General features: G+C 43.9%; 2 protein-coding genes and 2 long non-coding RNA genes across 6 annotated transcripts; 2 read left to right on the top strand and 2 right to left on the bottom strand.

The window, feature by feature from the left end:
• Positions 1 to 1,497: 1,497 nt before the first annotated feature.
• On the top strand, positions 1,498 to 36,548 carry gfra4b (GDNF family receptor alpha 4b). 2 transcript variants are annotated; one of them, XM_076012005.1, is made up of 8 exons: positions 1,498 to 1,879; positions 26,942 to 27,217; positions 27,299 to 27,379; positions 28,315 to 28,660; positions 29,337 to 29,446; positions 30,100 to 30,234; positions 33,480 to 33,631; positions 35,065 to 36,548. In XM_076012005.1, exons 1-8 carry the CDS (start codon positions 1,837 to 1,839, stop codon positions 35,206 to 35,208), a joined length of 1,287 nt encoding a protein of 428 aa, XP_075868120.1. In that variant the 5' UTR covers positions 1,498 to 1,836; the 3' UTR covers positions 35,209 to 36,548. The 2 variants fall into 2 exon arrangements, with proteins under 2 accessions (XP_075868120.1, XP_075868112.1); XM_076011997.1 differs by having other exon boundaries at positions 1,500 to 1,879; positions 33,480 to 33,646.
• A 352-nt stretch (positions 36,549 to 36,900) lies between these two features.
• Positions 36,901 to 38,303, bottom strand: LOC142877405 (uncharacterized). The gene is made up of 2 exons (XR_012923841.1): positions 37,120 to 38,303; positions 36,901 to 37,057 (listed from the first exon to the last, which is right to left on the bottom strand). It is a non-coding gene; the product is annotated as an uncharacterized LOC142877405 (long non-coding RNA).
• Positions 38,304 to 38,444: 141 nt separating this feature from the next.
• Positions 38,445 to 46,087, bottom strand: LOC142877384 (uncharacterized). Its single transcript, XR_012923838.1, has 2 exons — positions 45,780 to 46,087; positions 38,445 to 38,807 (listed from the first exon to the last, which is right to left on the bottom strand). It is a non-coding gene; the product is annotated as an uncharacterized LOC142877384 (long non-coding RNA).
• Positions 46,088 to 47,898: 1,811 nt separating this feature from the next.
• On the top strand, positions 47,899 to 68,493 carry LOC142877374 (solute carrier family 4 member 11-like). Of its 2 annotated transcripts, none has more exons than XM_076011967.1 (20): positions 47,899 to 48,467; positions 55,563 to 55,613; positions 56,371 to 56,448; positions 56,585 to 56,628; positions 56,771 to 56,990; positions 57,251 to 57,332; positions 57,442 to 57,565; positions 57,736 to 57,948; positions 59,097 to 59,181; positions 59,265 to 59,390; positions 59,473 to 59,586; positions 61,857 to 61,989; positions 62,308 to 62,381; positions 63,242 to 63,491; positions 64,548 to 64,654; positions 64,950 to 65,115; positions 65,200 to 65,373; positions 66,036 to 66,231; positions 67,073 to 67,242; positions 67,797 to 68,493. In XM_076011967.1, the coding sequence occupies exons 1-20, from the start codon at positions 48,413 to 48,415 to the stop codon at positions 67,861 to 67,863; spliced, it is 2,529 nt and encodes an 842-aa protein (XP_075868082.1). In that variant the 5' UTR covers positions 47,899 to 48,412; the 3' UTR covers positions 67,864 to 68,493. The 2 variants fall into 2 exon arrangements, with proteins under 2 accessions (XP_075868082.1, XP_075868092.1); XM_076011977.1 differs by lacking the exon at positions 47,899 to 48,467 and adding an exon at positions 51,513 to 51,698.
• Positions 68,494 to 121,896: the final 53,403 nt, after the last annotated feature.

Here is a 121,896-nt window from a genome sequence, read left to right as displayed (position 1 = left end):
CACACGAATTTGGTGTCTGAGCACTCAGACTTTGTGGCGAAGAAAAGCTGAAATGAAATAGGTTTCTGGCTGACAGTGCCCCAAATCTGCCTGTGTGCCGAGCGCCCGGCGCCGTCCCCTATCGATATTAATCTTTTGTTTAATTTTCCCGGGGTAACACTGAGACCTCCATCAACACAAAGTCAGCCATCCCCCCGTACACTGATCTTAAACACACCTTCAACATGCGTCAGATCTGGAGCAGGTTTGGATTGATGTGACCTGAGTCACAGTGACAATACAGAACCCTGAAAGAGAAAAAGAACAAGGCCAGGCGTCGCAGCACTTACACCCGTTTATCTGGATATTGTGGGGGAATGAGATCAGGTAGAGGTTTCAAACAGCCACTCTCAGTCTTTATTTTTAGCTTTAGTCTTTGAAATCGCATCAACCCAATGGATCTTTATAAAAGAAAATGTTTCTTATTCTGAAGGCAAATGATTGGCCATTTATGAACATTAATGCGACAGTTAAAGGTCACATCTTAGACTGATTTGGAGATCTTGTTAAAATAAAAAGTTTCCTCCAGTCTCGGAGGCCACGGTGGAAACGTCACCATTCTGAGACGAACTGGACAGCTGAGTCTTGAGGCCTTACTGTGGACAACACATGAGCAGCTGTTGGTGCGCTGTTGGAGAACACGGCAACAACACGGCGACTTCCAGCGGGTGGAATTCTTTGCCTCTTTGAAACTCCAGAAAGGCTAGATGGAATAATAATAATAATAATAATAATAATGATAAAATAAAAACAATCTCATTAGAGCCTTCACCGCCATGAGGTGAGCATGATGATGATGGGTGAAATATACAATTTTGCCTGAACTGCCTCTGTGAGAATGACCAACAATCTACTTTTATTAACAGCTGACGACAACTTTAGTGATGGAACTAAATACATAAGCCCATCTCCACCAAGGTGAATATCAATGTAGCTGGCAGGACAGGCTGTACCTCTTTGTGAGAATTTTGTCCAAACATCTGGTCAGTCACAGGATTCAATAAGCAGTGACTAAATACTGATACACGGCAAACAATGCTTCCCTCCATAACAGTGAAGTGGATACAAAAAAAAGTTTCCAGAGCCTCCATGGACGAGATGAGTTTAATTTTAATTTTGAGAGAACTATCAATTTTTATTACATTTGGGTGTTTAATAAAGTGGCCAGGGTCGTATAATCAAAACACCCTAACCCTTAAACACCGCGGTAGAAAAAAAAAAAAAAAAAAAAAAAAAAATGATTATAGCGCGTGAACATAAACGTTAAAACAACAACAGAACAGGTGGAGGGAGACTATTAACGCTCTTCCGTTTGCGCAGCAGAACGATCTTTAATTTCATCCATTATTAACGCCGCAAACGTTCCGGCAGCGGAGCCCGGCTGGTTAATGTCCAGCTCCCTCCCCCTCCACGTGCCCCCCCCCCCCCCCCCCCTCCTTCCCGGCCGTGCGGTTTCAGCATCTCCACCGGAGTGGACTCGTGCGGGCAACCACGACGCGCAGCGGACGCGTTCGGCGCGCAGGGTTCAACTTTCACGCACATCACTGCGCGCAACTTTGCCACTATGACTGCGAGTCGGCAGAAGAAGCAGGTGGGATTATAAGGCAGTGGAAAAAAGAAGGATTTCTTTACCTCCCCTCCTCCCTCCCTTCTCTTCCTCCTCGTCCCGCCCGCATGTCCTGCGTTTCCCCGCACTGATCTCCACATGCCAGGCAGGAATTTATCTTCACGCCGCGTAATTGTGAAGCTGTACTGACCCTGACGGAGCCTCGCCCGCTGTCGTTATCCCGCCTAGAGATGGATCTGTGGGGAGTTTACCTGCTTCAGCTCACAAGTTTTGGTAAGCGAAGCGATATATTTTGTTTGATATGTCCATTCATTGCATTTCACTCATTTCGGAAAAAAAAAAAAAAAAAAAAAAAAAAAATGTCGCCGGCGCTTCAGACCAGGTTGACAGACCTGATCTGAGCATCTTCACCAGCGGTGAAACCATTCATGCTTTTTGTGCGTCTTCTTTTTCCATAACACCTGCGCACACCGTGGCGGATGTAAAACACCCGAACCTTGAAATTTTAAAGCACCCAAGTCTCGAAAGTCACTTTCCTCCTCTCCGCCCTGACGGTGAGACATCGGATGGTTCACGGGAATCTGTGCAGTCAACATTCTGTGCGCGCTCGCCGCTGCCTTTGACCGCGTGCGCCTGGTCCGCGTGCGTTTATGTCAACGTGCTTGTTCATGGGCGCAGGGAACATCTGCACATGAGCGCGTTCTTCTCCCCGCTGTTTTTTCTTTTCTTTTCTTTTTTTTTTTGGCGTCCTGGTTACAAAAAAAAAAAAAAAAAAAGAAAGAAAGACGTAAAGGGTCAAAACAAGAGCAGCAGGACGGCGTTTGTTGTTGTGAGCCAAATAGCATTTATTACGCAGCAAATACGGGTTCGATTTCTGTATTTAGCCCAGCAACAGTGTCTCTATAAAGTCGGTGAAAGTTTTTTATTGGGGGGTTTGCTGCATTGATTGTTGTGCTACAACCTCCAGGAATGACCATCCTCCAGCAAACATCAGTCACCGGAGCTGCCCGCTCTCCATGTAATAGAACCAGGACGGAATATTGATTTTTCTCTTTCTTTTGAAAAAAAAAAAAAAAAAAGGAAAAGAAAAAAAAAAATCTTCTGCAGTCCTCCTCAGGGGAGAGATAAAAAAAAAAAAAGAACTGCGTGTGGTTCCCCCACAGTGTCCCCTTGTCACCACACACACACACACACACACACACACACACACACACGCACACACACGCACACACACATGCACACGCGCACAGCCAGTCAGTCCTACTGCCACAGTGCTGAGTGACTAATGTCATTTTCACAGCTGATGACCAAAGATAATGATCCTCGTTTTAATTGGCACCAGCCCCCCAACAAATGCCTGCACATTAGTTCTGTAACCCTTCACTTATTTCATTATTAATGTCCTATCTGAAGGCCTTCAACAGAGGGAAGCGTGCAGCAGGGAGAAACGCTGAAAGGAAAAAAGGAGCGCAAATAGATTTTTAAATCGCTCTTCTTTTTCTCTTTCATCCCATGGCCACCCATTTATACTGCATAATCCGCCTTCTAATAGAACTATTAGACACGTATACGGACGTTTGAGTTATGTTTCTTTTCGAACCCCCTCCGCCACCTTTTCATGTCAGTGCGTTCAATGTTTTATGCAATGAAAAATATTTTTAAATGGAGTTGGAGGACAGAAAATTACATTTCATCTCCTCGGAGACTACGACGATGCTTGTTGTCGCGCGACAGGCCATATGACCGAATCAATTAGCCAAGACTGAGGCTGCAAAAAGGTCAGGAAAGGATGCGTCTGTTTGGATGAGTCAGTCTAATTCTGCGGCGTTTCGGAGATTCCAGCAGCAGCAGCAGCAGCAGCAGCAGCAGCGGAGTGCTGAGCTCCCACATTATTCTTCTGCCTTTCTCACTGCCGCAGATACCTGCGAGCGAACACGGAGCCAGTTCAGAGGAGGCGCTGCAATTTTCCAGAGAGAGCGCTCTTAAAACAAACATCAGGCTCAGTGTTTTTCTGCCTTTTTCTTTTTTTTTTCTTTTTTCTTCTGCTGCCAGTCTTTGGCCGGCGGAGATCTCGGTGCAGAATTTTCGGGGCCCAACTTTTATAGCTGCTGTTGACTTTTCAATCGCAGAGCCGGGCCAATTACAAAAGTTTTGTTTTGAGGGAATTAAAGTAAATATGGTTTGGGGCCGGGTGGGGTGGTGTTGGCGGCTGGGGAGCGGGGAGGAGGAGGGGTTGGGGTCAAAGGGAGGAGGAGGGTCATGGGTAGGTAGTAGGTGATTAACCTGTTATTTGACTAAAAGCAAAATAAAGAAATAAAATAACACATACACGATATTCCATATACTTTCCATTTTGATAAAGGGATTTTTTTCTCTCTTTATTATTGTTGGGCTATTCAAAGTCATATGACATCAGAATGTATGTCTGACTCCAAAATAGTAGGGAATAATAGTTCTGGATGAGAGTTGAACACAGCCAATATTACCACAGCAGGGGCTCGACTGTGTGCTTGTTGGGTGTTTGGGTCCAATTTTAGGCTCTGGAGCTGTGACGTCTTGGTTGTGATTTCTCTGAAGTGCTCGAGCCTCATGTTGCTTCTGCCACGCCTGGAGCCCACCAGTCTCAACTTAGCGGCATCTCTTCTCTGCCTTGTTTGTAAACACACAGCGCCAATCAGGCACCGGAGTTAATTCCGCTTCTCCTTTCAGAGGCAAGAAATCACTTTTATTAAAAAAAATTTTTTGTGACAAATGAAAACGACTTCTGGGAAAAGCGGCCGAGCGTCCGACCTTTGATCTTATCTGCATGACAAATGTGTGGCGGCGCTCGGTGTGACACATCCGCACGGGGGGCTCAAAATTTTCCGTCGAAATAAAGTGCAACAGCGCGGCGCAGGACCTTCCAAAGGTCAGGCAGCGTTCCAAATCCGGCGACTCACTCCGAGCGGCGGCGCCATCCCTCATTGTTCTGGGCGGCGGCGAGAGCGGCGGCTGAGTAGAACGAGCTTTCGTCAGTGCGACAATATCTTTTAACGTTTGTCCTCCTCAGTTGAGCGAGGGCCTCCGTTTTCTCTCTCTTCGTTTTCAGCCGCCTTTTTTTGTGTGCGAAAGGCGCCGGCCTCCGCCAACCGGCGCGCTACTTTTTTTTGGGGGGGGGGGGATATAATGGTTTTGACATTGTGGGATATGACCCGTGTCTTTAATGGAGACAGATAAGTACTGCCAAGCATGCTATTACCTGGCATATTGGCTGGCCCCCTTGTCGAGGATTTGTCATGAATCTCATTTGGAGTGAGGAGCACCCCTGGCGGACCCGCGGCCCGTCCCGAGCTCCGGCTTCCTCGGACTCGGGACAGATAAGAACAACGACGCCGCGTCAAGCGCCGGCGAATGTTAATGCAGCCCGAGCGACGAGTGTTTGCACTTCGGGGCTCGGAGCGTCGCGCTGTTTTTCTCTTGCTTACTTGTTTACGCGAACGCAAACGCCGCCGGTGAACCGTATACACGCTTATCGCACCTTTTGTGCAAGTGCATGTGGCTGAAGTGCGCTGCACTGGGAAACAGGACAGTGAGCCTTTATTATTTCTGTTCGAAACAGGATTTGGAGGCTTTTCATTAATTCTCTTTGCTGCCTAATGAAAAGTTAAACAGGCAATAGAAAAAAAAATATAACCTATTAAACTTTAAACTTTAACTTAAATTTTTAATGCAGCTCAGGTCCAAAGCGCGAAAAAAGACCCATATGAGGTTTGTTGACATTGGAAAACTCACGTCATTATAGTTTCATGACGACCATGTCATTGAAGGTCACATATCCCAACATTTTCTCCCAATAAGCCGTGTCCCAAGCCACTCAACTATCATTTATTGCTCTTGCTTGCTCCGATTTTCACAAAACCGAATGCTAAAACGAGCCGTTCGTGAACTCAGCCCATTGTGATGTCACAGAGGGGTAGTGAGTGACTTCTCGAGAGATTCCCAAGCTCGTTTTACAGCAGTAAAAGGGATTCGATTGGGCAAAAAGCGCTAGCTAGCTGAAACAAAAGGTCAGGAACATGAGGTGAAAGTATAAAGTGAAGTTTTCAGTCTTTCTCCTCTAAAATGCTCTTTTCTGTTGTTGCATTGAGCTTTGCCTGCTTTTTTTCTCCGGTGTTTGCTTGTGGCCTTCAAGTCACCCTTCCTCCCTGAAACCAGCCAGCGTGTGACCGAATCAGAGCAGCAGCCACTGACGACAAAAAAAAAAATAAAAAAAAATAAAAAAATAACAACACCCAGCGGCCCTCTTAATGAATTTCCCCAGGGTGCACTGCTGCACAGACACATTTTAGACCTCGGTCTTTCCCCCCCCGGGTGTAGAATGCCTCTTGCCGCACTTATTTTTGTGTCCAATAAACTTAAAGCCTCACCTCCATCCGAGGGAATCTGGAATAATTTAGCAAAACCAGCATGTTTTCAGCTGTTTTTGGGGTGTCTCAGTGGATTCACCGCAGCGACGTCGCACTTGGTTATGTAACGCTAGTAAGACCTCATGTGGCAAATTTAGGAGGCAGAGAGGCGAGAGTAACATCGAGCAGTAAAATAGTAAGATATATTTAAGTCATGTATTTCCCCCCCCCCCCCGTTCCCCTCAAAATGAAGTTATAAATAAAAAACAACTCTTTGGAAGTGTAGTCGTGTGCCTTCTCTAAAGTGTGGCACTAGAGATGGCAAACAGGCTGACAGACAGTCGGCTCTAGTACAGGTGGTATAGCAGCTGCTTACACAAAATTATTTAATACAGTTTTCCACTGCAAACAGCAGCCAATCTGTCCTATATTGGATGCATTTATTTATTATTTTTTTTAAATGTGAAATACACCTAGAGCACGCTTTGGAGGAAATGAAACTCATGAAGGGATGGTTGGTGCAAACCTTGTGGACTAATTTCTTTCTTCTTTGGAAGACGCTTTTCGGCAGATCTACGAGTTAAAAGCTTCACAGATTGAAAAGGCTGCCGCTCGGTGTTCTCCGGCCATTGTCAAAGCCTTTAGAATTTCCTTTGTGTAATAAAAAAGTCGGGCTTTAAAGTCGGCTGTTGAGCTGCCACCTTGCTATTCACCTGGTGCCAGTCAGCCTGATGACTCTGACCTTTAGCAGCGTCAGTGTTCAATTGCCGACGTGATAATTTGCCCATAACATTTTACTTTAATTGCCTCAAATGGTTGAAGGTTTTGGATAAAAGCTGAAGTCGGGAAACAGTCCTACTGTTGCGCCATTATTCAGTCACCGCATTGTGACTCCCGTGAATTCAGTCATGTTGTGTGGATTGCACCATAGGTTGACTTTCATTGGTTTTGTGTCCTCCAACCAACCACATTTAAGTTAAGGGGAAAAAATAGAAACCCATAAAACATGTTTGTCAAACCTGACCAAATCTTTTTATGTTCAACGTTTTATGTTTAAAGTCAATGACTTTAAACAAAGTACAAATGTCTTGCGGGAGTCCTTCAACGTATTATTTTTTATGGTCACGTGTTCTGACAAATATAATCAGTTATGATTCATGACATCAATTGCAGAGCATTGGCGTGGAAACTAGATGATGATCATTAGACGTCCTTTATGATTCTTTATGTTTCATTTGGTGCAAAGTAATTGTGTAATGTGGGTAATAAAAAGAAAATCAATAGATATCACGCGGTGGAGGAGGTGTTGCAGCAGACCGGTGTGGCGCAGTGGAAGCCCTGGTGGAAAGCAGAGATCTTAATCTGCCAGCTGGTTTAATTTCGAGCTTTCACCTACAAGCACGAGCTCTGGGTGCTGACGGAGAGAGCGGCATCACAGATGCAAGCTGCTGGAATCTGTTTCATCTCCACAGGGTGGCTCCTGGAGGTAGAGCAAGGAGTTCATTTATTCCCAAAGAGCATGTCGGTGTTGAACGCAGCCAGTCGAGAGGGTTCAGGCATCTGTCCTGGAAGCCCTCTGAGGACCTCCCCCCACTTTGCACCTGGAAGAGGAAACCCAGCAGGGACAGCAGCGTGTGTTCTTTGACCTGACCGCAGATGACATGGCAGAAATTAATTGATGGATAAAGGGACGGATCAATGAATCTGTAATTAAAGTCATTAATCAATAAGAGAGGCTGTGAGATGAATTGATAGCAAAGTGTTAAACGTGTAACCTTGCAAGGCAGCAGGATCTCACAGATTCCAATCCTGAGCTCTCGCTCATCCATCTTGGCAGCCTCCCACAGAAAGTGTTTTTTTTTTTTTTTTTTTAATTCAGCCTTAGAATTTGCTTTGTAATCAACTTTAAGTTGCGATTGAAAAAAGGAGGCATCAACTGTAAGGTGCCCTCTAAACTCCCTGGAAGAAGAAAAGTAAATTAAAAAAAAAATACAGGAAGTGAATGCATGTCTAGCTAGCGCTAGAGAGACTTAGCTGTGTTGCAGGCGCAGCATTTTAAGAGAAAAAAAGATTGTTTTTTGGGGGGGTTTGTGTCATAGTTGGTTTCTGAAATCACATTTTGACTCATATTTCAAATTAACAGGGAAGCCAAGACACCCAAGCACTTGGAGGGCCATTTCTTGATTTTCTTGATTTCAAGTAGCTTTGAAAATTTTGCTCAAAAGTTGCTTCACATTTTATGGAACTATGGACTAGAAATATATTTCTAGTATGAATCAAGGATGGAGTGCACAAGGTGTAAAAAGAACCTGATACAATGCAAGTTGCACACAATTGAAGAGCAGAAAACAGTTCTCAGCAAGTAATGCAAGAAATGGATGGGATCATAAGTCACCTTTTAATGCTGACAGATAAACTGGTTTGAGTGAATACCTGAAGGTTTTTCAGACGAACATCTTCCTCTAGCTTCGCTCCCTTTTATATGTTTCAAGTCTGAAGAGACCTTCTTACAGTGAAAACACTGACAAGCTTTTCAGTGAGACGGCACTTCTGTGGTTTGCGCCGGAGAGACAATCTGGCTCAAGGCTACGTGCTTTATTATTCCAGGAGAATCCTGTCATTTTGTGGTTTTGAATCAATGTTCCAGATCGCGCGGCTTGTTTTGTTTGAATTCGATGCTGTTCTTGCAAACCGCTGAGCAGGCAGCTTAGTTTCCAGTGGCGACCAGCGGCGGCGGCGGCGTTGTTATTAAACGCCGGGGCTCCCGTGAAATACTGCACACTGCAAAGTGACTGCGATGAAAAATGATGCTGCTTGGTTCCTGGGAGACGCTTCAAGAGGAGGTGGGATTCACACTGAGCTGCGCGGTGAGATGTTCTCAGTTAGACAGTATCTCGCTCGCAGCCGAGGACCCCTGTTCCCTTCGCTGACACAACATCACTCTCATTAATTATCCTTCAGCTCGCTGCCTGAGATTTCATCTCCTCTTCCGCTACATTTGAGAGGACAACCTCTATTACAATATTGGTAGTGTTAGAAAAAAAACAAAATGAAAACGAGATGGAGAGCGAGCACACGTCCCTCTCTCAGGTGTTTTTTCTGGGCTTGCTTTTTGGTCTACACGGCATGTATATTAAAAATTGGACGTTTTGGTGATTCAAAGAGGAAATGGCGGAGCAAGAGTCGGAGCGCTGCAAGGATTAGTCCTGAGCTCTTCATAAATAGACGAGCAGCATATTGAGAAAAGGGCTGTGAGGTCGCACGGCCGTGCACTGACCTCTGAGGGCCAAACAGTGGCTCATTAACTCAAAGTCTGGTGGAAAAAAAGTCCCAGTCACGTCGCAGATGGAGCTCTTAAGCCCCACATTTGGTTTACTTATCTGATTTTTAATTAATTTATTTTTTTTGCAATGGGACTTCAGTGAGTCAGGGAGGGTGGATATGAGCTTGTAAAAAAAAACAAAAAAACAAAAATCCAAGGATGGCTATTTTTTAACTATTCTGGACACTTGTAGGAGAACAGGGAAGTTACCTGCACAGCAACCCTAAAACCAAATCACTATTTATTAACCTAATAACAACATATCAATCTGTAGCTCGTCATCAAGTTCCAACAACAACCACAAAACAAACCTAAACATGCATTGAGTTGTTGCTATTTGATTGCCTGTTTTGTGTTAACAATCAATTGTACATTGTACCTAATGAAGTGGCTGGCGATCGTGCAAATGAATTATCTTATTGTCACTGTCGTTATACACACTAAAATAATTTATTTCAGTGTGGTAATATTGTGCTGGTAATATTGGTAGTGGTCATACTTAATACAATATTTCAATTAATAGTGAGAATAATAATAATAATAATAAAATACACTCCAAACCAGAAGAGTAAGCAAACTGCAATCAGACTGTGACACACGCAAGCACACACACGCACAGACACAACAAGTACAGACAAGATACGAAACAGGAGCTGAGTGACTGGGACTACAGTGATGCATGCAACTGAGCATATTTACTGTATGCTAGATCATCACAGTACTTTAAGTGCAGCCTCAGACCGAGTATTTAATTACTGTTTTCGTGTTTGTTTACCCTCACAGGCAAGTGAATTACGCTGCAGTTGAACCAGGAAATGGAATAGTTTCTTATCAGCGTGCCCAGACACCGACCGTATATACCAGCTTAGCTATGGCACCAAACACTCATTCAATGCAATTTATTTGGTATATTTATGCCTGGGAGGAGCTCTTCAGTAAATCAAATCAGCCAAATCAGTTTGTGGCCTCATTGTAGCGACAATAAAAAGGAATGACTGGAATTGCATCTTTGCGGAACACAAACTGAGTTATTGTCTACACTGGGAAATATAAGATACAGGAAGCGATGGCGTGGAGGGGCAGTCACCAAGTACAGACTACCTCCGCCGTTCTCGCGCCACACGTTCCAAAAGTAGCCGTAGGCTAATGTTAAAGGAGCTATGTATAAAATTCAGCTTGTTAAATTTCAGGAATGTCAAACGTCCCGAACTAGCAAGGGTCATGACACCTTGGGTAGAAAGTGACGACACAGCGCCCCCTACGTGTGCTGTTGGTTGCGCTATCGCGTTTTGTGAGTGAGAATTTCCACTCTGCTTTTGGATTTGTTGATTCTGAATTTGTGCAGCAGCTCTTCAAGTCAGGTTGATATTTTATATCCCTGCGCTGGCTACACATCACCTCCTCTGGTGATGTGTGTGGGAAGAAATGTGTTGTTTGTTCTTTGCTTGTTTTGTTTATGTAAAGTCTGGACGGTAGAAAGCGGATTGTCCTCCAGGGATGAAGAATTCTTTCTGACCCGAAACGAACTGAATAAATAGCGATAGAACAGACACTCCGCAACGCTAAAGTGGTAGCCTACATTGTCATTTACATAAAAACAAATAAAAACAATGCAGACCAAGCAGTGACGGACCTCCTCTGGCTGCAGTATTACTTTGCAACTTGACATTGTCCACAAAGCAGTGATGTACCCTTGATATCCTTATTTACTCAGCGGAGATTCAGTGATCATTCCGCTGGTTTGTGTTGTACACGCGGCACAAAACTGGCGGTGAAATTATTCAAGAGGGATCTTTATTTATTTATTTTTTTGCTCAGTAAAACTTATAGCCAATACCAAGACTTTATAAAAACCATTCACCAGTACACCAATAACCACTGTAATCAATTAATCACTCAAAGAAAGTCACTCCACCTACTCACGTGTATTCAACTCTATTTTAGCTATTACTAAGATTGACACTAATGGGAATAGAATTTCAGCCAATTGTGTTCAGCAGAATAGCCTGAATAGATGGCTTTACACAAAAGTTTGAACATCTTTTATATTTGTAAAATACTTGCATTTCTCAAAAAAGGTAGGCTGCCTTACTTAATGTGTCTTATTTATACACATGAAGCCAAAAACTCATTGGGGATGCTGTCCACAAATTCTTTTTTTTTTTTTTTTAATATAATTTCACTGAAGCTCACTTGTCATGTTTCTCTGTAACAAATGTCTCTGGCTTCTTCCTGAAATCCCCTGAAATGAGAAATATCCAGCTCCCTCTTGCAGGAAATGTGTCCAGGATGGCTGGGTTGATTACTACTCAGGTTAATAAGAACCTGCCCAGCTCTCCAGCTAATTGGTTCTAATTTTGAGACCGCCTTCTTTTTGTCCTACTATGCAATATTCGTGTGGTAAAATCTAACATTTTTGCAAGATGCTGTAACCAGAGTGCTAAAATAGGTTTTTAGGTTTTTAACATATCAGCAATACATATATAAGTAGTTCAGTTGTTAGTTAACTCCTTACATAGAAACACTGATTGCTTTTTGGATGAGACTTAAAGTGAAGGGTATGGTATACAATGAGATTGCCTCACTGCAAAGCATAAAAATAATTTTCCCTTACTGCGCTGCACAGTAGGGACTTTCTATCTGATTTTGTGAGAAAAACATCAGAGGAATTTGTACTCCACTGAGCGTTGGAATGCAGCCACCGTTCAGCGTAGCATCTCCGCCACTGACCTTGCAGCGTTCGGAGACGGTGGTGGTGGTGGCGGTCGGACTGGATCGGTGCCATTATGGAGGCAGCAGACAGAAACAGCTGGAAGGCAGCTGCCTGTGTGAGCGGCACTGGAATTATCACATCTGCTGCAAGCAGGAGAGGAGGCCACCTCCAGCCACCAGCGCTTGATTAATTAAATTTAGGTGTAGGGATGGAGGCTGGCTCGGAGGAAGAGAAGCGGTGTCGCACCTCGAGCACAATTGTTTGACGTCCTGGGTGGGAACGTTGGACTCTGTGGTTTTCATGTGTATGTTTAGGAAACCCCCAGACATTTTGGTAGAAAGACTGAAAAAAATGTGAGAGGATTTATGACAGGCTTTTTGGTTGATGGCGGTGGATGTAGATGACGGAATGTAATAGAATCACATGGCAGCCACTCATTGCGTTCAGACATCGAGATGTGGTGAAAGCGTGGTGAAGGTGGAGAAAGAAAGGGGCAATGGTATTATTGTTTGTGACGTTTAATTTAAAAATAATAACGATCCATTGATCACTCCAAGCAATATTTTGTTCCTCTCATTAGTTGGCTTGTAGGTTTTGTTGATATTCTTGCTACCAGCCATATTATTGATGTTTATGGGGACACTAAGTACCCTCATCTCATCAGTTCAGTGTTTGTCACTTCACAATTTACTCTGCAAACACACTGCAAATCTCAATTTTGTGCATTTACATGTCTTGCAAATTATATCGTTTGTCAGCTGAGTCGCTCTTTCCGCTTTTCTTTTCCCGCGTGGCACTTGCAAGCATGCATAAAAGCAAGAAGATGCAAACCAGACCTGCAGAACGTCCTGAAGGACACTGGCAGGTCTTTGTTGGTGGTTGGTGGTCTCATTGCGATCTCGAACCCAGCGCTTCCCTTTGGGACTCAGCAGGGTTTCTAATGGGCCGTGTGGGATGAGATTGCTGTGTTGTTAGTGGAGGCCTTTGACACCACCGCCAGCCCGTACATCCTAATCCCCGTTCTCTCCATGGCTTGTTAGGCATTAATTAATTGGATCAAGAGAAAGCCACAAAGCGTTTGACAGCTTTCCCTGAGTGATAACTGTGAAAGCAGAGCCATGGTCCCGTGGGTTTGCCTCTGGAGGGGAAACACCCCCACATCGGGTCCATTGACTGTCTGCCATCCACATCCTGTGGGAATCGACGCTGCTGTGGGGATAAAAATAAGCGCATATATCAAGGAACTGGCGGGCTGCTGTTGGGTTTGAAGCTATCTTCACCAAGATAAACCATTCATCAACCAAGATAAAAATTCTTCATTATTTATTAAGAAATCAAATGGCTTTTGAAATAAAAAAGAAACAGCTTACGAACTGAGGATGTTTTGTTTTATTTAAAACCAGTACAATTGAGGGGAGTTAAACGGAATTGGCAGAATCAGCTGAATCAACCAGCGCGCACAAAGGATTGTGTCGCAGCATATACTTCGATTTAAAAGTGAACTTTAGCGGAATTGTACGATTGTTACACGGAAATTAATGTGATACCAAGTTACTAAAGCCACCACTGCATTGTTTTTCAGATATGTTGGAGTCGGTGTACAACTGTAGTCATCCATTGGATGGAATTATTTACCTTTTGTGAAACTCCACAATGGTTAGGCACAATAGAAAATATCAACAGAGCCTCTATGGATTAAATGTTCTGGTGAGTAAACCCTTTAAAGGTTTTTCACAGAAAGGAAAAATCTTTCTGAGTTCACCGAGGAGGATCCCTTAAAGTCGGCTTGGGAACGTGGATAAAGGAGTTGTTGTCAGAGCTCAAAGATCACGGTCAGCCTGATTCTCTCCAATGTTGTCAATGTTGTCATTCACATTGACCGGAAAAAGATTTGACAAAATGTTCATGCAGCGAAGGTCCATTTAACTGTGAAAATGTTGTTTGCTGCACTGGTCTAAACCCAGAGTGCAGGGGTGGATATTTGATGAACACTTGACTTTGTTGATCCCAGGATACAGACTTGACAACTGGGTCCTTACCACTCAGAGAAAAGTGTTCTGTCCTGTTGTGGTCCCTCTTTTAGTGCAAAATTTGCATCCTAATTCTGAATTTGATTGGATCTCTTTAAAATGAACTGTTCCAAACAGCTTTCGCTACCTTTGCTCCTGCTTTTGCCACAGCTGAAATCGAAGCCTTCCAAGCTGTTTTTCAAGGTTAGAATCCCCCAACTCCACATAAGTTCCCAAAGGTTAAAATTCAGATTTTCTTTGCAGCAACATTAATAATTGAAGCTCTGAGGCTTGTTGTTTGTGTTGACATTGAGCTGCAGGTGCTCGTTGCTGCTCAAGCAGCTGAAGAAAAAAGAAACGACGAAACACCAACAACTCATCAGTCACACAGGGATGTAAATGAATGGTTTGCGAACATTCACAACAGCATTTTTACTTGTTTAAGCAGCGAAGGCCCGTTATTGGCCTCTGGCTTCACAGCCTACTGAGTTAAGCACAGAGCCTCAGTTGGTAGTAATGGAACCACTGTGGAAAAAGCAAACACATCAGTTTGAAACACACTACTCAAAAAGAAGCTGAAGAGTCTCTTTTTTGGGGGGGAGCGTTATCGCTTTCTGAGGGCTGATTCATTGTTGCTGCACTTCTGCGAGTCTGCATGCTAATGAGGCTGAAACTCCTTGCAGGAAAACACGGTGCGCTTAGTAGAAACTAAACATTTGCACTTGCGGTGGTGATTTATATATTTAAAAATACACCTGCAACCTGGCAGCCAGATGTTTTTTAAGGGCTGTAAAAACAGAGTTTTTGGGAGAACAACGGGTCCTTTCCTTGGATTGTTGGGTTGGATTGTTATGTCTGCAGGACGAATGCCTTTTCTCTCCAGGTTCTTGCTGAATAATGAAAAAAAAAACCTCAGATTGGTCCCATTGGCTGCTGTTCGTTCTGTTGCTTGGCTGATAGAAAAACCATAAAACCAATCTCACACTTTTATCCACAGCGAGAGTTGCCCTGAATATTACGTTTTGATTGAACGTTTGTCTTTATTATATATTCCTTAGCTTTGTTTCTTCATTTTGAATGACGTTGCAATCAAACACGGATCACAACGGGATAAATTCAGACAGGCGTGAAAAAAATAAAACCCTGGAGAAAAACTATATGTATCGGTCACATGCCATGTGGCAGTGTTGAAGAAAATGTTTTGTCGTCGAACTCTTCGCAGGTACCACCGGTAAAGACTTTTCTGTACTTCTTTTTTTTTTTTTTTTAATCTTTATTCCATTTCATTGGCGGGTTCGATTCACAGGCGTCTGCCCCAGTTTTTCAGAGATCACACAATGTCGTCGTTATTTACTTTTTCATACTCCCCTTTTCTTGAATTGTTGGAAGCTGTGTGAGTCCTGTCTGTTTGTGTCTCAGAGCAATTTGGGCAGAAACAGAAAACGCGTGAAAGCCACTGTGCAGTGAAGTGGGGACAAAATGTTGATTACAGTCCCCCGTCAGGATGGCAAAACTTGGAAATAAAAGGCCTCTATATGAAAGCATCCATCTCACATTTGTCACATTTTTCAGAGAGGATTTCACACGGCCTGTCGCATCCATTTTGATTTGACAAACCCACACCTCATTAGTCAGTCCGTGACCACCGTTTAAAGATTCCTTACCATTGTTTTTACGTAAACACAGGAAAATGTGTTTAATGAAGCCACTTATTTTGCTCCAATCGTGTCTCCCTGCCAGCCATAATCCAGGCAGTCTGTTTGACTTGGAGATGAATTTCTGCGCTAAAATTAATTAGGACACTTGCGGTTTTGTTGCCAGTGGAAGTGAAATCGAAATGACTGCAAAGAGAAAGAAAACATAATGGTTTCAAAGGCTCAGTGTTGCTTTTGTTGCACAAACAGTGACTAGAATGTCTCAAGGCTTTTATTGGTGCGACTTATGGAGGGAGTTGGCAATAAAAAGTGAAATTAATTAAAGCAAACAGGATGTAAATTGAATAAAAAATGTCATGGAGCTTCTCCATAATTGTTGGCATGAAAAGGCCAAATGGTCAACCTTGGTGAACTCTGAGTGTTTATTTGCACTTTAGCATCTGACTCATTCGCTCAAACATTTCCGGTGTTTTCAAGAATGACTGACAGCATGAAGATGACAAACTGGCTCCAGGGAAGACTTCCCTGTATCTTCTGCGCCTTATTTAGGCATCAACTGCTTACATATGCCCTGATTGGCATAGAAAAACAGACATTCGAAGAATTGTACACCTGTGGTCAGTGTCAACAAGAAATAAACCCCATCCAATCTCAACGCAGGTTGGCCCTTCTTAGCTAAGCATCACGTTTCTTGGAATATCTAATATCTGTTTCTTTTGATGATCGACCATCTAGGTTTTTAAAACAGTGAGTCATAAAGGAGCAGCGCAGTGAGCAGCAACAGAGCTCTATTGCGGTCCCACAGGTCGTGCCTGATTGACAAAGTCCTCTGCTGTGTAGTCCACCTTCTTTCAAGATAACATCTGCTCCTGCTGGCCTTCACTTCTCCCTTTGTCATTTTAATGTTAGCGCAGGGTAAATGGTGCAGGAACAGCAGTGAAGGAAAGAAAAAAACATTGGTGGAGGGATGTAACGGTATAGTCAATTTCGCAGTATTGCAACGTGTCTCAATGTCATCAGGGACGTGCAGTCGGTTTAAACTGCTGGGCATCTGGGCAAGAAGTGTATTTTCCTTCTTCTTTATGATACAGGTCTAACAATATAGTGAAAGTGGTTTTCCACTCCTTCACTCGACAAGTGGCACTGGAGAAGTTTGTAAATGACAGAAAGTTTTGGATGTGAAGTGGGGAAATATATTGGTTTTCCCTTGTCAAAACATGAGAAAAGAAATAACATACAACCAATAAAGGGATGCACACTGTAATGCTGTTGTGATACTCATGGAAAAACAAGCATGCAATTAATAGTTTAGTTCTAAGTCTGTATCATTCTTTTCATAAATATACTGTGCAGCTGATGATCTCTGTACCGCAGATGTGCAACCCTTGGTTCGGATGAGTGAGTCTGGTTCGTTCAGCAGCTCCTGCTGGACGTGCTGCACACTGCTGAACTGACCAGCGAAGTTTCCACGTCGATTTAAGGATACAAACAATACTGTGACATATAAAACTACAGCGTACATTAAGAATCAACGGAAGCTGAATTTTCTCTGGTGGACTGGAGCTATGACTTGGCACCTGGTCAGCTGGGGTTCACCCTGGTGTGATGGTGCAGAGAGATTCTTATGGTGTGACACCACCAAAAAAAAGAAAACTCAAACAGGAACTGCAGTTTAGCATGGTCCCCACGTAACATATGAAAGTTCTCATCAGCAGGGTCTGACTTTGCGTCGCCTTCATTTTTATTGCCTTTAAAGGTAATACGGAAAGAGCGCGGTGGCGCGGCGAGTGGAGCTAATCAGCTGAAAAGACCGCTCTCAAGTGCGAGCTGCTCTCGTTGCTGCCGCCTCTGCTTTATTACAGCGGGCATGACAGACAGGTCTCAAGGGGCCAGAGGCATGCTGGGAGTCTGCCTCACGGCGGGGTCCTGCCTGTTGAGAGTTTCATCAGTAAAAGTGCCCATCAATCAACGCATTGGAATGTGAGGCCCCTCCCCCCCCTCCCGCAATGACTATTGAGTGACAGCCGCAGCTGGCAGGTATTATGGCTGTGGCACAACATCAGGGCTGACCGGAGGTTAACATTTAATCACTTTGTCAAGACAGCAGCGTCGCCGCCGACGCTCCGTAAACATTTGCCCTCTCACCTCGGTCAGTGGCGAGCAGGGGCCGCTCCTGAACACGATTAAAAAGCTAAAATCGCTCATGACGGAAACGTCTGTGACGTACAACTCCGCTGGGACTTTTTAAGCACGTCCAAGTTGAGGATCCTTCAAAAGGTTCCGCTTTCCAGCAACCATATACCTGCCGCAGTCGTGTTTCTGTACTTCATGTTGCTCACGCTCACCCCTAAAATCCCACCAGCTCTGGGGTGGAAGATATGCAGGACTTGTGTTCCTGAAGAATAGCAGAGCTCAATGTATCAGATCAGTGTTTAACAGATCACGTGGGGCAGTTTGTGCTTGTGCATATATAAATCACGCCATGTTGTATCAGACAGTCTTATGCAAATTCTATAAGCTCAGCGGGGGCTTGCTAGTCCGCCTTCTTCTTGCACCAAGACGCTGCAGGACAGATTGACAGAGCACCACTGCAATACATTCATTGTGATCCTGGTGATCACTCACAAACCAAAGCAAGCAGGGCCACTTGGTACAAATAACCCTTCCTACTGCAGGAATAAAGCAACTTGCATGATCAACTGTCTCTCTCCTCATGATCTGAAAAACACAGTGAGGTAAATGCAAGGCATCACGATTCAGCATGAAAACTATTATTCAACCTGCCTCTGATAACATGCTGCAATTCTTTTCACTTAGGGGAAGAGTGAGGCCATTGTGTGGTGAGTGGCTTCGAGAAAACGATTAACTTCCCTTTAAAGTCTCAGTGAGTGTTTGTTGTCAAGAGCCTCTTCACATCCACTTATTTTCTTGCTCTCCTTCCTCCTCCCACACTTTTGCGTCTTCAGCCCGGTTCAAATCTAACAATCGCCATGCTCAGGTTCTCATTGTTCAAGCTTTAGTGACTGGAAAATGAATTCTTCTGTTTATCAAACAAACAAAAAAAAAATTGCACTCGGCTTGTCTTCGAAAGCTAACGACTCAACAACAAGAGCCGTTCCCTAACAAGGGTGACGACTTCAGAATACCAGTAAATCTGGCCAACAGGGGTGATGAAAAGCTGCACCGAGCTTTTCTTCTAAGCCAATTAAATCCCTGGAGAAGATCAACCTGTGCTGTGTTTTCTGCCTCGGAGTCTGACTCAGCCATCGGCATGCTCTCCTTTATATCCCCCCACGCCCCTCTGGAATTGGAATTTATAAATATGAGCATGACCGTGAAAAAGGTTTTAATTATGTATTATAAGGTGGCCTCCAAAGTTAAACACCACCTCCGAGTGCAGACAACATCAAGAGAGACTCATGGGACGGTTGGGCTCAATAACATGCCTGCTGTAAATATGTGAGAATGCGAAGAGCCGGACTTGACACACACTTTAAACTCTGGCAGGTAAATAATTTGACTAGAATGTGTTGGAATAAAATAAAATGTGAAAAATATGAAATAATTACAAAGGCTCAATACACACCGGTGCCGTATCTGCTTTCTTCTCCACCACTGACTCCACTGCCCGTATTTCAGACTGACTATCATTTGTGTGCCCTGTTTGGCCCGAGGCGCGCTCAGAGCGGCAGTCAGGACTTTCAGACCGAGACAACACTATGAAAGTAGTATCTCCTGCGCCGAAGGCCAAGGATGATGGGCAGGAGAGGTTAATTGCACCTGTTACACAGCGATTGACAATGAACTCAGCGCTGAGCCTTCACCTTTTCTTTAATCTAGCAGCTGCCTTATAATAATGACAACCTGAACGTTACCTCAAGGAGAATTAATTCATCGGAACTTTTTATTAGAGTTCCGGCCTGAGAGAAAATGTTCTGCGTCTCTAAAGACAAGTTTTCATCATAACCTGTCGAAAGCCAAAGTCATCATCAATTAGCATCTCCTCCGTTTGGAGCGCGTATATATGCAAGGACTCCTCATGTTTTATCCTCAATGATTGCGTCCTTTAAAACACACAGGCTTCCCTTCCTCACATCTTGCATCAAAGCACTTTGCCATTTGTTATTTCACCAAACATAAATGAAAAAAATATATTTATAAACCCAACAGGACGTCTCCGCGGACAAACTGGCATAAGACGCCGATGCATCTCTTCTCTCCATCTGTCTTGTTTATGCCAAGACACTGTTTCTGACACCTGATATATGAGCCCTTTAGAACTGTGAATTAGCCTCGGATAAACCCAGAGACCCAATCTTTTTGGTGCGGACAAAAAGGAAAGAGCTTTGGGAAATGGGGACTTTCTGCTGAGAGGAACGTCTGCTGAATAGTGTAAAATCCAGACAACGCGATAAAAGTGCCTCGGCGTTGCGCATTAGCCGGTCTTTGATGCCTCCCGAATGGAGCGGAGAGGGCAAATTTAAAATGAATTCAATCGGCCATAGGCGTAATTAATTATAGCTGGTTATGTGAGTCATTTTAGAGACGGAAATCACCAAACACATTTGAACTTTTTTGTATTTAAAGACAGTCAACACGCTGTTGTTCACGCTCTGTAAACTGTTAAGCTGATCATTCAATTGGTTCACCTGCAGCGCTTCTTCCAACACTTTCAACAGCGCCGTCCCGCAGCGTCCACGCTGTCTTGCTGAGACACAGAGCTGTTCATGTTATTGTGGAGGATCTGCTAACAGTGTGCTACCATTGCTCTGGGTAGCGGTGCGTGCCGGCAGGGAGAATCTTCCCTGCTGCAGTCTTTCTTTTTGCCCCGCTCAAAGAAAGGAAAGTATATGGCGTGTTCTTAGCACAGGCGAATCGATGCGTCGGCAGGCGGGGGGGGGGGGTAGTGCTTGTCAGAATTTTGGCAAACACGACCCGCAGCCTTCCAACACTTTGAGCTCAGCGGCGATACAAAGCCCAGGTGGCTCAAAATAACTTTTTTGAAGTCACCGGGGGACTAGCGGCTAACGGAGCCACTCAACTGCAGAGCATCTCGCCGTTGTCTCACCTGAGCGACGAGAGCTATAGCACTTTGAACAAACACCTTTTCAGGTTAGGCTGGACAAGCAACCACTCTTTTATCAAGTGCTTGTCTGTAAAAGCTGTTGCTTTTCGCTCAGCCAAGTGCTGATTTTTTCAGAGTTTGTTCAGGAATATGATTTTTAGCCCAGCGGTTGTCTGATTCGTTCAGCTCTAGGAACACGAGCCCACTCGGACAAAAATAAGCTCTTCCTATTTATTGTCGACACAGTGTCAGATGTAATGTTTCAGATATTCAGAGGACATATTTCACATTCGTATGAAACTGGCCCATAGACAACTAAAGTAGCTGGGACTTTGGATCATATGGGTGAATGTTTTGACTGGTTTTTCAGTTTGCTGGACAAAAAGCTGTCAAATGGTTTCTCATGTTGGTGACAGTTTTAAACGCAGCCCCATGGTGCCACCTCTTTTTTCTTTTTTTTTGTCTGTAAAACAAAAACTGTGATTAGGACAGCTGTATGATGAACAGCGTAAAAAAAAACAACCTGATGAGAGATTTTCAAAAAGTGCCTGACAGAGAGAGTCCTGTTTAGGCTTCAGTCCAACAATCCTCTTAGTTGCTAAAATTAGAAGAAAAAAAAATCTATACTAATCTAAGATAAAGTACTGTAGCAGCTCTTCATCATCAGTCATTATCGCCTAACTGGTAATAGAGACAGATTTTGCGACATTCAGGTTGAAATGAGTGTACAGAGATGTCGGCAAATACTGCAGACAATAAGATGTGTTAAAAAAAAAACCCTCCACAAAACAGTATTCAGCTTACTTAGTGAACTGCACAAGTGGGAAAAACACAGGAGAGTTTCAATAAATTGGGATGAATTTATTTACAACTGAAGCCAAATCAAACAAAGCTAAAACAACTCATTAGGCTGCCAGCTGCTGGAAGGAAGAGGACACTGGTTATAGCCTCCGAGGTCCAGATCGGCTCAGTGAGCTGACGTCCAACCAGTACCCACCAATTACCTGTGAGGCCCCTGGACAACTGAGCGGCCTCGACACTGCCTGAATGAAATAGTTTCAAAAGCAATTTGTGTTGCTCAGATGGTGGTATATATATATATATATATATGTATATATATATATGTATGTGTATATATATATATATATATATATTGAAGTTTTTAAAATCCATCCTTGAAATGTCTGTGTCTCCTGCCTGGCAGCTGATATTTGTGAGAAAAACACGAACGTTAACATTGAATTGGGTACCGGAGCTGGAGAACTACTTGCAGATGCATCAAGATAAAATGTCTGTAAAGGAGGTCTTTGTGTGAGGAGACTGTTGGGAAGAATTTTCAAGAAATTCACTCTCTGCTGTGGCTTTCTAATGGCAGCTTTCGTGTTCATACACCTAAGTTAAAGCCCAAGAACCAAAAGACGGTAGATTTTATTTTTTTCATTACAGCTTGTGGAAGCTGGAGAAACCAGAGAGAAACCTGCTCGGACGCAGGGAGAACATGCAAATTCCATACTGAGAGGTGCAAGGTTGGAATCAAACCCACAACCATTCGACTGTGAGGTGACTGTGCGAACTCCAGCACCATGTGCTAAATACACCCTTGACCTTTCTCCAAATCTTTACTCTGCCCCCGTGGCAAAGACGACAAGACGGAATCCTGATATGATCTCATGTGACTTTTACTGGACGCCACTGCCCAAGTCCTGCCAGAGTCGCTGCTGATTGAGTCTGACTGATGTCAGGAATCAGTTGCTGCTCGCTGCTCCAGATAGCACATCCCTTGACCACATGTTGCCCTGACCGAAGTAAAACTCAAAGTTGGAGCAGCTTTGCATGAACACACAACTTCTCGGTTTGCTTCCGTGCTTCTGAATGTGATTCTGCCGGGACCACCGCAGCTTTGCCAGCCAGTCGTTTAGCTGCTGGATCAAACTGACGCAGGCGCTCCGGGGGAAAGCGGCATCTTCCGCGATTCAGATATAATCTTTTTGTTTACAATTTGCTCCCATGGCACAGCTGCTCTTGCATTATGGGATCAATTTGTAATCTTTCTTTTTTTTCCCTTTTCTTCCAATAACTGCACAGTTGAATTTCAGAGAGTGGAAAGTAATCTTGGAAAGGGATGAAAGCCCCACAGGAAATAGTCAAATGTTAAGACAAAACCGTGGCAGCATGAAAATTGCAGCATCAAGGTCTCCGGCAACACGGAAATGTATGCTTCTTATTCATTCCAAGTCTCGATCCGTGGTGTTTGTGCTCATGATTCGGGGCTCTTCCTTCTATCAACTGGAGCATTGTGTCCCCTCCGAGGGAGAGCGTCTAGTGGAGGAGAGGATGGTGGTGTTGGTGCAGGGAGGAGAGATGGTTATCGTGGAAACGAGCGGTTTCTATTTGGGATCTGATGCTATCTGAGGGATATGAGACGTCACTGAGGGGAACCAAGGTTTCCAGTGCTCTTACAAGACCTTGCAGTCAAATGTGTATGTGTCCTGTTTGGTGCGTCGCTGTAAAAAAAAAAAAAAAAAAAAAAGACGTATATTGCAGTGTTTTGCACCAAGACGTTTTAAAGAAAGAGACAAAAAAAAAAAACCAACAACAACAAATATGTGAACTCTTACTGCAGCTCTGTCAACATAACACAAATGACAGATTTCATACTTACTCTTAATTTAGTCATTTGCCTTAAGCATCTCTTCATTTTTTTTAATTGGTAAAAATAAGACTTCTTGGAATACAATTAACTGAAGTTTTTTTTTTCCCATGGAAAAAATGTTGTGACTTTTACATGTAATTGCGTTATGATTCAAATTTGAGCATGCTTTGAAGCTCGATTACATTGTTTTTTTTGGGGTTGTCATGTGCTGTTCGTTTGATGTCTTCCATGGAAAGCTAGCGGCGCCGACACAGATCCATTTTGACCGCTGATGGAAATGTATTCACCCCGTTTCTTTTTTTCTTCCCTTTTTGCCGATTTCAATCTGCACCGCTTTGATGTCTGAAATTGCTAATTTATTTGGCTGTGGGAGTGAATAATGTTGTCATAATCAGTGTATCAAACAGGAACGACTTCATCTGTGCACACAATATCTGCACAGAAGTGTTTTCTATTTACTCCCTAACTCCATAACAAGCAAGGTGAGTTTCAAGAATTTTTCAGAAATACGGAAAATATGCAATAGCCTCCTTTAACCTCATATGACAAAAGTCGCAGTTGCAGTATGAAGCAACAAACTGGAAATGATGTTTTTTTTTGTAAATTGCCTCCTGTTGTTAGATGATATCAGCTTTACAATTTGAGCAAAGCAGAATGGAAAGGTTTGACATTTTTGAAGTGAGTTGACCAAAATAGAGCAACAATATCAGTGCTATGGTTCAGCTAATAAATGTGGTGGAACTGGTTTCTTATTGGCTGAACTTTAGAAGAATGCTGTATGTTAAAAAAAAAAAAAAAAAAAAAAAAAAAAAAGCATTTGAAAGGAGCCTTCTGTGGATGCTGCAACTTGACTGATCCTCAGCCGGTCAGGGTATGATTGTCTTTTGACACAATAGAACCTTTCTGTCTGGTTAGGACATTTTCCCTCCCATTCAGACAGCCTGTTGCCTGTGGGGTCCCCCAGGGCTCAAATCTTGGCCTATTTCTGTTCTCACTTTGATTCCATTGCAGAACACCTGAGAAGCTTCATTCAAGAAGTAATTTCAATTTCAATGACAAATACTTGGCGTTTACTTATTTCTGCTGAACCTCCCACAACCTTCCTGGAAGCCTTGTTAGATTTTTTGAAAGGTATTTAAAAAGCTGGATGACTAAAAAGAAAAAAGGAAAAGAAAAAAATCTCAAAAGTGATCACAGACTGGACGGCCCTGTGTTTTGACCCCTTGGTCTCGGCTCATGGGGAAAACTCACCTGCTTGGCTAAGCATAACAATCACTTTGTTTAAAAAACCTTGGTGCTACCCTTGACAACCATCCAACACAAGAGAAAAAGATTGACGCTGTTGTCAGCGTTAGCTGTTTCCCACTAAGGGTCCTCGCTAAGCCGATGCCCTTCCTGTCTTCCTGAATCTTTTGTCAGAGTGAGTCACGTCTGTGTCTGCCGCCGACCGTAACAGCAGCATCGAGCTGGTGTGTGTTGGGAGCGAGGACGTGTCTTGCCACATTTCACTTGTTACTTTCTTCCACTTCGTTGCACTGGTTGCATTCATTCTTGTAGTCGACTTTCCAAACTTTTTAATCAGTCTGTTTTTAGAGCACCTTCCTCCACCTATCGACTCTCTTGACCCTGCACATCTGCACGTTGCCCCGAATATACTGCAGCCCAGATGCTTCGAGATGTTGTGAGGTCTGGACTCGGGCAGGCAAGGCCATGCAGCCTTTTACTGGACATAAGGACTTTGCCTACACTTGACTTTTTTAAATCCTATTTAAAAACCAGCTTTTACTCCTTGGCCTTTCTAACCAATTCACTAATCAACCTTTGTGTCAACATTGTGTAATTTCTGTTAACGTTCTCCACTGCTATTGCTGCTCGTGCTGTACCTGCTTTTCAGTTCTACAACACTCGAGTGAACATCTGCTGTTTTTATACTTGCTCATAAGTTAACCGACTTGAATTGTAACTCCACATGCTCTTTTTACGGGCTCACCCTTCCACACAGCACTGTCTGATATGCCCTTTTCCAGAGTGCGCGATGTGAAATATATCCTTTGCATACGTAAACCGAACGTCTAGTGTTTAAGGTGAGCTCACTTCAGCCCATTAAGACAATTTGCAAAGTGCTCATTCGGTGCATTAACACGTAGCGATGCCTCCTCCCGTGGCTTCACTCCGTCGTAGGTGTACAGGAAGTGGAGCTTACATTCCAGCAGACTTCATTAAGTTTCATTTTCCATTTTATCTCTCGTGAAGTGGACCATTAAGCCGGCGTACAAGGGGTAACTGATCAGCCAATCTGCTGGTGATTTATGTGGCGGGGAAGCTGAGGACTCAACCGAGCCTCCCAACACATTGATTACTGACATGGTTAATTGGCTAAACCCACTGGTACATTGAGACGAGCTTATTGGAAATGTCAAATCAAGCGGCTCATTTGCATTCATGATGTATGGCGTCTATTCCGGCTCCTGGCCAGGCAGCACAAACTGACTCGCACAGGAAGAGGAGGAAAAGGAGGAGGTGGAGCAGGAGGAGGAGGAAAAGGAGGAGGTGGAGCAGGAGGAGGAGGAGGAGCAAGAGGACGAAGCTCGACATCTGGGCCCATCTGGACTTCCCTGGTGTTGGAGTTAGTGTTGCTCTTGGTAGCATTTTTAATTTTTTTTCTACACAACCCAGTGCAATTATTGAATGCTCTTGGCTGACAAGCTGAATATGAGAGTATGAGAGCTTAGATAACGGAGGTGACGGCTCAGCGGTTCACCTGTGGGGAATGGGGCGATGATGCAGCTCTCAAGTTGGCCTGAAAATTCAAACGCGGCCCATCGGTTGGAGGTTGACAGATGCAAAACACCTGAGTGCGTCGCTATCTCTGGGTCCTTGTGTCAGACTGAGATCAAGTTATCTTCAAGATACCGCAGGAATAAGCAGAGAAAGGCTGCATGAAATTGTTTTTCCCCCCAATATATATATTTTCAGATGTGGTGACAGACTCGGGAGAAAACAGAGCCGGTATGAATTTAGACAGTTTGAAAAATGAGACAGTCTTGACTTACTGTTTTGGTGCTGCTCAGAAATGTTTCATAAGAGTTTTTTTTTTTTCTTGGTTTGTTTTTGTTTGAAGTTTGCAGCTGCATTCGCTTTTGCTCAGCCTTTGTGTATGTTTAGTTTACCAGCCTTGTGTTTGCCTTTGCCACTATTGTTGCTTATAAAAGTCAAAACTGTGTACAGCCCCGTGTTATGATGGTCACTCGACTGTCTCCAGCTTGCACACTCGTAAACATGGTCAACTGAACAGGTGCATTTACCAGAACCATCTGTGAATGTTTTGCCCGATCAGACCAGAGACTCTCAGCCCCCTGGCTCCCATTACTGGCTCCCATTACGATTTCAATCACCAATAAAACATTTTTTTTTAAAAAAGCCTGTCCAGATGATTTCACTGAATGACTTTGCAACATATTTGTTTTTTAAGCAATGCTTTCTATCATGCTGAAAAGAAAAATCAATTGCTCTCTATTTGTGTTGTCCAACAGCCCTGCTGGAGGTCACTCTGGCCAGCAGGGACTGCCTCGTGGCCGGGGACTTGTGCTCGAGCGACGAGACGTGCAGCCCACGTCTGCGGACTCTGCGCCAGTGCGTGGCCGGCAACGGCAGCATGAAGCTGGGCCCCGGCGCCCGGAGCCAGTGCGCCAACGCCATGTCGGCGCTGCTGTCCAGCCCCCTGAATGGCTGCCAGTGCAAGCGGGGCATGAAGAGAGAGAAGAACTGCCTGAGCATCTACTGGAGCCTCCATCAGTCCATCATCCACGGTCAGCCGTCGGAGGGACGGAGGTCTGAGTGATGCGTTTCCACGGCGTCAGACTCAACGTTTCCACTTGTGTCATTTTCAGGACTCAAGCTGGTGGAGGGTTTCCCCTACGAGACGGTACAGAGGGATTACGACTACGTCCGCCTGGCCTCCATCACAGCCGGTAAGTTTGCTCGACCTTCATTAACTTTCACCTCATTTTCCTGCAATTTTACCCTCTCTGAAGATGTTTTGTTCTCCCAAAACTCAACTCCAGTGAACTCTCCCTGGAAGCGTGCCCAAGGCTAGCGCAGGAACCGTCTGTTCCCCTTGTCAACTCAGTTGCATAACTTTTCCTCCAGCATCCACAATGAAATGTTTTAACTTTTCTCACTGAACTGATTGAAGTGACTGATGGCATCAAACATGATTTAAAAAAGGAATCAAAAGGATGATGGACCAGATTAAGTTTGAAATTGGCGTAATTGTTTTTAGAATGGCAAATCTGTTCTATTTCCGCATTTAGCGCCTGTGGTAATGCCGTGAACAGTGGAGATAATCTGTTTGTAGAAGCTAAAAGCAAACATTTTATTGGTTAACAGTGATAGTGTCTCAATTGGGTATGAGACACTTGATAAAATAGAGTAGAACTCAACATGGCAGCGCTCAGGTAGGTTGGAGTCCCTGCTATAAACAACAGCAGAGTGTTATGAGTTGCTGAGTTGCTGAGTTATGAGTTCTGTTCTTTTTGAAGAAAACACACCGGAGCTCTTTCAGCCTCCCTTTGTTCTACTGGTCCACAGGAAAATAAGAGCCTGCTGTTTATTTACCCAAAGGTTCCACCTCAGAGCAGAACTTTGATTCATAAGTATCCAGCCTTCTTCAAATTGTTCAACCTTTAACAAGGCGAGATTAAATCTCAGCATCCCAGAAAAATAAACACAGCACAGACCACACACACACACACACACACACACACACACACACACACACACACACACACACACACACGTTACTTTTATTACTATGAGCGCTGTTATGGCACAAAGCCTTTGCGCTGGATGCTATTATTTCTATCCTCTGCTAATACGTACCTTTGCTTGACCTTCCTCCGAACAGACTCCGACGTCGGCATGACAACAGTAAACCGCTGCCTGGATGCAGCCAAGGCCTGCAACGTGGATGACCTGTGCCAGAAGCTCCGTACGGAATACGTCTCGGCGTGCATCAAGCCCACCGCCAAGTCGGGCCTGTGCAACCGGCCAAAGTGCAACAAGGCGCTGCGCCGCTTCTTCGACCGGGTGCCCGCCGACTACACGCACGAGCTGCTCTTCTGCCCGTGCACGGACACGGCGTGCGCCGAGCGCCGCCGGCAGACCATTGTGCCCAGTTGTTCGTACGAAGGCGGCGAGAAGCCCAGCTGCATCGCGCAGATGAGGGTCTGCAACACCGACTACGTGTGCAGGTCAGAGCACAGAGAGAGAGCGGCTACGTGTTGTTAGCCTCCTCGCATCGGCGCAAGATATTAAAGTGATTCCTCATGCAGCGGTGGTCTCGTTTGGAAACCGTAGCAGGTTGCCAGATTATTGCGCTTTCCAGTTTGGTAATTTTTTCAGGAAATCATTCCTTCTTTTCATGAGTTAAACCCAAGAAGCAAAGCTTTTTTGTCATTCTGAGAATTTTTTTTTAAACTCCCCCGTCCATTATTTGGCCCGGTGTGCTTCTCTGCATTACGGCGCTTTGAAACCAAATAAACAGCCATTCAATCAAGCAAAGGGCCCGCTGCTTTACCCCGAAGCTCTCCACGACGCCGACGGTTAGAACACCCTGGAGAGCCTGTTGGAATAACACATTAAATATTTAGCGCAGATAAAGAGCCAGATGGATCAGAGTTATCGCTCATTGCTATCTCTGGCCATGGCCATTATTTCTCACAGCCCCATTACACACAGAGGGCTTTACTAATGATCCCAGGGATGGAAGGTGGGGGCGAAAAATATTACTCTTTCTATCACTTTCACGTCACAGTCCGGCGCTTTGTAGTCGCCGCCGTGGCCTTTTTTAGAAACTTAATTAACGCTGCAAAGTTTTTAGCATAATAAAACGACAGGGGTCGTTTTTTGTTGTTTTTTTGTCCGCAGGTCCCGTCTGGCTCAGTTCCAGTATGACTGCGAACCCTCCGCATCGTCTGCCAGCGGGTGCAAGCAAGGGAACTATGGCGCCTGCCTCCTCGCCTACACGGGTCTCATCGGTAGGTAGAGAACCGAGCGAGGGATGCGCGCGCTCGTGCGCGCATGCAGCGGATAAGTGAGAATTGGTAAATGAGCACGAGCACCGCCAAGGCGCGAGTGGGAGAACGAGAGAGGAGAAGACGTTGGACGTTGGACCTGGTTTGGATGCGCGGGCCGTCCGCCAGAACAACAGCCTCCTAGCGGAATATCCAATTCGCCTGATTAGCATAATAAAATATTCTATTAACTTGAAATTCTGCAAATGAGGAGGAACTGCGCCGGCTTTCTCGCCCCCTCACTGGAGATAAAGAGGGAGAGATCTAGTGCATTTCAAGGAGCCCCGTCGGCTCCTCGCAGCGCCTAAAGACACACACTTGGCACTTTTGGCACCGTCACGCTCGCTGGAGATCCGGCGATCCCAGAGAAATATAACACAGCCGTCCACGGGGAACAAAAATCAATGACGGGTTTAGTGGCCTAAGAAGGAGATAATTTGAGTTTGATATGATTTTTTTTTTTCCCCTCACAAGGCCAGTTGGCCTAGAATAGTGCAGTGCAGTACAGTCACGCTGCTGTACGTATACGGGAAGCACTGCGTTCCATTAACCTTTCAGATAACGCAAGCACTACGCACGCGGATGAATATTTAATACCGATGCCTTTCTCCGGACAGGAAGCACAATAACACCCAACTATGTGGACAACTCCACGTCCACCGTGGCGCCGTGGTGCTCGTGCACGTCCAGCGGCAGCCGCAGAGAGGAGTGCGACGCCTTCCTGGATTCCTTCACCCACAACATCTGCCTGCGTGAGTCTCTCTCTGCCTGCATCAGCCACAGCCTTATAAAAGGCGGGCAAGGTATTTTTTATTTTTTTTGGGTGGGGAGGGAAGGAAGGAAGGTACGAGGAGCCTCAATGACACAACAGACATCGTCGCGCTCTATCAGTTGACGGAGATTTAAAGAGTCTTTATTTAATAGGGCTCGAAGAATGCGAGCGGGCTTGGGATCAATAAAGATGTGCAGTACGGAAGTGCAGTGTGACACATCTGAAGCAAAAAAAAAAGTTTGACTCGTCTCGCTGATAGGTGAGGCAATCGATAGTTTGTGCTTGACTGAGCTTGAAAAATGGAAATGGGAGGAAACGGTGGCGAGGGGAGAGAGAGAAAAACGACCGCTGCCGGGTCTTTGTTTTTTGTTTTTTTTTTATAACTTACTAATTAACACAACATACCTTTAATGACTGTTAACCCACCTGGCAAAGAGTCTTGGAAGGGGAGAGTGGGTGGTCAAGGAGGATTCGATTGGATAAAACCATCAGTCTGTCACATTGAGGTGAACAAATTTGTCGGCAGTTTAAAAAAGGCAGCTGGTGCTTATTGGTGTTTTCCCATTTATCCCTTAGAATTCCAAGCCGGAAACAAAATTGTTTCTATCCATTCACTTTCTGCCATCAGTTATCACCCTGCAGCCATGGTTACATAATCCCAGTCACCAGTTCATCACAGGGCCACATAAAGAGACCAACATCCGCACTCACACCCACACAATTTCAGTATTTATTTGATGGTAGGAAGCTGGAGTACCACACAGACACAGGGACAACATGCAAACTCCACACACGAAGGCCACGGGTGGGACTTGGACCCGCAACCTTCCTGCTGTGACCCACTCGAACCCACCGAGTGAACTTGAAGAACAAAACTGGAAAATCTACAATAGGAATATTTGCTATGAATCGCGTTTCAGGTCACAGTCATCCTGTCAGCTGTTTTATAGGCTTTTTTTTTTCTTTTTTTCTTTTTTTTCTTTGCTGCAGTACCTCGAGAAAAATAATTGCCACCATATTGCCAGTCCGGTATCCAGTTCTTATAATACACCCATGGAGCCACTGCACCGACATCTTTGAGTTTAGGTTAAACTGACTTGGTCACACACTGAAATGAAAGTCGTCTATTCGAAAAAAAAAACAAACTCATAACGTCTGTGCAATACTACCTACCTCTCGTGCTCAGACACTATGATTTCATTATAAAGGGTTTCCAAAAAAAAAAAACATGGTGACGCCTAATTAGAGTAATTTACATAGAAAACCCACATTGTGGAACATTTAAATAGACTTGACGTGAAAAACTGTTTTGGGGGGTAAACAGAAAAAGCTTTTCTCATTGAAAGTGGAAAGTGACAGGTCGGAGCTGCTGCAGGGGCGAGGCAGCTGTTGCCCAGCATGCTCAAACAGCAGCAGCAGCTTTTTCATTTAAATCACAGGTCCTGTTCTTTTCTTTTTATTTAAATGTAGAATTATGCTCAATATTCAAACAGTTTGCAGACTCACTCGCTCGCTTCATCCTCCAGTTCACTTGATTTCCTCCTGCTATTAATTGTCCCCACCATGCTGTTTCCTTGGCAATTTCAACTGAGCAGTCCGTCACTTGTTAGTGAAGTACAAGTGAGCCAGCCTTGTTATTGTTAGACAATTGGATATTTATTAGATTTTCCTCTCAAACACCTGATGTGATTTATTTTCATTGTTTTCTTGGAAAAGTTGGAGAATGAACAGAAGAAAACTTTCTTCAGAAGACTTGTTTTCTTTGATGTCGTGGTAAACATTCCATTACTGGCAAGACATTGATACTAATCGAGATCATATTGTTGGCAAGTTATGAACTGAACAAGCGCTAACGTCGACTCCTCTCTTGTGGCATATTATCGCTGCTCACAACTGTTTGACAAAAACGTGGTTCTAGAGGGGGGCAAAAACATGGAAGTTGATTGAGACTGAACATCTTGTTCGAGACATGCAAGTGGAAGAAACAGACATCAAGGCTGGCGGCTAACTGTTGGTGTGAGAGATGTAATCATTGGGGTGTCATCACTTTCTACTGCTGCCTTGTTCAACTGAAGGCTTCCAAAGCTGCTTAGACTGAAGTGAAAACACGCACTGTCCACTGAGAAAAAGCCTTCAGCGCCATTTTTCTTCGTCTTTCAGTTAGAAAATGCTTCCACTCTTCTCTCTTTAGCCACGACTTTAAAGCGCGCTCTTTCCTGTTTGTGAAAGGACTTTCACATCCTTTAAATTAGAAGGAACTTTTCCAATCAAAACACGTCTTCTTAACAGATCTCAATGAGACGGATGAGCCAAATTCCAGAGCTGGAATCGAAGGCGTCTCATCTGCCGTGCTGGGTTACACCCAATTTGTTTAATGAATAAAAGTAATTGTAAGCGCCTCAGATTTCACAAGGGGGCAGCTTGCAGGGGTGTGTCGTAAATTCTCGCAACGCCTCTGTTGGCCTAATTCTAATTACAGGCTTAACCCCCCGCTGCCCTCTTGTTCATGACCTTTGATCTGCCCTTTGCTAAGTTAATGGGCCCTATTACTGACCTGGGGCAGTGTATATCTATCATCGAGCATGTGCATGAAATGAGCATCTTTGCCGTGTTTGTGTCTTTGTTTGTGTGTGTGTGTGTGTGTGTGCTGAGGTGGATCTCTGGACGGTCATTCCTCGGGCCTCCTGCCTGCAGAAGATACAGAGGGAGGCCTCAGAGTTGTTTGGCCAGTGTAAATGGTCCATGAGTTAATGAGGTCGATGTGGAGAGCCAGGTGCAGTTTGGATACTTGAAGAGAATACTGAGTATTTTCTGTTTTCTCTCTCTTTCACACACACAGGCATGCACATGCACAGTCTCTCTCTCTCTCACACACACACACACACACACACACACACACACACACACACACACACACACACACACACACACACACACACACACACACACACACACACACACACACACACACACATTCCACTTGCCTCATGCTGACCAAATACAAACTAGCCCTGGCCTCAGCTGAAGCTCTCACGCAACATTAAAATCTAAAACTCAGGCAGGCATCAGGATGTCGTGTTGGACTGAGAGACATGAAAGTAATGTGGAGGAGATGGAGGCCGATCGGATCTTGAGTAGCTCTCACTTCCGCGGCTCAGTAAATCACTCACGGGCTCGCTGTTGACTGTGCCGTGTCTCACTCGCCCGCCGTGCTTAATGTTTCAGAGAACGCGCTGACCATGTTTGGGAGTGAGTCAGACGTGCAGCGGACCCTCGGCACGTCCGGCAGTGTGGGCCCCAGCCTCAGCAGCAGGGAGAACAGGAGCACCGCCTCGCCGCAGGACACCGTCAAAACAATGAGGAACTTCCTGGACACAGTAATACCCACACAGGTGCTCACCCTCTTCACAGTTAGTATTTAGAGATGTCAAAATAAATTACAATAAAACGGTTTATTTTGCATTCCGACCTCTGGTGAAACAGAGATTGGAAAGTCGAAAATTTAGCCATCTGCTGCTTTGGGGTTTTTGTTAAAACCGCTGCTCTGCTGGACCTACCAGATGTTACGATGGGAGCAAATGTATTTGATTTCGTTCCCTTTCAAACAAGTGAAAGGTCCAACAAAGCATAGACATGTTAGCTAATATTGCCCCGCACAGTGAAGTTGTGCCATATTAGCATAGCATTGAGCTTAGGAAGCTCTTAACTGGTTGCAGTTCCATTTTGTTGTTTTGTTTTTTGGAGCACAAGCTTCTTGTGTTTGCTTTAATTTTGTTAGTGGGAAGCGGAAACTAAATTCTAGCGTCTTCCTGCATGATTCTGCATACAGAGGGCTAAATATCCTGTTTCCAGGAGATCTAGAGGAAAAGCGTTTTTTTTTTTGTTTTTTTTTACCCATCATGCCACACTGCTGTTTGTCATGATTATACAGATCTGAAAGCAATTATAAAATTGTGCTCTTTGCCCTTCTTCGCTGAACTCTAGCAGTAGCATTTATGGTGAATTGTGGCTAATTTGTTTGGTCTGGACACAAGAGCAGACCACAGAACACACAGACCTCTTGTCGTTGTTGAGATTTGTTTGACAAAGAGGTAAATGAGATGAATGAAACTATCATTTATCACCATTTTACCCTGCATGGAAAACCAAGTATGGGGGTGCGAAAGACGAGGAAAATTGCTACTATTTTCCGGCATTCGGACACTAATGAGAGGATCAGGGAACATATGCTCAAATAGGATGCACGCCCACGTAAAAGGGAATGCATATGTATTTATTGCGGCATTTCCGAGAAGTCAAACGTGCAGATGATTTTATGTTGCCATGCAAGATGGAGGAGGTGTTTGCATTAAAGTTGGCTATGTTTTACATATACAGTACAAGCCAAAAACATAATGTATCCAAAGCAACTGGGAGATAGGCATGCGGCTGCAGAAGAGAAAGAGAAGAGCCATTTCACCCGATTGCTAACTTGTGTTTATGTTGGCTGTAGTTCAGCGTATGTATGAAGTGTTTGAACATTTTCAGGTTGCCAGGTATTTTGTAGACTGGCTGACAATGACTATCCTGCCAGCTGAAAGAAAACAGAGTGTTCCACTTCCTGGTTTAGGACACAGCTGTTTCCCAGGTAGAGCCTTTTTAAAATGCTCCCTGGCACCGCACGCAGGCACAGAACGGGTGAAGGCTTCCTGGATGTCCACGGCGTGGTAACACCCCCGTGCTGTACCCTGGTGGCGTCCCACGGCCTATCGTTAGCACCGCACTTCCCCTGCGATTTTCCCCGTCAACACTTCCCTGTGTCTCCTTCCAGGCGCTGGGAAACGAGTTGCTCGTGGGCCAGTCGACACTGCCAACCAACAGCCTGCCAGCCTCCGCCTCACCTCCCAGCATCATGCTTCAAACTGCCTCCGGCCTTCTGTTGCTGCTCCTCCACCGGCTCAACAACGGACACTAAAAAGCCTGCGGGGGTCTGCGCTGAGGACCCTCAACAGATGGGAGGACCAGCGCAGTTCAGGGCAACAGCAACAAACTAAACAAGAAAGAAAGGAGAGGGTTGTGATGGCTATTTGGCGCTACTCCTCCTAAATATGTACAGTGATCCAGTTTTTTTTTTGTTTTTTTTTTTAAATCCGTGTGTCGACGTGGTCCACTTCCGCCTGCAGTTTCTTTTCACCGCTCGGATTCCGCAAAAGACTCACGGTGGCCGGTGGAGTCAGCGACGTCGAATGGAGCTGAACACCCGGCGCACTCAGCCATACAAAATGTTGTTTTGAAGAGTTATTCGAACAAAAAAAATTAAATATGTGGTGGATATGTATTTTATGTTGTAACCTGTGAAGATTTGCTCTACCGATAAAAACTCTTCTCTGAGACTTGGCCAGGGCCGCAGGGTGGGAGCAAAGTCTGTGAACTTTTTTTGTCGGCTCTCGAGTTCAATGAGCCACTGTTTCCGAACTTTACTGGAAAGCTACGTTGTTGTTTTTTTTTAGGACAATGTGAAAAAAAATATATAATAAAAAATATGGCAAGTCTGGCAGCCTTGATATGGAAAGCACCTGGCAAAGTCCTGGTGCGGAAGACGAACCTTGACCCTGCAGCAGCATCTGGTAGCTGCTCATGAAATGAAGAACGGCCACTTGGTCAGCAGCAAACAAAAACAAAAACAAAAAAAAACAAACACCTTTTTGTCTATAATCTTGAGGAAAACAGTAACCTTTAACCCTTTCTGCTGCTGTAGTGTACGTCTGTGAGTGTAACACCCTTCTATTTGTCGCTGTGTCTGTGAACGTTGCTCCGCAGGGCTCCGAGACAGAAGAGGGAAAAGCTTTGAGTGATGGACTGCTGCCAACACCACGATGGAGCCTCTCTGGGATTAGACAGTTATAAATGACGCAGTGTTTCATTTTACTTTTGTGTTATGGGAACATGCCAGTGCTTTCTGAACGAGGGCAGGGGTGCTGCGAATAAAAGTTCACGGTCTAATGTTGCTCACTCAACTGCGTTATTGAGCCGCTCGATTGTTAATGTACTGTGTCCCGATGTCCTCTGAGGGGACAAGAGCCAACACAGGCGAAACAAGTTCGTCCACACCAACACTCACAGTGTGAAGTATTTCCATGCCAAAGTCGACTTCCTGGTCAGCTCTGCGAAATGTACACAACATAGAGAGGATTGAAATTGTGTTTCTCTCCCATCACAGATGCAACTGAATCCAAAAAGATACAGAAATATGAAAACTCTAGAATGTAAAAACAGAAAACTCTTGAAGTATAAAGTGCAAAATGGAGGAACATTCCGGATGTCTCTCAGATTGTTGTTTTCTGCTAGTCAAAGTTTGAATAATAACTAGCAACTTCATTTAGCTTCCCCGGTTTCTTGACACTAAAAAAAAAAAAAGTCATTTTCAGGGATGTTGACTTTTAAAAGAAAAAAAAGAAGACCGTTAGCAACAAATTCCATCCCTCTCGGCATACTAATATATTAGTTTATAACAAGCAAAACATTTTGGAATCACTTTCCCCCTGCAGCATGCAGACAAGCAGTGGTAGCTCGCAGCCACAGAATACTGACATATTCAGCTCAGATGTGTGTGAGAGTTATTTGAATGCGGTGTAATTAAAAAGAAATAATAACAGTACGGAGAGCAAGTAAATATAAAGCGTTTATTTTAAGATGCACCAGCTGTTTTGCTTTGTGCCGTTAGCCGAATGCATGCATTGGAACGGACAAAAGTGTGTGTTTGAAACACAGACATAACCTTTAATTTTTTTAATTGATGTTAAAATTGGTGGTTGAAAATCATGCTGTGGTAACACACACACACACACACACACACACACACACACACACACACACACACACACACACACACACACACACAAACACACTGCCAAAGAGAGAGTGGATAAAAGTACCAAGAAAACAGCACCTAGTCGAGCAAAATCAAAGTGAAAGTAAGTAAAATGTGTACGTACAACACAGACAAGGACACTGATTTTTCTCTAGTGCATTTTGAGTATCTCAGACAATCATGTGTCACCAGACTGGAAATAAACTGGATTCGCCCCTGGAAATCTTATTGCAGATTTACTTCAAAAATATTTTTTTGCATTTCAATTACAAACCAAACCAAATGAAAATTTCACCTCTTATTGATCGCCATCAAAAGCGAGAAAAAAAAAAAAAAAAAAAAAGTTAGCCAGTCATTACAATTCATCCTGACGGAGGCGCAGTGAGCCGGCACAAACTGTGAAGCTTCCCGACCTCATTTCAGTCTGTGAAGATACTAAAACGGTTTCTCCCTGCAACCAGCCGGCGGCTCTCCACAAATTAGAAAAAACTACCGGAGCTTCTTTCCCCCTCTGACGCTGCCACCTCAGGCTAATTGATGCAGGTTTGGTGCTGTGTCTGCAACCTTGGTTCCACCCCAAGGTCTGACCCGACTCCTGCTGATCCCCACTTCTTATCTGACCCCATCCCCGGCTGCCACCCGCGTTTTTCACCGCCGCTTGGCTGATGTATTTCTGCCCGTGGGAGTTGCTGCGTGCTGGTTGGAGACACACCTTCGGACGCAATTCAATAGATGGAGTATATTTGTGCTGGTGCTTTCATGTGGTCAAGAACTTTTCGATTGCAATCAGATCCCCTCCAGAAGAAAAAAAAAAAGAAAAGAAACACACATGCACTTCAATGCTACTTGGGCCTTTTCCCTAACTACGACTTCTTCTCAAGAGCTCTCTACAGGTTCTGACACACCAAATTTGAATGATGGACTTTTCCCAACATTCTTCAATAATCATATTGGAAGGTTTTAGGGAAACTCAGTGACAGAGAAATGAAAAAAAGTTTTTAGTTTTTCCACACCGGGTTGGACGGTGGAAGCGGAGTGGGCGTTGCATCTGCAGAGAATGTAAAGTGATTTGAGGCAAATTTTATTTGTGAACTTTTTGGCTATACAAATAAAATCTGACTGATTGAGTGATTGACCATCGTGATTTGTTGATACATTTATTTGCAGTGGATGAGTTTGTTGAAACAAACAAACAAACAAACAAACAAACAAACAAACAAACAACTAAATAAATAAAATCAGCCTCATTCCCAAAAGGTTCACTCTTAACTGTTTATTGCAATTTGTTTACCCAAGAAAAGTGAACACATCTGGCACATAAAGTCCTGCCTGATAAGAGATTTTCATTTATTCATTTATTCATGTACAAAACTGTCATTCCAGATCTCACGAGTCAGAATTTATGTCAAAGCACCTCCATATCGGCAGGGCAGTTCCCCCTCAAAGCTGCTGCTGTTGCGTGTGCCCTGTAAACCCCCCAAAGTTCCTCCCCTCACAACAGCCTCGCTGCGCCGACACTCACATCACTGACTTCCAAAAATCACAGCACCACAGGGAGGAACTCTGCTCATTACGCCACAACGTGCAGATGAGGAACACATTGCCGTGATGAATCTAAATGCTCCGGGTATGATGTGCTCCGCTGATTTATACCAACTCATCACTCTGGGACCGATGCTCTTTCATTTGCCGTGTGCAGCGCTCTGGAAAGAAAGAAGAAAAAAAAGAGAGAGACAACAAACAAAAAATAAAAACCCAAAAGCAAACGTACCGTAGTTAAAAATTATTGTGGTTTTGCGCGATGCAGTTTGCCAAAGAGAGAGAAGCTGTGGAGGCTTCTCAGCAAAAAGCTAGCGTGGAACTCAGACACACGCACCAGGCCGGTTTGGTAAAGCTGGGTGGACACGAGTACGATGCTAACCCACCGCACAAACGATGAAAACATTGTTCGTCCATATTTGTGAGAGGTATTGTTGTTGTTTTTCCACTTGAGTTCCTTTTCACAGAACCAGGAAGTGACCCTGGGATTTGATAAAGTGGCGACTTGTCTGAGGTGTGACCCCACCATCATAAAAAAAAAAAATCCAGTATGGATGGATGGAAGATGCTCAATAGCAACAAATTCCATTGTTGCTGCAGCAGACAGGACATTTGTTTCTGCACTCCCCTTCCCAGCCTTGACTCCCCTCCCTAAATACTCTGTATTGGCTTTCCACCACGTGGCTACGCCACATAGTTCACATGAAGGTTAAGCGAAGTTTTCCACTTACGCTGCTGCCCTTGTGTGTTTTGGCCGACTGACGCAGTCAACGGAGGCTCATTAGCTGTGTCAGTTGCACCTGTATCAACAGGCAACTCCTGCCGCTCATCTGCTTAACCTGAACGCTCACGTCTGACGACGGTCAATTTGAAGAAACAATATGAGCTTTTCCTCCTCATTGGTCTCATTTTTGAATCTTTGTTAACCCCGCTGTGGACCCGTGTGCTTAGAGGAAACTTGGAAAGTTTCCTTTGACATTTAAAGTTAAAAATATATGGCACTTGGAACAATAAATGTCAGTGCACTGTGCCTTCAGTATATTTAAGTCGAGGCCAGAAACACAAAGATGCTATTTGTGGAGTTCATTAGACAGAAATACATCCAAGGAAAGAGCTAAGTGACCTTAAGAAATGTTGGACCTGGCTGTTTCTCCTCCACTGATGAATGTTCACAGTTCTATTTTGTCGGTTAGAAGCCTACACTAATAACCACCCCGTTTCGGCTGACATATCAGCAGCAGTACATGCTGAGACTTGAGTTAGTTTGCACTGTGGGCTTATTCAACATTATGCGACTGCAACTGACAGATGTAGCGGGGAACATTTCAATATTCACACCCACAACTTGCGCAGGCTTTAATTTGCTTGCGAGCAATGTTTCACTTCAAATTCGATTCAGGTCTCTTCATTTAGGTCTATTTCACAGGCCAATACAAGTGGCTGACTTCTTCACTTTACATATCCCAAACATTTAGAAATAAATTGTCTTGTTCTATTTCATTTTTGGATTGTAGGAGGAATGTACTATACACTATCTACTAAAAACAAAAATGGAAAATGAGCCCTTTGTGATGTCATAACACTCGTAAAAACATACAGTTCTACCAATTTATGCCCTTTTTATAATTCAGCTTGACGTGGAAGGTCTTACAAAACATCGTTTTTTAGCAGGAGGGTACAAACAAAGGGCTAAAAACACTGCTGTTTTCTTGGGGTAAAGAGAGTTTTGTTTTTTCTTTCTTCCCCCTGAATTGTTTAATAGCTCTTTGCCACTTCCTGCTGGGTCATTTTACCTCCGAAATCGGCAGCTTTCACTGAGCCCTTTCTCCAGAGTCGGTGAGGTTGCTTTGTTTAAAACAATTCCGCCTGTTGCGGAGGTACAACGGAAATGTATTCCTCCCACTAATTGCTGTAAAACAGAAGCATAAAGCCCTGCCAGCGACTGTGGCGTATGAATGCTGATGCACCAACATTTTCAACGATTCCTCTTGAAAATAATGGCTTTGTAATGGCTCCGGTGCGATTAAAAGTCTCTGCTGTCACAAATGCATTAAATATCCCGATTACAATGGCAAGGTTTGAGGTGAGAATCAAATACGCAGCCTGCGAGACATAATAATTAATATATGCAGGCTAACAGGCAGGCGTTTGAACTGATGGCTGAAGCAAAATAAATTAACGTTGAGAGGTCTCTCATTAGCTTGTCACTTATAATCATTTTATTATAAAGATTGTGGCATTTTCTTTCCGTCCTCAGGCAAACATGATGAAATTAGCAACAGTGTTGACAATGCAGCAGGTCTCCCATCCATCCAAATAATAATAAAAAAAAGATACAACTGATTGCAATGACTTGGATTTGTGTCTGCATATTTATTCCTCTGTTTCGAGGCTGTAATCCCTAGAAAGGAGCTTGTTGACTGCGTGTAGCTTTTAATCAGTGTAACTTAGAAAATAATCCGTCTGAAGGTCATCAACAGTCGGATCCTCTTTGTGCCGCCGTCACTCGGAGAAAGTAAATGCAAAGTCATTCATTCATCACCGTGCGACGCGTCCTCTTCTTCGTCCTCTTTTTTTTTATTTATTTTTTTATCTTGGGTGCTTTTTCATGGAAGTCTGACTACTTCATTATCATGAATTAAGATATCGTCTACTTGGAAAGTGTCCCAAAAACCTTTCCGTCTAGACCTTGCTCAGTTATTGAAATCTTCGATTGGTTGCACAAGTGTGCTGCGCAGCTGTGGTGGAAATCAAAGACGGCGAAGCTCTTCGCGAGCCGACAGCACAACCGCACATTTATTTTATTCATTCTTCTTTTTCCCCCCTTTTGTTTTTGGAGATACACTCCTCCAGATGTGTTCGCATCCTCGCCGGCTCGCATCTGTGTTTGGCGGCAAGTCTGTTTGCTCATGCGTACGCAGTGTGTGCAGCACACGTCGGTGCGTGCGTGCGTGCATGTGGGTCAGTGTGTGTGTGTGTGTGTGTGTGGACATCTGCTTTTGTGTCCGTCCATATCAGTGCCTTTGTGAGTTTGCATGAATGCGCAGGAACACGTGTATCTCCTATAAGTGAAGAGGTTTCGTTTTTATTTCTGCTTTGTCTTCTCCTAATGTAGTTTGCTGTTTGCAGAACCAATTCAACTTTTGCGGATCCTAAAAAAATAAAAAAAAGAAAGCACGTGGACATTACCTTTTGGTTTAGAAGTCAGTGTGACAGAATGAGCTTTAATGTGCAACAGAGGGAGCAGCCTGGCTGTATCTAAGGGCCACTATTTACTAATCCAGTGCACTGCATCGGCTGAGGGTCCTTTGGGGTCTGGCTGAGGACTCGTGGGAACTCACTATATTGCGTGATACTTTTGTTCTCCCTTAGAGGCTAATTCTTGGTTCACAGTGTGTTGCAGAATGCATTTTAGATAGATTTTTTTTTCATCTTAGGGACTCATGGTGAATACTATTCATTATTTTCTTCAGGCCCTCAGGCCCTAGCCATTATTCTTAATTCTTGCATTTATTTTGCATTTATATATTTATTTTTATTTCAATACAACTTTTATCACGTCCTTGTAAGCTAAAAATGTTATTGAGAGCCAAGTATTTTCCCATGAAAGCAAGGTTAACGCAGCTGCCCTGTTGGCTATTATGATACAATCGCCATCATATGAAGAAGCTGCATCGTCATGTGTTGTTGCAACAAAGTTCTTTGCAGTGGCAGGGTCATAGCGCCGCTAATAACACTTGACACTGCACGTCTTTGAATAATGAAGCAGGGTAGATCAGAGCCTCAGAGCTCAGCGCTGAGGCAATCAAGACAGAAGTTGAACATTATAGCCAGTATAAAGTGCTGGATGGAAGTTTTAAGCTGCGCTGGATTTTCTGAGGTTAAGCAGCAAATGAGAGCTGTTTATCTTTTTTTATGACTTTAATCAGGATGGTGAGGGAAATGGTATTATAACAGTAGAATTTAAAGGTCCCTACGTAAGTAAACATTCAAAAGTGCATGATTTGCATCCCTAACCTGAGAACAGTCCATCCTTTACTTTGTTTGCCTCGTCTACTTTTCTGTGCTGAGACACAAACTTCTGGAAATCAGCTGTTTGTGATGTCACAAAGGGCACAACACCTCTCCCGGGTTCCCCGGCATCGCCCTTGCGTGTGTTGTCTCTGACACGGCCTGGTTGTCGTCAACCCCCAAACATGTGGAAGGTCCAACTAAAGCCTCTGTTCCACTAAAATTAGCGGGATGACACCATGTTTTTGGACGCGGGACGTCGCGGAAGCGATCGGCATTGAGTTCCGTCTCCACGCACCAAAGCCAGCGGGGTGTCCCCCCCGCCGGCAAGCTGCACCCCCTCTGCTTTCGCCGCTGCGTGTCTGCTGACATCATTGCGCTGAGATCGCATGATGAAGTTCTACAGAATTCAAGAGTCCGGCGGTGGCCAGTGTTCTTAGTTGTTGGCCACTTTTGGCTGGATTGGAACGATGACGTCGTTGCCGCCAGACTTGAAGCGGCGCGCACCTCCGCGGCCGCTTCCCGCTGGTCCATTTTGTGCCCGAGCAGCGGGCGAAACAGCCAGAGGACGATGAACAATTATCGAGCGCTGATGGAACGTGATGGAAAACTTTTGCATCGGTGCTTGATAAACGCCGCGACTGGCGCGATATTATGATTTAGCGCACGTTACGCTCAACGTCACCCCCTGCGGCAGGTAAAAAAGGTGGTGTTGTCCCGGGGTTACAGATTCCACCACAAGCCGATTAGTGCGGAACCGATTGGAGCCGATTTTGACCCGGGTCGTCTGACCCGTTTTGTCCCGCGACAGCGCGGCTCAGTGAGCAGATTCCACCGCCACCAAATGTAGATTATTTTCAAAAAACTCCCAAGTTTTTTGGGCAGTGGAATTGGGGCTAAAGTGTTTTTAGCTTGAAGCCGAAACACAGTGTTTTAACAGGGGACAGCAAACAGTGGGCTAAATGTGCTGTTTTCCCTACATCTCCTGCAAGTTCTTTATTTATAGCTTTACTTTCACAGCGCCGATTGTAAATGAAATCATAAATGAGATAAAAGGTAAAAAATAAAACCCTTCTTTTTCACTGCTGCTGTCTGCTGTGTTAAACTTGGCAATAAAGACAAAAACCTGTTCTCTTATAACCTGGACGTGTGTGTCTGTGTGCGTCTTCTGTCTCCTGCTGCCTTTGGAAGAAAACTAAGAACACTATAATCAAGTTTGGATATGAATATGTTTAACTGCATGATTACTTTTAATTTCCTGCGGATATTGCGCCGCCGTAATAAAGCAGCGAATGAAGTGGATTTCTCACGTAGTTTGAAACTGATGGAATGACTGCTCCAGAGCGTCGGCGCACCCGGGAGACTGAGAGCCTTGAATTATCCACAAGAAGTCGAATGTACATCCAGCGCCTCCCCCCCTTCTGTTGGACACTTTGTAAACACAGATGAGCGTCGCGGCCAGCCCGCTGACAGTGATGCCCAGGTCCTCGACGGTGTCGTCCAACTGGGATACAGAGAAACCAGCTGGCAGGGCTGCACTTCTCAACCCTTCTGACACTTCACAAATGCCACCTGCACTCATCTTTTGGCTAAAAATCACACTCACGAAACCGGAAAGCTGCTGTCTCCCTTTAATGTCGACAGCGCAGCTTCTTTAATTGTCAGGCGTCAACTCACCACGTGTCACTGTAATTCCATCGTTTTTTTAGTCCACTGCATCCTTAAGTGGCAATGTGTAAATGCTAAAACAATAATTACATTATATTTTGGAAGAGAATGGTCAACTTCACAAGGCAGGTGAACCGTTTCACAATTCCATGCATTGACTTCACACTACTGTGTGCGAGTAACGTTGCAAAGCATCTGCAAACCCTCGCCCAGCCTCCTTGCCAAACTCTGGCAGAGAGTTGTTTTCAAGGGTTCCGGAACTGATCAGTTTTCTTAATTTAGCTGGCGGACGATGCATACACCTGTGTACAAAAAAATAAAATTAAATAAAAATCAGGGAACGGGCGTACGTCCTTTCTTTGAGGTGGTTTAATGGCAAGGAACAAAAAAAAGAAAAATGCCTCTTCAAGGGTAATAAAAGTATACATAAAATAAAAAGTACAACCAAAAAAAATACGGCAGTGGCTGGACATTGACAAACACACGAAAAACAAAAAAAAAACACTCAAAATCCCACCACATCATACGACGTAGAAACAAACATATTTTAATCAATAAAAGAAAAGGATTCTCACTGACTGGACTGAAATCACTTGCTGAGATGCTTGAGCCACTCAACACAGGCACCTTTAACTGAAATATTATAAATACTCTGAATGTGTGATATTCAGAATCACGCTTAGCTACCGCGATTAGCCGTTTTAGCATTCATACACGTGGCTAACACTCACTCTCTCTCTCTCTCTCACACACACACACACACACACACACACACACACACACACACACACACACACAGGCATCTGTATATTTAACGTTTCACCCCACCTTGTGGCGGCCGTACTGCCTTTACTTTAAAATGCTCACGACTCGGCAAACACGTGGCACAATTCCGCACGTTCATGACCGAACTCTTTTTCTTGCTCGTGTGCAAAGAAAAACGTAGAAGAAGAACAAAAGAACAAGAAGAACTCCGCGACTCTCACCCTGCGTAACGATAGACTGCCGCCTGGTGGCAGCCGTCCACAACAACATAAGGTATACTGGAGAACCAAATAGGTTTACCACCCGCTTTCAATAATAACTAATAACTTTTTAATAGACTGACATCACACTATTGTCCACACTGGAGCTTTTTGTGGTAAATGTGCAGGAGTCCTCGAACAAAGTCTGCATTGAAAACAGTGGAGGAGACAGGGGAAGCCAACATTGACCGGAGTGTCTGTCTGTATTGGACCTAAACTTCAACCCGTATACACTTTTGCACCCCCCCCACCCCCCAAAAACTTCACGGCAGTAGTACAAAAATGGTGACGCACAACTGTGGAAAAGAGACATTTACAATAGTTCATTTTTCTTTTTCTTACTTTAACGTGATCAAGGATCAATGATTGAGCAACCTTTGTTTGAAACTGAAATAAATTTAATGATTACACCTCTAGGTCTCGTCTCCTTACCGGCTCCGGGCGTCCAGCCGTTATCGCTGGAGTGAAGCCACTGTGTCTGGGCCGTGGCAGCTAATTGTCCAGAGCGCAGTCTGGCAGCCAGAGACTGGCGGCCCCCCTCTGTCTGTTCTCCCTCTTTCTGCCGCAGCAACTTTTTCCACAGGTTTGGACGTAAGACGTGAGTCAACACAACAGCTGCCCAGTGGAGGAACGTCACCCCTGCTGCACAACGTCACAGAGCGACAAAAACAAGGCTGAGTCTTTTTTTTTTTTTTTTTTTTTAAATCCTCTTTCAAAGCAGTGTTTAGGATCCAGCACAGCTTTTGTATAGCGGTATATTTAATTCATACATCATGTTTATTTTGATTTGTTTTGTGTTTTTGGTGGTTGTGATGAATTTTGTAACTTTGCTTTTGAAGAAACAATGTCATATATGTTATGTCATATATATGTCTTATATGGCAAATCTGAAATAAGTGGCATCACCATGGGGAGCTCTTTATCAACAGATTTTATATTTAGCTTTTTTTTTTCGATTTGAACTGAAATTTTTCATCATTGCATGTATAGAGTTATGGATTTTCAAATCATCCGTTGCAAAGGTTAGACTTAATATGACTGGGTCAATTGGATTTAAGGGGAACCTGCTTTAACTCAACCATGCACTCCAGCCTGTCGAAGAGTCCTGCACCCACCTGCACACCCACCAGGTGTATGAAACGTTGTTGTCACACTTTGTGGATTTTCGGCTGATGACTAATGACAGTCATTACAATGTCATTTGACAGGCAAAGAAGATGTAAAACTGGTACAGCGTCTCTCGTCCGCCGTCATAGATTTACACTGCCCCCTGTTGTTTTGATGTGTACATTACAGTGCAACTTTTTTGGGGGGACAGATTTGTTTGAATACAACAGTCAATCAAATACAAACAAAGAAAGACAACGGACAATTCGCCAATAAACATGGCAATACAGTCTAGATGGAGAACAGCTCTCTGCTTTCCAGTGCAGTAGCAAGAGAGAAACTTTTCAAGCGGCTTGAGGGTCATTTGTAATCAGAGTTCCTTGTCTGTTTATTAGTGCTGCCTGGCTGCCTCCCGCCCGCTCAGCTAGAAAATGTGTCATTATGTCTCCATTTCTGCAGCTGAGGTTGCAACCTGACTTCATAGGCTCATAATCCGGTTGAGACCAGAGAGCAGGCCACAGAGTGGTCCCATCCAAACAGCACGGCAGGGTCACTCATTAGCTGATTGTTGCTCATTAACCCCAAGAGCACTGTTAACCCCGACGTACCAGGTTAACAACAGGTACAAAATGGATTTCTAGCTTCAGACAAAAGAAAAGCTGAGGGGAGGTTGTTGTAGTTTGAGGGGTTTGACTGAAAATTGTAATGCTGTTTGAGATTTAATTTAGTTGTTACAACCATGTACAAAAAGATCAGATACAACCTGAAAGAAACTTGACAGATTCTGTCATTGGCATTATTTTTTCTGTTGCCATCGTTGGAACCTATGTGAGACGTTGCCACAACGTCTCACATAGGACGTTCCAGAAGGTTTGCATCGCTTTGTGTTAAATGTTAACAATTTTCTCATTTAAAGTCTCGAGAGAGTGAAATATTGTCTTAAAATGGTCATTGAGATAAATGTTTTTCTACTTCTAAACTGATTTTGGTGCTCTCTGATTCTTCAAAGGGAAAATTTTAACAAAGGGAAATCATTTGCAGTTGAAATAGATTCACTTTGATGCACGCCCGTCTACAGAAGCCGACTCAATAAGTGACGGGTTACACATGAGTGTAGATGATTGTTTTTGTTGACTCCTGTCAGCTGAAGTGTGGAATGTGCTGCATATTGTTTTTTTGTTTCTTTTAATCTTAAATCACATATGTGCCAAAACAAGCAGGCAGCTGCATATTTGTATGCCTGCACTGAAATGTAATGCTCTCGTTTGTTAAAGGTCCCTTATTGTACCTATTATCTGATTTTTCTTTTTCATCCAGGATTACAAAATTATCCCCCCACACAAACAAACAATAACAAAAATATATTAGCTCTCTGTTTCCAACCTCCTGCAAAAAACGCTTTTCACACAAGTCCGGTTTCAATCGAACATAGAAAGACAGACAGACAGACAGACAGAACGTCTGTTGGGGAGTGTTGAACCTGTTGACATCACACACATCTTCTTCTGCTCTTTCTCCTATTTCATGTGTAACTGATTGTCATCTTCTTCAAAACTCAAACTGAGCCTTGTGTCTGAATGCTTCCGCCTGGCAACAAAAGACGAGAAAACACATTTGCATAACTGTTCACCACAGAGTTACTAGCTTTGACCATTTTAAAATATTAAAGGAAGGCCCCGAGACCTTGCTTTCCCTCAAAACCCACCTTCACGTTTTCCACACTACCTTCAGCACACAGTGCAGACTCCGCTGTGATTGGCAGAGAGGTGATTAAGCGGTTATTCATTCCAAGTGGCTTGCTGCAGGGGCACTGCTGCCCAGGAGACACAACTTTTTCCCTGTCGCCTCCGACAGGAGATTTTTAAACGCACATGAAAAGCGAAAATATAGATCTATATATATTTTTAAAAAAATAATATCGCAAATATTTTAAATACGGCGGTGCCAAGATCCCCTGGATGATGAAGACCAAACAAGAAGTGGATGAGATGTCGAGGAATGGCTTTACTGAAGGTAAGAGAGTCTCTCTCACATTCACACATCCACAAAACAGGATCATCTGCACAATGACACAGAATCTTTGAAAGAGTCCCCCCCACCCCCCTACATTTATCCTGCTAATTTTAGTGGCTACAAGATCAAACAGCAGCAACACATTGCCGGTTTCTGCCCCAAGTGTAAGATATACATGTGTTGTACTTGAAAAACTTGTTCCTTTTGAAATTAAGTGCAGGGCTCTTTTAAGGTTTTATAGTGTCTCATCTTTAGAATCTCCTCATCATTTTTTGCAAATGTTTTTCGTTGAGCTTGTTTTCGGAACAGGGGAGTCGGCTGCAGAAGTCGTGACCTTCACAGACCAAAAGGTCTCGGTGTGAACGTGACGGGCGGGAGATCGATGTGGGTGCTCATTTAGAGATGAACGCCGTTAGCGCATAATGTGATTGGAGAGCTTAAAGTCCAGCAGCCGTAATCGAAACAAGGAGAAAATCTATTAGATACGAGGGGCAAAATTATCATTATTGACTGTACAATGAGGAGAACCTTTTCGGTCTTAGTCAAGTTATTGTTTAAAACGTAAAGTTTGACTTGTTGTAGCGCCTCCTGTGCACACCACACGTGCGCATATTTTAATATGCCACAACAAAAAAAATGAGTCGGAGCTGCAGCTGCTCACTCAGTTACAAATGAAAAAGTTTAAATATTCCCAGCAAAATGGATTCACCAGCTGCGTAACATCATCCAGTAGTAGCTACGAAATGACCTTTAATTACAGGAACTGCCTGCAGACTCCTTGAAGATTTCTGACTTATTGTTATGCATCTGTGACTGGGCAAAAAAAGTTCCCTGTGTGTTTTGTCCTGCAGGCACCGACCGGTGCACTTTGATTAATGTTTCACGCTAAACGGTGTTTTGCACTTTCAATGAACCCACTGACCACACACACACACACACACACACACACACACACACACACACACACACACACACACACACACACACACGATATTAATGCACTATGTCTTTGCTCACCTGGCCTCCGTCTTAGCGACGGTGGCGCAGGTCACTGTTTGACTCCTGGTTTTCTCTGCTGATGAAAGTCCATCGCTCCAGTGCTCCTGAGTGTGCAGTGGATGCCATGTGACATGTTTTCACAAATGAGAAATATTTTAATGTTGAAAGGACTGCCATCTTCTATGACAGCCACTCCCCCAGTTTCTATTAAAAACAGTTGTTTGTTGACAGCGTAATACTACTGCTCCTACTCCTACCACTACAATTATTATAAATGAAACAGTTAAAACGTTGCCGGTGAAGGACGGTATATTGTGTTGTTTGTTTCTTTGTCTTATGGCTCTCTGTTGACAACAAAGCTGTTTGTAAAAATCATGAGAAATACACACTGCACAGCTGCTAAAAATGCCTTATTTTATGGACAAAGATCCATTTAAAAAATATTATTTTGATAATTGTATTTAAAAAATACTCAAAATTATCATTGGCTATTTGTCAAATCTTTTGTCCAGCATCGGAGCAATAACATCATGAATCGGTAATTACACAATCATTACCCACGTCTGCCTGTCTGGCATTATTCTGTTTGCCAATACAAGACTGTGCTGCCATCTGATGGTTGGCAAGACAACTGCAACGCCTGTGCTGCTGGGCTTCCTCTTCACTGGGCCTGTCCTAAACCAGCCGCCTTCCTTTAATCCAGACGAACATCAAAAATCATGTCCCTCAGCAATCACGCAGTGGTCTCGAGCTGCCATCAGTATCAACTCAAATGGGCCCATAAAGAAAAAAAGTCCAAGAAAATTAAACATGGCAGTAATCATATCAGGCAACTTACTAATCAAAGCGGAAAGTCGCTGGGACACGCAGTCGGCAGCTTACACCAGGATAATCTGTGATTTTCCTGCAGGAAGTTAATTACTGTTCTGGAGGTCATCGCTGCTTCTGTGGTTTGTTTACCTCATGGTGACAACCCGACATGATGACACACTGATCTTCTTGTTTGACTCTAACCGCAAAAGAACATCCGAAACGCTCTCTACATGTGACCCAGTTAAATGAAACAAGTGGAGTTTGTTGTCTAGCAGTTACCCACCACCCTTGATCCTCCTCCACCACCAAAAAAACCCAAAACTATCTACACATCAGAAAGTAACTGCTTGGCAGGAAACTAAAACCCAGCGTTATAGTTTCCTGCCAAGCGGCAGATGCTCTGTTGGGCCGCCTGCATGTTTGGAAGGCGACAAAAACAAGTTTACCTCAGCACCTGTGTGTTGTCTGCAGTGGCATCAGGTCGGACCGAGTGTAGAGCTGCGGCATGTCGCACACACTTTGCCAGAAGAACAAGTTACAGATGAAAACGATGGACTTCCCTTCTGTCAGGGGAATTCACTGGCAGGATAGAGACACATTTTGCATCACTTTGGACCTTAAACAAAAAAAAAAAAAAACAAAAAACTCATCTGCATTTTCCAGGCCCCAGAAAAAAACAAACTGACACTAAAGAATGAGAGAGAGAATGACTTGGATGGATCGACTCTACCGGTTAAGGTGAGGTGGGGTTTGCACCGTGACTTTCTTTGACTGGACTGTCAGACCTGTTTCTGTCTTTCAGCTTCACTTTAAGCCACCTTTAAGTCATGTCTGGGATTCGCTTCAATTCCAGAATTGTAAAGGGAGACTGAGAAAAAAATGTACTTACTTAAACTAACTTAAAAATAGTTCTCCTGTAAATTGTAGCTGGTGACGTAGTAACACAGTTACAAGGTTTACATAAGCACTATGCAGAATAAGTTCTAAATGTTGCATTTTTTATTTTTTTTTAGCATGAACAAAAGAATGAATGAAACCTATTTTAAAACACTTATGTGCAGACATGCAGCCGCTGTTCTGACGTGTATCTACCTGTCTGGCGAGTTCAGAGGCACAGGGACCCAGCAGAAACTAACCCCCCCCCCCAGGGCCTTTTTTTCCCTTCACACCCTCCCACTTCCTTCCTAGAACCCATGTGCTGCTGCCGTTGGGGGAGGAGGTGTTTTCTTTTTTTTTAACCTCAGCATGCATGTGAGTGTGAGTGTGAGTGTGAGTAAAAGGGACGACATTTAGAGCACTGTTTGGGATCACAGTGATGATAATGATGATGGGTTGACCCCTTCTTTTTGGAGAGCGCGTCAACTTGAAAGAACCAGCAGAACATGGAAGGCCAACGAGTTCTCCATTTTGTGCCATCTGGTAAGTTTCACTGGGTCATTGTGTGTGTGGGGGGTTGGGGAGGTCTGTGGTGGTGAAACCCGAGTCAAATGTTTCAAACACGTGGAGGAAGGCTCCATAGGCCTGTGAGTGTATGAGTGAGTGTTAGAGTGTTGTGGTGTGTGTGCGCATGTGCGTGTGTGTGTGTGTGTGTAGGGAAAGACTGCGGGTGGGTAAAAAAAATAACGTTGTTTGTGTTTTACCTGCACGTGAGCTGCGTGCTTGTGCGTGTTTGTGTGACTTCACTCTGTTGCCATTAGGAGCACAGGATGTGAGCAGCAGTGCAGTGCGCGCCGCCAGCAGGGTCAGAGGCAAAGAATATGGGTCAATATTGACAATTAGGCCATAAATGGTACAAAGGAAGGTTTTGTGACGCAGATGTGGTCAATGCTTGGAAGCATCTGCTGGTGTGATTTGGAGGGGCAGGATCTCAAAATGTCTAGAAAGCAACATGGAATTGGAGGATTCTTGCACGGTTTGGTTGTTGCTGTGGTCTGAAACAAGAGGTAAATGTGGTGGAGAGTGCGTGGGTAGGACCCGTGCTATGACCTTTAATTATTGACTGCAATTTGGGGGAGTTTTCTTGCCTCTTTCATGCTGAGAAGTTGATGTCGCCTGGCTGGAAAAAGCTGCCTGAACAGAAACAATCAGCGGGGTTCTTCAGCGGTGCAAACGGAGAGCTCTGAACTCCGACAGGGTTAAAAAAGTCCCGCTCGCATCTGCTCAGATGGAGGCTTAAGGAGATTATCTTGCAGAAAAATGTGGGATATTCTAATCTGGCCTTGGGTTTGGGAGTCCGCTTTGAGGAACTCTCACGGAAGATGCTGAGTGTGTGTCACATACGGGGTTTCTTTTTTTGAGCGACAGTATCATTTCCTGGAGACTGAAACCTGTGTGACGATGACTGCCGCTGGTCACACTCACACAGTGTTCGGTCCTGACAGACAAACAGTGGCCTGCGCAGCTCTTTGAGGTGTTGAAGTGGAATGAGCTGCAGTTCCTCTTATTTGCTCGTGATTTCGACTTGGCACCGTAAGTGAGGAACACTGAACCTTGAAGAGCACACACTCTCGGCTCCGGAGCTGTAAAAGCAGACCTTCTCATTTGAAAGACGTTCAGCCGCATTACTTCTGCTTTCATGCTTTGACATTGTGGCGTCCTGCCCCCCCCCACGGACTCCTCACCCACCCTTCCCCTGCCTCAGCCAGTGGCTGCGTGCGCTCGTTTCCAGAGACTCAACAAGGATTCCTCTGTTTTCCCCGACGCTCAAGGACGTCTTCAGATAGCAGGATGCCGTGGGATTAGCAGGACGCGCTGAAAGGATGCGAGCCCGGCGAGGAGCGCAAGAATCTACAGGATGCTGAATCGTCAGCATCAACAGGATGTTAAGGCCGATGTCTGATCTAAAGAATGCAGTAATTAACCGCGAAGAGGCAGCGCTGAGGAGCTTCTTGTAATGACGTTCTGTCAATAGAAGGCGACCTTATTATCCCCAAAGGGGACAATTTGTTTCACACCCAGGAGTCGTCATCCACTCAGCCGCAGCAGCTGTGAGTCGATAAAACAAACACGGGATACAGGCAGGGAAATAAAAGCAAATGGAAAAGCTAATAATTACCTAAGAACAGCGCTTGAGAAATAAAATACAGCTTTGGTCTATTTGTTGTACAAGAGAAGCGTCTGATCCCTAGTGGAAGCAGCATGAGCTCCTTTACGGGGGTAACCGGGGTCAGCTGGGCAGGACTGGGAACAACTCTGCTCACCTGAGATCAGCCGTTAAATCGGCGTAGCTTATACTATCTGTCCTGTACGACAGCAATTATTAATATTTCTTTAAATTTTCATTTATTATCTCAGAGTCCAGCAGGGAAGCAATAAAACAATTGCAAAAAAGGTCTCCAGAAAACAATTAAAATGAATGGCCAATGAACCAATGTTCAGTTTTGAATTTTTATGATATGAATAACAACCAAAAAACAAAACCTAAACACGCTGTAGATGTCCACAAAACTGTATATCGAATACTTTGCCCATTCAGCAGTATAGCACGCCAGGAAGTGCTGCTTAATATCCGTCTTTATGCAACCATTCCGCAAACACATGACATCCGCTGGCCGTTACAGACCACACCTCATCATGATTGTTTGCTTATGTGCTTATGCCGTGAGTAATTCTGCTCGGCCAACACCAGCAGAGCCGCATGTGTGGCGCCACAGTTGGCTCTATCCTGAAGAGTCCTGGTTTTCTACACCATGAGGGTGAAACTGGACTCTCGTCCAATGAGAACCACCTGGTCGCTGCTAACTGTTGCTTGATGGCAGATCAGCAATAGTATAAGCGGTATATGATTAATAATATTCATCATACTGTAATAACAATTAAAAAAAATACAGCTTGCTCTGTGCCACATGCTGCTAAACAATCAACTTCCTGTGTTGCTCGGCTCTTGTGTTTGAGTCAGGCAAACATTCTAGTGCTGGTGCAGCGTCATGCATATCCTGCACAAATCATTTCATCACATCGCGGATGAGGCAAAGTCTCTGTGGGCTGTCAACTGAACCCGTGCAATTTCATACATTTTTTCTTATGCTTGTGAAGCTCGTAATGCAGACTCTTGCGCCTGGAGCTGTTTTTCAGGAGCAGGGTCAAAAAACCATCTATTTATAGGGGAGGCAAGGTGTCAATGTCAATTTTTTTTAGCTGCACCTCTCACTTTGAGGCTTTATTTGCGCTACCCGTGAGGTCTTGCAGGACAGAGAACCTGCAGATGAAACAGAACTTCTCCCCTCTCGTTAATCACGGTGGCGTGAACTCCAATGGAGACCACTGACAATAGATGACCTTATCTTTATGAGACCAGGCCGTCGTGTGAAGAGAAGCAGATTAACCCCCCCCTCTGCCCTAGATGATACTAGCATCCCTTTGCATAACCTTCTGTTGTCTGTGCCTACCGCTGCGAGAGAAACCTGGGAACGTTCCGTCTAATCTGCCCTGAGATACGGCCTCGCTCGCCGTGTCCCAGGGGTCTATCGCTGCCTCGGGCGCAGAGCAGATACATGACAGCCAACACAAACATCAGACACAGCTGGCGGCGCATTTGGGTTGTAACTCAAGGCTTTATTTACACCTTTTCTCGCAAGGTGACTCGGTGCGTGGAACGTGGGATGCGAGAACTCGGAGGAGCGAGCCGCTTCTGGGAAAACGATTTCGGGAGCTCCAGCCGAAGGGATGATTCCCTTTGAATAAAATCATTGCAAAACATCAAAAATACCAAAATAAAGAAAGCACAGGAGCGCCACCCAATAGCAATGGGGCTTTTTCTGCTGAGTGACTTTGGCTGCATTTTGAACAAAGTTACTCAGTCGGTACACCAGCTCACTTCAGACATCTTTTCATTTGCTTGCATTCAAAAGATTTGTGATTAGAACCTGGAAGTAACCGTTGACCAGAGCCTCATTTTCTAAAAGTTACCTTGTAAATACAGGTGTGGTGATTACATTACATTCATCAAACACAAAACATAAGAACCGCAGGAAACTTAAAATTCCAAAAAAAAAAGAAAGATGGGTCTGTTCATCACAGAACACGCTGCGGTGAATGTGAGAGAGATTGTTTTCCCTTTATTTCAGGCTAATAGATCATTTGGGAACATTGCTGACCGGAAACTTGTCCTTGTTGGAATGGAATGAATAATAAAAAAGAATTCAGACAAATAAATGGCTGAATTATGGAGGGAAATTTCTGCCCAACCTTTGAAATTAAATATAGACAACAGCAACAACAACCACTATTAAATGATAAAATTGTCTAAAACCAGATGTTTGTTTTTCTCTCTCTTTCTTACAGATGCTCCATCTGGCGGGAGGTCTAAAAATGGATACGTGTTCCAAGAGATGGGTGTGTAACTGCAGCAATGCACACTTATTTGACATTTATTGCCTTTCCCTCTGCGCCGTTATCTGCTTCCTGTGGCCTGCGCCGCATTCGCTGGAATTATTCATAAGATTTCTCATTTCCTGTCTGCATGTGGTAGAATGCAGCACAGAATTCACAGCGGTGGTTATTTTTTCCATACTTGTCGACGTGCTGCAACAGTTGTCACTGTGCTCACACCCATTTCACACGGCGGCGAGCACAGCCAACCGGCTTGCCGCGCCTCTGCCAGGTTAATTAATGGGCAAATAACGAGGCAGATGATCTCAGAGCTGATGACGGGGACGTGGTTTAAGGGTTAAGGATAAATATTCTATCCCCCTTCCTCCCTCCACACGTAAAGCTCTCGATGGAGGAGCTGTATTCATCTCCGACACAATCAAGGAATTTACGAGGAGCTTCTTTTTCGTTATATTGCTTCACGTCTGGTTTCAGGGCGATTTTTATTGGGTTTTCTCCTCCTCCTGCTGCTCGCTGGGCGCTCGACGGCAGATGGCAGAGTGCATGACGGGAGGCGAAAATCAATTGTCCCTCACTGTGGACACTGTTAATGTGCCAACAGTTGTATCATAGTGCGACGAGCGGCTCGCCTCCCTCCTTCATGATGTTGACCTCCAAGAATTTCCGGGCAAAACCACATGCTGTGATGCTGACATACCGTATAATCACTCCTCAAGTGTCATTACAGTCAGATGAAGATGTTACTGTGTTTCATCCACAGAGCTGCGAGATGGAGAACAGGGGCAAGAGTCACATGACACCCACATTTATGAGAAGGAGATCCAAGTCGGGCTGCCAGGTGTTTTTATTCACCATCTCCACAAACTGGAAGACTGAGACTTAAAGTTGTCATCAGACAGGATACTGAAGAAATGTGATGTGACGTTATAAGCATGTGGGCCGTTGAAGTAAATCTGTGTGTCGTCATATTTCAGATACTGACTATCATGGCTTCGGGCTTTTAAACACCACCAGAAAAGTAAGAGTTACACGTCGAGTTGGACTCTTCCGCTTTACACTGGAAACTTTTATAAACCACACTTTATCTTATGGTTTCAAAACTCCAAACAAAATGTGGCTTAACAGTGAACGTTGTTTTCCTTGTGTGTTGCTCCCGTCAGTATGTGAAGCCGATGAACTTCCAGGAGGAAGTGCGCGCCCACAGAGACCTGGACAACTTCCTGGCCCAGGCAAGCATCCTCCTGGACGAGCGAGCCGCCACGCTGGACGAGGTCCTGAGGCGCATGCTGACTAACGTGGCGGCCGACCGCCACGAGTCCTGTGACGTGAACGAGGTCATGAACTCCATGTTCACCGACGCAGGGGGGAGGGAGTGTAACGGTGAGAGCGACCAAGCAAATCAACGTGCTAACTAGCGCTGTGTGGACTTACGGTACCAGAAGTGTCCGATTAATCCTCATAATGAAGCATCGACCTTGTTAACGTGTTGCTATAATTTGACATAATTATTCCCATCTTCTTAACATTAAGCTTTTGTAAGTATCAAATCAGTGCAGCCCCTCATTATAGGATCAGAATGGCAGTCGGTGCTATCGCTCATTGTATGAAACGTGGTTTCAGCTCTTTGTTGTCGCCTGCAGTTCACCTGCTGTCAGAGACCATCCAGGGTGTGACAGCGACTTCCACCGGCGTCCGTTACCAACAGTCCTGGCTCTGCATTCTGTGAGTCCCCTCGCTGCGGTTTGTGCGGAATTCCGTCCTGTTTTTGCAATTGGTTTATGTGCTGTAAGGTGAAAAAAATCCAAATGTATCTTCACGCCAATCGCTTCAGGTCCAATGTGAGGAGCTTGCAGAGACGCCACGTCTGCATCGCCCGTCTGGAGAGGCCGCAGAACTGGGGTGTGAACTGCTGCGAGGCCCGATACGTCATCCTCATCCTGGCCCCTCCCCGCACGGTAATGCAGTCACATGACTTAGCGTCTGAAACGATAAGTTACGGCATAGATTGATTGATGGATCAACAGGGGGATTATCAAAACTCCCCCACATGTTTCCATATAATGGGTTATACGATATATCATTTCAATGTCAGGTTGCACTCAAACTTTCTTATTCCCTTTTTCAGAAAAGCACCAAGACAGCAATTGAGTTTGGCAGGACGTTTGCCACCATGTTCTCGGACATTTCCTTCAGACAGAAGCTCCTGGAGGCCAAGAGCGAGGAGGAGTTCAAACAGGAGCTGGTCTACCAGCGGCAGCAGCTCTCTGTCATCAGCCAGAAGCCAGACGCGTCAGAGGAAGTGGAGGATTCTGACCCGCGGAAGGGGAAACCACTCGAGGTGTGAACACGGTCCGAGAAGTTGAATCACTGAGAAAACAACAGCACCAATGTTGTTGCGTAGAGCCTGTACGTAAAAGTTGGGAAGTTAGGAACAAGGCTCCTCTCCTATTCAGAAGACACAGACACGCTGCAGTGAGGCTGTCCAGCAGGATTATCTGATCATCCCGTTTCCACACTGTGCACAGGTCCGTGCACTGTGGAGCAGCTGGGCAACAGGCTCAACGGGCTGCCAGGTCGTCCACGGCTCTGGCAGCGGAACGTGCAATAAAAAACGACTTCATTACGCCCACCGTCTGAATTAAGAGAGAATGCCTCTGCTCGTTGCAGGAGGTCGGACGGGAGCCGATTCCACAATCCTTTCCACAATTCTCACTGCTGTGGTGCACACTTTCGCTCTTTCTATAATCCATATTTTGCCCTCAGCACTAACTCCAACAAGCGCCACCGTCCAAAGTGTACTAGAGTCAAGATTGAACACTGGGCCTGGTTGCAGCCCACTGGGATTTGGCCAGCCGCTCCCAATTAGCCGCTCCGTGCTTGGCAGTTTGTAGCCACAGCTGATACCCAGAGTGGGTCCAAACCGAGGGTGTAACTGTTGGTTTGCTGCTGCCAAAACAAGCATTTCTCCTCTTGGTAATTCTAAACCAGGACATAGATCTATGATGGGATTCTACCATGCTGGGAATCTATAACCTCATTGTTTCATTTGTTAAAGTAGAAGGGTGAAGTGTCACAGCCAGGCAACCCACACCTACATGGAATCATTCCTGCCTTGTGGATACAAAAAAAATATTTTCCTCCATTAAAAAAAAGCAGCATTGCAACAAAAATCTGGTGTCGTTCACGCACCACTGGATAAACAATTACAATGAAACGTTCATTACTGTCGGCCTGGTGTTTGGATTTTATTCTTCTGCTTACAACTTTGCTGACTACACAGGCATAAAATGGGTGCGTTGTAAACATCCCATCACGTAGCGACAATATGGATCCGTGCGCACGTCTGCGAAATGCCTGATGTTGTGATATTGCCTGTAATTAAATGCTACGTGGCGCAAGTTGCAGGCTTGCTGGCTGTGACACTCGGTGGAGCTGAAGCAGGACGCTTCCTGTTTGTCAGTCTAATATGCCTTTTTTTACCTACAGTGCAAAAACTTCCTAATGCCGGGAAAAGGTGTTTACGAAGACCTGCGGCGGCGGCTACCACTCTACCCGTCAGACTTCACAGACGGTACTCGTATTTAATTTTTGGCATAAGACTTTCATCTATGTGGTTGGTGTGTCTTCAATCAACCCTTTGAAATATCCATGAAGGTATAATTGGGAAGGATCGCTGCCTGCTGAAGTACACGACCACGGCTATTTTCCTCTACATCGCCATCCTGCTGCCCGCCATCGCCTTCGGATCACTGAATGATGAAAGCACGAGAGGGGAGATTGGTAAATGCTCCTGACTGGGCTTTCCTTCACAGTAAAAGAAGCACACATCAGGGCTGACTTTCTGCTCTTCTGCCTTCGACAGATGTCCAGAAGACCATCGTTGGCCAGAGCATCGGAGGGGTGATCTACTGTTTGTTCGCCGGCTCGCCACTTGTCATTCCGCTGACCACGGCGCCGCTGGCCATCTTCATTAGCGGTGTGTGATGTCTAAGGATTTGACCACTTTCTTCAGTGATGTTTGACATGAAAGAGGAAAACTACGTCTAAATGCTTGAAGGCACCACAAAAGCAAACAATTTTAGAAATATTTTCACCCCCAATTTGTTTGCCCCGATGAGTGTTTAATACAACACAAATTAAACAAGAAATGCTTAAAACAGCAGATCACTAGTGGCAATGAAGTATGAGACAATAATTGTGGGCATGTGTAGTGAATTTGCTTTTTGTTTTTGAAATTTTGTAAAGTTTTGAGGAACAAACAAACAAATTATTTATTGAAATATGATAAAAAAAAATTAAGAAGGAATTTTGTGAAAAGAGTTGGGTTGCTGCTGGGCATCGAATTAAAATCAAACCAGCAAATTGCCCAGTATGAGAGTGACAGCCCTGAAAGACAAAAGACCAGAGTTCTTTGAGCTCTGTGTATCTAGAGAGACAATCAAACGGAGATTGAACCGCAGAGAGGGGGGTGATAAACTGTGGGGTGACGAGCTGATGATGTCCAGCTGAGCTTGACTGCTGAGGCAGAGCAGGTGTGGATCATTGAGAGAGGGGGAGCAGAGTGAGCTGAGTGCAAGGGGGGCGGAGCCAGGAGACATGCACGTTGGAAAAGAAAAGAGAAGGCAAAAGTGTAAAGGCACATTAACCAGAAATAAACAGAACTCAGGACTGCATTGTGATTTAACAGTGTATTTTCTGGTTGGTGTCGGGGGGAAAAGTTACTAAATTAATGAGAACATATTATTTAAAATGATTATTATTATTTTCTTTAACTTTCCCATTGTGAGTGTACTATGCCAAGCTCCAAATCACACTGCTTGTTTCGAGTGAACAGTATCAACAGCAGTGAAGTAAACAGTGTCAAGTGTGTTTACATCGGGAAGCAGTCCGAGAACCTGAGAACAATGAACACTTCTCACAGCCGCTTTTAGCTGCTGCTGCTGGCAACCAAAGTTGTTTTGAGCCACGGCGACACACTTTAGTCAGGAAAGTCGTTGTGTGTATTTGGTTTAGAGTTAATTGCCGTTTACTGTCTTCTCCATCTGTTTGCATGAGGAGTCACAAGGACACACACACACACCCACACTGGGCAAAATAGAGTGATTATGCTCCCATGTCAATATTAGTGTGCAAAAGTCTACTGCATTAAGAATAATGACAGAATTATAAGAACTTGGCCACAGCTTTTAGCTGCTTTTCAACTTTAGTGCAGAAACGTCGAAGTGGGGGCCCGACGGCGGTAGCATCTCCTCCCTCCGACGGATCCCTGGGAACGGTGCGAGTGAAGTGTGGAGAGCGTGGCAAAGTCAAAGACACCTGCTGATGAAAGAGCTATTATTTCTGATGTGAGCTGCTTCATCAGATTGCCGCGCAGCCTTTCAGAGGAGGGACGTGTTTCAGGGAGATGGATGGATTTTATTTTTTGGAGATTTGCCTCGACCCTGAGTGTTTCATCCTCGCTGTTCAGGCTGTGAGTGCACTCTGCGAGACTGAAGGTGCAGGTATTTATCTGTGCTGGGCCGCACAACGCGATGGTATGGTTGTTTGTTGGGCATGCATGTCATAAATCCATGCAAAACTTCACACCTATAAAAACACAATAAAATAGCTATTCCTGTCTCTCTTATAATAAACCAGAGGTGATGTGCACTATCTTTATTTTAAAGCCAAGCGAGGATAATGCAAGTCTGACATCACAGACCCATCAACTGGCAGATTAGAGAGCAGCTTCATTCCCCGGGCTTTGCGACGCCTCAATCCATTCTCAGCACCAACCCATAAAAGCCTCCAACCTGGTGACATGAATTTAGATTGGCTATAAGCCTGCAGGAATAGCGTCTTTTGGCCTGTGGTACCCTTTGCCTATTGAGGTTGCGCCAGAAATGGCATGACGCTTATTAGATTGAATTTGTTTCCATTTGTTTTGTTTACAGTGAACTATACCACAACTGTATACGTTTCATGTAAACAAATCTTTTTTGTGCGCGCGCGTGTGTTCTTGTTCGAACACATATTTCCTGGCAAGTAGCACAAGCAAACAAGCAAATGGTGGACTTGATGTACAAACACAGACACAAAGGAAATTTAGCAAAACCTTGAATCCCAAGTTGAAACATGCGTATGGGACTTTTAGGAAATATGTCATAAAGGTGTATAAATCTAGTCTTTGCACTGATCATGACTCACTGTTTGCCTCGAAAATGTGACGAATCCGCAGCCTTACGTGTTCTTATGTGTGATTTTCAGTCATCAGGGGCATCTGCGACGACTACGACCTTGACTTTGACGCCTTCTACGCCTGCATCGGCCTGTGGAACAGCCTCTTCCTCATCCTGGGGGGTTTATTCAATGTCAGCCTGGTGATGAAACTCTTCAAACGGTAAAAACACACAACGGCAACGGCGGACGTCATTTGTTACGCAGACAGACGCTGGCACGGCTGGAAATAGATGTAACCGTCCACGGTAACTTGTGCTCACTGATAACAGCTGAGACGTTTGTTTACGCTTCCTGCTCGGAAAAGTGATCATTGATTTATCTGTATATGTACGCTCCATATCTGCTCTATTATTTAGCCTCCGTTTTATTGTACTGCCCGGGGAAAACATAACAAAACGAAACAAAACGAAAAAGAACACTGTTTGGATAAAACATGAACGATGACTCTGGGCTTTTGTTCATTTCCATTCTTCCCCAGATCAACGGAGGAAGTCATCGCCTTGTTCATCTCCATTGCGTTTGTCGGTGACGCGGTGAAAGGCACAGTCAAAAGTAAGTCCCTTCAAAGTCACTGCAGCGTGTTTTCAGATGGTCGCCCGCTCACTCGTTCAGCACAGGGGAGCAAAAACATCCCAGCAATCGTTTGTTACAGGTAATGTGGGTTTGATAGGTGCAAGCTGGCATGTATACATATCCATCACGGGGTCTTTAGGGGAAAAGCAGGCGTGACATCAGACGGCGGGGCCCCTTGTGAGTCTTACAGACCCCCCCCCCCCGTAATGCAGATATAATGAAGGCTTCCACGCTGCTCCGACACCAAGATTGGCTGTAAATGCTCAAACATATGGCAGCTTATTTTGTTGTTTTCTTGTCTTTCGGCCTCAGGCCATCGCACTTTCTACTTAATTAGACAGAGCTGAGCGAGGCATGTAAAGACTGTTAGTGTGTGTTTAATTGTCGTAGTCGCTACAGTAAAAGTGACAACAGAAGGAGACTGTGGAAAATAGACAGATATAAAGTTATTTTATGAATTTACAATTATGGTCTATATCGAAAAATCCCAATAAAATGTTGCTCCAGGTGAGCAGATGCACATTGAAAAGTTTAACCAATAGTTTGTCTTAACCACCCTGACACATTTTTATATGTGGAATTTTACCATTAATGTGCTATAATGTCATATTGGAATATGGTGGCAGATATTTGATTTTTCAAATGTTTTTTCCAATGACAACCATATTGTTACCACTCATAAGTTTCCTGATGCAGTAAATTCTTAGTGTGTTACCTGTGTTATTATGAAAACACACATTGTTTTGCACATAGAGTCAAAGTCAGCCTCTGCAGCCAGAGCAGGAGCACAGCAACGACCTTCAAAAGCTTCCTCACCTCTCACTAACATTTTCCACCAGTTTTCAATCACTTTTACCACGGCCCCATTCTGGCAACCATGAACAGCACAGTGGTGAGACAGGAGATGATGAAGATTCTGGAGGATTTGGAAAATCACACAGGAAGCGGCAACCAGTCAGAGGTGGAACACCAGCCCATCTATCTGCCCGAGTCGCTGGTGCTGTGCACACGAGAGAGGCCCGTCCTCTGTCTACTGCTCATGCTGGGCACCTTGTGGCTGGGATACGCCCTCTACCTCATCAAACGCAGGTACCTTCTTTCAGTAAACCCACTGAGCCAGAAAAAAATTGAATGGGTTCAAACCACACAGGGAGAAGCTGAAACGTTGACACCGTCTCACAAAATACAATCAGGACCTATGAGAGCTATGGATGGTATTTTGGAAAAAAAAACTAATTTTGCTATGAATAGAACTTGTGGTGTCATGTCATAATCATTAAGCAAGTGGTGTCACGGTGTTTGATGCTAACGACAGACCTGCTAAAATGGAAACTTAAATCATATAATTATATTTAACACGAGAATTAGGACGATATTCCAAGACTTCAGTCATTTGCAACAGAAGAATTTGCAATTTTGAAGGTTCGGCATTCGGCTACATCAAAGGCTGCTGACGATGTGCAGGGACCCGGTTTGTTTTGGTGTGCATGCACTGCAAACCCCCCAACATCCTGTGGCCTTTAATTTTTATTAAGTTCAAAGGGCATAAAGGCATAATATGTAGCTTTTCAACCATAAAGTCATACTTTCAAAGTGAGTTTTACAGTGCACTGACTTGTAGTGGCGCCTCCAGCTGGCCTGGCACAGGACTGTATAACCTCAGTTGCCTGTGTTACGACCTATGTCCATTCGCAGCACTACTCTTTGTTCCTCTTTCTCGCTCTTACTCTAACAAGCTTCTTTCTTCTTCAGTCTCTTTTGTGAGACTGAAGAACAAAGCTAGCGTCCTGCAGCCAGACAAGAGGTGCCTGGTGGTTGTGTGAACTCTTGCCGTAAAGTGGGGTGGGTTCTCGCCAGAGGGCCAGAGGGTGTTGATTTTAGTGTCGTAACGCTCCAGGGTTCCAGCACAGTGAGACAGAAGATCACCGGCAAGGTGATTTTTTTTTCAACTTCTGCACACAACTCAGACAAACACAACTCTGTGGGATGTCACACTCCCGCGCTTTTTGTGTTTTCCCCTCCATTTCACAGTTTTCAGACAACAACTAAAAGCAAACAATGCTAAAAGCAAACAATGTCAAAGCTCAATGAGTTCATTGCAACCACAGATGCACAATGTTGAATTATGCGTCTCTCTCCCTGCAGCCCATATCTGAATGGCAAAATCAGAGAGGTGGTGTCCGACTGCGCTCTGCCCATCTCTGTTGTGATCTTCTCCTTCATCGGCTCCTACTGTTTCCTCGACATACAGCGTAAGTTCACAACGCCCAGACTAAAGGGCTGAGGGAAGAGCTCCTGGGAGGCTTCCAGTCACACCCTTGATGCCAAAAACAAAAAAGGCTTTCATGGCTTAAGGGTCTGCCACCGGAAGTTTAAAACAAAGGAGAAAATGTTCTTTGGGCCAAACAAAAACAATGTGTGATCGATTCCGGACAGAATTGAACTGACAGGGTTGAATGGTGCCGGTCGGATGAAGGGTTCCTTGCGGCAAATTCCCCATCAGTCATTGTTTCATTTTTCTACGTTGTTGTTGTTTCTTTTCTGCAGTTCCTCTGTTCAACATCCACGACGGCCCGGTCTTCAACTTTCCCCATTTTGAAAAGCTGTCCGGGCTGACAACGCTGAGCGCGGTGGGACTTGGTTTCCTCCTCGCGCTGCTCATCTTCATCGACCAGAGCATCGTCATCTCACTCACACACGTACCAGAGCACAAGTAAGAAGAGATAAAAAAAGAAAAAAGAAAACACAAGAAATCTGCTGCGGTTCTTGCACTGAAACGCTGCTTTCTCCGCACCAGGCTGCTCAAAGGGACGACTTTTCACTGGGACCTGATGCTGACTGGCTTCATAAACATCCTCATGTCCTGTCTGGGGCTGCCCTGGATGCACGCCGCCTTCCCACACTCGCACTTGCACGCCCGTCAGCTGGCCAAAGTGGAACAGCACGTGGAGAACGGACACCTCTACACAACGTGAGTGATGTCACGGACGACGTGTCGCTGGCACAGAAACGCACAAGCCAAATCATGCCAGTTCGGCTGAATTGTCGCTGCTCTGGGCTCCTGCCAGCGGATGTTAACAGCTCAGTTTTAGTAAAGTGGTCAATGTTCCTGATTCGGTATTCTCATGTTGTCTTACTGAGCTGAGCTCGACAAAAATCGAAGATTTCAAACTCACTCCCTGGTCCACTGGAACCATAATCTGTGATCAGGGACGGATTAGCTTCACTGAGTGGAAGACTAATTAGTTGGCAACAATGTTGAATAGGCATTTAGACTGCGGAACATTGAATTTAGTTAGGTTAAGCAACCGGAGTAGTTAGTTAAGCAACCAGAGAGGCTGGATGGACTGTTTTGTGTGTTCTTGGTCATATTTGAAATGTTTATTAAGGAGACAGCAGATTGATGACATCTGGAAAGGGGCAGAGCTTCAAAGAAAACTTGAGAAGTTGATAGCAGAAACATTTGTGCGCAAGACATCTTGATATATATATATATTTTTTTAAGTTTTTTCACAAAGAAAGCCCGCCCACAGCAAGCGCTTGTCTCACTTGATCATATTGCGGCCAATATTACGTAGAATGTTTCCTTGTATATTTAAAAAAAATATTTTTTGGGGTCTTTTTTTCAAACAGTATAGTGAGCGTGAAGGAGACTCGTCTGACCTCCCTGGCAGCCAACATCCTCATCGGCCTGTCAGCGTTCATGCTGCCCATTCCGCTGCAGTGGATCCCCAAGCCGGTCCTCTACGGCCTCTTCCTTTACATTGCAGCCACGTCGCTCGATGGCAACCAGATGGTCGATCGCATGTGCCTGCTGCTTAAGGAGCAGGTGAGCGGAGAGGAATGGCGGGGCCTGGCGGTAACGTGCAAGAGGTTTCAGATCGTAGCCGGCGTCCCGCTCCGTGCCGGACCATTACAGGTGGGACGCATCCATCAGCGGACGGAACCGGTGTTGGACGCTGCTCACACGCAGTTCGTGCTTCGAATAATCAAGTCTTGGCTTTGGTTTGCCGCCCCACTAGCTGCTGCCAGAATTCGATTTTTTGATATAAAATGTGGTTTAAAATTTATGAGGCAATTGGTCAGCTGGATTAGGTCAGATTTTTAGTGCCGCACTGCCTCAACATTTTGATCATGTTGGACTCAGACTCTTTTCGTGAACCTTTACCTCAAGTCACCGTCCAAGTTTTTAGGACGTTTGATGCCAGGAGTGAAAAACTAACTTTTTGGAACAAAATTTTTGTATTAAATACATAATTTTGTTTTCCAAAAGTGAGTCACACACTAAATTAAAGCAGCTTTGATTGGCCACCGCTGAGACTGAAGTCGCCAACACTGCTAATATGTGAACTTATTTTACTAATGGAAAGTAGAAGTTTTGCTTTTATGAGTAAATATTGAGGTAATGCTCATTTGCAGTAAATCACGTACACTCCCTACATTTTACAATTATATTAGAATTATCTTTAACAATGTTTTGCTATTACAGAATGTCTAAGTTTTAAATTTGGTTCCTACAGAGACACTAAGTTTCACTTCAGTGCCTCAAGCTGAAAAAGTTTGATAAACCCTGATTTAAAGTGTATTTTAGGTAAACGGTTGGATTTTGATTGAGTTATTTGAGTCACACTTTGAGAGAAACCTCTAAAAAGAAAACTCTTTCTCCCTAGACCTCCTACCCGCCCACCCACTACATTCGCCGCGTGCCTCAAAGGAAAGTCCACTACTTTACCACACTGCAGATGATCCAGCTGGTCATCCTCTGCGCCTTTGGCATGTATCCTCTGCCCTACATGAAGATGGTTTTCCCCCTCCTGATGATCCTGCTGGTCCCTGTCAGGTAAGAGAACCAAGAGGACCAAAACAAGACATTTGGAGGGTAAAATAAAATCATAGAAGGCTCCAGAAACTCATCTAATGATGTCAACAACACACTGGGAAATACACAGGTGCTAAAAACTCTGTTGGGCGTGAAACAAGGCACAGGTGCAAGACATTAGGGCAGGGCAGGTAATCAAGCAGCTGGGGGGAAACACAAGGACAGGAAGTGACAGGAAGGAGACCCATGCTGTGTCTCAATTCAGGGTCTGCATCCTTGAAGTACACATTTTGAAAGGAAGTTGCGTCATAGCACTGCGCGAAGTCTGTCCTTCTAGGCTGGGTACTCGAAGAGCGCTTCCTTCAGACGGAGGACACTCGGTCTGAAGGGCGCAGACCCTGAATTGAGACACAGCAAGAGAGTACTAAACTGAAAGGGCAACACTAATAAAACCCAAACAGGACCTGGACATGACAGCACATCCACCTCTCTGCACTTCAACTCTAACGCGGTCAAAGATTATTTCCTGTGTAACTTTACACATTTGTCTCTCTCATTTTTGTTTCCTCTCACAGGACCAGTTTGCTTCCCAAACTGATCGATGCAAAGTACCTGGACATCATCGACGCCCAGCACATGTAGAGCGACGGGAGCGCCCCTCGCGAAAACACCAATTTTCTCCGGTCGAAGGGGAAATGGAGAAAAAACTGAAAAGATGTGTTAATGTCTAAATGAACTGCCTTTGTGCTGCACCCTAATGCTGCCGAATGGACATTCATATTCATCTGTTTGCTTTCTGACCCTGTGCACCCCAGATTTTACTGTCATGTAAGCTAATTTTCAATGAGTGACACCCTCAACAGCTTCACTGTGACAATATAACCACAAACAGACGACTGAAGTGCAGCACATTATTCTACACATTATTATCACTGTTAGTACTATTAGATACAACAGCAACAAGAAGCTAATCATGTCATTCAATTGAGGCATTGTATTGTTCGATGTTGACCTCAGGTCTGTGCACTAAATGTGATGTGGATGAGGAGGCAATGGCCTAATGTTTTACCACCAATAAAAAAAAAATAATAATGATAATTTCACCAAGGTTATGAAAATGCATTAAACAATACTCTGGGTATTTTTTAGATGACAAATTTTGTTTGCATTTTATTGATAAATGTGTAAAAAAAAAAGTAAACAGTTATATGTTTGCCAAGTTAAAATAAATTCCTAATGAACAAATAAAAAGTGTTCATCATCTGAAGGCTGTATTTGCATCTGAGGCAAATCACTTTCATGATCTTCTGCTCATGGACACTGCAGAAACAGCAGTGGGAAGGGAGATTTAAAGCCGCGTGAACAACAGATGGCAGTAGAATCACATCTTTTACCCGCTCAAAGCCCCGCGATGGATGACAAAAAAATAAGGCAGATTTATTTCATGCCATGAAAGGAAACCGGTGGCAATAAAAGTTGGGCCGGACTGAATTTTTCCCAAAAGTCGCAACCTTTAGATATTCTGTTGAATGATGGTGTTATTTCCCCCCCAACACCAGCCAATTCTTGTCAGTTGACATGAATCTCGGCGCCTTTTTCTTTAGTTACCATTTATTCCCCTGTAAATCCCACTTCACCCACGACGGCAAAAAAAAAAAAAAAAAAGCAAAAAGAACGATGAGTAAACACTTGGTAGAAGGCAGTATAAAAGTTTAGGATATAGAGGTCAGTAGGACGAAACACACCGCACAGAACCAATCTCATCTCATCTTTCTGGCCTGCGTGACCGAACCCCTCGAGTAGCACTGACTCTAGAGTGGTCAGATACAAAAAAAAAGACCAAAAAAGGAAGAAAAAGAAAATAACATCAACCCAATGACACCTCACACTTCAGTTGGAGAACTTACTGACTTATTTTCCACAAGTCATCCCCTTTAGCTCTGGATGAGTGTGTGTAGATTCACTCTACGGTCAACACTGCTGGTGTTTCGCAGCCGGGGTAGAGTTTGCACGGCTCCGCAGTGGGTAGTTTGTCATCCAGTGGCGACGGAACCTCTGGGAAAGTAAGAGACCTGCCATCCTGAGCGTTGCCCGTGCGTTTGTCAGCGTTAGCATGCTGGCACCCCATGTTACCTTTGCTTACACTTGCTTACGTTCGTATTCCGCCTGCACCCTGTGCAATGAGCAAAGAATTTTGTTCTTGACGATCCTCCATCTATTCCAGCTCCCTTTAAAGTGTAGTCGCTATATTACATATGTGTTACTTGAAGAGGTGAGCTGTTGGAAAGTCTGTACACACACGGCTAACGCGAATAGCGCTCAGCTGACCAACGAAATGTGAGATATTTATTTGGAAGACAGGTACATTTTTTAAATTCATAATGGAAGACCCATTGGAGAAGTTAACAGGTATGTGGGATATCCAGCTTATCAGACTTGAGATACATTTTTGCTCACTGGAGAACTGGTGGCACCACTACGTCTAAAGAACAAAGTGAAATAGCAGCGCCCCCTTGTGCATGTGACTCGTTCTCCTGTCCGTCTTTTTTTCTTTCTTTTTTTTTCCACTGGCATCACTGAATAACTTTCCTTTTTTTAATTGTAAAGTTCCCTATCAGGTAATAGCATATTTTTGTGAATGCCCTTCTGTAAAACTCTACTTTCATGAGTTCCCTTTGGCAACAAAACATCTTTGCCTGCCTTTGCCTTTGGTAACCAGTGAAATTAAATCACACTGCAGAGGTGAATTTCACCGAGTGCGCCGTCATTTTCACACTGCAGTGTTTGGGAGTTTTCTCATCCAACACTTTCTCCCGGCTCATACACACTTCATACTTGGCTCATGATGGAAATGAAAACTTCCATCTTCCGCTACCAAAGGCGGGGTAAGAGGCCTCGACTGGATACAAACAGACATCTGGATCAGCTCAGACTTTCCACCCCAGTCGGAATTTTCTACTTCACTTTTAATCCTTTTTCCGAAAGAAAATCAGAAACTCTGTGTTCTGTGACTGTGCAAAGTGAGTACCTCGAGTGTCCAATATGAATTCTGTTCTGCGTTAATAATGGCATGAATAGTATAATAATCACTGTCAGAGTCAGAATACTTTGATATGAAGTCTTGACTGAGGATAATGATTTTCAAATGTTCATTGTCCTTTGAAGAACTATAACGTTGTTATGGAGCACCATATCATAAAACTGTTTTAGAGATGGCATGTGTCCTGGTCTGCTTTTTAAAAGCCTACACACAAAGCCGACATACCAGACAGTCATGCTTTGAAGCAGATTTGCTGATAGTCTCCATATTCTAGCAAGTTTTTAACTGAACTTTCTGTCAGAAAAACACAGTGAATTGAATCGTGTGCTGCATTTGGACGGTGTGTCATCCGAAATGGCGCCCCCTGTCGGCTTGACTTTTTTTTTTTTTGTCGAAACAACTGAGGAGCCAGTTGAACTTGCACACCAAGTGTTTTGATCTGTCGTTGAAGTATTCTATATCAAAAAAAAGCTTCCTTTTACATCTGTGAAGAAGAAGCTACTTTTGTGAACAATGACTGTTGCTGAAGACCTTTGCGTGGACGCTGCAGCATTAGCAAAACTGGACAGCGGTTTCACAGTGGACAATGCTGTTTTGTTTTACTCCTGACTTTTGCGAAAGCCGTTTTGTACGGTGGCAAACCACATGGCAGTCAAGCACTTCCAAATGTGAATGGTTTGCTTCGATGTGACGGAGGCTCAGTGCACCCAGTTCACCTTCCACATCCACCCGGTTTTAGACCTACAGTGGCAGATATCCTAATGCACTGAAAGCCAGTCGCCTCCGTCGTCAAGGTCAATCTGCGTCTAATGAGCTCAAAACTGGCAAAAACCAATTTGGCACACGAGCCGAATGATTTTTCACACCTCCGCTCTGCATTTTCATCAAGACGGCGCGCAGTTCCCTCACTTAAACCCATTTCATGTCATTTAGCGCCCGCTTGCTAATCCTGAATTTGGTTAGAGTGACGTTGACCTCGCGGAGGCAGAAACCCACTGAGCGTTTTCACAATAGACTGCGGAGAATGGCGATGGGACGCCGAATAGAGGCCGTTACACTGCCAAGTCATCTACAGCGACGGCAGCCACACATAACTGTGAGCTAAAAGTGTTTGCCGTCTCTTTGTCCAGTAATGACGTCACTTTTCTTCTCTGTCTGTGACCTTACAATCTTACAAGCTACCATTTATTGTCACGCACACACACACACGCACGCACACACACACATACAAACACACACGCACACTCCCACACACACATACAAACACACACGCACACTCCCATACACATACACACACACACACACACACACACGCACACTCCCACACACACACACTCATCTCTAAATCTGGCAGGATTTATTCACTCTGGCAGCGCTGTCGAAGGCTCTTTTATCTCAGGAGTAAAATGCGGCTCTTTGAAAGACTTTTCAGACTTTCCCCCCACGCTGGAAGATTGAGGCAGGTATTTCGCTTCTGATAAGATCTTGGTATTAAGGCAAAAGTTGACAACTTTTTCTCTATACTGGCCAAAAGAAATTCTGTTCAAGTAACTGTGTGCTAAAGACAAACTGTTCTAAAGTTGATCAGACAACATACATGGGCAACTCAAACATTTTGTTGCAGACCTCAACTAAGTTGTTTTGTTGTAATGAAGCGAATACCAAGGCAAAAGGTAATTTATAAGGTTGAAATTTTGATTGAATTTATTTTCAAAAGTTCATTATGGAACATCCCTGACAACATGAGTTGAGGAACAAGCAGGGATTGAAAATGAATGGACGGATTATATGGAGGGTTGGGGTTTCATGATCACTTTACATCTTATTTTAAACCATATTTAGCCAGTAATTCATTGACTGTCCAGAAATTCTTTTGTTGACTTTTAGATAAAAGGGATTTATCTCCAGCGAATCACTCTTTATAATAATAGTCCTTAAAATAATTTCCAAAAGGGCCTGATGGGCTGTCAGCTGTCGTTGTGAAGATGGTAGGGTCATTGTTGTTGTCACATGCTACCAAGTCTTGATTCCAGACGAGATGTGTAACGATAACTTGACTTCTACATGTGGAAGTCAGAGGTTGGTGCCTATTCATTGGGCAAAAGTGTTTTCATCATCATGCTGGTGGATGCTGGTGCCGCAGCTGTTTGGCCGTTATGAGGACGTAATCATGACATGTCGGTGAAGCGCAGCAACTGTGTTTGCCAGCACTGAGCACTTCTGCAGTAACTGCACTGGAGGGCAACCAGGGCGTTTCTGCAAGGCTCTTGTTACAGAAATAGATGATTCTATTATGCACTGATTGGCCAGCTTGGATGCCATTTTAGACCCTTTTTTGATGCAGCGGATACTCAGGAAGCTATGGGGAATTTTCCGAACGTGAACAATGAGGACGTAAACCAAATGCTTAATTTTGCATCGGTGAAAAAGTAAATGTTACCGTCTGCTAGCGTTTGCTAACATCTTGGTGCCAGTGAAGCTAGCAGGCAGTAACTAGCGAGATCAATGTCCATTGAGTTCTGATTTCGATATTTTCTCTCTGTCATAAAAGAAGCTTCACAGAATCAATTTAGTAAAGATCTCGAGCAAAGATTTTCTTTTAATGAGAGTTAATTTTCCTGTAGTCATTTTGACGACCAGCCAATTAAATGGAGAAGATTTATTGACATGGAGAGGAGGGCAGGGACATGGGAAGGCATGAAGTAAAAGGTTCAGTTCATTGCATGGACAACATTATCCGGCATGCCACGCTCTGGCTGCGCTCCCCTGACTGTTACCCGTGCCTACATCAGCGTTTGGCCTTCGTTCATTTGTTCCTCTCTTTGTATCGTTCTCGCCAACAAATTAATTTATGCGCCGGGTTTGGAAAACAAAACGGAGCTACAGAAGAAGAGATGAGCGGACGGCAAGACCGTGGCCTTGTGTGGGCGATAAGAGAGCGGCAAGGTTTTCTCAACGTGTTTTTGTTTGAAGGCACTCTGGTGATCTCTGGGACTCCGAGGAGCTTCTCGCTCTCAGACCAATTCTTTTTGCAGGAGGACCACTCAGCCGCACATCAGCCAAAACACGTCTCCAGGAATGAAAGGCCGCCGTTGCCATAGTAGCGGAAAGAAGAGACGGCGGATCGCAGTTTATCGCGTCGCTCCCTCCGTCGCCGCTGCCGCCGCTCGCTGCTGCGTGTGCGAGCCCAGTTCACGCACTGCTGAAGTGTTTTTGTGTCGATGAATGCGCTGAGAAAACGGTGTGAATGAGGCTCTTTTCTGATTGTGACAGTCTGTCGCAGTTCTTCAAGGCTGCTCAGCCGAGGCGGCCGCTGCCCTTTTTTGTCCCCCATGAAGGGTTTCGTAGCATGATGTTCGGTCTGATTGACGCCGTGATTGCTGACATTTTTTATTCCAAAGGGGGACAGAAATGTGACATTTGGTGAAGCGGTTCACGATATAGAATCTCTTTTTTTTTCAACCCCTTTTATGCAGCCTTTGATCCCCATCAATGACCCAACCCGAATAGTGGTCTGCAATTTAGCTTTCCCAGTCAAACACAGTTGTAATTGGAATTATTTCCATTACTATCAAAATAATAGAGTCAATTGCTTTCTTCACACCTTTTTTAATTTGGAAGAAGTGCAATTATCATTAATGCTGTGGGAGTTTTAACGCTTTTAACTTTCTCTTTTTTCTCAAGGCACTTTCATCTAACCCCCTAATCAGCATTACATTGCTATGACAGTTTTGCTAATTAAAGTATTTTTCCTTGCAGTATTTTTTCACAAGATGATAAAAGACAACATCAACAACATTTCCAAAGAAACATGATATTAAGAATATGCCGGTTCGGAGCTCTGCCGCACGGACCGACTTCACCCTGATGGTTCAGGTTCGTCTGCGGTTGGAGTGTGGCGCGTCAGTCGAAGCGAGGACGTCACCCTGGAGATGAATATTTGTTTGATTTTGATGTTTTCATGGGTCGTGCAGACCTTTCATCCTTTGTGGAGAGGTACAGTACAAACTGTACCCAGGAATAGCCTGGTACACCGACATGAGCAGCACATTTCCTTTGACAGGAGTGCAAGAATAATCAGGACCTCTGAGTTGAATGTGCTCATTTAGTTCAAAAACTGTATGTCAGCATTTAGAACGTCAGATGATTTTGGAGGCGAAACCAGACTGAGATGTACAGAGGTGGGGCAGTGAATTCTGACATTGGAACAGTAGTCCTGAGTGTGGATCAGCTCAGGATTTTATGATTCTCCTCCATATCACAGCTGCTGCTAGAAAGATGTGTAGATCGGATGGAATATCAGAAAACTGTAGTTAATTATAAAACTGCTTACAATATGCTTTCTGAACGTTGAAGATGGTTCCTAAAACTCACACACGGTGCCGTTAAATGGTTAAACTTTGATTTCAGCTTGGAAATTAAATGTAGTTCATTCTTCCCGGAACTTGCCAGCATAACTTCTGCTATAATTCAGCTGAACTAACAACCATTCTGAGTCTGAGCAAACAGGCAGCAGCCTGCGCCGGCAGATGAGTTTTAAAATTGTGCGTCTCTGCGGTGATGTGGAGGCGCCCAGTGTTAATATTCAGAATTTCATCGTTATTTAATTAGTTGCACTGCTAACGACTCATGGCAGTCCACTTTCAAGGATTAATGGACACCCCGCAGTCAGAGAGGGAATGTTGGACTGAAGAGCTCTGGTCTTGGTTGGGATGAGCTCATGATGAGAGGATTTGATTTTTTTACAGCGACGACGAAGCTTCATTTGAATTCACAAGGAGGCCTGTGGAGGAATATTTTAAATAATTTGTAAACTTTAAATCATATCTTAAAGAGAGAGAGAAAAAAAAAAGCTTATGGGATTGTTCCCGCACTGAGAGGTTGTGTCTGTGTCTGTGTGTGTGTGTGTGTATGTGTGTGTGTTCTGGTATATCTGCTATGTGAGGACCTCTGTTAAAATTAAAAAAAAAAGAAAACACAATGAGGACATTTCTTCGAGGTGACGAAATTTTGTGTAAAATGTTTCAATCACAGATCATGGATTGTCGTTGGTATGGCATGGCAACAGTCGGCTAACTCATTTTCATTTTCACGTTATTTTCTCAGTCTTCAGTGCTCAAAACAAACAAAGGGAAAGGCAGCCTCGGGTTTTCTTATTGTGAAAGGAAAAATACAATTGAATATACGATATATGGACCCCATCAGCCTGCTTTTGTGCCTGAAGAGGCAGGAGGTGTGAGAGCGACTGCCTTAAGCCGCTCCGGAAATGTAAACAATGGCTGCCGCTAAAGAGATTTGCGCGGATGCTGCCATACAGCGGCGGGTTTTTATCAGAACTGGATGGTAATTTGACTTTAAAGGAATAACATTAAAACAGTACTGAGGGCTTTTCCGAGCAGACAGCGCGCTTCCGACTTACTCCCTGCTGGCTTTGGCGAGAGTTCTGTGAAACGTAGCGGCGCACAGCGGCTAGCTATGAGAACCTTGATCCTGTTAGGCAAATCTGATTGGTCTGCTTGAACGTGATAGACAAATTACTTAATCGCTTTTAAATTTGCACATTTCTGTTTTGTTTCTGCCGCCCCTTTCCAAAGACTTTCTGTGGACTCTTTACCAGATGAACACGTGAGTGGAATCCAAAGACTTTCCGAAATGCTTCACCCATTTATTTGCCAGGTTGTTTCCTTGCTGGCTCCCATTATGTCTGGACCTAATTTCAAAATTATTTTGGTATTGAGGCCCATACTTTTTTTTTTCTCAGACTTGCTGCTTCTCGTCTGTCGTCTGTCTCAGTATCAGAATAGCAGAATAGCAGAATATACAAACACCAACAGCCAACAGTCATCAAAATGTTACACTTCCCTCCGTCTGTGTCCCTTCCACTTCTCCTCTAGTTCTGTCTAGCGCCAGCATCTGCATTTCCCCCATCACGTCCCCGCCAGGAGTTTGGCTGCCAGGTCCCCGGAGCAAAAGTTGCACCTGCATTTTGTTGCGCTTTCATTTCAGTTTTGTCTCCGTCAGGTTCGCGTGCAACTCATGGGTACGGATAGCTGCTACGCACACACAGCACAATGGCCTCCTTTTCGCTGCCATTGTCAGCTGCAGGTGCTGCAAAGATTCATGGGAGAGTGTGTTGGATTTCCATTTCAAAAGAAGCCTGGTGTGTGCTCGTGTGTGTGTGTGTATGAGAGAGTGTGTGTGCGTGTCTGCCCAGGTGTGGTCCCAAAATCAGAACCTGTGAATATTTTGTGGATGTTATCTGAATTTCCTCTATGGATTTTAGGCCATAACTCCTGGATCAAAGTCTGGAGAGATGGAGGGAAGCCATCTCTCTCTCTCTCTCTCTCTCCCTCCGTTTCTCTCACTCTTACATGCAATGGTCTCTGGGTGAGTGTGAGAGCGGGAGAATGAGGGAAAACACAAGAGACTAAGTAAAAATAGTTAAATATTCATGTTTGTGCCCAGATGATTTATTTATGAGTGGCTGACATATTCAGTTATTTATACACCGTTTGTGTGTCACCGCTGTTGACAGAAACATTTCCCCGTGTTCGACGGAGGAAGTACAAAATGTAAAATGGAACATGAAACAAGCCGCCGCGCTCGCCGCCGACGGCCCCCGCTGAAGGTTAGCGGCGACTGACGTGCGTCCTGGGAGGCTGATCTTAGATTAATAAAGGCGTGTCCGTCGCGGGTCGCTGCCTGTCTGCGTCTTGCGTGTTCCGTGTTCCGGTCCACGTTACAGTCTGAGCACGACGACCGAAATCCTGCCTCCCAACAAGTCCCCAGGATGCACAGCCTGGACCCGACACGGCGACAGCACATCGCTCAGGACGAAGCAGCTGTCACACAATTTGTTTATTAATTATTATTTACCTATTAGTCCAATTTATACCATTAACACAGAATTGACCCTCATTTGAAACAAACAATATTTTAATTGTCATTTAGAATTATCGGATAAAGCCAAACTTGGGTTTCACGGCAGCTTGCGGCAAAGGTCAGCGACAGTAAAATACCCTGCTAATCTCTTGTTACGTTCCTACACTGATCAACATCATCTCAGGCCAAGTTGCTAAAAAAAAAAAAATGTGACTTGAGGAACACTGGCATACGGCTGTCACATAACGGAAATGAAAATAGGTCAGTGACAACAACCACGCGTTGATTTGCTTTCATGTGATTGGCTGATTGGATATTTGGGTTGGCAAGCACTTGCAGGTGTGCCTAGCAACACAAAACTATCAGCTGCTGCTGCAGCAGCACCCAGCGTAATAATAACAACAATAAAACCGTTTAGCGACTGTACCTGTGATTTATCCCTAGCCTGGCCCTGACATGTTATTCAAAACTAAAAGACACCCGGCATGGAATCTTCCCTCGACGTCACCTTCAATAGCTCTCGGCGCCTCCACCTGGGCGACCATTAGCGTTGACATTTCATGATCAGGGTGGGAAACGGGACGGTGGGGGCGGGGGGGCAGGGAGGAAGTGGCCGTGTTTGCATGCCATCCGTGCACCCGAGTAATGTGTGCGTATTTAATCATTAAGGTGACCGTTGTGGAAACATGAACGCCCGCGCACGCAGCGCGGCTCGTCAGTATGCCAGTCAGCTCCGCCGGTCGCCTCTGTCCTCTCACTTCATTCCGCCTTTATCACTGCATGGGGCTTAATCCTCCCTCCGCCTGCTCGCTCTGCTGAACCCGACACACCCGTGGGTGCCCGTCGCTTGGCTCTTTATCATATTCCTCATCTCACCTTGTGTTTAAGGCAGGAGGGTCACATCCACTTAATTGCCTGATCACTTTTGAGACTTCCATTCACTGGTTCCGGATCAAAAGGTCTCTGTCTGTCGCCGTCCTTTACATATGGAGAAGAGCACACATACGCGCACACACACAGACACAGACACAGACACAGACACAGACACACACACCTTAACCTATTATCGAGTTCAAGGGTTCCAGGGCAGAGAGGACTTTATTTCCATGACTGATTTTTTTTAAAGAGCAGCGTCAGTCTTACTTACAGCTGTTGCACTTCCTGAGCTCCTTTCATTTTTCCAGATAACTCCAGATCATTTGTGATCAGTCTTATTCAATCTTATTGAAGTTAAGGGGGAAAAAAGGAATTCAAATGTTCGCCACATCCACCAAGAGATGTTCTCCAGTTCAACGTGACCGCGCCATGCTGTCAGAGTTCAATCATGGTGTTTCTCCCACAGTGGCCTGTCCAGCTTGCCATAATAGGAACTTTATATGATATAATTTTATTCAAACTATTCAAACTTAGTTTGATCAACCCTTGTTTGGGTTTCCCATTTGTCTTCATGACGGGTTCAAAAAAAAAAAATATATATATCGGAAAGGTCTCAGTTGAAAACCTTTACATCTGAAAGCCCAGTAGGTTTAGTTCACGCTCGTGCTGAATTCATAAATAATGAAACATCATCCTGGTGTTGGTTTCCACTGGGAGGAACCTGCTCTCTTCAGTCAGTCAGTCTGAGAGCAGCCCAGCACGTCAGATGGAGAACACATCAAATCCAGCTGAGGCGGCCGGCTAGAGCTTTTTACAACCAGCGTGGGAGTCTCGTCTTTGATAGCGCAAGTACTCTGAGTTCACTCTTCACCCGTAGTGCTAAAGCATCGCTGTCATGCCTCAATACACAAGGAACAGTGTGTCAACACATATAAATTAGTGGCTGAGGATCCGGCCGGCACCCACTGACCTCCCGTCTGCTCTCAGAGAAAAAGCAACTGCGACTGGTGGCGGCGGCGCCTTATAAAAAGACACTTCAGTCCCTTCTGAGGTCAGGCTGACCCCGATTCAATGCAAGGAAAAGCATCAGCTCCACAACATTGTCAAAGTGCTTTGACTTATTGTACGTTTGATGCTTTTTTTTTTTCTCTTGTGCCAGCAGTGGTGTCAGGATAACATCACGAAAATCCTGTACTCTCCTGTACTCCTGCAGATACGCAGTGGTGCTATATGGCTAATGGGCATGGTTGTTATTTTGGTATAAATGCTTATTACTGGTGAAGAAGACAGCAGTGATTAATGTGTCACTGACTGGAAGCAGGATGTGGATCATCTTCTTGAGTGGACGAGCATCGTTGATCCTCCGGCCACCAGCAGTGGGCTCTCATGGCCAAGGCCAGAACTTGTATATTTCATTCAAACAGAAGACAAACTTCTGTGACTGTCATCTAACAGGAACTTTAAGTGAAGAGTTTGTGTGGGAAAACAACAATTGAGCAACATTTGCTTCTTTTTTTTTGCTGTCGGTTTCATCCTGCCCCTGTTTTCAGCAAATGGAGCAGATCCTGTGTATCAGCACGCATGAAACAGATTTAATCAGGGGATCTGCGTCAGAGGAGCATCGCTGCGTCACTGCTGAACATTACGCTGATGAAATAAAACTTGAATTCTTCTTTGTGGTTGAATCTGCTTTGTATATGGAACATATTAATGCTTATTTGAAATAGTTGTAATGAAATGTTGGAAAGCTGTATTGTCCATATGTTGTACTCAATATCACTCTGTTTGGATTCAGGTCACGGTTTATTGATTTGATATTGTTTAGATTAAACACACAGCAGTCAAAGTCAAACAACATGGTTTTTATACAGAAAAACACAATTTGGCTGGACAAACAGTCTGTTCGTTGACTAAATCTGGTCAAAAAGGATAAACTAGAAACAGCTGCAAAGTCTAATTAGAGGATAAACTAAACTCACCATCAGGGATTCTGGTGCTGCTCAGCATGCCGCTGCTACAAAATGCATGAAAGAACTCAACAGAATTCCTGCTGTCTTCTCTTTAACTGTTCACATGATTGTGATTTTTGCTGTTGCTTCTCCCTGTTTAATTCTCTCTTCTCACAACATTAGCCTCTTCTTCATTTCAGTTTCCCGTATGTCCATTTTAGATAAGAGGGGGATGACTTTTCTTAGTCCGAGAAAGTATTTTGGCTTCTTTCATCCTTTTTGGTGTCATTGATAGTAGTATAACACCGTGTTAAAAAATGTTGGATATTAAGGAAGCAAAATATAATGCATGATTATGTGTAGGAAACATATTAAATGACTAGTTAGGTGGAAGTACTGACATCTCCCATCATAATCCTGCAGCCAATGTGTCCTCTACTATTCTAGAGCATTTATTTTTTTTGTAACATTTCAACGCATCCAGTTTTTGGGTGGCTCGACCTCAAGTTAATAAATCAGCACTCGGCTCATGGAGGCGAGCAAAACAACCAACCAAAATGGCCTTGCTTGTGGTTCAGAAAATCTGAGTGGTGTAGCAAAACAAAAGTATATATAACAGCAATAGTGATGACCCAATGTTGGCAATTGGGAATGCGCTTCAGCTAACATTAGCATCCTTAGCTAATTTATCACAGCAGCTAGTTATTTTTTTCCGAAGAGAGAAGACCTACGGCTCGCGTGTGTGAACCACTATATTCCAAGCCCCCAACTGATTTTTGCACGACACCATGATCACGTGACAGCAACAAAGCTATTGCTGATTTAATTTTTATTTATTATTATTTTTTTTAAAAGGGTTAAAAACAGAAGGAGTAAACATATAAAAATAACAGCAGCCTTTTAGCTTCTAAAGAAACCTAAAATGTAATGGTGTAGATTTTTGGTAGGCTTCACTGTGGAGTTCCTGCTGTGTGTCACACGCTTCTAGTCATAAGATAATGCTGCACCACAGGAGGCGTTGCAGGAGGGGTTTATACTGTAGACGCTGACATGCCTCTCTGCCAACTTAGCTCCAGAAAAACAATTTTAAGATTGTGTGTCTATGTATGTGTGACTTGTGTGGAAGACAACAGACCCGTTCCACCTCATCTTAGACAGCTTGAATTATTTTGCATCATATATTATTGTGTGTCTTCTCGTTCAAAGAGGTGTTTACCTTTGGGAAAATTCGTGTTTGATTTCTTTCTTTCTTTTAAATGTCTTTGTCTTCTATCTTTTCTTTATTAGTTGCATGGGGGGAAAAAACACATTTTGTTCTCGCTCTCGCTGTTTAATGGTGAAGACCCAGACTTCACTTGCCGCTCCAGGGTATTACTCTGCCAGTCTCTTTAATGGTCATCACATCCCCAGGCTCTAGTTCCTTTTTTCTCTCGCCAAACCCTTTTTCCTTGATGTCAGCCTCGTCCATAATAACCCTCAGAAAGGACCAAATATGCCTTTCAGAGGCCTCTTTTTGCCTTCATCTCGTGTTTTGATTTCACCCTGCTTTTAAAAGCCAAAAGACTGGAGCGAGTGCAGTGGCGTCTGGCGCATCGGGCTACCGGGAACCAGATGATGTTGCTGCCTCGCTGTCCATCCACCCTGCTCATCATCCTGTCCACTCTAACAAACACAAAGATTGTAATTCAATGCAATGCTGAACCGAGCAGCAAAACAAGCACAGCGTGTTTTTTCTTGTTTTAGCTGATGGCCAGCAAAAAAAATGAATAAAATAAAGAGGCGGGGAGGTGGCGATCACCTTGTCCTCGTCCCGGTGTGTGCATGTGGCTGTTGCGGACGGGGGAGGGGTGGTTGAGTGCATGTGCATGTTTGGGCTTTTCGCGCCAAGATTATGACCGTGGATGTGGGATGAAGGGCTGTGCCAAGTGCGGAGAAGGACAAAGCCATAAAGCACCTTTATATATATTAATATAAACCCACGTATAGATTTATGAGCAACTTTGCTGAAAGAAAATCTGTCAAGCCGCGAAGCTACAAGTTTAGATAACGGCTCCTCTCAGGCCCATCATTTGTGGAAATTTACGTTTAGCTGTTTGAGCGCTGAACGGATCGGGACGCTGTGCGTGTCCTTTTATGTTTTAGCCGATGATTGATGGACACCTGCGAAGACCGAAGACGCTGCTTTATGGCCCATGCGAAGAGATTCCGAGTCCTCTAAGTGCACATCAAGGCACTCTGCCTCACGTTCGGCCCACAATAACCAGTTTATCTCTCGCTCTGGTTGGCAGATGCCAGCGCACCGTGTGGTACCGCCACGCATAGAACGTTTTGTTCGGAACCCCGTTGGATTAATCACGTGCATCTGTTTGCAAAGAGGCCACGGAGAGCAAAGAGGAGACAAACCATCTGTCGGCCAGTTGAAAACATATATTCAACCACCTAGCTTGGCCTTGACCCTGATTTACCATTTTGTGCACCTGAGGATTCCAATTGTCCCATGGAATTCAAACATTTTTTGGGGATCTGCACACAGGATTAAGCTTGTTGGGTCGTTTGCTCAGTGTACATTTAGCAAGGCTGCTGAGCCCCTGCAGGAAGTCAGTTTGTTTTGGTTTTCCTGCACCACTAAACTACCACTCGATGTCGCATAGAGCCACTTTGAACTCTTGCTCAAAACCAATCAGAAATGAATGAGAAGTCATGTTGGTCCTTGAGAAAAAAATAAGTTATCTCGCTCCTTCAGAAAAAAGTTGTAGCTCTGTTCGAATTTGTTTTCCCTAATTCTTTTTCATTATCTTCTGTGGCTTTTAAGTGTAGGTAACAGTGAATTTCCCTCAGGGATTATCTATCTATCTATCTATCTATCTATCTATCTATCTATCTATCTATCTATCTATCTATCTATCTATCTATCTATCTATCTATCCATCTATCTATCTATCTATCTATCTGTCTATCTAATGGCTCTCTGCCAATCCCCACTTTTTGTTGGGGGTTGTTTATATGGATGAGTGAAAGTGAAAATCTACCAAAAAAAACGAATAAAAAATCTCAGTCAACCAATCAGTCACATTTCACTACTTTGAGGTCTAAAATGCAACTCAGGTGTCACTGTATTTGGCGCGGTGTCTTCACCCAGTGTTACACGAAGAGCTGTTGATTCTCTTTTCACGTTGTGCGTTACATTGGTGAAATAAATTATGAAACACCTCCATAAACGTATCGATGGCACCCAGCAGCGTTGCTCGCAGGCTCCTAATAAGCACCAAGTTGATTTAATCAGCACCTTTCCAAAACAAATTAAACAAAAACAAGATTGCTATATCCTTCGTGAAGGTTAAATTTACTGCAGGAAAATGAACTGCAGCTATATAAATGAGGTAAAACACAGACTGAGACTGTGGCGTTGCTGCCTCAGGGCATTTTAATACAGGTGACTGACAGATGGTCATAAATATTGTCACTGGCTGCGGAGGATCAGAGTGTGAATTTATAATGGTCACAGATTTTCCTTTCTTTTTTTCCTATCTTAAAAAAAAAAAGGAAATCTGGCATTTCGACAACGTGCATTTCATGCTGCAAATTAAGTGCAAAGTCGAGCCAATGAGCTTTCTCAACAAAAATGATCCTGATCAAACGGGCAAATATGTGAGAGTCTGTTTGAAGTGTGGCAGGGAGCAAAGATGTAAATACATCCTTAGGCGCAGATAGATTTCATAATACGGCTTTTTTTTTTTGTTAGATGATTCAATAGAGAGTAAATAGTCCTCCTCGGATCCTCCTCTGAGCTTTTGATTTTTAATCAAAACAACAAAATGACAAGAAAAAGCTAAGAGACACCTCTGTCGACTTCTCAGTTTCTCCCGAGGCAGGTGAGACCAGTCACTCGTGTCATCAGCGTAACAGATGGATCTTTCATAGATCTGATCAGTCAACATTTATTTTTTTACTCACTCAGTTTAGTCGGCTCCGGCTCTTTGGCCACGAGGATTTTGACTTTCATGCTAGGAAAGGCGTGACCAGATAATCTCGTTGTTCCACGTTTATTCTTGATCAAATCTGTGGACCAAAGGAAGGGAGGGAACTGCATCTCTGCATATTTGGTCACGTCTTGTCATTAGTTTACCGCTTGTCTCTTAGCGCACAAACAACATCGTCCATCAGAGCTCCAAGGGTGTGAGGAGAGGTTTCACATTAAATCAACCTTCGCAGATTGATCATATTTCCCAGCCAAACTGCAACGCTGTGCAGAGAATCAATCCGCAGCAGATCGACAGCCTGAACAGGTTAAATGTTCAATGCTGTTCCTTGGCTTTCCCAGGTCAGGGTGGATGTTCCAGCTCCTGGCTGGATGCCCAGAAGGATGCGCCGGTCACTAACATCGACCCAGGTGCTACCGCACCTTCATGATTTTTTCATCGGGGTCTCCTGAGCCGCTCCTCGCCCGGCTCCTCCCCAATGTCCATTTTGCTTCGGCTGATCCTACCAGAAGCTTTTTGCCCCTGACAATACAGCTGTCAGCTCCCAGGGGCAAACAGAGGCCCACTCCACCAAGGTGACAGCTCACTTCAATCCATCCAAGCCATTCAAGAACTCAAAAAATCTGTTACACTGACAAAACATTGACCAAAAATTATTTTTTTTAAATTGCCCTCAGAGTTGAATCCAAGATGACCTCTAATCATTCACATCTTTTCTAATTATTTCTGACTATTAGACCTCAGAGGTATCAAATTGTATTTATTACATATATTATTTGGTATTAACATTTTATTTTGGTATTTTCACGAGAAATGATTCCTTATTGTGAGGACTGACCTGTTATTGAAGGTCCTGCAGCTGAACTGGTTGCTGCGTTTGGCAACGGTTCCACCACCAGTGACTCAGTACTGCTCTTTTCCTGAATCTCTCTTCATATTCGACTGACCTTCTCCGGCACCTTCCTCCAGGCAAAGAGCTGAATTCAACATTATGAAAAGCATACAGCATACATATAGATTCACTACCAGAGACCAGCGGTACTGACTGTGATTGATATTCAGCAAAGTGACTGTATACTGATTAACCTTCAATCAGACTGACTACAAAAAAAAAAAACATCCTCATAAAACAGATTAGCATGTACAGTGGAGTGCAGTACAGATGGAAGCAGGCGTATTTCTTTTTTTTTTGTGAACCCTGAATTAACCTTTCAGACAGGGTCAAGCATGCTGCTCAAAAAATATATATCAAAAAGATCTTTATAATAATCCCGACTCTTTTCCTTTCCGTCAGTCTTTGTCTTTGCCAGAACATCTCACCTCCACCACCGATGTTTCTCACCACTCTGACAAATTTCTCCTCTCTATTACATGTAGCAAAAATCACATTTCCTGAGAAATCCAATGGCAGCACAACTCTCCCCCTACAGTGACTAAATTGATTTTGCTCTTTAATCGTTTGGACCAATTATTCTCCTGTAGTACACTTGTAATATCTGAACCTGAGTATTAAATTTATGTTAACTGCTAACTGGTGGCCATCTGTTCTTCTAGTCTCATTACTTGAACTAGAAAAAAGAAATCAGAACAAACGATTTCCTTATTATAAAAGTGTTTCTGGCTCCTCCGAGTTCTGCCTCACTCACTCAGACAATAATAAAACTGTAATGACAATAAGCGTCGCTGCACCTCCACGTCTGCCTGCCCACCTCTGCCAGGAGGCTGGGCGACGAGCCGGTGACCTTTCAGCCCGATGGAAATGAAAGGCCCGATGTCGTCCGCCGGGCGTCACAACGCCACGGGCTCACGTGTTCGCCCGGGGACCGTTTGACGGATGGATGAATGGATAAAGACCTGATGGAGTGGAGAGACGGGATGGAGGCGGTTGCGGATAAAAGAGGAGAATCGTGCATTCAAGTGCGCTGAAAGGATCGAGATCTTTCCGAGCAATTTGAAAGGAAAATAAATATTCAGTATTCTCTGTTTTTTTTTTAATGACGCAGATATTTCTCTGAAATTTTCATCTGCTCAGAAAAAGTCTGATCTTCAGTCGGAGAATTACGTTTCCCGTCCTGTTCCTGTCTGTGTGTTTGAATGCTGTCAAAACCTCAAGGTAAACTCTCGTTCTAAGATGTTCACCTTTAGTCAAAAGGCTTTATCTTGCCTTAGTCATAAACCACACACCCCTCACTCCTTCCCCAAACACCGCCCAAAACGGCAGCATGTCTAAGATTTGCTTCTATTTCCTACTTATTACTTTTTAACATACAAGGCAGAATTGGAGTTCGCAAAAACTAGCACCAAACTTTTGTAATTAACCTTGTGTCGTCGCTGCGCAGGAGATGAGAGCTCTGTAATTGTTTGTGTTTACGTTTTATTTTATTTCTTTTTTCACCAAGGGAGAAATAAGAGAAGTTCACAAAGGTGGCGGACGTGGAACAGATACTAATAATGACAGTCTATCTGTCGGTGAGATTGTTTTGTACAGTGTGCCGGGTGGTGCGGCAATTTTCGGACTATTTAGAGAAGAAGGCGGCAAATTAGACGTGTTTGCTCCGTCTCTGATGTTCTGTTCTGTTTTGTCCAACTGCAACACGCTGTTCAGAGGGGCTGGTGCGCTTCACAAATTGCAGTGTGAAAGCAGAACCAAACCAGGTGCAAAAAACGACCGCGGTGACAGATTCCGAAGGGCCTCCCTCTTCCTGTCGTTGACAAAGAATAAAAATAAAGCAAATACAGCCCATCTTAATGTTACTGTTGAAACCTGGGGCAGATGAACACAGAGGTAGCCCACATCGAGCTGCACGGGCTGTCCAGTTTCTCAGTTCCAGGTCATGTGACTCCTGCTCGACGCCCTCTGTTGTTTATTTCGTCTCCGTGCTGCCGATTCTCCAGCGCTGACGCCTTAAATCTCTCTCCCTGTGAAAAGCTGCCCCGTATATTCCCCCCTTCTCCGAGCTAATTTAAAACAGCAGCTACTGAGGTAATACCCTCTGCATTATTTAATGCCTGTGTGTGTTTGTGTGTGTGTGTGTGTGTGTGTGTGTGTGTGTTTCTGAGAGAGAGAGAAAGAAAGAGAAGAGCTATAAGTCCATTTATTAGCCACGTGACAGATTTGTAGTTCTCTCATAAACGCTACTTTCCAGACGGCGCGTCTCCTACTCTGAGACGACACATACTGTCACACACGTTGGCACGTGCACGTTCCAATCGGACCGTGCACCCTGTGGTCCCCCGTTATGAAATATTGAAGAGTGCTGAGAGCCTCGAGCACAGCATCGCAGCTCAAGAAAAATCCCAAACCCCGTCTTTGTTTCTGCGCACGTCTTCATCAGGCCTCGTCTTCACACTGCCTGCAAAGTTTTCTCAACAGATAATAGGAGGAAACGCTACAGCTCTTCCCTGCTGAGGCTGTTTTTGTGGCTTCTTGACAGAGTGCCGCACTGTAAACGCCTTGGGCTTGCATGAGGACAGCGGCAGAGTGAGCCTCAGGTGGGAGACGTCGTGTTTCAATTAAAGGCTTGGTTTGTGCAGTTAGTGTTTCTCCTCCTCGTGCATACAGAACACAAAGCTATATGTGATTTCTTCTTTTTTTGCCACAGATTTTTCCTCAGCGGCTTCATCGATCGGTCCAACGAAATGCAGTCGCAGTCAGAGCAAACACAGAGAGGGAACTAAAAGGGACGCCTACCGAAATGGAATGCAAAAATGGAAGCAGATTGATTTTTCTGTTCATTTCATGCAAGCAACTGTGACCCTTGTTTTCTTCATGCCATGTGCATAGAATTCTGCAGTGATGTCGAAGAGATGGGGGGTGTTGGTTGCCGTCAACCAGCAGAGGAAACTGTTACTAAATCTTCCTTTTTTCCCTCTAAATATATTGCAAAAATGTTTGAATAATCTGCCGTTCCACAGTGCCATTGCAACATTTGGTGACTGAAGATTTTTTCAAACTAAACTTATACCACTTTGTCCATGGTGGCTGCTGCGGCATAATAAGCAGTTCCGCTGTGAGATTGTGTGAGTGCGGAAATTGCATCTGCAACACATGTTGCATTGCAGGTCGTCTGAAAATCATTTTGCGGCTGATTTGTGGTGCAAACGCATAAATTGAAATTGGGACTGTACTATTTCTGCATCATGGTCTACGTTCCAGGAATACATTTGCAAACTTTACAAGTCACACTCATATTCTTCCAAAATTAAAAAGAAGGCGGCTTGCTGTTTTCATTAGCCAAGACCATTTATCTTTTTTTTTTTTTTTTTCACACTTTCCAGAAGTGCAGCTGCACAGAAGTCTCCTCGTGTCAAACTCTGCACTGTGAAGTGAAGCTAAAACTGTGGGAGCAAGCGGCAGAAAACTTAAACACCCTTGACATTTCAACGAGGGCTCCTTGTCTGGGGACTTTTCCCACTCCAAACTTCAAACTTCTGCTTGTTGCTTGGAATTTAAATCTAATACACACATTTTTTTCCCACCCCACTGGCAGGACGTTGTGTCTGAGGTGATATATTTTGCCGCTTGGTCTGGTTATTGCCGTTGAATGATCGGAGCACACACAAGGAGACTGTGGGCTGGAGGGGCCTCTGGGAAGTGGTTATCCTGCTGAGCCTGATGTATTTTTAATGCAATCAGACATCTGCAACAGGAGATTACGGGTTGATCCTCTGTGACTTTTTTTTCTTCCTCCTTCCAAGTTTAACCTCCACATTTCATTGGAGGAGGCTTCAAACGCGGCGTGTTGAGAGCTAAACTATTGCACCTGGTGTTTGGAGTGGTGTCTCCATGGTTCTTCTCTTGCTCTTTAGCTTGTGCCTGCTTGATTCATCTGCTAATTTGTGGATTCACTTTTTTTTAATCTCTCGCTCTCCTGGTTCTGGTCCCAAGCAGTTAAACTGATCGACATGTTAACTGCTTCGCAAACACCAAATAATAATGATAATTGAAAACAGATAATCAGAAATTATCAAAAAGCCCGAGTAAATTTGCGTCAATGAAGAAATATTTTCACTCAGCCATGTCGCCTGAGGAGGGTGTCTGATGATGAAAGACCCAAAACACCCGATGATCTCAGGAACATCACTGATGATGTGTCCCAGCACACCCTATGATGTATCTTTAACTAATGGACTTTCAAGAATAACCTTTTGAGTCAAGGATTGTAAGGATGAGCAAGGATTGTAACAACATTAGCTCAGAGGTCCCAGTTTAAATTAACATAATGAAATGATATATATTTGAAAATTCCAAGGACAAAGCAGTCATTCAGTAAACATCCAACAACACTCAGGGTCGTGTGTTTGCTAGAGTTTCCTCCAGCTGTCTTGGGGTGAAGGCCGGATTACAACATGGACCAGTTCATCACACGGCCACATTGGGAAACAAACAACAGTTCACACTCGGGACAACTTAGAGTTCTTTATCAGTCAATTGTGCAGAGAACATGCAAACTCCACTCAGAAAGGCCCATGGAATTGAACCTGCAACCTTCTTGCTGTGGAGCGACTCCCCCCATTCTGAATTCAACTTCCTGCAACACGAAACTGAACGAACGCCTCCTCACGTCTTGAATCTGCGCACTCGCGCTCAGGTAATGCCAGCGTTTAAGACCCGAACGAGGATCCCGATCGCTCTGCCCTGCGGCCAGCGTCAGTGATCGAGCGGAGGCATCATTCCTCCAGAACGCCAATTAATAATCCCACCGCAGGGGCTCCGCGTGCGATGATCAGACCTGCCTCTGCCCATAAACAAGCAGGGACACCTTGGGGATTCATAAGATAACACCTTGATTCAATAGCCGGCCCTGCGATAGATCATCGTTTATGCAAGCTGTCTGATCCCCCCCCACCGCCCTCACCCCCGAGTGTGTGTGTGTGTGGTGTGTGTGTGTTTGCATGCGTGTATACGTGTTTAAGAATGAGCGCTCCGTCGCAAGCCGACGTAAATAAACACAAACCTCTCCAGCTGCTCAATCCGATAAGATGCCAGCTAATGTTTTTGCGTGCAAATGATGCTCTGCGGAGGTCTGGGAGCTTCCTGTCGGGCGCCGATCTGTGTGTGTGGGTGAGCCAAATTCTCACCCGTGACCGCTTTCGACAACAACAGCAGCAGCAGCGGCAGCAGCAGCAGCAGCAGAGGCAGCATAGCAGCAAAAGGAATCAATAAAGCCTCCCGACGTGTTCTGATTATTCACCAGACAAGTTGTGCTAAACGAGCTGCCCTTTTGTGCGCCGCCGTTACGCAACTCGTCACTCACCTTCTCCGCAGCGAAGGTTGAGAGGCTCTATGAGGAGCCGACTGATCTCCTTCCAAAGTCTTCCCCTGATTAATCTCCAGCTATTTTCCCGTTTGGGTTATGATGATTCCCTTTTATTTATTTCTCTCCTCAAAAATCACCTCTCTGGCCCTGCCTCTGTGTTCCCCAGGTGATGGAGACACTCTTGAAGTTATTTTCATCTCGTCATCTGCGGCTCCTCATTCTTTCCACAAACGCTCTACAAGCGCTCCCGCTTGTGGAACTAGTGTGCCGGAAAAAATCTGCAGCCTGATGCGGAATGCATGTGCAGCTTCTGGAAAAACTTCTTCTAAGCAGTTAATTTTGAAAGGTGTGAAGTGTTGAACAAAACACTTTTAAAACAAATGTAAAAGAACTCAAGAAACATGAAACACACACCCGTCCACCTTCGACGAGTCTTCGATGAGGGTCGCAGGGGTGCTGCAGCCTGAGGGTGTGTTGGGGTGACGGCTGTTTCACTCTGGACACGTCGCCGGTTCATCACAGTGCAACACAGACAGACAAACAACATTCAAACTCACACCTATTTAACAATTTAGAGTTGTGACCAAAAAAAAACCCCACTATTTTCATCGGCAGCAGTAACAACGCAAAGTAAAATGGAATTTCCGGAAGAAGCAGGAATAACAGGTAAGCCAAAAAATATTTATGCATTTTTTTTGCAGAGAAACTAGGCCATGCATTCTTCACTTCTAGACTTGACTGCTGTACTCAATTCTCATTCATCTGGCTGCCACAATAAATCCATCAAGGTCTCCCATATTGACTATAACTAGTGAAGGAGACACATTTCTCCTGTGTTTGCTTCCCTGCATCGGCTCCCTGTAAACTTCAGCCTAAAAAAAAGATTCTGTATCCTAAATTATGCTTACAAAAGCCCCAATTACATCTTTAAGAGCTCGTGTTATCAGATTATCCAATTTGAAGACTATATAATCTCAATATAAGGCGAATTACGGTTCCTTAAGTCTTTTTAAGAAAGTATCAGTGGAGGCGGATCTTCAGCTCCAAGATCCTCTCCTGTGGCATCAGCTCCCACTCTGAGTTCAGGAGGAAGGCATGTTGCCTTTATTTCAATGTCATCTTCAAACCTCCCTCTTTGTTGTATCTCACAGTTCGGGATGGCTGAGTCCGCCATTAGTTAGGCTGCTGTAACAAAGTTTTTTCACCGAGCCTCCCTCTCCTCCTCCGTCTGTGAGCACTTGTGTCCTTTGCTGCTGCTGCTGTTAATGATTGTATGTTTTCTCTGCTGGGGTTTTGCTCCTCTATCACCTTTAAAGGTCCTCCTGCCTGGGGCTGGATCGCTGCTTGCATCGATTGCTCGAATAGTGAGCGATCCGTTCATTTTATTAGCGGGGCCGGCACACTGTGAGTGACTCGTTCGTTCACAGCTTGGCCCTCATAGCAGGGATGGAAAGACGGAGTCGAGTTAAAACGAGAAAACCAGAGTTCTTACATTTCAAGCAGGGCCAATGGAGCCATTATCTTGACATTTTATAATTATGTTAATAAAAAATGCTGTTGGAATAGAAGTTGCACAACAGTGACATGTTGTCTGCTCTCTTCCTTGTTGAGTTGTGGGCAGAATCGTGACTCGCAAGTCAGTAAAACACGTCTCGACACGTCAGGACTGATAGACCTCCACAAGGAATGGCAAAATCTCACGCGTTCATCCAGTTCTCCTGCACTAACCGGCTGTGGAATTGGGGGGTTCGTGCATGAGGAAGAGACGGCGGCAAAAAAAATAAAAACATGCTGTCAAACTGATCAAACAATAACCACACGAGGGGAAAATTACAGGGTACAGATTGAATATATCTGAACAAGGCCGCGATGAGCGGTAGCCAGCTGGGACTGGAACAAAAGGAAGTGTGATTGCGGCAGGAAAATCCGTTACGACTGCACTGTAGCTGTGAGAGAGGAAGCGGGAGGCGGTCGTATGGGGGGAGGCTTTTGATGATGTTTTATCCCACAATCCACAAGTGCAAGGATATGATAATGACAATGTCTTACGAGGAAAGCAGCAGGTATTCACCACCAAAAACAGGGTCCACTTTACATTTCTGCTGAAGCTCTCGTGCACGTTGGAAACAGAGCTCGTTAGAACAACCTCATTTAAAAGTCCACAGTCAGCACACTGGGCCAACCGGCCAAATTGGCTCTGCCTCTTTTTTCCGCCTATAGCTGGAACATCACCTGGAGGGGTTTTGCAGGCGCAGGCCCTCCCCAACGCCGCCGTTGATCACACGTGCGTTTTACGTGCCGAGCAATTCATTCCATGCCACAGGCCCGGTGAGAGCGGTCGGCGGGGGATCGTTCCCCATCCTGCAGAATCCGAGGTCCAGTTAGCACTACACTCGGCTAACAGGTGCAATCGACCACGGCACGCCGCAGTAATTCCCATGACATTCTGCAGTCTGCCGTTTTATCGCAGGTCACCGCTCCATCCGCAGCATATCAAATGCTCAAATACCCAGAGAGAAGAGGCATGGCTGATAGACGCCTCAACCCAATATCTTTTTTCTCCCTTACGTATACACTCTCCAGTTCTCAGAGGGGTTTCTCTCATCCACCTTCGCATGTGGCAGAGTGAGACTGTTGATGCGGCACCTTCTCAAACACACTTGATGTGATCACACCAGAGAAATCCATTTTGGGATAGCAAACAACAAAAACTGTTTGCACACATGTGTATGTATGATTGTTTGTATGTATACATATATGTGTGTTTGTGTGTATGTATGTATAAATGAAGACAAGAAATGTTATGTTCATGAACAACTTCAAATCACGGAGGAGGAGGCTGGTCTGTGGTTTGACAGACTTTCAACTTTCATACATTAAATGGTCTAAAAAGAGATTGAATGCATGACATGAATAATATCTTTAGAAATCACGACTACTTTTGGCTGATTGTATTGTAGGTTATATGTATGAAACACACAAAGAAACAAACAAAAAGAATGTGGTCAAACAAAAATGCATCTATTCAGTGAAACTATATTTAACAGGCAAATTAAAGAGCTACACTTTGCAAAGTCTCTTGCTGTCACTGACAGGGCTACCCTCAGATTCCTCTTGCTCATTACAGGAAGTCCACATCCTCCTCAGCAAACCACACAAACAGTCATTTCTATTCATGAGTTTGTCTTTTAGCTGCCACTCTTCCGACCCCCTGTGTACGTTTGTCCACATGAGGTGGTTTTGCACATCACACGTGCAAAATGAAGGGCGCATCCCTGTTTACCACATCCACGAGGGGACACATCGGCTAAGCAATTTTTGCCACCTTGAAGTGCCTTAATTAAAACAAAATTAAAAAGAAAAACCAAAGAAGCAAAAACAACCCTGGATAAAGTCACCGGCAAGACGTGTATAATTAGCTGCTTTGATGGAGGCCATCACAAACAAACGTCTCAGCGAAAAGCCAACCACTAATGGGTTTGACTTGAAGTTGGGCCTCGGCACTGAGTCAAGGTGCGGTTGCTCAACTCCAATGATCTAAAATAGGAAATCCCCACAACGATGTGTCTTTAGCAGACATGATCCAGATTCAGGCAAGATCCAATTTGCCGTCCTCGGCTGTTTATGTTGGCATCCTTCTGTCGTGCTCCTAAAGCACAAACACTGTTAAAAGTGTAATACTAACAGCCAATACCAGCCAGATAGCACAAGTGTTATTAATTCATTAATTTATCTATTTTACTCCATCTTTCGTGTGTGGAAAACAATATTGGGATGGATTGAAACAGCAACACAATGGTGAATGGCTATGAAAAATCTCCATTAGTGGAAAAATATCTGCAATTCTTCACCTTCAGCCAAAAGACTTGGTTGGATGGTTGGTTTCAAGGGTATTTGAAGGGCAAAGGGAAGGGCTACATAGGCAGCAGGTGTTTAAAGACAATGAAACAAAAGAAAAAAAAACAATCCAAACATGACAACTCCATATTATAGCCTATTTGATTAACTATCAAATAACCAGTTTTAAAATCTAACGACTGGTTCACCATTACTGTGGAGTGTTTTACTCAGTGCTGTTGTCGTACTAATTGTCAATGCATGTTTACTCATGCAGACTCTTGCTTTCTTCCCGTAAACAACTGTGACTTTGTCTTGTGGAGAAGAGCCAGTCAGACGTGGTTTGATCGGAACTTAATGTATCGGTGGTGAATCTTCATGTTTGAAGTCAATGCCAGTATCAGTTGTGTGTTGTTCACATGCAACTACAACTAATGTGCCTGCATACATAATAAATGATAATTACACAGTTCCTGCATCTATGCATCTTATTTTCACTGGCGCCTTTGATGTTAAACTTTTTTACATTGCAAACGTTTTTCTTTTTCTTGTAGGCTTGGTGCTTGAAACTGCACAAACAATGCTTGCAATATACTCAATGCTTTCAATTTAATTAAACATTTAATTAGATTTCAATTGATTTTGAATCAGTCTTTTAAATCTACAACTATTGCAATACTCACACTCAAAGTTCACTTTCGAAGATCACTTTCCCCACAAACTTCTTTTTCAGTTATGATTCATGACTGCTTGTGTTGAACTGCCAAATTGCTTTTATTACCGAGTCAATATTAACCGTCAATCAAAGGCAGAACACAAAAGAAGCAGATTACTTCCTCCTAATCTGGCAAATGTGTTTCCATCAACATTTTGTGCATTAGCTTCATTTTGAAAATGACAAAAATCACCTCAAGCAAACGTACAAACTGTCTCAATTAAATGTGAATTACTTCATGCTTTATGGAAACCCAGCTGCGGAAACTATTTCTGTTTCCTAAATCAAGACAAGAAAGCTACAAACAAATCACAAACACAGTTACATTGACGATAATAATGAGCAATTTGTAGCCGAGTTTTTCCTTGTGCAAAACGCCAAATATAATCAGAGTTTTATGCATCGGCTGCCCTGGACGTGTCACATGCTTCTGACAAACAGCCTGCTGTCTGTTTCCCACCTGTTTCTGCTGATGACTCGTCTTGCTTCTGCTACTGCGGGTTCTGTTTTAGCCCCAAACAACATCTTGTTTCTGATATGTGGCGCCCATCGAGGCCTGGCCGCCGTCTGTCAACTGTGTCACCCGTGTGCTCCGGTCTTTCCTGCTGCTCGTTGCATCAGTGGCCTCGCAAAGCGCCTGGATCGCCGAGATCTAAAGTCTGAACTCCCGCAGATCCACTCTGAGGCGGCAGCCACGGCCGGGTTTAGCAGCGACAGACAGCAAAGAGCAGAGGGCGGCGCTGGAGGCTTTTCCTCTGCTCCTGAACGGCTCTGGCGAGAGTTTGGCTACACGCTGCGGATCAGCGCAAGCAGTGGAGGTGTATCGTAACGTCGGCCGCTGCACTGGTCACCAGTTTCAAGCCACTGCCAGAGAGGCTCCGCATGGCAGCCAAGAGTCTGATTGGCTGTTCTGTCCAATTACCTTCCAGAAACCGCATTCCCTTTCCCGAACAAGTGACCAGGACCAAGGGTGGGAATAAAACGTGAAGTCGTCCCTGTGTTGCGAAGCTGTTGCACCACTGGTGAAATTACAGAATATATTTCCATCTTTTCACTGCTTCTGGTTGCCAATTAATTCTGCATGGATATGGTAAAATGTGCACTTCACAGATAATTTGAACCCTTGATGATATATTTTTTTTCAATTTTCAGAACCAGTGTAACAGTGAACTGTTGAATTTTTTCCATGCATAAAAAAAAGAAAACATTAGTGAGTGATTGTTGGGTCCAAACAGGTGCTTTCCTCTGGCACTGGGACTGGTTCCATGTTTGTCTCTGCCAATTGCAACAATTTTCTTTGGGGGGGTGGAGGGTGGAGGGTGGAGTTTTTTTTTTTTGCCAGCCGTGGTTTCCCTTGAACCTTTTGGCCATTTATCTCTACTTTTTTTCAAAGAGCTGAAAACTTCAGAAGTGAACACAAGAACTTACTGAACTGAAACGGAAAAGACGGCAAACCACCATAAAAGCAAAAAACCAAACACGTCTTTGGCCAGAAAATTGATTTGTATTTCTCCTCCCCACCTTTTGGTGTGAACGTTCTGGCTTTGAAGGCTTTTTGAGTTCGAGCGTCAAGTGCGGTTGTGTTCAGCCAGCAAGTGAACACAAGCAAGCTGACCACTAGCTGTTAAAAAAAGAGAAAACAAATCAGATTGATTTCCCTCCGAAATTTTCAAACTTTCTGGTAACTTTTGGTGTGGAAGCCTTTATGCATAATTTTTTAACATCGCAGTAAATGGTCAAAGGTGGAAATAATAGTCCCTGCTTTGAGCAGCTGCACAGATGAAATAGACCGCAAGGTCTTCCCCAATAGTCACAGGCTTGCTGTGTCGCTGCTCCCTTTTCACACCCATGATTAAAATTGAAGGCGAACTGAAATAAATTTATTATGAACCTCACGACTGTGAACATTATAAAAGTTAGTTTTAGCAAACGGAATGTGGCCCCTTAGATGGAAACTGCAGTTCAGAGCCGATCAGTTCTTGAGGGAACCATGTTCCACCTGTTTTTAGGGTTCCATCTTTCATCCCAGACTTGAGTACAGCAGATATGCATGACAGTTGTATTTAGCCCGCTGTTTACAGTCTCCTCCACAAATGCTGGCCACACTTTCAGTCACAGTAAAGACCTGCATTCAAACTGAGTCGTCACCGTTTAAGCAAAGTGCGTCGTGACGGGTTAAAACCATTGTCGTCGTTGCTTTTGTTTGTTTCCCTGCAGCGACACACAAGCCAAACGTCCGAGTGAATGAAGCTCACTCACTGCATGGGGGCTGGAACACCTTCTCCTGTTGAAAGCCAGCGAGGGGCTGTCCTTCTTGCATATTCATGTACAGTATCAAAAGGGAGCAAGTGTTGTGGTTCCATCCCAGCACTCCTCCTCGACGCCGCAGACGGAAATGCTAATCATTTTCCAGAAATAGATCCTAACAAGCGTTCAGAGCTGCTGCTGCTGCTGCTGCCGCTGCTGCTGTTGCTGGCGGGTGCCCTCCACATTACAGTGTGGTAGTGTAGTAGTCAAGATCGCACCAACCGAGACCAAGACATAGTCAAGACTAGAGCATCGAGATCGAGACAAAACCAAGACATTTGGGGTTCGAGACCAAGACAAGACCAAGAAAAACAACAACAAAACAGAAAAAATGCAGAGGGAACCACGACGGACGGAGCTGCTGAAAGGCCTCACGCAACGTCAACCGCCGACCGGCTGTCTCGGCATCCGGGCAAAGCACGGCGTTGTTTCCATTACCGTGTCTGAGTTGAGACAGAGTACTTCACCATCTGCACACCCGGCAACTGCAACTGAGTGAAGCCTTCGGTGCCATTGCAACTCCACGGAAAATGTGAGCTTGATCTTCCAGCTGCTCAGATAAATGAGGCAAATGAACCTGAAACTGAGCCCGCCATGCCAGGCGAAACACTCAGCAGCGCTTCCGACTGGTTCAAAGGCGGGGTTGAGACATGATGGGCATCAGGTTGCGATGCACCGTGCCTTTTAATGTCTTTTATTCAAGGAAAGCAGAAACATCTTTTCCCTCCAGGAGAGCCTCCGGTGTCGTCCTGACGTCTTTTTTGTAATGACATTAAGTCGTTCAGGTCCGATTAAAGTGCTGCTACTGCGACTTCCGCGCTTGTCTCTCGAGCAGAAGCTGAATTAGGTTGGACTCTTGTTCTTTCTGTTTCTTTTCAAGAAGATAATGCAAATTTTAATCAGAAAACACCAGGAAATGACAGCCTACCATCTACTGAACTGTGACATGACATCCACAGCGTCAATAACGACACAAGCGTCTTCTGGAAGTGTTGTTCTGCTGCTTCCTGCAGAAAAAACAAAACATACATGCATTGACAGCAAAGCGCAGAAGCAATGCTGGCATTTTACGTCACAAAAAATGATGTAACAACGAGCGTCACTCTGGGAATCACCGGTGGGAAAGGATGGCTGCTGCAGTGTCACTCGGAGTCTTATTTTCTGACACTGATGGCGGTGAGACTCTCCGTCACTCAGCAACCAAAGAATCAATTCCCGCAAATGTTGGCACATTGATCATTCGTCTGTGTCGCGCGAGGAATCGTCGGCACATTAGTTATGAGTCACAAATCAAACAACGCCGAGCTTGTGGGATTTCTCTTCTTTAGTGATATTTATTCACGGTCACGTTCCAGCGAGGCATCCGAGACGAGGAGGACTGGGGTTCCCCCCCTTTGTTAACAGCAAGACGGTAGATTCATGGTGGATTAGTGCACTTTTTGATCTCGAGCTCTTAAACATGCTCAATATCCTGTTTTAATCCCGCCGTCTTTTATCGCTAATGCACTTTCACAGAGGAGGAAAAACGGAGGAGGAAGGCCCCGTGCCCTCTGGTGGGATGATGGAACAGACCTGTGTGTGTGTGTGTGTGTGTGTGTTTGAGTGAGAGAGAGAGAGAGAGAGAGAGGGAGGTAGGAAGGTGAAAGATTTGACAGTTTAGCAGGCAGGGGTAGAAGGTCAGGACAATGACTATCGTCTAATAGACATTGTCCTGACCTGAGACATATATCTAATTATCTTTCAATGGTAGTAGTAGTAGTAGTAGTTGTACGGAGGAGTTGTAGTAGTTCATGAATTCTTTTTTTTTTTATCTTTAACAATATAACTGATATTTTTGTCTCGTTGACAGCAGAAGACCCGGACATCTCTCACCTTCATCCCACCTCCTGTCATTCAATCAACACAGATGTTTGTGTATGTGTGTGTGTGTGTGTGGGTGTACGTATTTAAAAGCCTACCTGTCTGTGTTAGTGGCACCTGGCAACCTTGAGATGACAGCGTGAAGACACCCAACAGATGGCTCTGTGTGTGTGTGTGCGCACGCGTGTGTGTGTGTATGTGTGTGTGTGTGTGTGTGTGTGTGTGCACGCATGTGTGTGGGATGATGACATTTTTTTTTTTTTTTGCCTTCCTTGGCATTTTGCTTTATGGCCGTTGTGCGTGCCAGCATGTTTACCTGCTCTTGGTTTTCTGTGCTTTGCAGAAATGTGCGGCATAAACCATGAAATGTGCATCAGGGGAGCAGAAGGAAAGAGGGAGATGCAGATGTCACACAATGACACCGAGGACGTCTCCAAACGGCGAGGGCTCTGAGGAGTCAGGTAAACATATTTGTGCGCCGAGCCGCTCACAGATGCTGAATGATTTAAGATACTGTCAACGGTACAAGCCACTGCCGTGCTGCTGACTGGGGGACTGCAGTCGTGACAGCAAGAAAGCAGAATCCTGCACAAATACGGTGAAGTGCTTATTTATCATTCAATTAAGATACACACACGTATGTCATACATATATATATATATATATATATATATATATATATATATATATATATATATATATATATATATATATATATATATATATATATACATACATATATATAAATATATGAAACCCCACAATACAAAGAACTCCGCTTTCCAAACTTGAACTTCAACTTGAACTTCATTCATTTTTCAAACTTGCTCTCAGTGCTGGAAAGACTCTGATATATTCATCCAGCTTTGTTCAATCATATCTCAACCACAAAAGATTTGCCCTGAATAGAAAGAGGCCGGCAATATATTTACCTGAGTAGGGATCACAGGTCTTTACAGATTTGTTACATCCTGGAATAAAATCTGCAAACAATGCAAAAGAAAGTAATCGTGCAGTGAAAGTTGACGGTCGAAACTCCTCCAAATCAAAACAACACTTGCAAATAGAGACGACACATGAAAAGAAATCGCATCAGTGTAACAGCAAGGAGCACACCAAGCACTGTGTAACACGAGGTGTAATTTGCTGTTGCAGGATTTCTGAGGGTTCTGCTGTCTGGATGCAAATAAGGAGCACTGCCAGGGTTTGGAAGAAATACAGCTGCAGCATTATAATTAGTAACATTTAGCAACTCAAATTAGGTTCAACTTTTGACGTTTGCTAAAAGTTTGTCTGGTCAAAGTCTTGCAGGATTTTCTCTGCTGTGCCTTTGTTGTGTTGTTGCTGTTTGCAAGTATTGTGTGAACTCAGTGGCTTCTCTTCTGGCCTAACCATACTCAGAAAAGTAGATTTTCCCATTAAAATGATAGTAAACTTATTGTCCATAGTCTGTTCTTTTCACTACATATAATATCCACTTGAATACACTGCTTCCATTGTTGTATATTACAGTGGAGTTTTTATTCAATCATGCTTCAGCAGAATCTACATCGCAGGCTCCTGTTTTCTGTAAGTGAACTGACCTCGGTTAGTTGCTTATTCCATCGTCCTTTCCTCTTCTTCTACGTTATTGAAATCGATGCAGGTTGCCTTTACTTCATGACAATTTTATTATTATTATAATTGAGCCTTTAAGCCTTCACCTGACTGTGAATAGTTTGTATAGCTTAGTTTAGCCTATAGTCTAATTTATTTATACCAACAGTGTTGTTCCCTGCCTTGTCTTTTTGTTTTCTTTTTGCCTATTGCACCAAGAGGACTGAAATTTCATCCATGTCATACGTCCGGTATGTATGCCATGTTTGACAAGAAAGTTGAGTTAAGTTGAAAAATATTGTGTTCAACTCAGGGCAAGAGACTAAAAGTCGATGGGGTGAAATTTCAACTTTGTTCTAGAGACTTGGGGCCACTTGCTTTTTCATCAGGAGCCCCCAAGAAGCGCCCACGCCAAATTTGGGACTTCTAGTACTTGAGGAACCCCGAAACCCTAACCCTAATTTCAGCCTTATCGTCAACCCTAAATCAATGCAAGTCTATGGGGTGAAATTTCAACTTTGTCCTAGAAACATAGGGCCACTTGCTTTTTCATCAGGAGCCCCCAAGAAGCGCCCATGCAAAATTTGGGACTTCTAGTACTTGAGGAACCCCGAACGCCTAACCCTAACCCTAGCTTCAGCCTTATCATCAACCCTAATTCAATGCAAGTCTATGGGGTGAAATTTCAACTTTGTCCTAGAAACATGGGGCCACTTGCTTTTTCATCAGGAGCCCCCAAGAAGCGCCCACGCCAAATTTGGGACTTCTAGTACTTGAGGAACCCCGAAACCCTAACCCTAATTTCAGCTAACCCTAACCCTAACCCTAGCTTCAGCCTTATCGTCAACACTAACTCAATGCAAGTCTATGGGGTGAAATTTCAACTTTGTCCTAGAGACATGGGGCCACTTGGGGAACCCTAACCCTAACCCTAGCTTCAGCCTTATCGTCAACCCTAACCCTAGTTTCAGGTTTATGGTTAACCCTAATTCAATGCATGTCCATGTCCTTCGGACAAAGTTGATTTTTTTTTTTTTGCCAGATTGTGTACAGGGGCACATCATGGCATGATAAAGCTTTCATATTAGCTGATGGGGATACATAGATAAAGAAAATATTTGGGAAAAGTGTCCAGGCTGCCAATTGGATTGAAGCTGCAGATGGTGAGCTAGAGTCAGAGGTTTGTGTTACCCCGGCACAGTATTGTTCCAGAAGGACTCATTAAGAAAAAAGAAACACACAGAGACAAGACTTGTTCCTCTCTGCCCTGGTCATAAGATTTGTCTTTCTTTTCAAATATATTGGGTGTTTTTTTGTCATCTTGTTTTCAGCCCACTGTCTTCCAGTACTCAAACGCGCCCACCAACCCACCAAACATTCTGAAGGAAAAAACAAAAGTTGCAGGAATTTAGGATTAAACTTAGTTGGCTGAGGCTACCTCATGAACATTTTTTCATTTAGTGAAAAGCTTCAGCCTTATAATCCACCAGAAGAAGGTGTGCTTCAGTAACTCAATTAAATTTGGGGGAAGCATTTCTATGCAATAAATATACAAGGATCTGCCTCAGAGTAGTCTGAGAAAAGTGTTTTGACCAAAAACAATTTCTTTCATTTAGTTCAGTGTTTCTCAAAGTGGGTGGCGCCCATGGACCGATGGTGTCGTTCACACCAGACTTGAAGCGGGGTGCACCTCCGCGGCCCGGCTCAGCGATGGTTTCGGCGTCTGGTCAATTTTCTTTCTAATGCGCGAGCCGCGAGCGAAAAAGCCAGAGGACAATGAGCAGAGTTTCGAGCGCTGATAGAACGTAATCAAACACCTTAGCATCAGTACGTGATCTACACCGCGACTGGCGCGATATTATGACTTAGCGCACGCAACGCTCAACGTCATCCCGTGTGGCAGGTAGAAAATGTGATGTTGTCACATGACTGATGTTGTTGATGTGGTCAATTTCATCAAAACAAGACCCCTGATGGCACGGCTATTCTCTGCACTTTGTGAGGAGATGGGAGCACAACATAAAGCTGTGTTGTTTCACAGGGAAGCCAGGATGGTGGATGTTACAAAAGTGGTTTGCCAAAAAAAAAAAGAAAAATTTTCTTCCTCCAAGGTGGGCCGTGACAGAGAAAGTTTGAGAACCACTGATTTAGTTTGACTATTTTTTTCTGTAATAAGTTAAAACACGCTCATTAATGTAAATAACAGAGTGGACATTTCCACAAAATACTACAATACTACACAGGATGCAATCAAAGTTGTGCACATTTTGGAAATACAAGATTATTTTTATTTCACGGACCTTCCAGAAAACTAAACATAAGAAAACTCAAAGAATACCTAGAAGTTGTCCTTGTGCTTGTCACCAAACATAGGACATTACATTATGACACTGCTAATGTTGGGTACTCTCAAATAAATATATAAATAAAAACAATCCAAAGTTTTATAAAAAAAAAAAACTCAACTAAACTTGCAAAGTGCTTCCTGTAAATATGTGCCGATGTGCATCATTAGTGTGAAAGAACTCTCTTCATAACCATGAAACATGTTCAAATGCAAACGCAGTCACAACCTGCTGTGTATCCTCTGACTAGACTCTCCTATGTCCTCTCCCCTTTCTGCTTTGAAACTGTGCAAGTTCAAAGCTCTCAATACCTTTCCCTGGCAACACTGACAAGGTCAACAAAAAACTCTGACTTTGGCCTTGACGTCCCAACTCTTTGTCATCTCAGTGGCGTGCCACTGCTCACTAATACTTCCATGATAGGAAACTATCATGACGACAAATAAATTAATTGAACTCGGTACAGAAAATCGTTTTATCCCCATCTCCCATATTGGACTTTCATCGTCTCCTTCCCGTTACCAGTGTTGTGGAAAATCTGATTAGGGTCTCGTGCTGATATACAGTATGATCGATGTGGGTTTCACCTCGAATCAAAACATCGCTTTAGTTCTGCTCCCTGTCACACTGAGGTCAGCGTGAGTCCAATCCCAGTGGCGGCGGTCAAAGCAGAGAATAAGAAAAGAGGAATCCTATTGAAGTGCAAAGCCTATTTAGAGATAAAAGGCTACTTTTTGGAATTTTTTAAAAGCGGGCTGGATTGTATTCGAGGCGCCTGTATGAGAAAATAACACAGGCTCTCATAGTCTGCACCAGCTTCAAAATGATCCATTCCAAAAGTAAAATGATCCTTTTGTTACACAGCATCCAGGGACATTTTCTTTTCTTTTACATTTATAGGCAGATTAAACAGAATCATTTTTATGTCAGAGCCTTTCATTTTATTTATTTATTTTTTAAATATATCATGGGCGTCAAACCCATTTTCTCCAAAGGTAGAAGTAGATGGCCATTAGTGTCTCTGAAAGCTGAGACCATTTGCTCCAAAACACTCGGTAAAATAAGTGTTTCTGCATTTAATTCCTATTTGCTCTGGTAACTAATGTTGCATGCATGCATGCGCATGCAATGATGCAGTTATTGTGACGTAACTCCCACTTAATGAATTAGGCTGCCGATGCACCCACAGCACTGCATAGGTCAAATGTCAGACTTTTCAAATCAATTACAAACACAAAAAAAACAAAACATCAAATACAAGTTGTTATAGTAACTTTACTCAAAACTATTATTGAGTTTTTTTGTTCCCTCTGAATCAATTTTTCTCATCCTACACACGTGTGTGTGTGTGTGTGTGTGTGTGTGTGTGTGTGTGTGTGTGTGTGTGTGTGTGTGTGTGTGTAGGGGACGTAGTCTTGTCTAGTCTCAAAATCAACTTTTTAGGGTATTGTTTACTCATATTAGAAAATATTAGGGTATTTTAGGAGTTCAATGCATCTGACAGAAAGAGCTGGTTTGATAATAACAGTGCACAATACCACTAGCATGGTATTAGAAGGTTCAGGTGGATGCTTCAGCTGTCAGTTGGTGCTGTTTCCGCCGCAGGCTTGTTCTCATGAAGTGGCTTCACTGAGAAACAGATTCTTAAACGTCTGATTGAACCGTTCACCATTTAGAGAAGAAACTGCGTCCGCAAATGAGAAATCAGGAACCCGGTGAGGGTTTTCTGTGTCTTAAAGATCATTACCGAACCAGAGCTTCAGGACGTTTTTTAATGGGATATCACCCTCAGGGACATTTAACAATCCAATGGAAGAAGAAGAAGAAAAAAAAACACTTCCCCGGGCTTCATTCCATTTCTCTGGTCACCTGCTGTGTCGTCAAATAGCCTCGGCGAACAGTTTCTCCACTCCAGGCAAAGAGATGTCAGTTGAATTGCTTCCAGAGAAAAGGAGGGAAAGAGGGAGGGAGGGAAGGAAAGCTCCTCCGCTTCGCATCTGGCCTGACAAAATGCGCTGTAATCACCTGCATCCAGACAATTATAATCCAATTTTGTTGTTTATTCTCCTTTGAAACGCGGTGCTCAGACCCCTCAGTGGCTGCAGCGTTATCCCCAGTTATGTTTATCCTTTTGGAAACCTAAATGACATTCGCATTGTCACTCTTTCAGCCAATTTCGTCGCAACTCGGTGGCACATGATCCGGTTAGCTGAGCTTTATTTCCCCACACATGACAAACAAACGCGTGTCACTGCGGTTTACTCCAGTATAATGAGATGCTGTGGGGTAGGCGTGCGCACAAAACCTTCTTGTGCATCGAAAATAAACAACAAAAAAAAAATTCCTCTGCAGCGATTTAGCTGCAAATAATCTTCATCAAAACACATTTTTTCTTTGCTCATTCCCTACTTCCTGTTGCCAGAAACATTTTTAGAGGTATGTTTACCTATGAAAGGTTGGCTGAATGTGTGTGTGTGAGAGAGCTGTTTTCATTTCCGAGCGCTGCACATTTTCCCCACACACAAGTTTGCATCGGGGACCACAGGCCTCTGTTTATCATTGTGACAAGGTTCAGCCTCTGGGGGGTGAGGGGGGGGAAGCATATGCAGGGATTTGCTTGTGGCTGCTGCCAGTTGTCTATTCATCACCGAGTCACAGCGAACTGTGCACCGGTTGTGCACTCGGTGTTCCGTTTGCAGGCTGTTAAACCAAGGGAATGTCAAGAGAATGAAAACGTTTTGCAACCTTGCGCGCCAGCTGGATGGTTGCATGCATTTCCAAGTTGGAAAGCTCCCGTATGAGAGTGTTTTTCCCCTGCCAAATAGAGTATCCCACGACCAATCAGGGTCCTCCGAAGAGAGAAAAAGTTGAAGCTGAACCTGCAGAGTGTGGAGATTCTTTTTTACCACAGTGTAGCTGCAAACATCAGATGTAACATAGTCAGCATGTGTTTTGTGGATAATGACAAATGACAATTGGTAAAAAAAAATACCATATTTCAGAGATCTGCATCTTTTTTCTGTAAATAACAGCTTTGGTCGGCTTATTGTTAGCATTGGCTTCGTTGAGTTTCCTTCAGATGAAAATATTTTGTCGACCGGATTTTCTCATCTCGTTCGATGAGGCTGGTCTTCATCATACACAGTAGGTTCATCTAAGATGTATTAATTGATTCAATGTGGCTTAGTTTATTCTCATTCAGTAGGCTACACTAGACCCAATGACCCAAAGTTGAATTTGAGTTTGAATTGTATTTAATGTCCACTGGGGAAATCTGTTTTAGGCATCAAATACATGCATAGCGTATAAATACACATACAGACAACAAAGATATCAGACTCAACACCAAAGTAGGAATTAGTGGAAACCAAGCAGCAGTGAACAACATTACAGATTCCCTGAGCCAACGCCAAACATCTTATAAGGCAAATTGCAACCATCCCAGGATCAGGAGGAAAACAGGATCATCCCTCCAAAAACAACAGTGTCCCGTATGAAATATTTCTGAAACAGACAGTTTTAAAATTGTCATGAAAAAACAGCAATAAAAAAAAAAAATCTTAACCGCACCTCAATTGGATGTTTTTGAGGCTGTTTTTTCTCTACTTTTTGAAATGATAGTTATTTATTCTCTAGCTCACTTGAGCACCTCAATCCTCTAACTCTCTGTCTTTTTTTACTGTGAAACAGCAGTTGTTGTCTCTTCCTCTTTCCCCATCAAATGACATTTAATAAAAGTGGTGCTTTTCTCAATTCCTTTTGCAGTCGCACACCTGGCTGGGCTATTTGTCAATATCAGACACAATACAGGCAGAAAACAGACATCAACTGCAGGGAGTAAAATAATCAAAAGAGCCTCAAGCATGCTCCAGAAGCAGAATTATGTTCAGATATTCTCGATTCTTGGTGTAGGAAACACATTTCAAGCAGGGCATGTGTGACATCCAGAGGAGCTCATTAAGTGGAGCTCTGCCTTACTGACCGGCTGAGTCACTGCCTCCTTTCCGCGACTCCTGGAGCACAGCTCATTTTTCACCTCAGTCTGGCCACACCGCCGTCGTCTTCTCGCCAACATGTCAAGAGATCATGCTAATGATGTTACAACTGACGCTGCCATATGTTGAGATGTGGGGTTTTTTGGGGCATTTTGCTGAGGAGCAACTGTTGGTAGTTAACAAACTGATTGATTGATCAACATATCCATATTCTTGCTGAGAGGGGACTTTGCCTTTATCGAATAGCTCAAAAATTCAGCTGGCCCTTTTCAAGTTTTGGTTCCACAGTTCCTCTATAAAACCGGTGACCATCACCTCTCTGAAATGTCTTGTACGTCGCCGCTGTAATTCCTCCAATAAAACAACGACGTTACCTTTGGTTATCAGTGACAACACTGAGCGCTGCGCCTGCTGTAATGGGAGTAAAAAGGCCAACATTTATGACGCCTCATTAATTACTCAACATGAGAGTAGAATTGCATTTTTTTTTTTTTTTAATAGTTTTATCAATGTTTGCGCCAGCTTTCTGCAACTGTGCAAAGGGTACCACCTTCTACCTCGGTAATGTTGGTTTGTTCAGTACATCTGGTGGTATCACAAGGCCTGTTATTACTCTGTCACATACCTCCTGCGGTTTTGATTGGGTTAATTGCAATTGTTCTTTTTAAGGCATCCAATTAACTCTGGCCTCTTCAAATAGATGCAACAATTGTCTAACTTTGCTGAGAAAAGTGGCCCTGACTTATCTTATCCGTGCTGTTTGCTGCCCTTCACTAAACTGCGTGGGTACATGATTAACTGCATTGAACAAGATCACACAGGAAGAAATTCTGCATGTTGTTACTTTGACCCCTGCTGTTGCTTCTTGTTGACTGCATTTAGCAACTCCAAAGGTGAAAAAAAGAGTGCAAGAGCAAGAGTCAGGTGATTTATTCATTTATTTTTAAAAAACAGAATGTTAAGGGGACAAAGAGCAAGCAAGGAAACAAAGCAACGGCTTTTTCTTCCATATCCAGCGTGTCTAATTGGAAATATTGAGCAGAGAAAACAGCTCATTTCGAGTTAACCAAGAAGAAATTGCGTTATCGAGTTTCAGCCTATGACGAATGTTTGGCCATTGGGGAAAATGATGGCACTTTATTGAGCGTTGCCTGTTCATTAGTGCCTGAATGAAGTACTGTCCTTCAGGTACTGAACCAAGTACATGAAGGATGCGTTCACACTTGAATACGATTTCATGAGCTGAAGTCTAACTGGTCAAACAGGCGAGCGGCTGTTTCACTACTTATTCTTAAGCCTCCACTCATTTATAAACTTCAGTCCATAGTTACGGTGGTGCGATGAGCGTTTAGCTCCAGTCGACATTAAAATACACTTCTCAAAGGATTTGAAGGAAACGAGTGGTTTGCAATCGAGGGTAACTTAATAAAAAGCAAGGGGGAGTGTAATGTAGTGTAATGCGCTCAGGTAACAGGGTTACAACAGGTTCTTTCCTGTAAACGGCTGTCTTAAATATCAACTCAACTAAAAGCGTGGTTACCGTAAAATGTTGCAGAGGATTTTGGGAAAATCTTCAATCTGTCAGTTTAATTCCCCTCAGAGGAGCATCAATTTGACTGATACAAGTCTACGTCAATATCTGGGTTTCCATGTATTTATTTCTTTATTTTTACAGATTTGTGGTTTCCAGACAGTGGAAAGGGTTATTTCATGTATTTTTTTTTTTCTCAGTTTCATCAGACAGAATTACATCTGCTTTCATGTTCACAACAGTGTCTCAGTCAATCCATAAATAAATGCATCGTTGACAGATTACCAATTAATACGCCGGATGTGATGTGCATTGCATTTCATAAAAGCCGACATAAGTACAGTCTCGATATTCCGTTTGCCTGTTTGAGAATGGAGATGCAGCCTGGAGGTGTTTCCGTACGCAGTGAAACTGAACTTTTGCACCCGAATGTGCCTGTTTGCTTTTTTTTGGCAGGATTAAGCTGTGAAGCGGAAGATGTTTGCATATCTTACAATAATTGAACCGCGTATGTGTATTGGGATTGTAGCCACGTCTCCAGTCTCAGTGTGGCTCACGCTGTTATTATGAAGAAATGATAGAAAAGTATTTTTTTTTTAATACTTCTACTACTACTACAGATACCTATTACTAATACTACTACTTCCCAGGGGTTTGCTGGAGCCTTTCCCAGCTGTCATGGAGCAAAGGCAGGGTACACAAGTCGCCAGTTCCTCATTGCATATTAAGTTTTATTTATTCTTCATTTGCATTGTTAGTATTATTCATAGATTATCAGTAGCTGCAATGAAGGTAGTCGTCATGTAGGTACAGCTACAATTAAATATCACCAAACCAAACCAAATATCAAATCAATTCAGTATTCATGTGTATTATGATAAAATTATTACTAATAGTGGTAGTAATTACAGTACACACGATATTCTCCATATCCTGAAAACATCACTCATCAAATATGACATTTTTCTAAGTGAGTGAGTGAGTGAGTGAGTGAGTGAGTGAGTGAGTGAGTACAGGTACCTGCTGGTATCCACCTGCTAACAGCTGTTTTATTTTCAGTCTGCTCTGCCACAGTCAGATCGAGAGCTGACACTGTAATGAGCTTGGAGTCCAGTCGGCTGTTTAATCTGATAATGACGCCACTAAAACTGTTCTGCCAAGTGGTGCCTGAGGATTCTTGCAGCTCTCTATCAGCACTCAGGTTCGCTGAGAACTGACGGCTGGACTCAGGCTCACCTGGCCTCCAGTTGATTTTACTTTTCCCGCACGCTCTCAAAAATACCCTCCACACGGCTGTATTTCAGTTTAATTATGGGGGGGGGGGGAAAACAGAAAACAAACAAACAGAAAAGAAACGCCTCTCATCTTTGTGGTATTTTTCTGAAGAGCACTTGTGCATTTGTGGATCTTTCGCTCTTTTTTTTTCCTGAAGTGGATTCAGTGACATCCACGTCCTGTCTGGCTGTGAATGACTAATCTGCTGTAAGTTAACGATTATCTCCTGCACTGCATTACCGGCTAATGGCTAATCCTCTCTCTTTCATTATTTAAAGCTTCATTTCACTCATGCTGGTACTTAAAAATTGGAAGCTTCCCAAGAATGAACATTGTGCTTGTGCTCACAAAGTCAGTCCAACGCAAGCACGTGTTAAATTTAGCTGGACAGTAAGACGAGGAATTAACCATTCTGATTCTTCTTCCTCCCCCGCAATGTCAAATTAATCAAAAATAAAGAAACATTTTTTTTTCCTGATGGATTTGATTTAAACAGTCGGAAATTGTCCGGAAATTGCAGTAAACAAGCCAGGAAGTAATTTACCTGTTAACGCTTTCCTTCTTCTCTTTCTGCTCAGTTGTTTCTCTTGGTATTGAAATTAAATGTTTAATTTCCGTTGTTTTATTCTTGCGTACTAAAGACATTATTTGTCAGTGACAAGAGGAGGAGAACTGTGCGTCTGTAGCCTGTTGAGCTGTGCTGCCACACACACACACACACACACACACACACACACACACACACGCAGTGCCACTGCCAACTGGGCTAAGTGCTGGTAATTACAGCTTCACAGTGGTCATTGAGTCTCACCTGCGTCTGTGGCTTAATGGCGTGTTGTTAACCCACCAGCTGCCTCTTAAACCTCACAAAACACTGCCGTCTTAACGAGGAGAGCAGTCCGGCCTGGATGACCGATCCCGTCCGGGAGCACCCTGCATGCTGGAGAAGGTGTCAACAAAAGGCTCTTTTTAATCATTTTTAAAAGGGGGAGCACAAATCTTTATGGTTTCTGTGGGGACTTCGCACGTTCTCAAGGAGGAACCTCATCAGGTAGGTAATCAAACTCCGACACCGCAGGATTTCTACAAAGTGGAACAGATGTTTTGACTATACTCACCACTGGCTAGCCTACTGCAGCTACCTGATCAATTTGACAGAGAAATTAACTGATTGACAATTCTTTCAATTCATCTTCTCCTGGTGCTTCACCAGACAGATGCCAGGAGACACTTGGATACTTTAGTTTTTATCTGGGTTAACTGGCCGCGCAGTGTTCCCTCGCACCATACCATATCATAATAACTTAAGAAGAAATGCTAGTATGCAGCAAATAAACAGTGACTATTGGAATATGACACCCAGCGCAACAACATATGGCAGTTATTACAATCGCATATTATGCAGTGTGTCTTTCCTTGCTGCCTTCTCCTTCTCATATTATAGCATCTTCTTCGGCATCATTTTATTCACCAAGCCGCCTCCTTCTCGCGGTGTCTCGTAGGCGGACCGATGTATTATGCATACGCACATCATAAAGGGCATCGGCTCGTCGGAATGAGACGTCGCTCCGGTGTTTTCACGTCGGGCCGCAGATTCCATATCAAGCCGTGAAAATCTCTCATTCGCTCGCCGCGTGGGCGGCGTTGTTTCCGCGCTATTCCCTAATATTGTGCCGCCTGTCTTTTTAATGATGTACTTCCCGGCCTCCTAACTCCTCTCCTGAGATGTGTCTTTCATCAGGCGTCTGCCACAGCCGCTTTCATTTTATCACTACCTGTCGCCGTAAAAGGCTTAAATGATGCGTTAGTGAGTCGCCGATGAGCCGTCAGCTTTTTGCTTAATTGCGCCGGCTTTGTTTGAAGGTCCAAATTTTAATTGTTTGTAGGTGCCGCAGAGCAGGTGACAAAAAAAAAATAATGGGGACATCGTTCCGCGGTTATTCTGTGGCTCTTCTTTGCCTGACTTTGAAGCTGCGGCCAATGTTTCTGCGTGTCTGCCTGTGCGCCTCTGAGGGATTCTGGGAAGGACGCAGGGTGAATTTTGGTGCGTCTGATCGCATTAGTGCGCTTCCCTCACTGACGTTTCCTCTCATTTTCCTAATTGACTCGCGCCAGGGACGATAAGGCGTGGCAACAGACGGCGCGGATGGAGAGTTAATCAAGTGTGGGGATGAGTGGAACAAAACCCAGAGCCGCATTGATAACTATTAGCATGGAGGCTAGCTGTCTCTGTGTCTCCTCTTCTTCTCCTTTTCGAAAACCCCCTCTGACGTGAAGCATCAGAAAAGACCACCTGCTTGTCAGCAAACTGCGTTTTGGAAATGATATTTCCTCTGCAGCATCAACAAAACATGTCGAGCCTAATGAAAGTGTTAAAACGCTCGAACGCACTCTCACACTGAGCCGGTGCTCACTGAGAGCAGATGACACATATTCACCTATTTCACAGCTTTGTTTATTCATTGGTGGGGTAACCAGACGATGAACCGAGCAGTGGGGAGACACACGTTCACAAAAACTTCTACGTATGCTCAAAGTAAAGGCAGAAGTCCAACAAAAAGTTCCACGTTCTGTTTTTAAAAGCTCCCAGTGATTTATATAACCGTTTCAAAGTGACTGAGCCTCTAAACACAGACAGATTTTTTTTATTTATTTATTTATTTTATTATTTTCTTTTTTGTACTGGCTTTTAGTATAAAAAGCCCTGATAACAACTATCTTTACCACTTGTCTCACTTTGATGTGTATCTGCTGGTTTCATTCCCACTTTATCTTTTGCTAATTGCCTTTTCTTCTTTTTAGTGGGACTCTTTATCGGCTTTAATGAGATTCATCTGAACTGAAAAGCAGTGTAAACAGTTTTCATGTAGCTTCCTGTGGACATGGGAGGGGTTTTGTGTGCATGTGCCTGCGCCTAGTGTGTTGCTTTGGCAGTTTGCAAACACATTCCATTTTTCCTTTGTGTGTTCTTTCCAACGTTAATAGCCATAACTATTTAAAAGTACTTTATATTTTTCAGCTAGAAGCACCAAAAGACAGTAAATATACAGAATCAAGACTATACGAGACAGATGTTAAAATACAGAACGGATAAAATCAACTAACATGTCGACATTAAAACCATGGGGAGTTTAGACACTCAAGTATCTCTTGAAAAGCAGCTTTTAGTCCCTTTTTTTTCAAGCCCTCCAGCCATCCGTAGTGCCCTCAGATGGTCAGGGAGAACATCCTGCAGGCGGAGTCGAAGGTCCCATGGTGCAGGTTTTAGTGCTGGAGGTGGAGGAATTGGTGGAATGCGGAGCTTGTGCTGAAGTCGTCTGTGGGGAGAAGATTTCTCTGCACGCTGAAGCGTGTAGAGGAAATTTTTTTTACTCGGAGATGTGGCGCAGCAAACAGAGAAAAGCAGTGACAATGTGATTGTGCTCTCTCATCAGCAGCTGTGGTGCGAGCGTGCTGCAGGATGCTGCACAGCATCGTCCTGCAGAGGGGGAAGAAGAAAGAAGTTCCTCCTCCAGTCTTTATCCCTCCTGGCAGAGACTCCAGCAGAAATTTGGCCGATTTGGCTGCAACTCACAGACAAAGGTCTGTTTGTCCAAAAAGGATTACCCTCGGCTGGTTCCCAGGCATCTCAGAACCTCACAGCCGTGGCAGCCGAGTCAAAAAACAACCAACAAACTCCAATTTCCACCAGATGTGTTTGTGTTGCTTCTCCCACTCCTGTGCTGCAGTGCAGTTGATATGTTTCTGTTCTGGTCAACACGTGTGTTCACCATGGGTGTGTCTCCGGTCTCTCACAGCTCTGGCACAGAAAAATGGAGACTCCAGGAAAAAAGTACCCAGGATGGATGCAGCACAGAGGACAACACAGTAACACCACGCAGAGGATGGAGTGTTAGGAAAAAAAACAAAACAAACATAGTTTTTCTAAAGATAAAAAAACCTATTTCAAAAGCAGAGAGAACGTGTTAAATGGATTGTTGTTTCGTATTTCATTTGAAATAATGTAGTTCCTCATGGAGGACTGCTCCGTCACACAACCGGCAGGTCCTTCAGCTGATGGATATGTGAGTCAAGTCCAGATGATTTCAGAAACAGTGCCTCTGGTGTAAGCAGTGTCACAGTGTTTAGTGGGACATGACTGGTTTGACTGAGTGACTGAGTGTTGGTCTTTAGATCGTCCACCTCTCACAAAGAGGTTGTACGGCGAAAGCTTCCAAAATCAATGTAGAAAACAGCGCTGATGTTTTCAGCTCTAAACAGCGTTGCAATGTGGCCACTGTCCCACTTTCAAATTCCTTCATCATTGGTAAAACAGCAGAAAAATTACCATATGAGACCACATGCAGAGACGCAGAACCTACTTTACATTAGCACATTACGTAACACAGCGCAACTTTGATAACGCAATATGTGGCCAAAATCTATCTCTGATAGGCTGAATTATTTATGGAAGTAAACAAAGCCTCGTCCTATTTTTGCTGCTCACTATTTTTCTGGTACACTGCACACACACTTTCATAACTCATCAATGACTCAAAACAACAACAACATCACAAAGGAAACTTCAGCATTGTTTTCATTATAGAGACGGAATGATGTCAAAATGTCACAGCAGAGTTTTTGTCCAAAAGTGAATAATCTCTTTCAAACCAACAGACAAATAAAGAAATGGAAATGAAAGTAAATTGGCAGTTAATTAATGATAATTATGTAAGGAGTTTTTTTTTTGTTTTCCACTGATAGGAATTTTCTGGTCACTTTCTGCTGCTGCTGTAGCTTTTCTTTTTTTTTTTTTTTTTAACATGTTGTAGACAGTCAACTGTAGTTATCACTAAAATCTCAATGCATTTTTAACCCACTTTTGTACTCTCATTTTAGTCTGCACAAGTTTCCAGTGCCTTTTTAAATTTGAAAACATGTCTCACAATGACATTTAGCTGTTAGCATTCTACTTATAGACCTTTTCCATCAAAAACTTTGCTTGAATTATTTAAGCAACGACTGCACTTGTGTATGTTCTCGGTGTGTAACAGTCTGCGCTGTTTTCAGTCCGTTTTGTTTGACATCTCTTCTCCACAATATTTCACACTGCAGTTTTTTCCAGAGCTTTGGAACGTCGACTGTGGTTCTAGATGTATGTAAGCTAGCAGAGCGCAACGGATGATAGGAATGCAATTTGTAACGGCAGTTCCACTCTGCGTTTACTGCTACAGACCCCCTGAAGACTGTTGATCACATGACTGCAACGGCACTGAGACTCTTTGTCACCATGAAGCTGACGATACAATTACATCTGATCTAATAGTGGAGGAAACAGTGAGAGTGTTGGTCAGTATCCATCCACTTTTGCCCGTGTCTCTTTCCATAATGGATTTTTACTGTATCCCAGTATGGTGACTGTGCAGTTGGCTTCTAATTGCTAAGTGCCATTTTGTCCTTCCATCAGTTTGCTTCAGGCTCTTCAGTCCTTTATCTGAAGCTGAACTGGAGAGAAAAGCCCCACTAAAAGAGAGCGGGGGGGTGGGAGGGAGGGAGAGAGAGGGGGGGGGGGGGCGAGAGAGAGAGAAAGAGAGTGTCGGACACTGTTCTTGAAGTGAAAGTTTCATCAGAAAACGAAGAGTTGAGTCACCTTGAGTGTTTTTTTTTGTCACTTTGCTTGTTGAATATAGATGAACTCAGTTGAATTAAAAGAGACACACAAAAAAAGAGAAGCCAAAAGCTGCAAGATGCTTTATTTTACTTGTTGGCTGGAGATGTGCAGATTTCTAAATCTGGTTACTTTCGTTTTACCCAGCTTTGGCTTACATGCTCATGAATTTCTAAGACGTCTTAAAGTCCAATTTCATACCACTCAGCTATATGTTTTAGTTTTTACATTTTTAATGTAGCGCTCTTCCTTCCTAATGTAATCAAATCCTTCAGATACCCAGGGAGCCTCCCAGAATAGTCTTGGATGATTAAAAGAAAAGAAGAAAACCACATGTATGATGTATCATTGATGAATACAGTAGTCGTCTTTAATGCATGGACAGAGATGCGTTAAAAAAGAGACTAGTCCAGACGTCTAATGTTAGGTATAATCTAATATGATTGTATATTAAGGCCTGGATTTATATGGTGCGTTTCACAGAGGATACTTATATAAAGCACAATATATACATATATATTTGTCGGTGATTGCAGACGGCTTTGAGGGGCATTTTCCATCCGTCAGTCTGATGAGCAGGAATGTCATGTATTATCCCGGACAATGTGATGAACAGCATCGCTAATCAAAAGTGCCAATTCCACATGCGGTCTAATCTTCCCGAGAGCCACCACCTCTACCTCACTCAATCCTTTTCCTCGCAGTGCTTGTCTACTATGTGTTTTCTGTTCATCACCAAATCAACACCAGGCTGTCCAGCAGAGCTTTTTGGTGAGTTTTCTTGATGAGCCGTCGCAGCAGAGAAGCGTAATCAAACCTCCTGTCTAATCCAGAATCACAATACACAAGAGGCTCCTAACAGAGTGGGTGCTACGAGGAGAGCCACTCGATGTGTTGCTGCCTCGTTTCCCCCATCAGGCAGGAAAAGGGGAAACATTGTGAGCTTGATTCCTGTGGCAGGGTGCAGCCTACGCAGTCTGACGGCCTCATTAGCAAGTCACTTTGACCTGTTTGTTCAACCTTTGGGCCGTTTCGAACCTTCCCACCCGTTTAGAGCCTGTGCGGAGTACATCTGTTCCCGACTGCAGTGTCTGAACACTGAGACTATGCACGTGCACACACACACACATAGACACACACTAATTTTGCCCCTGTAGGGCCACCATATGGCCCCACTTTATGCCAGACTTCCTGCTGTGCCATTTTCACTCTCCTGGCTGCCACACAGGCCTGAAGAAGAGCAGGATCCAGAGGAGTTATGATCAGATGTGGAAATAATGCGCCCACACTAAAATAAGCGGTGATAGAAAATGGATGTATGGATGGATAGATGCTCTTATTTCACTTCCAGTCACATCATTTGACACCCAGATGGACTGAATCCCACATCTACTGGGATCATTTCATATGTCCATCGAGGACAGAATCCCAGAATCAATGGAAGCCCTTGGAATTTGATGCAACAAATCTCCTGTTACCCAAGATTGCTTAGGCAACTCTTGACGCATATCACTGGCAATGGCATGAGGCGTCAAGACTTTAAGGATTCTCCTGCCATCAAAGCCAGTCAATCAGGAGTAGAGAGAAGGATTCAATACATTCCTCTTCATTCAGTGTGAGAATGGCACCCAGTTCTGATTAATAATGATTAATCTCTTCAGAGATAAAAGAGACTAATGAGATTAATGATGAAAAAGTACAGACATATGGAGCTTTGCGGGAAGCAATAATTAAATATTGGAGGATAGATTGTGAGGACTTTGAGAAGAGGAGTGGCACTTCAGGTAATGAAATTTGAATCTCTGTCAATCTTGTGCGCCATAATTTGTTTAGTCAATCACTTGCTGTGTATTTTGCATGTTTGGCAAATGCAGCAGACTTTAAACATTAACACCTCATGTGTCAGAGAAGGCGCCCAAGGCCTAGTTGTAGTCAAAATTGATGTGTTTACACAAAATAGTCCTTGGTTTATCTAAAAAAAAGAAAAAAATGACTCATATTCCAACAAATTATTTGGAAAAAATCATGAATCCACCAATTTTATTTCAAATTCTGTGGATGCATTAAATAAGATATTTAATCAGCCCCCAAATGTTCATATATTTACATCTGAGAAAGTTTGATAGCATTGTCTTGACAGAATAACTAGCATAGCCTACCATAGCCATTGCCATCAGACAAAGTCTTTGCTAAAACAACAATAAAAAAAAAGTGGGAGGAAGCCAGAGAACCCGAAGAGAACCCACGCAGACACAGGGAGAACATGCAAACTCCACACAGAAAGGTCCCAGGCCCGGAATCGAACCCACAACCTTCTTACTGTGAGGCGACAGTGCACCACTGTGTCACCCACATTGGTTAATTATGATGTGCAATTGTATTGCAAGTCTTTTTACAATTATTCCAATTCATACAAAAAAGTTACTTTTGCTAAGCTGTCAAGAACAGACAATTGAGGCAATAAGTGAGTGCGACACCTGCAGGCCAGGAGGGACGAATGCTGCCTGATCACCATTAAACAACACCACAATATAATAAATCAATAAATGGTGGTATATGAACCGAGCCAGGAAAATAAATAAGAACTGATCCTATAAACTCATCAGGTAAAAGCTTATTGAGGTAATAAATCAAGTGAGGAAAAGATCATTTTTCATGAGCCTTTAATGAGATCAAAACAGCAGTACTGCCCACACACTTGGCTATTATCTAAAGCACTTCCCCAAGTGACCATCCTGCTGGGGGAGCTCAACCAGAGTTCTTCATCTTCTCTCCAATGTGCTTAGCTAATTGGTGGATTTTTACAGATTTTGCACTGCCACCGTGCCACCACATGAGGATTAATTACGGTGGCAGATCAGACATTTTCCCAGGACTACGAGGAACATGTATGGGCTGTTTGATTGATATCTCCCTCATGTAAATTTTGTTTCACCTGCCAGTGCAGAACAAATTACGCTGACATTCATTCACGCTGCTGCTACAATGAGTCAAGTGTCTCAGTTCAGGGATGACGAGGATGATGTGTTCATTTAGAATTTTCATTTAGAATATAGCTCTAATGAGGCAGAAGGAGGGAAACGCTGCTGGGTTAGTGCGGGGCAAATATTTTAATAGATACTAACCTGTTTAGGCTGATCGCATTGTTCAGCGCTAGTTTCCCCCTTTAGGACTATGCTTTCATGCAGCATTATGTATAAATGCTGAGATTTAAAATGTAAATTCTCATGAATCCATTGTGAAAAGTTTTGTAGGACCAATGCAATCCAGTTAAAAAAAAAAACCTGGACTGTGTCCCCCATTTACTTTTTCTGAAAGTTGTTTTTCTTTTTTAATCTCATTCTCTGTGGATAACCAACGCTATGCAGTGTTTGAGGTTGCAGCTCAGTGGATTAAATCCTGTTCAATTTATTGGAAGGACCCACCTGTAGGTATCAAACCAGGACTTTGGCAGTGCCAGACTTTTTTGTTGTTGTTGTTGTCGGTTGTTCTTGTGTCATAGTTTTGTTGTCTTTACTGCTCAATCAATGTGTGCATGGTTATTTTAGTCCCCTCTCAAATATTCATCTACCATGACTCATATGTCCCTGGGTGATCTTTTCTGAGTGAAAGGAGGTTAAGCTGCTTAAGCTCTCCCTTTATATCACCACTTTCCTATTATTGTATTTTGGATAAGATGGGAAAACAGGCCTCAAGTAATCCCAAGAATAATTAAAACCATCCAGCCAAGATTACTCTCCTGAATCAGTGCGACTTTCAAGAAACTAGGCTTTTTTTTTTTCTTCTTAATTTAACTGTAAATTATGGTTTGATGTGGAGTGTTGGGATGTGAAAAAATGCCTGCAACTGTTTTGTAAGGATTAATTCTAAAGATAAAAAAGCTCTTTGTGGTTGAAGGGGCATGTTTTTGTTGTCCAGTGTTGCGCATGTTGCCCCAAAATCCCCCCTAGTAATACAAGAGGTTTTATCCAGAAAACAATTATTATATGCTGTAAAAGTTTGGATTAAAATCAGAGAAAGAGAGATGAAAAGATCAGATTTGCAAAGCCGGCCAGTGCTGCTATGACCTAAATGGTGGTGGACTGACCTCTGATCGTTGACGTATGCCAACTTCTGTTGGCAGCTCTTAAACAGTGCCGTGGCCAACAACATGAGAAGAACTCTGGAATATGCAGTTTATAAGGCAGTTGAGACACCTTTTCTACACTAAATTAAATCAGGTGTGTTGCATATCAGCTCTGTGAACTCAGATTTTGCTTTTCTTAGTTTGAGATCATCAAGGTTCGTTGGTTCTCCAGCAGAAAGTGAGCCAGTACGATAAACAAGGGAAAAGTACTAACTACTGTAAGTCATCTCTGTGGTCTTCCTCTTTTCCTCCTGCATAGCAGCTCCATCTTCTACACCCTCTGTCCGTCTGTAGCCGCAGTCCATCTTCTCCACTTGTCCAAACCATCTTGACTGCCCTCACCTCCCTTTATCTCGAAAGTGTCGAAGCGTATCTGTCAATCTCTGACAAGCTCATTTCCTACGCTGTCTATTGTAGTCACTGCCAGCATCTTCAATTTTGCCATCTCAAGCTCTGCCTACTGACTTATAGACACAGGGTCACCATCTTCTGAACATGCATCAGGTCCAGCAGGTCAAACTGCTCTCTGGGAGGCGGTCCGCTCCACTCTCACTGTTCACCATCTGTCACAAATCAGCCGTGACACTCGTTTACAGCCTCTTTACACTGATGGTGATGTCCTACTCACCTCAATGTCCGTTTCCTTGGATGGCTGAACTTCTAACTTTGAGGCTCAGTCCCTTTGTCCCATAGTCCTCCAAGACTTAATGTGCATAATTACATTGGGTGTCCCCATTTTTGTAAAGGTGAAGGTACAATGTGTCAGATCTAAGGAGGACTTAGAACCAAAACTGTCCAGTGGCACACTCTGACAGAGGGTTCTGGATATTGAATAGAATGCCTTGCAAATCCAGTCAGGCTGTGAGATAAATACCAACAAAACACCAAGTCTTGGTCTTGGAATTCTTGGCAATGCTTGAGCTCCAAGTTCTAAAGGTAGTGTGGTAGAGATGAGAGAGAGGCCTTCGTGTTAACAGTTAGTCATTATGAGATTGCAGCAATACGCTCTCACAGTATTCATGTAATTGGGAACATTGCGGTAGAGATTATTGATATGGTCCAGTCAACATTTTTCCTTAAATGAAAAAAATCAGACCTTTAAGATTTTTCATATTTAGTTAACCAGTTGGATTACAGTTTTATTGCCATTTGTGCAAATGAAAACAGCAGAGAATATATACATACAGACTTGTGTTCCAGCTGCAAATCTCGCAACAGATCATGTTTTCCCACAACGAGTCATTACTTTGCAGGCATAATTGAAATATCAATCAAAATGTTCACGCTTATGACCTTCTCCCTCCCTAAATTACAGTGACAAACGTGCACTTTCCCAGCTCGGTATTGATTTTGCTTGGTTGTAATTGACAGAGGAGGCCGATGCAGGAGAGGAATGGGAGACGACTGAAGGTCTGCACATCGGGGATCAGCTTTGGCCCTCGACCAGGAAAAGTTGTGCACCTGGGAGCAGCACTCGCTCACTTAAACTCAAACACCCTGAGTGGAAATGTCAAAGGAGGCCTCGGCGGCTGTTATTATCTTTTCAATCAGTTTAATCACTTCAAAATGTATTTTTTGTAAGTGTTGAAGGTCTAAAGAAATCAGTGTCCTTTATCATGTTTGCTCAGTGAATTCAGGCTCGGCTGCCTTTTTTCTCGTCCTCTGTGGACTGACAGATTGCTCCTCCCCTCCACTGTAGTAATGGTGTCTGTGACCCGGTCACAGTCTTGCCATCCTGCGAGTGTGGCCATCAATTTAGATTCCATTCGTCTAGCTTAGGGTGAAAATGTAATGCATTTCCACAGAGAGGTCTGTTTTAATCTTGGGTCCCTGACATGCTTTATTTTCTTTTTTCCAGGAGCAAGAAATGGCGCAACTAAAGATTGCAGATAAAAGTAAAATCACCACTTCCATGTTATAGCTATTTTAAGACCTTTCTTATTCATCACAGAATCCATCGCTAGTCCTTAGTCTTAGTTTACAGCCTCCCACACTTTCAAATTATTGACTTTCACGGACTGAGTGTTTTTAAGTTTAAACAGGCAAAATAAGTAAAGAGGGACTTAAATATTCATGCTAGAAAGAACATGACAAATGTTTCATTATAATTGACGTTTAACAATCATGGTCATTAGTAGACACTTAAATAACAAAACAATAACAACTGCCTTGACACTCAGATCTAACTTTAGCTTTGGCTAACAGTTTGTACCTTGAGGTGTGAGATGTTTAATCACTCCTGTATTTTCTGTGATGAGATGTGAGTATTACAGTTTCCAAAGATCCAACAAGACTCACAAAGAAGCAAGACACAGGGGAAAAGAGGCACATCTGTGAAGCACACACTCGAGCAGCCACAGCTGTGATTGACGCAGCCAAAAAACACTCACTTGACTGTGAACTAGAGGAGTGTGAAATCTTTCAAACCAAATGGTCCTGAAGATCCAGCTTCAT

The sequence above is a fragment of the Nelusetta ayraudi genome, unplaced genomic scaffold (genome assembly GCF_046127955.1).
Source record: "Nelusetta ayraudi isolate G7.1 ecotype Tasmania unplaced genomic scaffold, CSIRO-AGI_Nayr_v1 ptg000005l, whole genome shotgun sequence".
NCBI classification, from domain to species: Eukaryota; Metazoa; Chordata; class Actinopteri; order Tetraodontiformes; family Monacanthidae; genus Nelusetta; species Nelusetta ayraudi.
The sequence above is the reverse complement of the archived record's forward strand: the minus strand, read 5'-3'. Positions and strand labels throughout refer to the sequence as shown.

What these genes read in the sequence shown, in the direction of transcription:
- LOC142877374 (XM_076011967.1), top strand. Translation starts at nt 48,413, where the DNA reads ATGATGAAGACCAAACAAGAAGTGGATGAGATGTCGAGGAATGGCTTT. An exon ending in TCCTGGCCCCTCCCCGCACG is followed by an intron (nt 57,566 to 57,735) that starts GTAATGCAGTCA and finishes TCCCTTTTTCAG; the next exon opens with AAAAGCACCAAGACAGCAAT. An exon ending in AACGGACACCTCTACACAAC is followed by an intron (nt 65,374 to 66,035) that starts GTGAGTGATGTC and finishes TTTTTCAAACAG; the next exon opens with TATAGTGAGCGTGAAGGAGA.
- gfra4b (XM_076011997.1), top strand. Translation starts at nt 1,837, where the DNA reads ATGGATCTGTGGGGAGTTTACCTGCTTCAGCTCACAAGTTTTG. An exon ending in AACACCGACTACGTGTGCAG is followed by an intron (nt 28,661 to 29,336) that starts GTCAGAGCACAG and finishes TTTTGTCCGCAG; the next exon opens with GTCCCGTCTGGCTCAGTTCC. An exon ending in CGCCTACACGGGTCTCATCG is followed by an intron (nt 29,447 to 30,099) that starts GTAGGTAGAGAA and finishes TTCTCCGGACAG; the next exon opens with GAAGCACAATAACACCCAAC.